General features: G+C 41.4%; 5 protein-coding genes across 6 annotated transcripts; 4 read left to right on the top strand and 1 right to left on the bottom strand.

The window, feature by feature from the left end:
- The first annotated feature begins 40,968 nt into the window (after window positions 1-40,968).
- Window positions 40,969-59,407, top strand: LOC134572627 (nicotinamide N-methyltransferase-like). The gene is made up of 4 exons (XM_063431705.1): window positions 40,969-41,000; window positions 56,254-56,431; window positions 56,892-57,099; window positions 58,978-59,407. The coding sequence occupies exons 2-4, from the start codon at window positions 56,284-56,286 to the stop codon at window positions 59,405-59,407; spliced, it is 786 nt and encodes a 261-aa protein (XP_063287775.1). The 5' UTR covers window positions 40,969-41,000; window positions 56,254-56,283.
- LOC134573712 (nicotinamide N-methyltransferase-like) lies at window positions 46,345-52,687 on the top strand. The gene is made up of 4 exons (XM_063433491.1): window positions 46,345-46,492; window positions 47,380-47,587; window positions 52,080-52,115; window positions 52,258-52,687. The coding sequence occupies exons 1-4, from the start codon at window positions 46,345-46,347 to the stop codon at window positions 52,685-52,687; spliced, it is 822 nt and encodes a 273-aa protein (XP_063289561.1).
- Window positions 59,408-64,029: 4,622 nt separating the features above from the next.
- LOC134573711 (nicotinamide N-methyltransferase-like) lies at window positions 64,030-72,942 on the top strand. The gene is made up of 4 exons (XM_063433490.1): window positions 64,030-64,177; window positions 64,906-65,113; window positions 72,266-72,376; window positions 72,513-72,942. Exons 1-4 carry the CDS (start codon window positions 64,030-64,032, stop codon window positions 72,940-72,942), a joined length of 897 nt encoding a protein of 298 aa, XP_063289560.1.
- Window positions 72,943-88,978: 16,036 nt separating this feature from the next.
- LOC134573710 (indolethylamine N-methyltransferase-like) lies at window positions 88,979-99,830 on the top strand. Its single transcript, XM_063433489.1, has 5 exons — window positions 88,979-89,126; window positions 89,527-89,609; window positions 89,686-89,810; window positions 99,236-99,271; window positions 99,415-99,830. Exons 1-5 carry the CDS (start codon window positions 88,979-88,981, stop codon window positions 99,473-99,475), a joined length of 453 nt encoding a protein of 150 aa, XP_063289559.1. The 3' UTR covers window positions 99,476-99,830.
- A 21,646-nt stretch (window positions 99,831-121,476) lies between these two features.
- Window positions 121,477-130,913, bottom strand: LOC134572626 (glutamine synthetase-like). Of its 2 annotated transcripts, none has more exons than XM_063431703.1 (7): window positions 130,863-130,913; window positions 128,932-129,113; window positions 125,971-126,126; window positions 123,535-123,687; window positions 122,689-122,816; window positions 122,205-122,404; window positions 121,477-121,897 (listed from the first exon to the last, which is right to left on the bottom strand). In XM_063431703.1, exons 2-7 carry the CDS (start codon window positions 129,107-129,109, stop codon window positions 121,579-121,581), a joined length of 1,134 nt encoding a protein of 377 aa, XP_063287773.1. In that variant the 5' UTR covers window positions 129,110-129,113; window positions 130,863-130,913; the 3' UTR covers window positions 121,477-121,578. The 2 variants fall into 2 exon arrangements, with proteins under 2 accessions (XP_063287773.1, XP_063287774.1); XM_063431704.1 differs by having other exon boundaries at window positions 128,932-129,080; window positions 130,863-130,878.
- Between the last annotated feature and the right edge of the window lie 13,266 nt (window positions 130,914-144,179).

The following is a 144,179-nucleotide window of genomic DNA, read 5'->3' as shown; positions in this document are numbered from 1 at the left end:
TTAGAGTTCACGCTTCCAAGCTTCGGAATAGGAAAGCATTGTAATCAATGTTTTCTACGAGCTTCCGCGTCACGTGACCAAGTTTTACTTCGTCAGTGCAACGGGAGCGACTCTTGTGGCTGTCAGTACAGCTGCCGCTAGAGCAGGATTTAACCCTACAATTTGAACAAACTGCACTGTTTAACATGTCAGGGTTAAAATCACAGGACCATTGCACCCAGACGACTTCACTAAGATGAAGTGGTTTGGGTGACTTTAGTGTCCCTGTAAATTTTGAAAACTTGTGCAATTCGAAAAACTGATGCGTTCACTGTTAATAACTAAGAAAATCCCCACATAGATGTTAAAAAACAGAGTAAATATGAAGAAATTAAAGCAAACAAGTATGACAGGCACGCACTAATAATATATGATGCTTTCTTTATTTTATTTTAATTTTTGTTTTCAGAAGATACAAAAAAAAATATTAATTCTCATACAGCCAAATAATCATGTGTCATTCCTAAATCATATCTTAATACAAAGTGTTTTATACACATAGTGTGTATCTATTATCCATATATATATTCACTAAACTAACACACAAACTTAGACAAACAATTTTGGCTCAGTGTGATGACTTCTCCTAATTCATTATCCAATTCTCATATGGCCTGAAAAGGTATAATGGGTATCTAAGACTAATTCTTTCATGCCTGGTGAAACATATGCTAAATTGTAGATTATACTAGCTTTAGTGTAACTATAATCTTAATTTTATTAATGACAGGAGGCGAATATTTGCTTAAGTCTCTCTTTACTAGAACTCCACAGCAGCACATTAACATAGAGAGATAAACACCAAAGACAAAAACATAAGGTATCTATATAAGGCTCCTCCCAAGCCACCATTTCCTCTTTCACGCTGCGACAACGTAACGTACACAACAATGACAAAAACTAAATAAAGAAAAATTCACAACATAACGATGAATGTCATCTGGAAAAACTTCGGATAATGGATGAACTTGATCTTTATCCCGCCAAACGGCCGATCCTATGAACTGAAGTCGAACCATGAAACTGAAACGAAATAAACAGAATCGAAAACACTGATTAGTGAACGAAATGTACTGATAAAACATAAATCCCACGATCCAGTACTGATAGAATAAAGACATGAAATCCATCACTAATGACCGTCAATACAATATAACATGCACTTCCCAAAACATCACCCCAGATTACCAAACCTAGCCCAGGTAATCAGACAAATCAACAGAAATACAATCAAAGCAATCCATCCAAAACAAGGGGGGGAAGAAACCAAACTGGGTGGGAAATATTCGCCTCCTGTCATTAATAAAATTAAGATTATAGTTACACTAAAGCTAGTATAATCTACAATTTTATAGCATGACAGGAGGCTTCATATTTGCTGTTTTAACGCTCCGACAGCAAAGCAAAAGAAACATAGTCCGACGGTCCAAGATAAGCCGGCGCAAAAAACTCCTCACGGGACCGGACCGCCACCTACAAAAAAACGTCCCGAGGAGAAACGCCCATCAAGGAAAAACTCTTAAGCAGTAGCGCCGCTAACCGAATGCACTCCAAGAGTCGCATTCACCCCTGCCAGCGTCAATAACCATCTCCTCCATCGAAAATTGGACAGGGGCGAAGGATCGGACATCAGAAACACGTCTGAATGAAACCAGACACAACAAGAGGGAAAACACAGAGGAAAACTGGCGAGGGGAAAAAACAAGGAACTCCGGCCGAATTCTGAAGAAAAACGCTAAAACCATACTTACCTCCCAGCGGGAGGGGTATGTAGGCGCCGGAGGACATGCCAGCCTCATCCCCCGTAGAAATCTGCAGACTAGCGGGTCCTGACCGATGGGGAAAAAACCTCCAAACGGAAATAAATGACTAATCACAAGAACCAGACGGCACAACCGTCCCAAAACATTGAGGAGGGACAAGACACTCAGCAAGTTGGTCACGGACCGGAAAAAAGGGTTCAGCATCGTGGCCTAAGCACCAACGACACTATGAAAATCCATGCTGAGAGGAAACTTCCCCTCGTCCCGGGAGCTCGGGGATCCCAGAGAAGGTCCCTGACCGATAGTGACGACGCCTCGACATACCAGGCACTCCCGAAAGAGTCCAAGAGGAGAATTCGAGAGGACGGTAAGAGAAGAGGATCCCGACAAGAAAAAATCCAGAAGCTCCGTGAACCCGACCGATCCCGCCATAGCGGAGTCATCAACACTAAGGACACACGTCGACCACAAAACTAGAAGTAACACCCGGGGAATAGAGGCGAAAGGAGGAAACACCAATGCTTCCTGAGAAAAAACGACCGCACCCGAAGCGCGACCATCACCGCGTACGCTGGATCCGAGAGCCAACCAAAGCACGACCGAATCCGATGGTCGTCCCGGAGGCGAATAGAGAGCGCCCAGTCTCTGGCATCCTTCCAATGTCTGGAGAACCAATCCGACGTCAGGTTTGACTCCCACGGCAGATACACTGCCTGTAGTGCGACGTTGCACTGGGGCAGAAGCTGGAAATCCCCTTCGTCACCTCCAGTGTGCGAGACCGAGCGCCCCCCAAGCGGTCGGTATATTGCACCGCTGAGACCTTGTCCCTCCAAAGGAGGACGCAGTAGTCCGACAGGTGACTTGCCAGTCTCCGAACTGCCAACGAACTCGCAATCAATCCAGGCACTTGATGTGGAATTCAGATTCCCTGTTCGACCACGGGCCGCCCGTGGACCCGGTCACGCACGCGACACCCCAACCCAAAGGTGTACAGTCGATTCCAGTACGAAATCTGGGGTTGGTCCGATTATAGCCTTGCCGTTCCATGCGGCCATGCGCAGAAGCTACCAGCGCAGTCCGGCCTACACGTCCGGAACAGAAAATCGTCTGGTCTGAAGAAGGTCACATACGTAGAACAGGGGCCTTTAACCGTTGCACGGTCCTGAAGTGTAGTGGGCCCGGGTATATTGCCTGTCTCGAGGCTGAGAGGAGGCCCACCACGAGAGCAACATCTGAAAGGGAATCCAGACTTGCCGTAATATCCTTCTCATTACCACCCGGGCGGTTGCCATCAGTGCCAGAGGCAGACGGGGAACGTATTCCGTCGCATTGACCATGACACCCAAGAACTCCGCCGTCTGGGGAGGCTCCAAAGTTGATTCTTCAGATTGACTACGAATCCCAGGAGCTCCAATAAGGAGATCGCCGAACGTGTTCGAAATCCGAGCCAGGAGGGATCTTCGCAGAGGACTAGCAAATCATCCAGAAATAACAGGAAACGGACGTTCTCTGATCAGAATCGGGCGACCACAAGCGTCAGCAGCTTGGTGAGGCACCAAGGGCCGAGCTGAGGCCGAACGGGAGGCATATGAATTGGCGAGGGACGCTATTCCAGGTGAAGCGAAGCAACCCGCGACCACTCTTGACGACCAGGGCGGAGAGGTAAGCATCCCTCAGGTCCAGTCACATGAACAAGTCTCCCGGCCGGGGAAGGTCCCGATGGAGATGAATGCCCCTCAACTTGAAGGGGTAGTAGACAATGAAGGTGTTCAATTCCCGAAAAATGACCACCGGGCAGAACTCCCCCGACTTCATCTTCACTAGAAATCGAGCCAATGGCGAGCAGAGTCCGAACCTCCGGATCTGTTAAGGAACGGTGAACCCTCGCGATGATGGAGATACTTGGAGGTCCAACCTGCGACAGTGAGGAGTGGAAGTCCATGACTCAATCCCATACAGTCCGATGGACCCATGTATTTGAAGACACTTCCTGCCACCCGTCCCTGCAGTGAAACGATCTGTCTGCACGTAGTAGAGGGAAATAGAAAGTGGCAGGAGTTGTACTCACTCGCAGGAAATCTTGCTCGTCCTCTGGCATGGTCTCCACGACCTCTACCCGCCCTACGAGTGTAGAGGTCTGGGCTGGTATGGTGGGAAAAAAGGATGGGCCACGGCATCTGTGGATCCGAAGACCAGCCGGGATAACCGTGAGCGAAACACCTTCTTTATAGAGGACTGTGCTTTATCCAGGGAAGCAAATAAATTGATGCGTTTCTGTAGCTCCTTAATGAAAGGTTCCCCGAACAGTAGGTCTAATTGCCCGGGGGCCCAATTCTTTGAACCCTGGCTCCGATAGCCCGGTGTCCATCCGGAACAGAGTCGTTTACCTGCGTTCGGTGCAGAGCAGCATTGCCTAGAAGGCAAATGGGGTGTAGCGCCCAATCTCGCCTGACGGCCGGGTCCAGGCTCGTACCCTCCGTGTAGGCCACGTCCGTCAGGGCCAACAAACTGCACAAAGGGGCCCAGCCATCCAGCTGTTCATCTTGCGTCGAGTGGAGGTGACGCTCTACCCCTTTCGTGGGGTCCCGACGTTTCAAGTACGAAACCGCCAGGGGGTCAAAATCCGGGCCGCTGCCATCTCGTCCGGCAGGACGGGCCTGGGGCATTCCGCCCGCAGCTTCTTGCGGGCCTCCCCTTCAAGGGGTCTGCGGATCCAGTAGTGCACGAACTGTGCCGAGTGGTCGGGCAGTGACCATTCCGAGGGTCTGTGGTGTCTGATAGACCGAGGGTTAAACAGAGGCTCACCTGTAGCGTCCAAAAAAGGCATTGTCTCCCAGCATCGCCGTGGGGGTCTCTGTCGCCGGCGCGTCTTCATCCTCCCAGCGCCAACCGGGACCCTCCCCACGGTCCTCATCCCAATCATCTCCTTCATCCGAGGGAGACAGGTCTGCCCGCCACTCATCAGTACGGCCTATGATAGGGGGGAACAAGGAGGCCTTCCCCCCTGCGCCCGATAGATGGTGGCGCTAGGCTGGCGAGGTTGATAACCTCGAACCATGTCGCTTCGCCGGAGCCTTGCCCTACCGGGAGCGTGGTTTAGGGTCTTCGCCCTTCCAATAGCGCATTCGCGCACTTGCCTGCTCTCTCCCATGAGAGTTTGACTCAGCCGAGTCGTCTGCCAAGCGGGGGGTTCCATTCGCGCCTCTGTCCGGTTGTGATAGATGGAGGGCCCTAGCCAGGGCTGTCTCCACAGAGGCGGACCCCGCCGCATCAAACAATGCCTGCAAACTCTGCTCCTGTGCAGAGGCCTCCATAATATCCGAGATGATGGTATGTGACACCTAAGGAGATAGGGAACAGGTATCATTAGCAGGCAACAGGGGCCGCACCCCTATAGTTGGCAGAGGCAAGTATTATACGCATGCCGGCTCTACAAACAGGGGTCCAGGAGTGGAGCCGCCAGGCCAGTAGCAAGCGTACAATGGCACAGACAACGCAGGCCAAATCATGGGGCACAGACAAAACTGGCCAATCAAGGGGCACAGACAAAGCAGGCCAATCATAGGGGCACAGACAAAGCAGGCCAATCATAGGGGCACAGACTACAGCTGGCCAGTATCTGGACACGGGTAGCACCGGCCAGAGGTGTATGGAGGCAAAACGTAAATCCGTACAGGTGACAGGCAGGCATCTCTTGACACCGAGGCGTGTGGGGCAGGGATGTACCAGGGTCCCCAGGTCAGGCCCAGAACAGTGTGAGTGATAGTGTCCCCAGTAGGGTCCCCTGCAGGAGATATGCAGATGTAAGCAGCAACCAATCCTCAATAGTCCAGGAACATGCATAGTGTAGGCAGCAAGGGCACAGAATCCATGCACAGAGCAGCAGCCTGCAGCAGAGCTCTAAACAAACACACATTGTACAGCCATATTGCAGTGAGACAGGGAAGACACCTACACCTAGCAAAACCTCAAATCACACCTGAGATACACACAATGAATCTAGGGGAACCGACCAGTGAAGCATGGAATATAAGAAATAAATATAAAAGTGCAAATCTCCAATATATAAGGTGTAGGAGTGCATCGCAGGCTGTAAACCCTAGAGCAACTTTACACAGAAAAGAAAAGCAAATGTAGAATGTTTATTCTTTGCTTGATATTACATTTTGGGCAGTTCCCTGAAAATCGTTCCTACCATCACAATAATCACTAAATTCACATAGAAAAGAAAAACAAATGTAGAATGTTTATTCTTAGCTTGATATTTCATCTTGGGCAGTTCCCTGAAAATCGGTCCTAAGAAAAGGAAAGCAAATGTGGTCTCTGCGCCCTTAACTGAAGGGCGCCCACGCGGCAGGCTCAGCAGCACACACCGCGCACCCCCGTACCCGGCCACGCGGTCATGGGGGAGAGGGCGCACCTAAGCCGCAACTCGCGGCAACAGAGAGGCTCCCTGTACCCTCTCCACGCCGCCCGTGTACAGCCAGGATGCGAGCGAGGCGAGGGAGGGACAGGGAAGCAGATAGGGGATTCCCGCTCGGCGGACGAAACCGGCGGGCGGGAATCAATACACAGCGCACGAGGGACCGCTGGAGTCGTTCTCCGCGGTCCCGACGGTCGGCACGGGAGGCGGTCAGAAGACCGCTTCCCGGCGACCGTAAAGTAAACAAAGTACACAGGGAAAAAACCCCAAAGGCAGAAAGAAGAGAAACAAAGCGCAAATACCACACAGAAAAGGGAGGACCAAATACACATAAAAGGCGAAATCATAAAACGGAAAAGCAGAAAAATAGAAACCAACAATAAAATAGGAGGAATGAAAAAACATATGAATAATAAGCATTTCCAAAATGTCACATAGAAAAAACCCACAGCCACCCAGAAAAACCAGGAGGCAGAGGTACTCTGACCTGTACTGTCCGCGGAGCAGCAAAGAAAGAGGAAATAGTGGCTTAGGAGGAGCCTTATATAGATACCTTATGTTTTTGTCTTTGGTGTTTATCTCTCTATGTTAATGTGCTGCTGTGGAGTTCTAGTAAAGAGAGACTTAAGCAAATATGAAGCCTCCTGTCATGCTATAAAATTTCATTCCATTTCCTCCAAATATCAAAAAACCTGAGGGAACTTCCACTATTATTAAAGAATCCCTTTTCAATGTCTCTTTGTGTATTCGTTTGGTTTGTAATATGTTCCCAACAGATGATATCCACCCATATGTTTCCATTTTCTGGCAATAGTGATTTTCTTTTTTTATATTTATTTTATAGCACTAACATAACCAATTTGTACAAAACATAGTGATATCATGTAACATTAAATAGTTAGAGTTTCCATACAGAATATACTATTCAATAAAAAATCTCAGTTGTATTTATGGGATATATCTTACAGTCACATTTTATACTTGCTGTAATATCCAGCTATTATTTAAGGACTCAAAAGAGTTTCCTGTAATAGCTATTACACATATATACATAGTCGTTACTACAATAGAGCAAAACTATCTAAGGAAAGGAAAATAAAAAGAAGAAAAATAAATTTAAAAAATAATAATAAATAAGTATAAAAAGAATAAATTGAATTCCTGAGACTCGACATGGGGCTTCAAAAAAAATCACAGTCGTTGTTAGCTTATAGAGTGTTTATTTGTCCAGGGTAGCCATGTTTGACCAAGTTCCTAGTACCGAAAAAGGGGTTCGATTCAATCCTATGCGGATATTCTATTTGCTCTATAATTTTATGCCAAGATAAGGGATGGAGGATTTCCAAGCCCTAGCTATGCATATTTTAATAGCAAAAAATATATGAGTCAAAAGATATTTTTGATACTTATCTTGTGAAGAAAAAAACAATATTAAAAAGGAAAAGTTGGGGACTAATTTATTTTATTTCCTTAAAGATAGAATTTACAAGACCAAGCATTTGATTTTTAACATTGTTTAAGCCCCTGACAATCCCACCATATTTGGTATATAGTGCCCTCCTCCTTTCCACACCTCCAGCATTCCCTAGAATAGACAGGTGATATTTTATAAAGTCCTGCTGGTACCACATACCATCTATATATTATCTTTAGATGTGTTTCATAAAGAGAGACACTATGTATACAACGCTTTACTAAGAGTGTGGCTGTAGTCCATTCCGAGAGGGGAAAAGATTCTCCAATATCTCGTTCCCATTTAATAAATGAGGCAACATGGGAGTCTTGTTCCATTGATTCTAACAATTTAATAAATCTAGAAATCCCTCCCTTCTTTTTATATAACACTATAAGAGGGTTAATATTATGATCCTTGAGTGTAGTTCTAGATAATAAAAAGTTTTTAATCCTTAAATATTGAAAAAGATCTCCGGGGGAAGGTTATATTTTGCTTGCACTTGCGTAAATGGAATGTGTTTAATCCCATCCCATAAATCAGAAATCTTAAGTACACCTAGGTGCATCCAAGATTGAACATTCATGTCTTCCATTGCATATTTTAGAACCTCTTATGGAGCACCGTATAATAATTTGTCCTCCAATTTTAGTTTTTCATTTAGAATTTTTGAGGTATTGATCATATCTATTAATATTTTATTAGAGAAATGCTTAGTATCCAATTCTCCTAGTCTCAAAATAAATACCCATCCAAAAGAGAACAGACAATTTATATCTAGAACTATCCTGCTGCTCTAGAGTGAGCCATAATTGGTTTCCCTGGTCCAAATTTAACCATAGTAAAAGATGAGTTGCCATACATGCTTCATGAATTTTATCAACATCTGGAAATGCTATTCCACCCTTCTGAAAGCCCCTTCGGAGGGTGTCATACGCTATCATAGGTGGTTTATTTAACCAAATATATTTAGAAATCAGATTTTGAAATTGATTAAGAATTCCTTTCCCCACTCTATAAGGAATCGCCTTGAAATAGTATACAAGTTTGGGCAACAGGAATGCTTTGATCATATTTAATCTTCCTATCCATGAGGCCTCAATTTTCCTCCATTTATCAACCAGTTGTTGCAGTTATTTTAATAGATTGTCATAGTTATATATGTGTAACTTGCTGCCATTCTTATTAACACTAGAAAATATCAAATCATACCTATTGTGATCAAAACTTGTGTTACTACAAAAATGCGTGTAAAATCTACTAATCTCTATAAAACTCCCTCGTGTCAAACTCCCTGTTTGGGAAAAAAGTGTGAATTCGTTAAATTCCGAGTGTTACTTTATATAATTCTTTATATATACCTAGTGTACCTAAACCTTACACATATATTCCCACCCTAAACCTAATATATATCATTTTTACCAGTGTCCTATATATCTAATTATTTCCAGAACGGAGGAGAGTGAGAAAAAAGAGGCGTCCTAACAAGAAGTATTATGCAATACCCATACAATATGACATGACTACGTAACTACCGACATTAGGCAAGGCTAGATTTGCCATTAACCATGGCTCTAAAAGGTAAAAATAAAATAAAAAAATATATAAGTAGATACACCCCTTGCCATTAACCATTTGTCTGCTAAATGGGCAGTTATTAATCTAATCAGCCCAAATAATTAGCTATTGTATATTCCAAGAGTGGACTGTTCTCAAACAGCAAAAGCTTCTTTAAAGGAAATACAAATGGTGCCATACAAAAACTCAAAATTTAAAGAAATACACCCCTTGCTATTAGCCATGTCTCTTGCCAAGTAGAAAGTCGTTGATTTGTTCCTGCGGGTGAAAAGATAGGGATAGTACCATGGGGAGGCTCCAAATTTAGGGGAATGCACCCCTTGCTGTTGGCCATGTCTTTTGCCAAGTGGATAGTCGTTGTCTTATTCGGCCTAACGAAGTAGCTATCGTAGATTCCAAGATTGAATTATTTATTGAGCAGCAGAAGCTTCTTTTTAAAAAATTGCTGATTTTGGAAAAATACAGATAATGCTGTAGGAAAGTTCCATTTGTACTTAATTCCGTGTGATCTCAAGATACCGGTCTGGACGGAAAATCTTTTCCTTGCCTGCCGAGTCATCAAAGATAAATCTGAGTAGAGCTTAATATCTTTAAATTGAGGATCTATAACAACATTTTTCTGTGCATAATCAGATTTTTAATATAATTGTTAGAAAAGCAGACAATAATGTCCCTAGGTATATCTGACGACAAGTTCTTCGGTCTGTGTAACCTGTGATATCTTTCAAATGGGAATTCGCCCAGTGACTTCTCAGGAATAAAATTTTGGAAAAAAGATTAGAAAAATTGATCCAGTTGATCGTAGCTGATAGTTTCAGGAACACCTCTCAATTTTATATTATTCCTATGAGATCTATCTTCCAAATCAGTAACTTTTGTCACTAGTGCTTTAATCGTCCCATCCAGTTGATTATACTTTAAGGTTAAGTCTTCATTAGTTGTTTGAATTTTCTGTATCTGCTTGAGTTTGTAATATAGAGGATAAATTGGATATTTCCAGGCTCAATATATTAGAGTTATCTTCCAGATCTTGTTTTAATTTCAGATATGGAACTTCCAATGCTTCATTAAGTGTTTGTTGTGTAGTATACTGGGGAGTTGCCAGGAGGGGTTCTTGAATTAAGGGAGCTGATTCTCTACGATCTCCCAAAGATGATCTTTTAGCTAAAGAATGCTCTTGAGATTTAAAGGGAATAAAATAAATTGATATTTTTATTTTTATCCATATTAGCCGTTGTTGCTTTGTCTTTATCTCTTATGGGAGACATTGCTTCTTTTCTTTTCCTTTTCTCCTATTAGGGCAACACCCAGAAGAAAAATAATATTAGGAAGGAAAGGTACTGATATTACAACCACTGTGCTGACTTCCTCATATAGATGGAAAAAAGAAAGCACTTTGTGTCTGTTTGTCTCACTAATGATATTTGAGCAGTGCGCCCAATTTGCCGATATGTGCTCCACCTATTGTATCCGCATGTTGCTCTCAGTATTTAACGTTTTGCTTCCAGAGTTAAAATCTGTATATATCAATTTGCCATTTTAGGCTCCCCCTCCACACCAAAATTCAGCATCCAACATATAATATCAGATTCGTTATAAGTCAGATGTATAAGAGTTGCCTTTCCCCACCTCCCCTGCTATACTTGCTTTCAATCCTTAACAATCCTCGTGTCCTTACAGCTGAAATTACACCTCAAAATTAAGCATTCCGCTTATAGCATCGGATGTCACTTCCCGGAGATCTAGAAGCCTTATAACCGCCGTATAGCTGCGGGAGCATAGTAGTAAATCATTAATAGTTTTAAACTCCCCTGCTGTACCTTGGCTACAGCTATCAGCAGTCGGCCCTCAACAGACAACATACCACTTACAGTTTAGCAGTGTTTATATTCGTCTCTTCAAATACAATTCAATGTTCAGCGTTTATCGGTCAGCTTGTGGTGCTGGGTGCCGCTGGATACCGCTTCCAGGAAGTCCACTCCTCTCACATTTCCACCAGATATGCACCATTGAACCCTGTCCTTTCCCACACCTCCAGCAAATGTTTTCTATTGATGGATCTATTTTAGTCATGATTTGTGGAGCCACGTACCATCTGTTAACCAGTCGGAAGTATATCTCCTGCAGATTTAAGCAGTGGATATATTTTATAACTATTCCATGCTTCAATCCATCTATCCTCCGCCCAGTCCAATTTTCCATCCAAATTTAGTTCCTTTTGCCATTTCTCCCATGATTTAGGATAGCGGAGCTGTTTTATTGGTTTTACAAATTCATAATATGTTTTTAATATCTTTATTTTTGGTCTCGTTATTGAACAATGTTATAAGCTTATCTCTCTCCATTTATTTACATTGTCTTTAAGTAATAGGGCAACTTGTAGATAATGCTTAATCCTTATATAATTAAAGAGGTCTCTCGTTGGAAGGCCACATTCTTCCCTTAAATCTGTGAAGCTCTTAAAGGCCATATCCTGGCACAGTTGAGCTATCTTGCTAATATCCTTTCCAACCCATCTTGTAAAATCTAAACCCTGTATGTTTAAATCTATCATTTCTAATGGAGTGGAATGAAATACCTTCTCTCTAAGGCCCAGTTTCTTCTTAAATCCATCCCAAAAAGTAATCATATCTCCCAATGGGGAACCTTGAATGTATTTTAAAAATTTCTCATTTAGAGTCTTATTTAGCCATAGGCAGCATTCCAGATTTGGTAGGTCAGATTCTATACCAATCCTGTTTTTTTGAGCTGGTATATTGGACCGTATTAACATGCATCAGCATGGTAGCTTCCCAATAGATTCTCAAATTTGGAAATCCTAAGCCTATTTTAGATTTTTAACCTTTCCACACAAACTCTGAAAAACTCTTTTGTAGCTGTTTCATCCACTCGGGATTCAGAGTGCCGGATATCATCCGGAAACAATATAACCACTTAGGCATTACATATGCTCGTATGGTATTTATTCTTCCCATTCATGAGATGGGAAGGTTACTCCATTTTTTAAGATTACGCTGCGTCTCTCCGAGTAATCTCGCACAACTAATATCCATCACATTGACTCCATTAATCGGGATGTTTATCCCAAGGTATTCAATGCATTTAAGAAACCACATACAATTCTTTAAATTTTTCTTTGTTTGCCAATATTTTGGGGGAATATTTTGTTATATCCTTTTATGACACCTAATTAATTTCAGCCAAGTGCATAAATGTGTATGCCAGATCGCAAATCTACTAGAATATGTAAATAAACATGAACATACTGCAAGTAGGCACGTATATAAACACATAGTTATATGATCATAAATCCATATTGTAAAGATTTGAACTTTATCTTAAAATGAATAAGGTAGGAGAGCACACTATGTGCATGCAAAATTGTGGGTATGTACTGTGGATATCTGTATAATCATGTAAGTGCATCTATACTTTTTGAGATGACTAAACTATGTGATTGCACGAGTATATGTGTACACATACTTGTGTGTATAGGCATACTTAATATCCTATTTATTTATTATTTTATTTATTTGTAATTTTTTTTCTACTTCCTTCTCTCTCGTATGAGTACTGTCATATTATAATTGATATGATGCCCGTAGAGAGAAGGGAGAGCGATGGGAAATACTTGCCTATAATTGACAAACCACTTTAATATTTCCATAATATTGACACTTTGTGATCTATACTTGAATATTGAACACATATGTCTAGGAGTATGTATAGGCACCCTTAGGCAGGCATTTACGTATTTTATTTAATTATTTATTCCGATTTAAATTTTTCTCCACAAATTTCACTGATACACAAGATAGAATTACTTATTAATATAATTCACTTTATTGCTATTTCAATTTATTACAACACGCTATATGCATGTGAAATTGTGGGTAAGCACTATCAACGTTCGTATACTCATGTAGTTGCATTTCTATTTTTGAGATGGCTAAACTATGTGTTTGTATGTCTATATGTATGCACATACATGAGTGTATAGATATATTACTATAACGCCTCACAAATTCCACTGATACACATGATACAAGTACTTATTAATATGAACAAGTTACTTCACTGCCTCTTCAATTTGGTATTTATATATATGATTGCATGCGTGCATGTAACCTATTTGTAGATACACATGAGTACACAGATGCACATTGAGGTGTGCATATGAGTGTATAAAAACACAAATCCACTTAATTTTTTATTTTTTTTTAATACTGCTCAGATTCAACTCCTAAAAATTGAAATTGCCTTATTCCTATTTATAATTTCAACAAATCTGTAGGAACGTTGACTGATTAAATAATAATGCCACTTGGCAGCTTTAAGATATAAAGCAATTCTTATTACAATTAATACACTTTGGGATGGATACATCTCTGGCACATATTTACACTTATATTGAATGTTTATTGTTTACCAAATCTTAAGAGGATTTGTAAACTTGAAAGTGTATATTAGACACTTCTTATACAGTTTGCTTCTAGATTCTAATCTTATGGACTGGTACATAAAAACACTTGAGTGATCGACTATAATGGTTATTTTATATTTCTGGGTTTATTATTTAGTTACAAGAAGATTTGTCACTATGTTAATTATTTATCTATTTATATATATATTTTATATAAATATTTATTTATTTTACTTTAATTTCATTTTTTTTTAAGGAACAGGTGGAGGGAAGGGGTGGGGGGTGGAGAAATAGAAGGTTAACGAGAGAGTAGAAAATCCACGATTGTACTCAGTATTCTGTTTTTCTTCACTACCTCTAAATATTTAATAAAAATGTATGCCTCACAGCTGGGAACCTAATGCCTGCGGATGCCGCAGGACCTGCATGGTGGATTTAATGAGTATTTCCACTATGCGAAAAAGAATGAATGGTTGGTGTATGGGATGCTTGTGAGTTTTTAATTTTTCTCTTTTTTCTTCTTTTTTTCCCTTTCTTGATCACTTGGACCATGGGGCGAGGTTGGGGATGGACATACGCATAGTAGAGAATGACTCTTAGAATAACAACTTTGAAAGCACAGGGACTTAACCCTCCCCAAAAACGAGGTTGTCTATATAAACTAATGAGAGAAAATAAAATTGATATAATGTTTACTCAAGAAACTCACTGGATAGATAGAGCAGGAAAACTCTGGAGAGGAAAAAAAAAGAAGAGTGGCAAGAATAATCTCAGCCAGAGTTAGATTCTAATATATCCACGAGATAACGGATATTAAGGGGATATATCACGTATTAATTGCAAAGATCAATGATATTCAATCAGGGCCGGTGCAAGGATTTTTGGGTACATAGGCGAAGATGTATTTTTCCGCCCCCCCCCATTCAAAAATAACATCTTCACCTATGTGCCTCTTAACCAGCCCCTCTCCCCGTCCATTATTGGTCCCCTCCCTTCCCTGTCCCTTAGTGTTCTTCTGACAGTCACACACACTCAATGACAAACACAGAGACTCACTGATCTGACACACACACACTGATTGACACTCATTGACAGACACACTGATAGTCACACAGACTCAATGACAAAGATACTCTCACTGATTTGACAGACACTCACAAACACACACTGACAGACACACACATACACTGACACACTCACATGCAACACTCATACAATCACTCACAGACACACATACACTCACTCACGCACACACTCAGTCACTCACAGACACATACACTCACTCACGCACACACTCACAGACACACATACACTCACTCATGCACACACTCACAGTCACTCACAGACACACATACACTCACGCACACACTCACAGACACACATATACTCACTCACGCACACACTCACGCACACACTCACAGACACACATACACTCACACACAGTCACTCACAGTAACACATACACTCACTCACGCACACACACACACAGAGACACATACTCACAGACACTCACTCACACACAGACACTCACACAGACACTCACACACAGACACACACTCACAGACACTCACTCACACAGACACATACACACTCAGACACACAGACACTCACTCACACACTCACACAGAGACACATACACACTCACAGACACACAGACACTCACTCACTCACACACTCACTCACACACACAGTCACTCACAGACACACAGTCACTCACAGACACACAGTCACTCACAGTAACACATTCACTCACTCACGCACACACACACATACTCACACATACTCACAGACACTCACTCACACACACACACTGACACACACACTGACACACACACAGACACTCACACACAGACACACACTCACAGACACACAATCACACAGAGACACATACACACTCAGACACACAGACACTTACTCACACACTCACTCACACAGAGACACACACACTCACAGACACACTCACTCACACACACTCACACACACAGACACACACTCACTCACTCACAGACACACACTCACAGACACACAGACACTCACTCACACACACTCACACATACTCACTCACAGACACATACACACAGACACTCACTCACACACACACTCACACAGACACTTACACACACAGACACTTACACACACAGACACTTACACACACAGACACTCTCACACACAGACACTCTCACACACAGACACATCACATACATTCACAAATTATTTTAATACATAAATAATATCCACCCAGCCTCCCTACCTGGAGAGCTGGTGTGGATCATTCCCTGGGGTCCAGTGGGGCTGCAGGGCGGCGTGCGGCAGGGCTGCGATCAGGCGCTGCGAGGGAGCTCTAACCTCTCTGCTCTGCTCCCTCGCGGGCTGTCTGCTGATGCCGTGGGAGCCGGAATATGACGTCATATTCCGGCTCCCGCGGCATCACTAGACAGCGCGCGAGGGAGCAGAGCAGAGAGGTTAGAGCTCCCTCGCAGCGCCTGATCGCAGCCCTGCCGCACTGGGGGCGGAGATGGTGGCCGGCAGGAGGGAGAGCTTCCCTCCTGCCGGTCACTGAAATCTTGCGCCCCCGGAGCCGGTGCGCCCTAAGGCGGCCGCCTGTGCCGCCTTATGGACGCGCCGGCCCTGTATTCAATATACTTTCGCAAATATCTACGTTCCCGAACAAACACCAACTAAGTTTATTGGTAATATCATAGATGAAATTTAATCCATTTGGTGTCTCTATAGCGTGCTTTTACAAAGAAAAAAGGTTTCCAGTGTAAGCTAATAGCAGCCAGTCAGTGTCCTTCAAGCGGCTCTGTCAGGCCTTCCTTCAGCGTGTGCCCTGCACAACCCTGCCAGCGTGCTTTGACAGTTGCCAATCATATCTGGTGTCTCTTTAGCGTGCTTTTACAAAGAAAAAAGGTTTCCAGTGTAAGCTAATAGCAGCCAGTCAGTGTCCTTCAAGCGGCTCTGTCAGGCCTTCCATCAGCGTGTGCCCTGCACAACCCTGCCAGCGTGCTTTGACAGTTGCCAATCATATCTGGTGTCTCTATAGCGTGCTTTTACAAAGAAAAAAGGTTTCCAGTGTAAGCTAATAGCAGCCAGTCAGTGTCATTCAAGCGGCTCTGTCAGGCCTACTTCAGCGTGTGCTCTGCAGCACTGTTCCAGTGCACATTGCCAATCATATCTGGTGTCTCTATAGCGTGCTTTTAAAAACAAAATTTGTTTTTCACTGTTATAGATTGAATAGCAGTTACTTGTCTTCAAGCGGGTGTCTCAGGCCTACTTCAGCGTGTGCTCTGCAGATCTGTGCCAGTGTGCTTTGACAGTTGCCACTCATATCTTGTGTCTCTATAGCGTGCTTTTACAACCAAAATTTGTTTTTCACTGTTATAGATTGAATAGCAGTTACTTGTCTTCAAGCGGGTGTCTCAGGCCTACAGTGTGTGCTCTGCAGAACTGTTACAGTTCACATTGCCAATCATATCTGGTCTCACAGTAGCTTGCACGCATAGTACCACTAATCCCCCAAAAAATGACAGGCAGAGGCAGGCCACCCCGCAGGGGCCGTCGTGGTCGTGGTGCTGTGATTCCCTTTTGCCCTAGAATAATGCCCAGTTTTCAGAAGCCACGTACCCTGAACTTGAAAAGTTCTGAGGACATAGTTGACTGGCTAACACAGGACACCCAATCTTGTACAGCCTCCGCTCGGAACCTTGACGCACCATCCTCCTCCAGCTTAGCTTCAGGCACCTCTCAAGATAGCACTCACCCGCCTGCCGCCACCACCAAAACTAGCACCACAGCCGCTTTACTTGGTATGTCAGAGGAGTTATTCACACACCTGTTTGAAGAAATGAGTGATGCGCAACCATTATTGCTAGAGGATGTAGATAACAGGGATATGTCTCAGGCAGGCAGCATTAAACACATGGAGGTACGGTGTGATGATGATGATGTTGTACCCGCTGCTGCTTCCTTTTCTGAATTGTCAGATACAAGCGAAGCGGTTGATGATGACGATGCGTCCATGGATGTCACGTGGGTGCCTGCTAGAAGAGAAGAAGAACAGGGCGAAAGTTCAGATGGGGAGACAGAGAGGAGGAGGAGGAGACCAGTTGGAAGCGGGGGGGTCGTCGCAAGGAGCTAGTGGCACAGTCAGACAGCATGCATCGGCACCCGGGGTCAGCCCGACAGCACGCCAATCAACGCATGCTGTGTCCACCACCAGAATGCCGTCATTGCAGAGCTCAGCAGTGTGGCATTTTTTTTGTGTGTCTGCCTCTGACAACAGCGATGCCATTTGCAACCTGTGCCAAAGGAAACTGAGTCGTGGGAGGTCCAACACCCACCTACGTACAACTGCTTTGCGTAGGCACATGATCTCACATCACAAACGCCTATGGGATCAACACATGAGTACAAGCAGCATGCCTACTCTAAGCCGCCATCCTCCTCCTGGTCCAGCATCTTCAGCCACGTCAACCACTGCTGTCCTTCTTGCCCCCTCTCAACCATCCGCCACTCCGTCTCCCGCCTTGAGCAGTTCCCGCTCATCTGCCCACAGTCATGTGTCTGTCAAGGACATGTTTGAGCGTAAGAAGCCAATGTCACCAAGTCACCCCCTTGCCCAGCGTCTGACAGCTGGCTTGTCCGAACTATTAGCCCGCCAGCTTTTACCATACAATCTGGTTGAGTCTGAGGCGTTCAAAAAATTTGTAGCTATTGGGACACCGCAGTGGAAGGTACCCGGCCGGAATTTCTTTTCACAAAAGGCAATCCCCAACTTGTACTCGATTGTGCAAAAGGAAGTCATGGCATGTCTGGCACACAGTGTTGGGGCAAGGGTCCATCTGACCACTGATACCTGGTCTGCAAAGCATGGTCAGGGCAGGTATATCACCTACACTGCGCATTGGGTAAACCTGCTGACGGCTGACAAGCAAGGAATGCGTGGCATTGCAGAGGAGTTGGTGACACCGCCACGAATTGCAGGCAGTCCTGCTGCCACCTCCTCTACTCCTCCTACTCCATCCTCTTCCATAACCTCCTCGGCTGAGTCCTCTTGTGCCGCTGCTTCTTGCTCCACATCAACGGCACCCCCCCAGCTCCCCAGGTACTATTCCACATCCCGGATACGGCAGTGTCACGCCGTCTTGGGTTTGACTTGCTTGAAAGCAGAGAGTCACACCGGACAAGCACTCCTGTCCGCCCTGAACGCACAGGTGCAAAAGTGGCTGACTCCGCAGCAACTGGATATCGGCAAAGTGGTGTGTGACAACGGAAAAAATTTGATAGCGGCATTGAAGTTGGGCAAGTTGACACATGTGCCGTGCATGGCACATGTGTGTAATCTGATCGTACAACGCTTTGTGCATAAGTACACAGGCTTACAGGACGTCCTGAAGCAGGCCAGGAAGGTGTGTGGCCATTTCAGGCATTCCTACACGGCCATGGCTCACTTTGCCGATATCCAGCGGCGAAACAACATGCCAGTGAGGCGCTTGATTTGCGACAGCCCTACACGTTGGAATTCAACACTCCTAATGTTCGGCCGCCTGCTCCAACAAGAAAAAGCTGTTAATGAATATTTGTATGACCGGGGTGCTAGGACAGCCTCTGGGGAGCTGGGAATTTTTTTGCCACGTTACTGGACGCTCATGCGCAATGCCTGTAGGCTCATGCGTCCTTTTGAGGAGGTGACAAACCTAGTCAGTCGCACCGAAGGCACCATCAGCGACATCATACCATTTGTTTTCTTCATGGAGCGTGCCCTGCGAAGAGTGCTGGATCAGCCTGTAGATGAGCGTGAAGAGGAAGAGGAAGAGTTGTGGTCACCATCACCACCAGAAACAGCCTTATCAGCATCGCTTGCTGGACCTGCGGCAACGCTGGAAGAGGATTGTGAGGAAGAGGAGTCAGAGGAGGATTGTAGCTTTGAGGAGGAGGAGGAGGAGCAAGACCAAACACAACAGGCATCCCAGGGTGCTCGTTGTCACCTATCTGGTACCCGTGGTGTTGTACGTGGCTGGGGGGAAGAACATACCTTCAATGACATCAGTGAGGAGGAGGAACGGGAAATGAGTAGCTCGGCATCCAACCTTGTGCAAATGGGGTCTTTCATGCTGTCCTGCCTGTTGAGGGACCCTCGTATAAAAAGGCTGAAGGAAAACGACCTGTACTGGGTGTCCACGCTACTAGACCCCCGGTATAAGCAGAAAGTGGCAGAAATGTTACCCAATTACAACAAGTCGGAAAGGATGCAGCATTTGCAAAATAAATTAAAAAGTATGCTTTACACAGCGTATAAGGGTGATGTCACAGCACAACGGGAATCTAACAGGGGGAGAGGTGGAAGTCATCCTCCTCCTCCTCCTCCCACGACCACGCCGGCAAGGACAGGACGCTTTAAAGACGTGTTGTTGATGGAGGACATGCGGACCTTTTTAAGTCCTATGCATCGCCACAGCCCTTCGGGATCCACCCTCAGAGAGCGACTCGACCGACAGGTAGCAGACTACCTCGCCTTAACTGCAGATATCGACACTCTGAGGAGCGATGAACCACTTGACTACTGGGTGTGCAGGCTTGACCTGTGGCCTGAGCTATCCCAATTTGCGATAGAACTTCTGGCCTGCCCCGCTTCAAGTGTCCTGTCAGAAAGGACCTTCAGTGCAGCAGGAGGTATTGTCACTGAGAAGAGAAGTCGCCTAGGTCAAAAAAGTCTAGATTACCTCACCTTTATTAAGATGAATGAGGGATGGATCCCGAAGGGACTGACACTGGGCGATACATTCGATTAAAAAAGGCCTCATGAGATGAGCTGCCTTGGGCGAAAAATTGTCCACACGCTGCTGTGTTTTAGCTCTGAATGACGTTTGACTTGCGTGACTTATCCGCCACCAACTAGGGTTCAAGCCGCCATGTTTTAGGGCACTTTCTGCCTGTGAAACAAACATCAATTTTTCTGGACGCTGCTACAGCAGCGGCTGCAACAATACCAAATTTTTCAGGCATGTGTACATGCCTAATTTTTAGGCCCACTGGTGCAAGTGGACTGATTACAATTACAGGGCCTCTAAAGAGTCCTGTATTGTTATTTGTCGTCACTACCTTCCCGTGTCGTGAGTGGGTCATTTGCGCCCCTGCTGCCTTCCTTGCATGTGGTAGCTATTTGTCAGGGATTTGTCAATCCATATCTGCCAAGTGACCCTATGTAGGGGGAACAGTCCCTATTCTGCTCTGTGTCAGTGTGTATCATGGTCTCTGTGGACAAGGAACAGTCTCTATTCTGCTCTGTGTCAGTGTGTATCAGGGGTTTTGAGGACAGGTGTCAATCCATATCTGCCAAGTGACCCTATGTAGGGGGAACAGTCTCTATTCTGCTCTGTGTCAGTGTGTATCAGGGGTCATTAGGACAGGTGTCAATCCATATCTGCCAAGTGACCCTATGTAGGAGGAACAGTCCCTATTCTGCTCTGTGTCAGTGTGTATCAGGGATCATTAGGACAGGTGTCAATCCATATCTGCCAAGTGACCCTATGTAGGAGGAACAGTCTCTATTCTGCTCTGTGTCAGTGTGTATCAGGGATCATTAGGACAGGTGTCAATCCATATCTGCCAAGTGACCCTATGTAGGAGGAACAGTCCCTATTCTGCTCTGTGTCAGTGTGTATTAGGGATCATTAGGACAGGTGTCAATCCATATCTGCCAAGTGACCCTATGTAGGAGGAACAGTCCCTATTCTGCTCTGTGTCAGTGTGTATCAGGGATCATTAGGACAGGTGTCAATCCATATCTGCCAAGTGACCCTATGTAGGGGGAACAGTCTCTATTCTGCTCTGTGTCAGTGTGTATCAGGGCTGGGCTTTGACGACAGGTGTCAATGTTAGGTGATGTCTGCCTTTTATGGATTAAAAGCAGACTCTGCATCAACTGTGCAATTTTCCATGGGAGTTTTGCCATGGATCCCCCTCTGGCATGCCACAGTCCAGGTGTTAGTCCCCTTGAAACAACTTTTCCATCACTATTGTGGCCAGAAAGAGTCCCTGTTGTTTTTAAAATTCGCCTGCCCATTGAAGTCAATGGCGGTTCGCGCGGTTCGTCGGTTCGCGAACATTTGCGGAAGTTCGCGTTCGCCGTTCGCGAACCGAAAATTCCGGGTTCGCGACAACACTACTCCTCTATTATTGAAAACTTTTATTGAAATATCTAACGATAAAATAATACCACGTGAGAAGTTACAAGCCTCAATAATCTTGATATTAAAACCAGATAAAGACCCTTCAATAACTTCAAATTATAGGCACATTTCCCTCATAAATACTGATATAAAAATATATGCCAAAATCGTAGCTGCCCGTTTAAGCATTGTGATGCCTTGCCTGGTTCACGGTGACCAATCTTGATTTGTGAGGGGAAGGTGCACAACCGATAATATTCATAGAATACTAAATCTTCTACACAGTTTAAACTCACAACAAACTAGTTCAGTATTGTTAGCCTTGGATGCCGAGAAGGCTTTTGACAGAGTCAGCTGGGATTTCCTTGATCTGGTTCTTGAGAAAAACAGCATAATTGGAACTTTTGAGAGTAATTTAATGAATTTATATTCAGGTCCCACTGCAAAGGTTATTTGCCTAATTTTATGTCAGACAGCTTTTCCATTCGTAATAGTACTAGACAGGGGTGCCCATTGGCACCTCTGCTTTATATACTAACAATTGAACCATTGGCTATAATGATGAGGAAATCGGCACAGGTCAAGGGAGTCCAGGCTGGCCCTGTCAAACACAAGATCACACTTTTTGCTGACGATGTGCTCCTCTCCCTCACGGATCCACTGGTATCGATTCCCGCTGCTTTAAGACTCATTGACCAATATAGTATATATTCTAATTATGAAATCAATTTACATAAAACACAGATCTTGACAGCTTGGGTACACAATGGAGAGATGGACAAGTTAAAAAACTACATCATTTAATTGGAACAACAAGTTTATAGATTACTTGGGCATTAAATTGAGCATCGATTTTAAAGCCTTACTTGAACAAAATCATACAGATCAGTTGAAATTAATAAAAGAGTTGTTGATCAAATGGAAAGGACTAGAAATATCGTGGCTAGCAAGAATCAATCTAATAAAAGCCTTTATAGTACCAAAAATACTTTATCTGTTAAGATCCATCCCCCTCAAAGTTAATTCAACTATATTCTAGAAATATAAAAAAAATGTCTCTGATTTTATATGGATGGGACGGAGACCTAGAATATCAAACAAAATTCTAATATTACAGAATAATAAGGGAGGGGTATCTTTTCCAGACCTGACTACCTTACATGAAGCATGTATGCTTACACATGTACTATCTTGGACTGTCCAAGGCCATTCTGATATGATCTGGTTTGAAATGGAGAGCCTAGACTGCCTGCCATACTTTCCTCCTAATATCATATGGTCTGACGTAAAGCATCTTAATCTCTGTAAAACTTCTAACCCCATTATAATGGACTCTTTGATTACTATAAACAAAATAAAGAGAAACATGGGTATAACTAATAATCTGCTTTTAAAGACACCATAAGAGGTTTTACAATACTATATTGCTGATTTAAACCTAACCCATGGATTCAAAAAAGTTTAATTTACTTAGTAGACATACCGGTAGTTAATCAATATAAAATAATCCCCTTCTCACAGCTACAGACCCAATGTGGATTACTAAATAACGAATCATTTACTTATCTTAGATTAAAATGTTTTCTCTAATCTAGATCTATTTTAATCATATACATACTACCGAGCAAATCCACTAAGTCCAACCAAACAAACAAAACAGTCAACACCAATGCTTTTGTGAATTGCAGTACCACTAAGTCATATACTTAATCATCTGCTCTTATTAAAACTTTTATTTTCTTTGATGGTAAAGAAAATGAAAAAAGTCTGGAGATGTAAGGAATAAAACATAAACATTATGACGATGAAGAGTTTGATCACCATCTACTGATAGAAACCAACGGGGGTTGTGATTAGAAGGATTCTTAAAAGGAACTGTTCAAATTTCCATTACAGAAAATATTAAACATTTTTGTCCTCAGGTATGTTCAGTGTCCCCAATGCCAGCAATTATATTTTTGGCTTGGAGCCACCAGTAAAGGAACACCCCAAGCACCATTACTACAACATGCTGTAGTTGTTATGGTTCCAAGAGTGCCTGGCACTATCTCAATGTAATCCGTCAAACTGTTGTCCATTTCTTTTCCTCAGAGGGACAAATTGTTAGTGAATTGACGGCAACAGAATCCAGATTGTACCCTGGAACACCATGGACTTTGTAACCAAAATGCTTTTAACCTATAAAACAGGCTAAACAAACTCTGAATCATCCGTCTTTCAGAATTGAAGTCACTTAAAAACATTTAAGATGGACTGCATGCATTGCCTCAGGGATGTTTAAGTGGACTAGATAATTGAGATTTATTTAAAGGATTCCTATTTTAGAATTCAAATAACACAGTAATTTATATTATCTGGAGGGGAAAGAAACACCATTTCATGTGTTTCACCTTTGTCTTCTTCGTGTTTCATTAGAGACAGTTCTCACATATTTTGTAGAGCAGTGGAATGCATCAAATTGTCTATATAGATAATATTGTCATTCTTTAAAATATATGAAAGGTCAAACCTCAAGACCATACCCCTCTCTCTTACATATTCAGCGGGATTAGTATTTTTCTTACCATACATTTTTCACAGTGATAAAAAGTACTACTTGTGTTGGGAGAAACAAAACAGTGAAAAAAAAGGTTGTATCTGTAGTTACAATCAACACAGCTTGTATAATTCAAAAACAATTGCAACTACAGATACAATATGGCTTGTTGATGGGAATTCCTGTAAGAGATGTTGTTTTATTTTATTTCTGACACCGTGTTTCGGTTGCTTACTTGTTACAGGCTTTTTGTTTTTATTGTGTATATTTTTATTTTTTTCCAAGTTCAGGAGGCCATTGTCAAGAATGGTCAATGGACAGTGACATGGTTGACAGATAAAAGCTTCCTAATTTTTTTAGGAAAATAAATTTTTACATTAAAGACCATGGTTTCCCTTGGTTTTCTTAACAAATCGAATATAGAATACCCCAACACGCAGAGTTTAGGATAGCAAGGGACAAGACTAGGCTATAGCTTATTATCGGGCCTTAGAATGGCCGGACTAAAAGTCAGACAGAGATAAACCGTAATCAGAGAAACAGCGAAAACGAGAACTAGCCTATGTCACGTACACGGTAATCAGTCAAACGGCAAACAAGACAGGAAAGGGATAAAGATAAACTCAAAGTCAGATACAAAACCAAGGTCAAAACCAGAATAAACACAATAGATCAAGAAACACACTAAAAGGTACTGAAACAGAAACCATGATAGGACAAAGTGGATAGGGCTATGGAAGTTGAAATATCCTTAACTAGCATTTGATTGGCCCATGTCATGCCTACGCCCCCAAAACGTGCATGGGTGCGGGTGCGGGAATGACGTGGGCCAATGGGAGCCTAAATCCACTATTGGCTCCCACTGCCCTTTTAAGAGCATGCACGTGACACGAGCCACGCTTCCTAAGTCATAACCCAAATAAATACCATGAGTGGATTCATTACACAGTCTTGTAAAGACTAAATCCAATACATTTTAAAAATAGCTTGAGTTATATGTGTTCCTTGGATCAGGAGGATTTGGAAGGTTTAATAAGGCAATTGTGAGCTACTGGGTTATCTCCAGAGATCGTTATAGATTCCAGCACCAGTTTGTATAGTTGGGGAGCTTGATGCAGTAACATAACATCAGAGGGGGAGATGGTCATCGGAAGAAGCAAAGCTGACATGCATTGTCTGGAATTATTAGTTGTTTCCTTCAGCATGGAGAACTTTACTCAGAGCAAGGTGAGGTCATTAGAATGGATATTTCAGAAGTTCAGTACATAAATTATTCAGGAGAACACAATTGGTCTCCAGTTGGTCAGAATATAGTCAATGATGTCTAGCATTTTTGTTTTGCTTAGAACATGTTCTCCCACATTGAGACAATTCAGATGTGGGTTTGAACTTCAGGTTTTTATTAGACTGCCGCTATGGGACATGCAAAGAAGGTACTTGAATCTGTGAGCATAGTGAGAGTATGCAAATGTGTAAATGTATCTAAGGGTAAATATAATTTTAGAAGGGATTAGAGTTAAGAGGACTTAAGGTTAGAGAGGGGTTAAGGGGTGTTTAAGGTTATTGGGTTTAGGCATAGACTTGGGTTAAATTTGGTATTTGGTACAGGGGGTGTTTAGTTTTTTGAAGATTTCATATCTAGACCTTTCGCGCTTAAATGTGGGACTGAGGAAAGGGTTTGTTTAGGTTTTGGGTTAAATTTAGGGTTTAAATGAGAGAATTAGATAAACTGGGTGTTTATGGCAATTTGAAGTACTCACTCACCCATGTCTTTTGTAGTCCAGTCACCCTCCTATGATTGATTGATAAGCTGCAGTGGCTGTTAAATAGTATGCACCAATCAGTGCAGTTCCTGCTCCTCCTGCAAGGCATTTCTTATGTAAGAGGCTTTTAGTGGGCAGATAGTAAATAATCTCTTCAACTGTTTGCCCAGCCTCACACACAGACAATGGAGGAGCTGGGAAAGGATTGAGATTTACACCCTGCTTAACCGTTCCTGCAACTCGGCTGTCTGCTGTAAGGGGCTGACTGGACTACAAGGACGCTTGCCCAGGCTCCTGGCACTAATCTCTCCCCATCAGGTCACTTAAGGTCCAAAAAAGAACATTATAAGTGCTGAAAACAGGTGCCCCCTAGAGGACAGGTGCCTAAAGGCAGGCCTAATGGACAAGCCCTGTTTGACAGATAAGAGGCTGTAGGAGATGAAAGCAATATTACCTCTAATTTTTCTGGTGTGCGCAGAAATTTTCTCTTGTGCAAAATATTTTCCCGGTCCAAAATTTTGTGCATACTGAATGTTTGTGCAAATCTAAACCAAAATCGTTTCTGGATAATTTTGGTGCAGCGCAGTCTCTCTCTCTCATGGTTTATAACACTACATACATTACAGTATTACTATGTGACAATGTAGTAGTTGTAGTTACATAACAGCATTACTGTGGTATCAGCCATTCAGACAGACAGCCTCTCTGCTAATGCCCATTTTGGTCTGTCAGATGGTCCATAGAAAACAACAGGGCCAATTGCGCAGACAAGGTTACACACAATTAAAAGTTTTCTAGAAACATTTTCCAGCTTGTGGCCGATCTATTTTGCCACAAAGCTTCATCCCCACCTTCACCGCAGTAAATAGGAATTTAATTTATAAAACAATGTGACCTTTCATTCAGCCAAAAGATAATATTGGCGGCTTGTTGACTGTATTTGGTCAAGCGTGTTAATTGCCCAACTTGGGCCGAAACAGTGAATGTAGTCCAATAAATGGTGATATATACATAATAAATGCTTCGTACACATCAATCAAATCCAGCTGACACAATTATAGCAAACATTACATGGAGTGGAGGAGAGATGTCATGTCACCATGGAATTTGCAGAAGGAGCTCTTTGCTCAATAAGTGGTGATATATACAATAATGCTTCTTTAAAATAAAATAATTATCTTAATACGATGGGATATGTTTCAAGCACACAAGAGAAACAAACAACCCAATTTAGCAGACACCAATAGTAAACATTATATGGAGAAATGTCACCCGTAGATTTTTCAAATGGAGCTCTTTGCCCAATAAATGGTGATATACACATTAGAGCTTCTTAAACACACAGACACACTCACTGACAGACACACAATCTCAATGACAGACACACACTCACTGACAGACACACAATCTTACTGATTTGAGACACTCACTGACAGACACAGTCACTGACAGACACACTCACTGATAGACACACAATCTAAATGACAGACACAGAATCTCACTGACACACACAATATTAATGACAGGCACACAATCTCACTGATTTGAGACACTCACTGACAGACACACTCACTGACAGACACACAATCTCACTGATTTGAGACACTCTCTGACAGACACACAATCTTAATGACAGACACACACTCACTGACAGACACACAATCTCACTAACAGACACACTCACTGACAGACAGACACACAATCTCACTGATTTGAGACACTCACTGACAGACACACAATCTTAATGACAGATAAACAATCGCACTGATTTGAGACACTCACTGACAGACACACAATCTCACTAACAGACACACTGTAGCGGTACTTACCTTATCCGGGGGCCGGACGCGGTCCTCTCTTCAAGCCGCGCGCGGTCCTGCGGCTGCACGAGCCGCGCGCGGCTCGTCCGACTGTTCTGACAGGAAGGCGGGCAGTGACCGCGAGAAGCGGTCACGTGTCCCGCCTGCAGCTAAGAGCGCGCCGCGAATCTCGGGCGCGCTCTTAAAGAGACAGTGGGAGCCTAAATTGCAAAAAGGCTCCCATTGGCTCCTGTCATGCCAATCACCCCATACACTTACCTGTTGGGGGAGTGGAAGTGACAGGAGCCAATCACATTAGTTTGAAGGCTACTTATACTTACCCTTTTCCCTTAGTTCCTTGCCCTATCGTGGTTTCTGTCCAGTTCCCTTTAGTGCTTGTATCGTTCAGTTGGTTTTTTGGTGCTTGACCTTGGCTTTGTTCCTGACTCCGCTCTCTCCTTATCCTTGCTTGCTTATCCGCTGTTTTGTCCTCTGTGTACCAGTCCTCGGCTTGTTCTACGTTACGCTGTCTCTCAGTTCCCTTGACCTCGGCTTGTTCTGACTCTGTCTTTCTCTCGTCCTAGTCCGGCCATTCTAAGGTCCGGTAAGACGAACACTGTTTCTTGTCTCTTGACTGTGAACTATTCCTGCGTGTTGGGGTATATACTCGTGACATTACGATAGGGCCATGGACCCCGCAGATTTAGCTCAACAGATGGCGACCCATGAGGCTAGATTTGTAGAGCAGGATCACCGTATGGATCAAATAGCTCAGGCTCTCCAGACGCTCTTAGCTAGAACCATTCCAGCAACCGCACCTAACCCTCCTGCACCCCTGCTTCCTGAAGTATCGACTATGCCTAACGCTACAGCACATTTAACGCCTCCTCCTAGGTATGGAGGGGATTCTAAGACATGCAGAGGGTTCATTAACCAAATAGAGTTTCATTTTGAAATGTATCCACGTTCATTTCCCACAGAGAGGTCTAAAGTTGGGTTCTTTATGCACCAACTTACCGACAAAGCACTTGAATGGGCAAACCCTATTTGGGAGGCTAATGGACCTATGGTGCATAACTTTCACAGTTTCCTAACAGCTTTTCGCAGAATTTTTGATACTATGAAAAGGTCTAAGAATGCCGCTAGAGCATTAATGAGGGTTAAACAGGGTTCTAGGTCTGTGGCTGATTACGCTATACAGTTTCGTACCCTTGCCTCACAGGTCGATTGGACCAATAATGGGTTAACTACGGCCTTCATGGAAGGTTTATCAGACTCTATATTGGATGAGGTAGCAGCTAAGGAGCTTCCTATTGCCTTAGAGGACCTTATTGACTACCTCATCGATATAGATAATAGGATTCGTGACAGGCTCTATACTAAGAACAGGAATAGACGTTTTGTTACACCTATTCAACCCAGAGTTAATATACCGGAGAGTGTTAAAGTACCTGAAGAGGAACCTATGCAATTAGGGGTTGCCAAACTCTCAGATACTGAGAAATTACATAGGAGAAGGGAGGGACTCTGCCTATATTGTGGTAAGAGAGACCATATGGTAAAGGAGTGTCCTCTGCTCCCGGAAAACTCTCGCACCTAAGACCTTATAGGGGACTGGCCTTGGGTGTGATTTCTAAGTCTCCTACATTGCCTCCTAACCGACTGCTTCTCCCTGTTTCTTTACATATGGGAGAGAGTTGTATAGTTGAAAACATAGACGCCCTGGTTGATTCTGGGGCAGCCGAGAACTTTATAGACTCTGGTTTTGTAAAGAGAAACAATATTCCCATCAGAGAGAAGGAGATACCCTTGGCCGTTGAGGCCATAGATGGTAGACCATTGATATCTCCTGTTGTTACTCACGAGACTGCACCGCTACACATGTACACAGGGGTTCTACACTATGAAACCATTCGGTTCCAGGTCATCACCTCTCCCTCTTCACAGTTGGTGTTAGGGTATCCATGGTTACGTGCCCACAATCCCATTTTTGACTGGGAGACAGGGCAGATAAAATCATGGAGTGAAGCCTGCCATGAGTCATGTACTATTGAAGTCACGCCTGTGAATTCTATTAACGTTCCTACTGTTCCTCCTTTATCTACGACTATACCCTCTCAGTATTTAACTTTAAAGACTGTCTTTGATAAAAGAGAGGCTGACAAATTACCGCCTCACAGACCCTACGATTGTGCTATTGATTTGTTGCCTGGTACTATACCTCCTAAGGGCAGGGTGTACCCCCTATCGGTTCAAGAAAACCGTGTCATGGAGGAGTACATTAAAGAGTCATTAGACAAGGGATTTATTAGAAGATCCTCTTCTCCGGCTGGAGCGGGGTTCTTCTTTGTATCAAAGAAAGAAGGTGATTTAAGACCTTGCATTGATTATAGAGGTCTTAACAAGATCACCATCAAAAATGCTTACCCTATACCTCTAATAACAGAATTGTTTGACAGGCTCAAACATGCTACGGTATTCACCAAATTAGATCTTAGAGGAGCATACAATTTGATACGTATTAAAAAGGACCACGAATGGAAGACAGCCTTTAACACTCGGTCAGGTCATTATGAGTATACCGTCATGCCATTTGGGCTTTGCAATGCCCCAGCAGTGTTCCAAGAATTTATTAATGATGTCTTAAGGGATTTTATTCACTCATTTGTTATTGTGTACTTGGATGACATTTTAATATATTCTACAGACATTCACGCTCATCACAGACATGTTACAACAGTTCTGAAGACCCTTCTTGCTAATGGTCTTTATTGCAAATTAGAAAAATGTCTATTCGACCAGTCCGAGGTCCAGTTTTTAGGGTATTTGATTTCCGCCGAGGGTTTTCGGATGGATCCCCAGAAGCTCGCTGCAGTCATAGAATGGCCTCTGCCGCAAGGTCTGAAAGCCATCCAGCGTTTTCTGGGGTTCTCTAATTATTATAGACGTTTTATCAAAGGTTTTTCGTCTATAGTAGCGCCTATAACTCGTATGACTAAAAAGGATGGCAATACACGTGTCTGGTCTACTGAGGCACTTCAGGCTTTTGACTTTCTTAAGACTACGTTCGCCTCTGCCCCTATTTTACAGCATCCTGTCCCCTCATTGCAGGGGCGGGCTGGGCCGGGGGGCAGGGAGGCAATTGCCCCCCAGGCCGCCCGAAATTCTTTTAGGACCGGCCGCGGCGGGCCGGCCCTTTAAATGCTGCAGCCGCCGAGCGCTCTGTAAAGAGCGCTCAGACGGCTGCAGCAGCTTTTCCCTCCCTCCCCTCCCCTGTAGGTGGCCGAGCTGCACTCCGGTCCGCGGTCCCGGCCGGAGTGATGGGAAGGTGCACACTGAGTGTGCACTTCCTGTCAGTCCGGCCGGGTACAGGAAACAGAAACTCCTGTTCCGCGCGGAACAGGAGTTTCTGTTTCCTGTACCCGGCCGGACTGACAGGAAGGTGCACACTGAGCACCTTCCTATCACTCCGGCCGGGACCGCGGACCGGAGTGCAGCTCGGCCACCTACAGGGGAGGGGGTAAGAAGAAGGGGGGGGGGGGAGAGTAAAAAGAGGGGAGGGGGGAGAGTAAAAAGAGGGGAGGGGGGGAGAGTAAAAAGAGGGGAGGGGAGGGAGGGGGAGAGTAAGACGAGGGGAGGGGGGGGAGAGTAAGAAGAGGGGAGGGAGGGGGGGAGAGTAAGAAGAGGGGAGGGAGGGGGGGAGAGTAAGAAGAGGGGAGGGAGGGGGGGAGAGTAAGAAGAGGGGAGGGAGGGGGGGAGAGTATGAAGAGGGGAGGGAGGGGAGAGTAAGAAGAGGGGAGGGAGGGAGGGGGGGAGAGTAAGAAGAGGGGAGGGAGGGGGAGAGTAAGAAGAGGGGAGGGAGGGGGGGAGAGTAAGAAGAGGGGAGGGAGGGGGGGAGAGTAAGAAGAGGGGAGGGAGGGGGGGGAGTAAGAAGAGGGGAGGGAGGGGGGAGAGTAAGAAGAGGGGAGGGAGGGGGGGAGAGTAAGAAGAGGGGAGGGAGGGGGGGAGAGTAAGAAGAGGGGAGGGAGGGGGGGGAGTAAGAAGAGGGGAGGGAGGGGGGGAGTAAGAAGAGGGGAGGGAGGGGGGGGGAGAGTAAGAAGAGGGGAGGGAGGGGGGGAGAGTAAGAAGAGGGGAGGGAGGGGGGGAGAGTAAGAAGAGGGGAGGGAGGGGGGAGAGTAAGAAGAGGGGAGGGAGGGGGGGAGAGTAAGAAGAGGGGAGGGGAAGGAGGGGGGGAGAGTAAGAAGAAGGGGGGAGTAAGAAGAGGGGAGGGGGAGTAAGAAGAGGGGAGGGGGAGTAAGAAGAGGGGAGGGGGGAGTAAGAAGAGGGGAGGGGGGAGTAAGAAGAGGGGAGGGGGGAGTAAGAGGGGCGGGGGGAGTAAGAAGAGGGAAGAGAGGGAGTAAGAAGAGGGGGGAGTAAGAAGAAGGGGAGATAAGAAAAAGAGGGGGGTAAGAAGAAGAAGGGGGGAGTAAGAACAAGAGTGGGGAGTAATTAGAAGAGGGGGTAAGAAGAAGAAGGGGGAGTAAGAAGAAGAGGGGGGAGTAAGAAGAAGAGGGGGGAGTAAAAAGAAGAAGGGGGTAAGAAGAAGAAGGGGGGTAAGAAGAAGAAGGAAGGGGTAAGAAGAAGAAGAAGGGAGTAATAAGAAGAAGGGGGTAAGAAGAACAAGGGGGGGAGTAAGAAGAACACAGGGAGGAGGGATGGTAAGAAGAACACAGGGGGGGGTGAAAACACACAGAGGGAGGAGTGAGAAGAACACAGGGAGGGTGGAGGGGGGATGAGAAGAGCACAGGGAGGGTGGGTGAGTGTGAGAAGAGACCGCTAGGGGAGGGTGGGGGAGAGGAGAGACCACTAAGGGGCAGGGGAGAGCTCTAAGGGACAGAAGGGACAGCTCTATAGGACAGGGGGCAAGACAGGGAGCTCTTTAACACTACGCGCGCACACACACACACACAATGCATCCCTATACATACACAGAAACACACAATGCATCCCGATACATACACAGAAACACACAATGCATCCCTATACATACACAGAAACAGAACAGGCTTCCCTTACACACAGAGAAACACACAATGCATCCATTACACACACACACAATGCAACCCTTACACACAAAGACAATGCATCATTTGCACACATACACAGAAACATACACTGCAAACCCTTACACACACATGCAAACACACACACTGTTTTTCTTACATACACACAGAAACACAATGCATCTCTTACACTCAATGCACACACATACAGACACACACCTTGCATCCCTTATGCATACAAACACAGATTCACACAATGCATCCCTCACACACAACCAGAAACACATAATACATCCCTTATACACAAATACACACTGTTCCACTACACACAAACACACTGCATCACCTGCACAAACTGGTATCCCTATACACTACATACCATAAGCACACATATTAGATAACACATAACACATCCCCTACACACTCCACTCCCTGTGAGCGAGCTCATGGGTGGGTGGAACATATAAGTGGACTTATGAGTGGGCCTTATGGGCATACTCACCATCAGGCACTGGAGCCCAGACCTTGAGCTGTGTAAGAGGCCCCCAAAAAATGGAGCTGCTTCCAATTCTCCTAGAACGTTGAATTTTGTGACCACAGTTGCAAACAGCCTCCAGAGGTCCTGTTCTACACCAGACCAGTGGAGCCAAACTGCAGCCCATCATCATCCTCATCCAATTGTAAGTAGGCAATCTAGTATATTATTAGTGACACTAATCTATAATTTACCTCACATTAAAGGGACACTATAGCTTAATGAAGTGGTTCTGGTGTCTATAGCTGGTCCCTGCAGGCTTTTTAATGTAAACACACACTGTGTGCAGCACTGGCGTTAGTTCATATGGCAGATCATATGGGTGGGGCATTGTGATGTCACATGGGGGGGTGGCGCAATGGGCCACTTGACTGGTTTTGCCCCCCAGGCCTAAGGCTGCCAGCCCTCCCCTGCCTCATTGCCATATATACTTGAGGTTGATGCTTCCGATATAGGGGTAGGTGCTGTCTTATCCCAAAGAGAGTCTCCTGACAAGCCATTGCATCCTTGTGGCTTCTTTTCTAAACAAATGTCCAAGGCAGAGAGGAATTATGATGTGGGTAATCGCGAACTCCTTGCTATCATTTTAGCACTCAAAGAATGGAGACATTTGCTAGAAGGAACTAAGGATCCTATTCTCATATTTACAGATCATAAGAACCTATCCTACCTTAGCGAAGCTAAAAGATTGTCTTCAAGGCAGGCTAGGTGGTCACTGTTCTTGTCTCATTTTAATTATATAATCACCTATAGGCCAGGTGACCGGAACACTAAAGCGGACGCTCTGTCCAGACAATTCGAGACTATTGACAAACAGGAGATTGATGTCACTCCTGTCATTCCCCCAGACAGGATAATAGCAACTACTATATTGTCTATTTCCTCGTCCCTCTTGCAGGCCATACAAGCGAAACAAGGCATGGCACCCAGCGAGAGGCCTAATGATAAATTGTTCGTTGACATTCCCGAGAGACGGGATATTCTGTCACTTTATCACGATACTAAGACTGCTGGACATCCTGGTATTTCCAAAACAGTGTCAGCCGTTTCTCGGTATTTCTGGTGGGATACCTTACGTAAGGATGTTACTGACTATATAAGTGCTTGTACTACTTGTGCATGTATGAAAACCTCTCGTAGAGTTCCTTGTGGGCTGTTGCATCCATTGCCCGTTCCCGAGAGACCTTGGTCTAATCTATCAATGGATTTTATTGTTGAATTACCCCCTTCGAATGGTAACACAGTCATCCTAATGATAGTAGATCGGTTTTCCAAAATGGCTCACTCTGTGTCTCTTCGCAAGTTGCCCACTTCCAAGGAATTGGCTCTTATCTTCGCTAGAGAAGTGTTTCGATTACATGGTATTCCCTTATCTATTGTATCCGATAGGGGTAGCCAATTTATTTCCAGGTTCTGGAAAGCCTTTTGTTCGGAGATGGGTATTTCCCTCTCATTTTCTTCCGCTTACCATCCCCAGTCTAATGGAGCTGCTGAACGTGCCAACCAGTCTCTAGAGCAGTACCTCCGTTGTTTTGTGTCTCACCATCAGGACAATTGGTCTGACCTGCTTCCTTGGGCTGAATTTGCTCGGAATAATGCCACTCATGATTCTTCCGGCAAAAGCCCTTTTTACGTTGTCTATGGCCAGCATCCCGTTGTTCTTCCGGCTGCATTCTCCTCTCAGGGCATGCCAGTTCTGGATGAGCATTTGGCTGGTTTGCGTAATACTTGGGAGCAGGTTCAGCGTTCTTTGGTGGACTCTGCTGCCCGCCAGAAGGCTCAGGCTGACAAGCATCGCAGAGCGGCTCCTTCCTATGTTGTGGGGGACAGGGTTTTGCTTTCCACACGGAATATTCGCCTCCGGGTGCCTTCTATGAAATTGGCTCCCCGCTTCATTGGTCCTTATCGCATTATACATAAGGTTAATCCCGTTTCTTATGCCTTGGGTCTGCCTAAGAATCTGCGTATACCCAATGTATTTCACACCTCTTTGTTGAAGCCTTACGTACACAACCGCTATACCCGGCATACTCCCCCTCCCCCTCCTGTCTCTGTGGAGGGTCATGAGGAGTTCGAAGTATCTGCTGTTATTGACTCTCGTTTTCTTAGGGGTCGGCTTCAGTACTTGGTACATTGGAAGGGTTATGGGCCTGAGGAGCGCAGTTGGATTTCTGCGGACGCTGTTCATGCTCCCCGCCTTGTACGTTCTTTCCATTCGCGTTTTCCTGCCAGGCCTGGTCCTGCCCGCCCGGAGGGCGTGTCCTCAGGGGGGGGTACTGTAGCGGTACTTACCTTATCCGGGGGCCGGACGCGGTCCTCTCTTCAAGCCGCGCGCGGTCCTGCGGCTGCACGAGCCGCGCGCGGCTCGTCCGACTGTTCTGACAGGAAGGCGGGCAGTGACCGCGAGAAGCGGTCACGTGTCCCGCCTGCAGCTAAGAGCGCGCCGCGAATCTCGGGCGCGCTCTTAAAGAGACAGTGGGAGCCTAAATTGCAAAAAGGCTCCCATTGGCTCCTGTCATGCCAATCACCCCATACACTTACCTGTTGGGGGAGTGGAAGTGACAGGAGCCAATCACATTAGTTTGAAGGCTACTTATACTTACCCTTTTCCCTTAGTTCCTTGCCCTATCGTGGTTTCTGTCCAGTTCCCTTTAGTGCTTGTATCGTTCAGTTGGTTTTTTGGGGCTTGACCTTGGCTTTGTTCCTGACTCCGCTCTCTCCTTATCCTTGCTTGCTTATCCGCTGTTTTGTCCTCTGTGTACCAGTCCTCGGCTTGTTCTACGTTACGCTGTCTCTCAGTTCCCTTGACCTCGGCTTGTTCTGACTCTGTCTTTCTCTCGTCCTAGTCCGGCCATTCTAAGGTCCGGTAAGACGAACACTGTTTCTTGTCTCTTGACTGTGAACTATTCCTGCGTGTTGGGGTATATTACCGTGACACACACTCACCGACAGACACACACACAATATCTCACTGATTTGAGACACTCACTGACAGACACACTCACTGACAGACACACAATCTCACTGATTTGAGACACTCACTGACAGACACACTCACTGACAGACACACAATCTCACTGATTTGAGACACTCACTGGCAGACACACTCACTGACGGACACACTCACTCACGCATTTACACATTGTTGCACACACTGATATTAATTTTATTTCTTGCTGTTTTATTTTATTTTTAAGGTCCATCCCGCCTCTTTTCTCTGGGCTCCAGTGGGATCTTCTCCAATGAGTCCAGTGGAAAAACTTCTCTCTGGTGTCAAGTGGGGATTTTCTCCATGGGATCCAGTTGGAATTTTTTCCCTAAGGTCTAGTGGGAATTTTCTCCCTGGGGTCCAGTGTCGATTGTCTCCTAGAGGTCCAGTGGGGATTTTCTCCCTGGGGTTCAGTGTGGAATGGATTTTCAATTTCATCAATTTATGCTCCCTTGCGCACCCTCTGTAGTGATGCCGGGAATGCTGGTGGAATGACATCATATCTTAACTCCCGGCATCATTTCAGAGGGTGCAATAATGTAGATGCTACTTTGACATGTACCACCTACCTTGAGATTGTTGCAGATCACGTACACACTTTCACGGCAATGGTGTTCCCTGATAGCAGTGGCCTCTTTCAGCAGGATAATGCACCCTGCCACACTGCAACAATTGTTCCCGAATGGCTTGAGGGACATTGACTTTATTTCCCTAATACAGTTTGACTGATTCATTTCTACTTCACCATAACCGCCTTATGTTTCTACATTAGGCATTTGTTTGCTGTTATAAAACATGGCTATTAAGGCATCGGCACACGTTTTCCCTTCTAAATTATTTATTTATAAAATATTTTACCAGGAAAGATAAATTGAGATTTCTCTCGTTTTCAAGTATGTCCTGGGTCCAAAAATCATTGCATTGTTACAGTTAGTGTACAATAAAATACAAATACAATATTAATGCACAATATATACAAAATTTAACATAGAACAGGTAGGAAATATATAATCAATCACGACAGGTACATTCTGTTTTGAGGTATGTAGAGAGGGATCTCTTAAAGTACTTAAGGCTTGGGGAAGATTTTGATTTGTGCGGAAGGTCGTTCCACAAATGCGGTGCTCTGTAGGAGAAGGAGGATTGGGCTGCTTTCTTTTTATATTGAGGTAGACTAAGTAAAGTGTTGGTACTGGATCGGAGGTTGTAGGAAGTGGGAACAGCCAGGGAAAGCATTGCGTTCAGGTAGGGTGGGAGTTTCCCAGAAAAGCTCTTAAACACAAGGCTGGAAAGATGAAGGGTGCGTCTGGATTCCAGCGACAGCCAGTTTAGTTTTTTTACCATGTCACAATGGTGGGTCCTGTAATTACATTGTAGCACAAATCGGCAGAACGAGTTATACAATGTATTACGTTTATTAGGATGGTTTGTGATGCAGATGCATATACTACATCCCCATAATCAATGATTGGCATCAGCATTTGCTGTACAATCTTTTCCTTTACTGAAGGGCTTAGGCAGGATTTGTTTCTGTACAGGGAACCAAGTTTTGGATAAAGTTTAGATGCAAGCTTTTCTATGTGCAGGCCAAAAGATAGATTGGGGTCTAACATTATTATCAAATAGTATTTGAAAGAGTGGACTGCGGTCAGTGTGCCATTTGAAATTGTTTTGATGGATAGGTGGGAATTGTGTAATTTGTGTAATTTTGGTACTGTTCCAAAGATCATTGTGACAGTTTTGTCAGTGTTCAGGAACAGTTTGTTTTTTGCGATCCACTTTTCTACCTCTGTAAACTGGTCTTGGAGCACAGCCTCAAGCTGCGGTAGATCGGAATTGCTCGCATAGATTACTGTCATCTGCGTACATGTGTACATTTGAGGATTTGCAGACATTAGGCAGATCATTTATAAATAATGAAAATAGTAGGGGGCCGAGAATGGAACCTTGGGGAACACCACACGTGACTGGGAGAGGGAGGGAGTCGCTGTCAGAAATGGACACATATTGCGAGCGTTCTGATACATACGATCGAAACCAGTTTAGCGAATGATCACCAATACCTGAGTTTTTGAGTTTGTGCAGTAGAATTTCGTGGTCTACTGTGTCAAAGGCCTTTGCAAAATCAAGGAAAATAGCTCCAGTTAGGTCTCCTTGTTCCATGCCAGTTTGGATGTCATTGCAAACTTTTAAGAGGGCAGTTGTAGTTGAGTGATTCTGGCGAAAGCCCGATTGATCAGGGGTCAGATAGTTTGATTGTTGGTAATACTCACATAGTTACGTATGGACACATTTTTCTAAGATTTTTGACATTACCGGGAGCAATGATATAGGGTGATAGTTAGAAACCAAAGTAGTTTCACCACTTTTATGGATAGGCACTACTCTTGCAGTCTTCCAAAGTTTGGGTAAGTATCCAGACACCAAGGATTCATTAATTAGAGTTGCGACGGGTTTAGCAATTGCCGGCGCACTGAGCTTCAACAGCATTGCGCGGATTTGGTCAGGTCCGGACTGGTTTTTCATTTTTAGATTATTAAGATGTTTTTCAATGACACTAACAGGTACAGGTCTAAAAATGAACTTGTCTATATTGGGCGTTTGCAAATTTAGTGAGACCTGATCCACATTTGTAGTTTCAGGATGTGTGCCATTTATTAGCTTGGCAATCATGGCAGTAGAGCATCCGACAAAATAATTGTTAAAGGCATTTGCTACATCTAAGGGAAGTTGCAGGGTTTGGTTATCCACTTTGACAGTGGAGGGTTGGGAGTGGATTGGGGGAGTTTGTAGTTTATTTATGACTTTCCAAAAGTTTCTAGGGTTTGAGATGTTATTGTTCAGATTGTCATAGAAATATTGGGCCTTGGCCAATTTTGTTTGTTTTGCCATTGTCTATACGCACAGTGATCATTCATAGAGCCAGTACGCTTAAACTTTGACCACAAATAATCCAGAAACTGGTACATTTGGATGAGGTCAGCAGTGATCCAGTTCATATGTGCTCCTTTTACCCTCACCTTACGCAGCGGGGCATGCAGATTCCAAATTTGTAGGAGTTCAGACTGAAAGAATTCAACAGCACAGTCTTGATCTGGGATAATGTTTAATCTGTGCCATAGGAGGTTCTTGATGTCCTTTAGAAAGGATTCAAGATTCAATTTTTTGAAGGACCTAGTTATTTTAACCTTGGGAGAGGATTTAATAGCCTTTATTTTGCGCACACAGTACACTAAACAGTGATCACTGAAAGTGTTTGGGAGAACACCGGCCTCCTGGATTATATCAGGAGAAGTGGAGAGAATCCAATCTAGCAGGGTATGGTTAAGGCTTTTAATGTTTATGCGAGTTGGGGAGGAGATTAATTGCGTTAGCTGCAAAGTCTTAAACAGCGAGCAAGAACTATTATTTTTAGGATTCAGCCAATCAATATTGAAATCTCCAAAGACCAACAGTTCACTTTTAGGGTTTTGAGCAATGGTTTCACTAAGGAGGTGGGCTATGTCAGAAAGGGAATGCACAGGGGAACTAGGTGGGCAGTAGATTCCTGCAACAATGATTGATTTACTGCACGGGATCTCAATTGTGCCAGAGAGGAAATCAAAGGTGGCAGGAGGACTAAGGACTAAATAGTTAAAATAGATCGTAATTTTGAGTATATAATAATTTTTAACTTTTAAAAAGTAGCAGAAATTGCAAGGCAGATACTAAGAGAATATATACAGAGTGAGCCTAAACCGGTATAAAATTACTTAAAAAAACATCAAAAAAATACCAATATAAACTCTCTAAGACCGCACTCCTAATAATGCAATAGATGCTACTAATAGTTTGCAATTCCGAAAAAAATACAGTTTATAGCATTAAATCTATATATAAACTCAAAATAAATAAAAAGTATATATGGACCCAACTACACACATAAAACTGTATAAACAATCGGTTGAGAAGAAATGTCCTTAGTGGATTCTTGTGTCCCTATTTAGACAAACAAAAAAGGGGGCTTTTATGGTGAAGTAAGTTTATTTGAGGTAAAACAAAATACAAATATAAATATAGTAAATAAAAGTCAAGGTGCTAGTCAAGATACTAAGAGAACCTACCACCTTAAATCCACGCGCAAAATTTTATTATAAAAAAAATTATAAAATAAATGCAAAATGCAAAAATTATAGTCGAAATAGCCACATGAATTTATTTTAAACTCTTAAGGACAGCTTCAGAATGAAAAGGTCAGCAAGATTCTGAATGTCCATCATGTGTCCTTAACCCCTTAAGGACACATGACATGTGTGACATGTCATAATTCCCTTTTATTCCAGAAGTTTGGTCCTTAAGGGGTTAAGCAATTAGTAATCCAACCTACCCACTGGAAGGCGTGTACTTATAGATTCTTGTTGGACACTGAAGATTATATAAGCAGCAATTTCCAGAGCTGGATACCACAGACAAGACTGAGACAGAGGAGGAACGAGGTTAAAGTCAGGTAAGTGACATTAATACAATACAATACAATACAATACAATACAATACACTCACACTCTTACGGAATGCTCAGGTTTAACAGTAATTGGTGCTCACCAGCTTGCTGCCACTCACCCCATGGGGTTCCTATTAAGGGTTAATAAGTATGTAGGGGTTTAGAAAAATACCCCTTTCTGTCTCATTAGAGATATTGCATATCAGCTTAAAGAAACAAGGTAAGTTGTTGGTGTTTGACTCACCTGGAGGTTTGCCATGATGTGGCAAGTGAGCTTGCACGTTAATGGCCATTGGAGTGGCACTAAAAACCTCCAGTTATTTAAATGTGCATAGGGATTTTGGGTAGTGGGCAAGTAACTTTTTTATATTTGTTTTTTATCGTATGTATTGGGGCTGATGTGGTACTATAGTTATTGCTAATGCCCAGGAGTAATTACATTAGCAGTAATTAAATATAAAGATTCAAATATTTATGTGAATATCTTTACTCCAGGTTGAAGCGTTCCATAGATATGTGGAGAAAAAGAAAAAAAAATATTCCTGCTAAATATATAGCTGTCACGTCTAAACATTTGTTATGAAGGAACACAACTGCAGATTTCGTATAGTTTGAATATTTATTAAAGGAAGTAAAAGGTAAAGACTTTAATTCCAATTTACAGGTACTGTAGCTTTAAGTAGTAAATGGTAACTGAAGTCCACAGTTACAGGCACTGTAGCTTTAAGTAGTAAATGATAACTGAAGTCCACAGTTACAGGCACTGTAGCTTTAAGTAGTAAATGGTAACTGAAGTCCACAGTTACAGGCACTGTAGCTTTAATTAGTAAACGATAGTAAATTGCAGACACTGAATCAATAAGGAGTCTCTTAGTAGAGTTAACGGTTTAGGTGATAAGTAATTACAATAGCTGTTCCATACTTTAACTGAAGCAAGACTGATGCAGATAACTGATATGAAGTATGAGTTGAAGTTAGCTGTAACGGGATTGTTTTTACCGAAGGACTTTTGCAGACAGGTAATAACAGCTTTTAGATGCAACGCTTATCACATTGGTTTTACTTAGCTTCCGGCACATAGAATACTGGTTTCCGAGATCTCCTCAGAGGCGTATGAAGAGTGTTTAATCTTTAGTCGTGGATGAGGAGAGGTGAAGGGAACTTTGCAGAGTCTTTCAGTCCGGTCTGGTAGCAGAGGCTTTCACAACGAAGTTGTAGCCGGGTTGTGAGTAAGGAACGTAGTTCAATAATCCAGCCCTGATCAGCTGGTGCAGTCAGATTAAATAGGCAGACCGTGTCATAAAGGGGTGTGGCTAGGCTCCGTGGAACCAGGAAGTAAGGGGATAATATAATTAAGGCATGACAGTATCCCCTCCTTAATGAGCAACCTCTGGGTGCTATTGACTTGGCTTAGAAGGGTAACGTTTGTGAAACTTGGAAACTAATTTGTCAGCATGAACGTCAGAGGAGTTTTCCCATGTATCTTCATCAACTCCATATCCTTTCCATCTGATGAGGTATTGTAAGGAGCCACGATGGATCCTTGAATCCAGTATACTTTGAATCTCGTATTCTTCTTCACCCTGGACCAATATGGGATCAGGAGAAGTAGTGAGATTTCTTTGGAAAGGGTCAGGATGATGAGGCTTCAACAAGGACAATTGATTGGATCTTTGGCATACAGAACAAGATTTGACATAAGATTCGATAGTTTGGTCTTGACGAGGCCACCAACAGTATCTTTTAGACAATTCAAGGGTCCTTTTCATATCTGGATGACCTGCCAGAGGAGAATCATGAATTAATTCAAGTATTTTAATCCTGAAGGAGGGAGGCACGTAAATCCGGTCTTTGAAATAGTAGAGACCGTTTTTCTTAGATAATTTCATTGATTTAGTAAGTTCAAGAGCATCTTTACTGAGACCTTTAATGTCGTCAATAAGAGAAGATAAGATTCCAATGACTTTAGGCGAAGGAGGTACTTGAGGAGTTTTGTGTTGAGAAAGGACAGCTCCAATTGCAAATTCCGAAGCATCCGTTTCAAGGACATAAGGATATGAAGGATTTGGAAGTTGAAGGATAGGAGCTGTTGTAAACTTTCTCTTTAATTCACCAATGATTGTAGGAGGAGGAGACTCCAGTTCGGTGTCAGAACAACATGAGGTTTTAGCTAGTTCTTTCGTAGACTGAAGAATTGGAATACGTTGCAAGCATGTTTTCTTGCAATAATCAGAATCAAATGCAAGAGAGAAGGGAAACCATGAGATTTGAGGGTTGTGGTTCCTTAACCAGTTGATCCCCAATATAATAGGAAAAAATGGTGATGAGATGACATCAAATATAAGACTTTCCGTATGAGTATGATTGATGGTTACTTTTAGAGGGATGGATTCATGAAGTATTGGTCCCGATGAGATGAGGGACCCGTCAATCACTTTAACAGGTACAGAAGTTCTTTTACGAACACAAGGAATTTTATTCTTTGTTACAAAGGCTGAGTCGATGAATACTCCATTTGCACCGGAATCGATAACAGCCTTGGTTATGATTCTTTTATTGTCCCACTGTAATACAAGAACGATAGGGGACATTTGAGTATTTGCTGTAGAGGGAAGTACACTTAGGATGGAAGAGGCATGAGACTGCCTTCTGCCTTTTGTCCGTTTCAATGAAGGACAATCAGAGACTGAATGAACTTGAGAGGCACAATACATGCAGAGGTTTAACATACGTCTTCGATTTTTCTCTTCAGGAGTGAGGGGACTTCTTATTATCCCTATTTCCATAGGTTCGATTGGTTCAGATGGGTTGTCAGGAGGCTTTGGAGCCCCTAGTTCCATAGGTTCACTTGTTAAGGAAGTCTTTTCTGGAGCTTTTGAGGGAGTGAAAGGTTTGCGGTCTTTTGAAAGAAAAAGAGACTTTTCGGCCTTTCTTTCTCTTAATCTTCTGTCAATGCTGATTGATAGGCGAATTAGAGCGTTCAAATTAGTAGGGAGTTCTGTTCTAGATAATTCATCTTTTACAGCTTCCGATAAACCAATTCGAAACTGGTTGCGCAATGTGATGTCATTCCATTGCGTTTCTATAGCCCATCTTTTGAATTCAGCAATGTAATCTTCAACGGGTCTATTTCTTTGCTGTAGTGTTCTGATTGTTAAATCAGCTGTAGCTTGTTTGTTAGGATCTTCATAGAGAAGAGACATGGCTTCAAAAAATTCATCCAGTGAATCTAAGATGGGGTCATCGTTTTCCAGAAAGGAATGAGCCCATGACATAGGTTCACCTCTTAGAAAGGAAATAACCAAACAAACTTTAGTTCTTTCTGTAGGGTAGGATCGAGGTTTCAAAGCAATTAACAATTTGCAAGAGTTGAGGAACTCCCTGTATCTGGAACGATCTCCATAGAACTTTTCAGGGTTACACACAGCAGAATCACTAGCCGAGTGCAGAGTAGTATGAGGAGTATGAGTTTGTAAATCTCTGATATAAGTGAGAAGTCTTTCGTTAGTAACTTGCAGGTCTTGCACACTTTGGGCTAGTGCATTAACTCTTTGATTCAACGTAGTTATAGTAGAATCGAAATCTGCTGGATCCATTACAATGGCTGGATTATTCTGTCACGTCTAAACATTTGTTATGAAGGAACACAACTGCAGATTTCGTATAGTTTGAATATTTATTAAAGGAAGTAAAAGGTAAAGACTTGAATTCCAATTTACAGGTACTGTAGCTTTAAGTAGTAAATGGTAACTGAAGTCCACAGTTACAGGCACTGTAGCTTTAAGTAGTAAATGATAACTGAAGTCCACAGTTACAGGCACTGTAGCTTTAAGTAGTAAATGGTAACTGAAGTCCACAGTTACAGGCACTGTAGCTTTAATTAGTAAACGATAGTAAATTGCAGACACTGAATCAATAAGGAGTCTCTTAGTAGAGTTAACGGTTTAGGTGATAAGTAATTACAATAGCTGTTCCATACTTTAACTGAAGCAAGACTGATGCAGATAACTGATATGAAGTATGAGTTGAAGTTAGCTGTAACGGGATTGTTTTTACCGAAGGACTTTTGCAGACAGGTAATAACAGCTTTTAGATGCAACGCTTATCACATTGGTTTTACTTAGCTTCCGGCACATAGAATACTGGTTCCCGAGATCTCCTCAGAGGCGTATGAAGAGTGTTTAATCTTTAGTCGTGGATGAGGAGAGGTGAAGGGAACTTTGCAGAGTCTTTCAGTCCGGTCTGGTAGCAGAGGCTTTCACAACGAAGTTGTAGCCGGGTTGTGAGTAAGGAACGTAGTTCAATAATCCAGCCCTGATCAGCTGGTGCAGTCAGATTAAATAGGCAGACCGTGTCATAAAGGGGTGTGGCTAGGCTCTGTGGAACCAGGAAGTAAGGGGATAATATAATTAAGGCATGACAATAGCATGTAAATACCGTAAAATATACATATATATTGCACATATAGAGAGGGGGGATAAGAGTAGTTGCCTCTTGCTGGAAGAAAATGTACAAATTCACATCCTGACGAAGTTGTAGGCGAAACGCGCAGACGTGCGGAGTGACGTCAGATGGTGGGCAGACACTAGGAAGTCCGCTGCATATTTGACTTTGGTCTAAATCGTTCCAGCAAAAGACAGAGCTGCACGAGGGGAGACTGGATACAGAGGCTGCAGAGCACCATTCACCTATTAATTGGAAAACTCAGCTTTTGTGAGTAGGGGCAGATGGCCTGCATATGCTCACTTTCTTCCAGTAAGAGGCAGCTACTCTTGTCCCCTCCCAATATGTGCAATATATATTTATATTTTAATGTTGCTTTTATCTTGTCTGTTAATTACTTTGGTTAGATGAACATCATTTTGATTTATATATAACTAACTCAGTTTGGAAACACTTGAGAGTGATAGGAGTGATAGTTCCTATTTATAAATATTAAGAATTTTTAATCTAATTGTATTATCTGTTTACATTCTTATCGTTTAAAAGTGTGGTTTATTTCCATTTTTTTTAACCTTTTTTGAATGCCTTTTTAGTGCTCCCATCAATTTTTATACATGTTTTAATATATAATTAAGTTGTAATACAGTCCTTATGTTGTAATACAATAAATAATCAGACAAGTCTCTATCCACTAAACACTGAACTGGGATGAAATAAAAAACCTAATTACCGTACAACAGCAAGGCTTTAATAGCCAATGAAAACTTAGAGAGCTACACTGGAACCAGAACATATAGAAAATATCAGTATTTTTGACAAGAGATGTTACATATTTGTGTATAACTAGCCATATATTTTCTCCTACTTCGCTAGTAAATAGATTCCTGAAAATAAAAAAAAACGAGAGATGGAAGGAGTAGACCATAAACATTATCACAATGAAGAGTTTGATCACCATCTACTGATAGATACCTATGTCCGTCATGATGAGACAGACTCCAAAGAGGAACTGTTGAACATGCCACTGCAAAAAATATTTGAGGTATTGTCCTCAGGTATGTTCATGTAATTCCTTTTTATCATTTTTTTTTTGTCAGTTACATCAGTATTAAAGAGGCGCTGTAACTTGTATGGTCTTTGAAATCTCATTGAAATGGTCTGGATGCAATGCCCCTGTCCCCTTAACCCCGCGATGTTAATTAGTGCAGTTTCTGAGACATTGCAATAAGTACATTTCAGGGTTAAGACTGCCCCTAGTTGCTGTCAATGGGCCACTAGAGGCATTTCTTGCTTGTTAGGCAACCTTTGGTGGTCTAATTGATGCTGGATGTCACCACGCTCTGCATGAGGACATCCAGCATCAGTAAAACCTCCATGGGAAAGCATTGCTTTCATATGGGGAGGGCCTAATGCACTCGCCACGGATGCGCATGTGCACCGCGATGGATGACAAGGGAGGGGGGCGTAAGAGAACTAGCACTTCCTAGCACTATGGTGTCCCTTTAACCCCTTAAGGAACAAACTTCTGGAATAAAAGGGAATCATGACATGTCACACATGTCATGTGTCCTTAAGGGGTTAAAGATGTTTATTTATTTGTAAAATATTTTACCAGGAAAGATACATTGAGATTTTTGGGGACTTCCCATGGTGGCATGTCAGCTTGCCTAATAATGCCTGTAGGAGAGTTGGAAGGGAGATATACATATCTAAAGCTCTCGCCCTCCACTGACACTGTCTGGTTAATCAGTTCCTGATTAATGATTCCACTAGGGGGCTTTCTTAGTTTTTTTTAATCTTGTATATGGATGTGTACATAAAATGGAGGTATAAGGGAGATACTGCAAGACTGCTAGATCCTCTATAGATCTTTGAGAACATTGAACTATTTACATCTGATGTGTATCGTGAGAAGTTGCATTTTCCCATTGTGTTCCACCAGGTACCGTGAAAGGAGAAACTCTGATTGATCTCACCATTGCACCAGCCTTCGGTCATTTAATGATTGCGGCTGATTTCTTTAAGGAGATCTTCCTATTAGACTCATCAGACAGTTCGCTAAAGGAAACTGAAAAATGGCTAAATAAGGAGCCAGGAGCTGTAGACTGGTCTCATGGAGCCCACTTTTCATGTAAACTTAAGGGTGTGAGGTAGGTCTGCTGGATTAGATAAATGTTGCTTTGTGTATTCTAAAGGGACCCAGACCACTACATCCTCAATGAAGTGATCTGGGTATGTTGGCCCTGTCCTCTTAACCCTGCAATATAAAACATTGCAGTTTTATAGAATCTATGATGTTTGTATTGCAGGGTTATATCGATTGCAGGGTTAAATCCACCTCTAGTAGCTGTCCCATGACACAAACGCCCATCTGAAAGCACCGAATTTAGTCCTTTACTATGGAGAAAACTATTTCTAGTGAAGTAAATATAGCTGGAATATTCAATATAGATGGAATCTGAGCTTTTGATCTAGTGGAAGTCATATATTAAAGCAGCACTCTCAACGTCTGGGGATTTTGCTGAATTTGCAAAGACCCCTAACAGTGACATCAAAGCTGGTGTCTGGTGGCCAGGAGGGACAGGTAAGGGTGAGATTTACTTACCTTAACCTGTCCCTCATGGGCACGGCCATCTTAATCTGGTGGGTCCTCTAGGGAGCCGATGTCGCTGCTGTACACTCTCTCTCAATGTGCAAGAGTATTACATTGAGATCTATGGAGGATCCATAACTGCTGGTGGCTGTCGGGATTGACACTTGGACTCTGCCCTGAGTCTAAGAAAGTTAGGAGGAGGAGAAATACAGAGACAAAGTAGTCCCTACTTTGTTTCTGTATATTTCTTGACTGGTTTGGAATTTCAGTGAAATTCAAAATGAATATTTCATTAAAGATTCTATCTTTATTAAATACTCACTTATAAGGGTGGTGGAAAACAGTGCTGCTTTAAATAGTCCTTAAATCCCGTATTAATAGCTAGCCCACTAAATAAAATCAATAACAACTACTTTCATTGACTATTGTGTTGTCCAGGCATGTTGCATGCTGTTCATATACAACAGAGGTAGGCAGCCTTCAACACTCCAGTTGTTGTTGGCTATATTTTTATAATGCTGGCAAAGCTTCAGGGGAAATGTAATTCACAACATTTGGAGTACCGAAGGTTGCCTACCCCTCCTCTACATAAAAATATTATATTAATATTTGCCTGATTTCTTTGGGTGTATATAACAGTTTTGGTTGCAATAGTTGCAGATCTAGTATTTGCAGCTACTGCCAGCCCCTCCCACTCAACTCCTCTTCCCCAGCACAGTCTTTCTATGACTATTAAAACAAAACAACTACGTTGTTAAGTGTTAAATATCAAATTACTTAACTCCAATCAGTCTGTAGCCTCCCAAGATCGTTATCCACCCAAAACGATCATATATATGTATAGAACCACAAGCAGAAATGGGATACGGCTGTACAGTCTATGGGGGGAACATACAAAGAAAAAAACAATAGTGTGATACAGTATATACAGTGAAAATGTGCGCTTAAATGGATGCACTCACGAGATGGTGGAGATAAAAGAGCATTCAAGGTGCCTCCCCAGGAAATATGGGGGGATGCTGGTATCCTTTGGTAATGTCGAGCAGCCAATGGGACGCAGGACTCCAGGTGAGTAGTAGTAGAAAATATTCGTAATTTTATTCTCTTTAAAAGGTGATACAACACCATAAAGATAAAATATAAAAGTGCAGCAATAGGTCCAACGCGTTTCGTTCAACACAGGAACTTCATCAGGGACCGCACAATAAAAGAAATCAACAGCAATATTGCAGATTGTAAAAAAATACACTAAATACACTGAAAACACTTCAGTTAATTGGACTAGTTACCACCCAAAACCACTCAAGGCTGGCATCCCAATCGGCCAGTACCTTCGATTGAGACGTAACTGCTCATCTATGGAAGACTTCAAGACTAAAGCTTGGGAACTAAGGCGGGCTTTTAAGGACAAGGGGTACCCAAATAGGGTCTTACGTAGAGCTTATGCTAGAGCCATTAAGACTGACAGGGATACACTTCTTACTGATGAGAAGATACAATCAGTAGAAGACAAGAAACTGATTAGATGTATCGCCACATTTGACGCTGGGTGGGATTACATGATGGATACACTCAAGCGCTATTGGCCGATCCTTAAATCTGACCCACACCTGAAGCATGTAATTACCCCCTTTCCATCAGTTACAGCGAGGAGGGGGAGAAATTTCAGAGACACTTTGGTACAGAGTCATCTGGCACCCAGAAAAATGGAACGTCATAACTATCTACCGAAAGGGTCGTATAAATGCGGGCACTGTAGTGCGTGTGAATTCATGGAAAGGAATTCCAAAGAATTCAGTGACAGCAATAATACAGAGGTGTTCCCTATTCGGTCATTTTTCAACTGTAGAACAGAGGGGGTGATTTATTTACTCATCTGTTCATGCGGCATCAAGTACGTGGGCAAAACATTTAGACCCTTTAAACTACGGATCAGGGAACACGTAAACTCAGTTAGGCGACCCTTAGAAACTCCCATATCCCGGCACCTGAGAATACATCACTCAAATTCCTCTAAAAAACTGAGGTTTATGGGAATTGAGCATATCCCTCAGACCCAAAGAAAAGGTGATTGGGACACTAAGTTGCGTCAACGTGAGTCGTACTGGATCTATAGATTAAAGACCCTTTCTCCCGCAGGATTGAATGAGGGGTTTTCATTTACTGCTTTTTTGTGATTACTCTCATTTTGGATGTAATATATAATTAGGGACATCTCTTACAAGTCCTTTGTACATATTAGGTTGAACACTTGTATATAGTCACTGTTATTTAGATGTATATTACTGTGTGATGTGGGATAGTGTATGGGGTTCAGCATATCTGACAGCCTCAGGAATTTATGGGTGTCACCCATCAGCCTGAAAGGCAAAGAGACTGATGAACTGTGCCCTTACTCTTAAATGTCTCCATCACTAAGTTTCTTTCCCTCTCCCTCTTTATGCTAGGGTGCAATCCACACTGTTTGGTGTCATGCCAAAACTGCACATTTCAAGCCCCCTTCTTTATAATATTCTAATTATGAGTTAAATACTATAGTAGTTAGACACTGCTTCGGGTCATACCAAAGGGGACACTTCAGGACCCTCTGTATAACACCCGATCTGTAAGATTGACACTATAGTGACTGAACACTGTCTTGGGTCATGCTTAAAATGACACATTTCGGGATCTTCTACATAAAGCCCAGATTATCTGGGATACAGTAAGATCGGGACCAAGCACAGGAGAGGGGGTGGAGTCACCGTCCGGCGATCATGATAGATCTAGCCGCAAAAGGGAAGACTCCAAATGATTGACAGCGGCGTCATTATATGACGCGACTTAAATCACTCCCCCTGTATGCGACCGCCTGCCCTTACGTGTGCACCAATGGGAGGGTATGTGGGTGGTCTTATCATGACGGATAAGCGTGTCACCATGTGACATGCCCAGACCACTCCCCCATCCCCACGTGTGCACCCGTCAAATATCCCGATCACGTGATACATAGCCCAATCAACAAGGGTATCCTCTGACCAATCAGAGGATCGGATGCGCACGCAGGAACTACACACAGCGGTAAAGTGTTTCAAGTTGATTGCAACAATCCCTATATAAACGAGCATGGAGACAGGTAGAGGCTTATCACTCCTGACGACGGCGTGTTAGCACGCTGAAACGCGCGTCGAGTTCTCATTTATTTAACTATTTTGTTTGTTTGTGTGTTCACTTAGGTAGCACTTATGGATTCAATTTTTAGTTTAATTTAATTCGTTTTTAAGCTATCTTAGACAGGAAGGCAGTAGGGTAATAAGGTAGGCACTTGTGGTTTTTCGCAGTGCCGAGGTAATAGCACTAGTATCCTCTTTTTCTTAGAGATTGGGGGTTACTTTGTAGTTAAATTGATTTTGGGGATTTTCTTTTTCTCCACCAGAAGGAGGTTACGTTCTCATTTTTCTTTTGGACTTTGGGGGATTTTTTGTTTCTCCCCTCCAAGGAGTTGTAGTAGCCTTCTCCTCCTCAATTTTCCTATTACCCATTTTTTACAACCCTTCAGTTTGGAGGTGTTTAACCTTACCATATTAGGTTTGGAATCTCTCTGTCTAGCGGTTGTTTGGAATTATATGTGTTTTTACACAGTTAATCCCCTTACCCTCATCTTCCCTCCTGTCTTTTTAATCACCTATACCCTTAGGATTATTAAAGGTAGGGATTCCCTTTACATTCATAACTCTTCCATTTAGGAACCTTAGGTTCCATCCTTTTTCTGTCTTTTTCTGAAAACACTTCAGTAAGCCCAAGTGCATTATGTGTTTGGAGTGTTCCTTTTAATACTTAAAGGGTTATTCACCAAGGTGTAAATGTAAGGGAATTTAAATTTTTAAGCTAAAAATATTGTACTGAAAGATAGGTGACATGGATATTTTTTCCAGCTTGGATATTTTGAACTTAAATTTGAAATTTACCTTAAATTCACTTTGAAGCACCATGGTCCTTCAGGGTTGCATAAATGTAGTCTTGGAAAAGGCAAACATTTTATTTAATTTTTTTGATGTTTCCTCTTACAGTTGCCATGATGAGGAGCACAGCAGCGGTTTTGCAAGGTAACTTTTTTACGCATGACCTTGTTTTCATTCAAAACAACAAAAATAACCAAATTTATATAAAACATTATTTGACAACTGGATGAATGCATTTACTGAACACTTTGACAGTTTTTATGATATCACAACTATTGAATTTCAGTGAACACTTGGAAGCTGAGGAAGAGAAAGTCAGAAGTATTGTGAAACGTTGTTTAAAATGGGATCCCACCAATGACAATCCACTGGGTTCCGTCGTACTGCCTCAAGTAGACTGTGCAGTTAGCGCCTGGTACTTTGACGTCGCCTGTAAAGATCAAGAGTGTTATCGCAACAGCTTTAGAAAATTCTCATCCCTTGTGAAGGTGGGAGGTCACCTCATTCTGTTTGCCATTTTCAATGGGACCTATTATACAATTGGTGATCACAGGTTTTCCTTCCTAAACTATAATGAAGATTTTGTGAAGGAAGTTCTCCAAGAGAATGGGTACAACATTGTGATTTGTGAAGTATATGAAAGCAAATTAAGCACTGACTTAATAGATTATAAACAGACTGGGTACATTGTAGCTCGTAAGGAAAGAGAGATTTAATCAAATTAATTCTTAAAGGATGACTCCAATCACCATGACCACTTCTGCTTTTAGCAATCAGTATGTGCAGCGTTTACAGTGGAGAAAAAGTCTTCTGAAAGTAAAATTAAAAATAAAATTGTTCTGAGTTTGCATGTTTTATTTGTTTTTGGTTTGCTAAATTAGATTTGTTTTTAGACCTAACTTTGAAAATCCAAATCCTAGATATGCCATTCTGGTATATATAAAAAAAAAAATATGTAAAATTAAACACTTATTTAATGGAGGTATTTTGGATCTTTTAAATGACGGGATAATGAATGAAGGTAATTCTAAAATCTACTATAGTGAATAAGTCCTTTAAAATTAAATAGGGGAAAAAATGCTGTTCTGCTATTTTTTATTTTTGGTTCATTAAAATATCTTTAAATACCTAGTTTTGCCATTAATTAGTAATTGCACATTATTTAAACTTTTTGCATAGTTTTTTTGTTTTTTCTTTTCTACATCTCAGACAATTTCATTTACTTAGATATCACAAACTCCTGACTGTATCCTGAAAGTATGCGTTTCACTTTCCTGAAAACATTATTTTATTTTTTTTTACATTTTGACTTCTTGACATGTTTTCTAGACAAAAGTCTAGATTGTATTTCTTAACGTTGAAACAAATAAAGCAAGCTATGAAAGTAATAAACTGCCTCATGTTTTTTTGTATTAAGAATGATTGTATGATATGTATATCTATTAGTAATAATAACATTAAATATTCCACATGCAAGCATTCATGAATTTCTTTTTTTTTATTTGGGTAGATCTAAAACCAGCTTGTAAAAGCTGTAGATCTCATGTGTGCTGCCTTTGCAAGCCCTCCCCTTCTAACCCCGCCCAGACTTTCTGTGGCTGTCCAATCACAGACTTCCCAATGCAGCTCAATGAGAGGTCTTTGCAAGGCAGGTTGCTCTGGGCAATTGCTGCCTCTTGAGTTTAGCTCCACTGAGCTAACCAACCAGGAAGTAACAGGATAATGCTGTGGCTAAAAAAAACAAACCTGTGTTTAAAATCACATTCATTGCTACAGGCATCTGTAGAAATGCCAGGTCACGTCTGTTTCTGCTTGCACTGCGAGGAGTTTTATGTTTGGTCTTACCAGAAACATTTTATCACACAGCTAAAAATATTTATTTTGAATTAGAGTATGCTAACAGTATAAAACAAGTGAGGTAAGCATTCAAATTTTAAAGTTTAGAGAATTGAACCAACAAAGAATAATTAAAAAAAAAAAAAGGGGGCCCTAATGGTCTCTTTGAACAGGACCCCTAGCAACCCAACAACGAACAAGCCTATATCACCCACATGAGACCCCCCTTTTTTCGATCCCCCTTAAATTATTTGAGACCCAGAAGCCACACGGAGATTTGGTAAGGGGGCAGCTGACAGCAATTACTGTTGGGAACTTAAACGTGAATTCATTTAGCAAGGTTATAGATCGATGCTAAGATAACATGAATCGGACTGTTCCTTAACCTGCCCTACAACGATACACGGTGTAACCCCCAAGCTTGACCCCCAAAAATCCGAAGCATCTTGCACAAGAGCGCGTCACGGCCCGTACTTCCAAAGAGTGAAGCAGCTGCAGTTTGTAATTTAGCCCATGCTAGTAGGCATTCAATGTAAATACCCCGAATAGATAACGAGCCTAGGAGTCATCTGGTCTGGCACTTGTGGCGCTCCTCCCCTCCGCTACACTTCCATTCCTCCACCATCACACAAAGGATACACAACTAGTACGCAATAATTTACCGAACTGCTAGTTATATCCCAGTCATCACATGATGGGATTCGCCCCATCCACCGTATACAAAGGGCGGATCAATCTTTGTATCGGTATTCAGTATAACCCACATATCGTATTCTGTTCTATTATATTATATTTCATGCTATGTACTATGTATTACGTAAGGCATATTTTACAACGCTTGTTCTGCTTAATGTATTGTGCTCTCCTATGCTACACCAAATAGCAATGCATGCCAAATTGTATTATTGTGAAACCCACTGTACCTTCCCCAATCCCCGACCTCCTTCTTCTTTCTGTACCCCTTCCATTCTCCCCCTTTTAAAAATCTTATCAATAAAACATTGAATAAAAAAAAAAAAGAAATGCAGATATATACAATTTAATAATATAAAGATAACTGATTAAGCTATTCCTCTCATTATATTCTTATCAATAAATCTCCAGAATTAATTAAATGTGATAAAAAAAAATACCATCTACTGTAGAACAGGGGTTCCCAACCCAGTCTTCAAGTACCTCCTACCAGTCCAGGATTTAGAAATTACCCTGTTGTGTCTAAGGTGTTTTTTTTTTCCTTCTAAAAACAGGTTAGACACAACTGATTAATCCCTAAATCCTGGACTGTTAGGGGGTACTTGAGGACTGGGTTGGGAACCACTGATCTAGAGTATGGATCAATCCAAGGACTGGCCGTGCGCTCATATTGTGAAGACATGAGCCGTCATTGTTAGATCCTTTGAACGGGCTGGTGATAGAAGCAAGAATCACTTAAATTTCAGCATTCAGAGAGAGAATGTTATTTTTTTTTACATTTAATAACCTAGGACAGTGCTCATCAACCCTCTCCTTAAGGCACAACTAACAGTCCAAGATGTAGGGATTACCCGTGTGTGTCTAAGGTGTTTAGAAAAAGAAAAAAAGAACTTAGAGTCTAAGGCATTTTTAGTTTGTTTTTTTTTAAACATTTTAGCCACACCAAGGTAACCCCTAAATCCTGGACTGTTAGGTGTGCCTTGAGGATAATGTTGAGGAGCATTGATCTAGGATATGGGAGGTACATTGTGGTAGGACATTATCCACTTTATTTCCATCAGCAGTAAATAAAAAGGAAAATCAACAAAATTATAAATTCTATTTAGCTTCGTCAAATAAAATTATTCTAAGCGGATTAAATTCAACCCACTGGTATTTGTGAACCGATAGTTATAAATAAATACTTGTAGCTGAATATCTCAAAAGCGGCTGAAGAGGAAAGCGAGAATAATCAGGTAAAACGTGTTTTCTCTTTTTATGACTTGAATCAGAATTTCAAGTAAATTATATTTTTACACTTTTTTGAATGTAAACCTTTAATAATGTCTACAGAGCGTCTTCTTAAAATAAAATTTATGAATTCACAGATTTTATTTCAATATGACTATCTCTTGATTCTGAGCACATCATTCTGAGTTTATTTCCTGTTTTTAACCATTTTGAATGCCTTGTTAGTGCTCCCATCAATTTTTATATATTTTTTAAATATATAATTAAGTTGTAATACAATAAATAATAAAATAAATCAAGTAAATGTAGTGCTACAGCTGGTCTCTATCCACTAAACACTGAACTGGGATGAATTAAAAAATCTAATTACAAAAGCAAGGCTACAATAGAAAATTAAAACGTAGAAAGCTACACTGGAACTAGAAACCTTTAGAAACATATTGCAGGAACATATCAGTATTTTTGACAAGAGATGTTACATATTTGTGTATAACTAGCCATATATTGTCTCTTTCTTTGCTAGTAAATTGATTCCTGAAGATAAAAACTCGAGATGGAAGGAATTGACCTTAAACATTATCACGATGAAGAGTGTGATCACCATCTGCTGCTAGAAACGTACGTTGGTCATGAGAAAACTGATTCCAAAGAGGAACTGATGAACATGCCACTGCAAAAAATATTTGAGGTATTGTCCTCCGGTATGTTCATGTTTAATTCCTTTTATTGCTTTTTTTTGTCAGTTACATCTGTATTAAAGAGGCGCTGTAACTTGTATTTCCTTAAAGGGACGCTATCGGCACCCAGACTACTTCATCTCATTGAAATGGTCTGGATGCAATGTCACTGTCCGCTTAAGCCTGCAATGTTAATTAATGCAGTTTCTGAGACATTGCAATAAGTACATTTCAGGGTTAAGACTGCCCATAGCTTGCCTAATAATGCCTGTAGGAGAGTTGGAAGGGAGATATACATAACCTAAAGCTCTCACCCTGCACTGACACCGTCTGGTTAATCAGTTCCTGATTAATTACTCCACTAGGGGCTCTTAGTTTTTTTTACTCTTGCATATGGATGTGTACATAAAATGGAGTTATAAGGGAGATATTTACATCTGATGTGTAACGTGAGAAGTTGCATTTTCCCGTTGTGTTCCTTCAGGTACCGTGAAAGGAGAAACTCTGATAGATCTCACCATTGCTCCAGCCTTCGGTCATTTATTGGTCGCAGCTGATTTCTTTAAGGAGATCTTCATATTGGACTCATCAGACAGTTCGCTCAAGGAAACTGAAAAATGGCTGAATAAGGAGCCAGGAGCTATAGACTGGTCTCATGCAGCTCACTTTTCATGTGAACTTAAGGGTGTGAGGTAAGTCTGCTGGGTTAGATAAATGTTGCTTTGTGTATTCTGAAGGGACTCAGACCACTACATCCTCAATGAAGTGATCTAGGTGTGTTGGCCCTGTCCTTTTAACCCTGAAATATAAAACATTGCAGTTTTATAGAATCTATGATGTTTGTATTGCAGGGTTATATCGATTGCAGGGTTAAATCCACCTTTAGTAGCTGTCCCATGATGCAAACACCCATAAGAAAGCATTGAATTTAGTATTTTACTATGCGGAAATCTATTTCTAGTGAAGCAAATATTGCTGGAATATTCAATATAGATGGAATCTGAGCTTTTGATCTAGTGGAAGTCATATATTAAAGCAGCACTGTCACAGTCTGTGGACTTTCCTGATTTTGTGAATACCCCTAACAGTGACATCAAAGATGGTGTCTGGTGGCCAGGAGGGACAGGTAAGGGTGAGATTTACTTACCTGAACCTGTCCCTCATGTGCGCGGTCATCTTAATCTAGTGGGTCCTCTTGGAAGCCGATGTCTCTGCTGTACTATCTAGCATGTGCGAGAGTATTGAATTGAGATCTATGGAGGTTCCTGCGAGACCGCGGTATCCTCCCTAGACACAGCCAACTCCCTGCAGCCATAACTGGTGATGGCTGTTGGGACTGACACTTGGACTCTGCCCTGAGTCTAAGAAAGTTAGGCAGAGGAGAAATACAGAGACAAAGCAGTCTGTACTTTGTTTTTGTATATCTCTTGACTGGGTTGGCATTTCACTGAAATTCAGAATTCAAAGTGAATATTTCATTCATGGTGGGGGGAAAAAGTGCTGCTTTCAATAGTTATGAAATCCCTTATTAATAGCTAGCCCACTACATAAAATCAATAACAACTGCTTTCATTGACTATTGTGTTGTCCAGGCACAACAAAGAAATTGCATGTGGTTCATATAGAACATAGGTAGGCAGCCTTTGACACTCCAGTTGTTGTTGGCTATATCTTCATAATGCTGGCAAAGTTTCAGGGGAAATATAGTTCACAACATTTAGAGTGAAAAAGGTTGCCAATGCCTACCCTTCCTCTACATAAAAATATTATCTCTGTATTTCAGATCCCCATCTATTGCAAGTAGATATATCCATAAGAAAATGTGCATGTAATTTGTTTTGCATGATTTCTTTGGTGTATATAAAATCTTTGGTTGCAATAGTTGCAGCTCTAGTATCTGCAGCTTCTGCCAGCCCCTTCCACTCCCTTCTTCTTCCCCAACTCGGTCTTTCTATGACTGTTCAATCACAGACTTCTCAATGAGTTGTATTGCTGCCTCTCACGTTTTGCACCCCTGAGCTAACATGACCTGCTATCCGACAGCCCTTGGGGAGTAACAATGTTCATTTATATTGAAATCAGCACTTTTGTAAAATAAGAAAAAGAGGTATCCTTCACACACAAAACACTTCGTAAGCCCAAGTGCATTATGTGTTTTGGAGTGTTACTTTTAATACTTACAGGGTTATTCACTAAGGTTTAAATTCAAAGGGAATAAAATTTTTAAGCTAAAAAAATTGTACTGAAGGATAGCTGACATGGATAATTTGACCTTAAATTTGAAATTTACCTTAAATTCACTTTAAATTCGCCATGAAGCACCATGGTCCTTCAGGGTTGCATACATGTAGTCTTGGAAAAGACAAACATAATATTTCAATGTTTTTATGTTTCCTCTTACAGTTGCCAGGAGGAGGAGCACAGCGGCAGTATTTCAAGGTAACTTTTTTCACGCATGAGCTTGTTTTCATTCAAAACAACAAAAATAACCAAATTTATAAAAAAAAAAAATGAATGCATTTACAAAACACTTTGACAGTTTTTATGATATCACAACTATTGAATTTCAGTGAACACTTGGAAGCTGAGGAAGAGAAAGTCAGAAGTATTGTGAAACGTTGTTTAAAATGGGATCCCACCAATGACAATCCACTGGGTTCCGTCGTACTGCCTCAAGCAGACTGTGCAGTTAGCGGCTGGTACTTTGACGTCACCTGTAAAGATCGTGACAGTTATCGCAACAGCTTTAAAAAAATCTTATCTCTTGTGAAGGTGGGAGGTCACCTCATTCTGTTTGCCGTTTTCAATGGGACCTATTATACAATTGGTGATCACAGGTTTTCCTTATTAAACTATAATGAAGAGTTTGTGAAGGAAGTTCTCCTAGACAATGGGTATACCACTGTGATTTGTGAAGTATTTGAAAGCAAATTAAACACTGACTTAGTAGATTATAAACAGATTGGGTACATTGTAGCTCGTAAGGAAAGAGAGATTTAACCAAATTAATTCTAAAGGATTACTCCAATCACCATCACCACTTCTGCTTTTACAGTTGTGAAAAAGTCTTCTGAAAGTAAAATTAGAAATAAAATTGTTCTGAGATTGCATGGTTTATTTGTTTTTGGCTTGTTAAATTTGATTTGTCTTTAGACCTAAATTTGAAAATCCTAATCCTTGATATACCATACTGGCTTTGAACCATATAAAAAGCAAACTAAACACTCATTTAATTTAGGTATTTTGGATCTTTTAAGTGAAGGGATAATAAATCAAGTTAATGCTAAAATCTACTATAGTGAAAAACACATTTGAGCACTAGCAAATTAAATACAGTCTGTCACTTTTGAATTTCTCAAAAATATATCTAAAAATATTGGTCAGATCTCAAATCTATATATCTTGTATCAAGACACAAATAACAGGGGCGGAGCCTAGCCATCAAGCGGAGCAGACATGTGGATCCCGAGCTCCCACAAACTATGCTGATTTCTGGAGTTTAACCCTGGCCAACCTGCATTTTCACCCACTGAAAGGCTTAGATACCCTCAGGGGGCTCCAGCACAACAGCCCGAGACTTTACCAAAGTCTGAACCACACCGGGGGCTGAAGATCCACTACTGCGGCCTGCTGTAACAGAGCTGGGGAGAGGCGGACTATCTTCCCGCTCATCAGCAACTGAACAGTTTTAACAGTTTTGCTCCTGCCCCCCCCCCCCCCCCGGAACGGCGGGGGTCAGCCCGGTCCCCACTGGATTGAATAGATCTGATTGCAAGGCCCCTACCTTCTCACCCGAGCCGGGGCCTAGCCACGCTTTAAAGGCTTAGCTGGTTCTACGCTCTAAGCACAGTGCACTCCCTCAAGATGGTGGGGGTGTCTTATCCTGGAGAGGCTACAATGGCTCGGCAAGCACTTTAAGCGCTTCTGGAATGCTCTGGAGAACCGCCAAGCAATGTTGCCGCTCAAATCACAGGTGGATGTTCAGAGGGGTGAGAGCCGGAGAGCGTGTGAAACTCCCTCGGGCCTAGCTGTCACACAATTGCCCGTACTCCCCACCTGGGCCGAGGGCCACCAAGGGCTTGATCCAGAGATATCGCCCACAGCGACGGAGGGCCCACCACCGTGGACGGCGGCAGACCATCAGGATCCCCTGCTACTCCTGACCCAGGAGGGACTCGAGCCATCCAGGATACCGAGTCAGTGGACTGAAGATGTCGGCCTCTATACCAGCCTGGGGCTGGAGGGTGAACTTACCTCGCTCCCAACGTGCCGCTACCTCTAAGCACTGCCCTGCTACACGAGCCCCAAGCCCCGACAGGGGCTGGGAACAGAGGAGTATCCTACACATGGGGCCCAGCCTGACCGATTAGCTGCAACCTCCGAGCAGTGCCCATTCAGGGAGTCGGGTGAAGCATCTCTGCATGGGGGACAGCCTGACAACAAAAAGGTTAACACTCACATCTCCAGTAGATGACCCGAATTTAACCGTGTGCCCACGATTTTGGAGTTGCCCTCCAGCAGTTCCTGAGCATGTTTCATGGATTTATGTTTACCAGAGTTAACTCTTAACTTACAATTTTCTTGACACTAAGCCCTAGCCTCAACTTACTTACCAACTTGCCCTTATATGACCTACTTTTAGTAAGGCATAGTGCTCATGTCAACATAGTTCCAGGGGATACCTCTTACACCAGATGCTCGTATAAGCAAGCCTATTCTCTAGCAACAAGCGTTGTATTATTATTCACTAGCAATGTATACGCGTAGTTTAGCGTCTTTACTTATACATTACCTAGCCTAGCATGTTTCACAACTGTACAGATCACATGGGTATGTTTACTTTATGGTAAAAAAAAATGTGCATGTCTTCTCTATAACCCCAATTTACTGCAAAACGATATGCCTGAGGATTGCTGTTGGGGTACCTCACGCCTGTCTGTTCTGCCTCCAAGCACAGTAAAAATACAAAAAGATAAAAAATAAAAAATATATAATTATAATATTTCGGCAACCCTAGACATAATTTTGTGTATATTTACTAAGTAGTGATTTTGTTTAGTAAGTTAGCATTTGAGATGTAATTTAGAAAAAAATAAAAAAGGTTAAAAAAAAAAAAATCTTTGCTATTTTGATCTAAATTTTGCAAGTTAGTGGTGAGAGAAATGGTCCTACACGTTTCGTCCAATAACTGTGAACTTTTCCAGGGACCCAACAATGTAATAACAGTAAAGCATTCGAACAACATTTTGCTAACAGTTCATAGTGAGAACTAGGAATCACTGCTTAATTAACATCTAACAGTCATAGCTACATAGAAAATAAGTACAACATTTTAAGGGACCCTCCACAGCAATACCATAGGCACACCCAGGTAATCCCTAAATCCTGGACTGTTAGGTGTGCCTTGAGGAGAGGGTTGAGGAGCACTGACGTAGGATGTGGGAGATACATAGTGGTAGGATGTTATCCCCTTTAGTTCCATCAGCAGTAAATATAAAGCAAAAACAACAAATATATATTCAATTCAGCTTCGTCAAATAAAATTATTCTTATCTGATTATATTCAACCCACAGGTATGTGGGAACTGATAGTTCGAAATTAATACAGAAAATAAAAAGGAAAATCAACAAAATTATATATTCTATTTAGCTTAGTCAAATAAAATTATTCGAATCAGATTTATTCTATCTAACGCACTGGTATATGGGAACCGATAGTTATAAATAAATACGTGTAGCTGAATATCTCAGATGCAGTTGAAGAGGAAAGCAAGAAACATCAGGTAAAACGTGCTTCTCTATTTATGACTTATCAGAATTTGCAGTAAATAATATTTTTACACTTTTTTTGGAAATGTAAACATTTAACAATGTCTTAACAGATCGTCTTCTTAAAATAAAATCTATGAATTCCCAGATTTTATTTTAATAGGACTATCTCTTAAGTATAATTCTGAGCGCACCATTGTTTTTTTTTTGGTGATTATAATATTTTACCCTTATACAATTTGCAATGTTGATATATCAAGACTTCTCTAAATCTTTATAAATACAACCGCAAAACAGAAATATTTACAAATAAAAAACAAATAGAACATAGAGTAGTATTGCATTTACACCAATATATATCTTGTGGATTATTTCACTCACAAAAGTGATCTCCCAAAAATGGGTACAGCCTTTTTCCAATAAACTGAATTTTGGAAGACATGCCTACAAGCAAATTACTTTTGTGCTCAGTCCATTGTGAGAAGGCTGAAGAATTTAAGTAAATACAAAATCTATCTACAATAAAAAAAAGAACCAGCAATAGGGTAATTTAATCAAAACACCATAACTCTGGTATATTTTACTCACAAATGCAAATTATTTGCAGACAAAACAGTATAATGAATGGTGGACCTTTGTTTTTCTAACTCCCAATTCAGTGATTTTATTCAGGAGAAGATGAAAAGGAACTCATAATGTAAAAGTGTTTGTCAAAACGCACCTTTAATATATATTGCACTTACAAAGTAAGAGTTTATACCCCACTGAATCATCACTGATTTAAAGCACATTTTCACTCCGGTATTGTAATGTGTCTGTTATCTACCATTACTTTGGAAGTGCAATATATTGTAAAAGTGTCTGTTGTGTTTTTTATTTTTTTTTATTGTAGCTACTTAGATGTTGTATTTGTATTTGTTTGAAGATATAGAGGAGTATTATTTTATCTACAATTTTATATGGAAAAGGGTAAACTGACGTTTAATTTGCTTGTATCCCCACATTTATCCCTCTTGTGTGTTTTATATCTGGGTTTTGTTGCATTTTTAAAATTAAGAATTTATGTACTTAGTTTTGGGAGATATGCCAACAAGCAAATTACTTTTGTAAATAAAATATTCCACAGGATATATACTGGTGTATATGCAACACTACTCTATGTTTTATTTGTCTTCTATTAGTAGATATTTCTAGTTTGTGGTTGTATTTAAAGGAACACTATAGTCACCTAAATTACTTTAGCTAAATAAATCAGTTTTAGTGTATAGATCATTCCCCTGCAATTTCACTGCTCAATTCTCTGCCATTTAGGAGTTAAATCACTTTGTTTCTGTTTATGCAGCCCTAGCCACACCTCCCCTGGCTATGATTGACAGAGCCTGCATGAAAAAAAAACTGGTTTCACTTTCAAACAGATGTAATTTACCTTAAATAATCGTATCTCAATCTCTAAATTGAACTTTAATCACATACAGGAGGCTCTTGCAAGGCCTAGCAAGCTATTAACATAGCAGTTAATAAGAAAATCTTACTTAAACAGAACTTGCAATAAAGAAAGCCTAAATAGGGCTCTCTTTACAGGAAGTGTTTATGGAAGGCTGTGCAAGTCACATGCAGGGAGGTGTGACTAGGGTTCATAAACAAAGGGATTTAACTCCTAAATGGCAGAGGATTGAGCAGTGAGGCTGCAGGGACATGTTCTATACACCAAAACTGCTTCATTAAGCTAAAGTTGTTCAGGTGACTATAGTGTCCCTTTAAGACAAACATTTTCACACATTCTCTCTGCATAAACTACTGGACATTTTTTTTATTTTTAAGTCGATTTGTGATAAAAAAAAAAAAGTCTGGAGATGGAGGGAAGAAAACATAAACATTATCACGATGAAGAATTTGATCACCATCTCCTGATAGACACGTACGCTGGTCGTGATAAGACAGATACCAAAGAGGAACTTGTGAAAATTCCAATGCAGAAAATATTCCAGTTTCTGTCCTCAGGTATGTTCAGTGTCCCCTATGCCAGCTTTTATATTCTGGTCTTGGTGCCTCCAGTAAAGCAACACCCCCAGTTGTTATAGATCCTGGAGTGCCTGGCATTAATGTATACACTATATGTAGGCACATGAAGAAGACATGCAAAGGAAGTGATGGGGAAATTTACAGAGAAGGAGATAGGTAAATGAGAATTAGAAGGGAGATTATTAGGATAGAGAGAGACATTAGGCTAGCTGGGGAAAAAACATTTGGGGTGGTATTGTGTGGCGAATCAGTGAATTTGGGAAAATGGCTTGGGAGTGATTCATTAGGAAAGTATGGCACTGGGAATGAACTGAACTATAGCTCTCCCCAGAATTTCCCCAAATTGCTATCATTGCTTAGATGATGGAATTCAGTTTTAATACCTTACAATTTGCTGTTTAGTTAATAAATACAATGATATTTCACTGTAAACGCTCTTAATTTGTTGCTTGAATAAGAGATTGGAGAACCATGTCTCATTGCATTGTATAGTTCAGATGCCTGATATTAGCCAAGTAACTGTGCATACTGCATATAGCCATTGTTTCAACATACAGACGTTAATATAAACATCCCATGGTTATTTTGAAATACTTTGAAGAGCACGTTAGTTATGCATTCATAACTCAAAATACATTTTATATTCTATTTAAAACCAAAAATAACCATAGTGAAGATTACATGTCTACTAATTTGTTTCCCAACAGGTATTGTGAAAGGAGAAACTCTGATAGATCTCACACTTGGAGCAGCCTTTTGTCATTTGATGGTTTTGGCCGACTTCTTCAAGGAAATCACCATTTTAGATTCATCGGATAAAGCACTAGAGGAAACTGAAAAATGGCTAAATAAGGATCCAGGAGCTGTAGACTGGTCAGAAGCCGCTGAAATGTCATGTGAACTTAAGGGTTTGAGGTGAGTCTGCTGTGTTTGAAATTTGTTTTTGTAACAGCACTCCCGACATAAAAGGGTTTAACCGCCATTTAGTAGATCTTCCCCTTCCAGAGACACAGGCACAGCTACTGCAGAACACCAAACTCCCAAACTGGATACAAGGGAATGCTCCAAACTCCCGAACTGCATACAAAGTAGCACTCCAAACTCCCGAACTGGAACTGCACGAATAGCTGCTGGTAGATGAACAGGGAAAAGCACCCAAGCAGCTTACACTCCTGGCAATCAGTCTCTAACAGCATACAGTGAATCCCCCCAAGAACAAGACAAGGCTCCGTGTTGAGGGTCAAGCAGTGGTCTGATTTATTCAGGGCTACCTGCCCAGTATTTATGCAGGTCTCCCACCTGGTGGAGACTGCCCTAGGGTACTAGATGGAAGACTGTAACACAGACAGACATGTATCACATTCAGACACACAGAAGTAAAACATCCCCACAATGCATCCTAATTTCCCTCCCTCTATCCTGGAGATAATTGGGAAGTGATCCAATTATCTCCCAGGACAAAGGTAAAACGCCATTATACACGTGGGGACACAAAGACAATAAAATATATAAAGTTACATTAAATACATAATATACATACATGTCACATATCCCCAGATAGCTGGGATCTGAGCGCACAATTGTACCGAATAGCGCTCAGATCCTATACACACAGTTCAATTGCCATGGAGTCAAAGTCTTTAATTGCACGAATAGGCTCCATGGCATAGCTATCTAGGTTAAAACATTCACATATAAAAAGTCCCGATCAATCCCGCGTTCGACTAAACAGCCACGAATAGAAGCAGGGAAGGCTGGAGGCTCAGCGGTGCCTGCACGTAAAAGTGTCTGCTTTTAGTGCACTGAATCCGGGCTGAGCACCGCTGGTCGTCCGGGGAGCTCCATAACACCGCCACCTAGCAGCCGCTAAGTGTAACCGCGGCCACCCAGTAACAATCAATTAAGCTGCGGTTAACCGCAGCTACTGGGTGGTCAATTGACGGCACACGCTAGCTTCAGGGAGGCAGATTGAAGGCACACGCGAGCTTTACGGTGGTCGCGCCTTCGGTATTTTCTTCGGTAGATAAAATCTACCGAACGCCCTGGCAGAAAGCCTTTCTGCAGGGAAAATAAGGTATTTTAAAAGTCCTGTCCATACTCTAAAGGGAGCAGGCGGGCAACCAGGCTCCTCCAATGCAATGTGGCGTTTTGCATTTTATGGAGAAGGTTAGAAAAAACACAATAACTCACATAGTATTATTTACTAAAGTGAGAACTTTGAAATCTCAAGCCTTGATTAGTGTACTGTAAACCAAACTGTACCAGGTTTGTAGGAATAAAATACTTTCATACCACAACACAATCTATTTACAGAAAAACTATCAGGGTTTTTAGTCAAGGAAATGCAAAGTGGCATGCCCCTGACGACCACGTGCAAGCACGCTGAAACACACGTCGGGCGTTTCATTTTTTCCCATTTTTTTCCCATTTTTATTTTACACTTTTGGGTAGCACTATGAGCACTGTTTAGTTCAGTAGTTATTGTGCTAATGGTACTAGGGTTTGCTGGTTCAGGTAGGCACTAGCCTTGTGCTGTTTCTTATAAAACAGATTTGATGTGCAGGAACAGTAGGTGAGGATCACGGAGATAAAGGAGCTTACAATTTCAAAGGATGAGAAACAAGTCCACCTAGGAGAGGAAGTGAGGGGAGAATATGGATATGGCAAGTTCAATATGTAGGATAAGTGCTAAGAGATCAATTAATGTAAACAATAAATTAGGCTGCAAACACTGAACGTAAGGAATACCCACAAGACCTTGTTGCGCTGAATACTGTGGGTATTAAGTCCAATTCTTTGGAAGATCCTGGCTTGGATTCGTCCAGGCTTCAGCTGTTGGTAAGAAGAGCAGTTATGGAGACCTTTACAATTCAATGTTTAGTGAATAAACCACAGACAATCTTATTTAGCACAATAAGTACATCTACAATAACAATAGATTGTATAAACTGTATTGTTTGGTTAAAACAAAATACGTAAACCTGATTCACAATAGTATAAATATGTTTTAATTTACTGCATAGATAGAGCATGACATACATTATCAATAGAGTTGAGCGAACCCGAACCGCAAAGTTCGGGTTCGTACTGAACATTACGGTTTTTGGACCCCGGACACGAACACGGACATTTAAGTGTATGTTCGGGTTTGAGTTTGCTGTTCGGTGATTTAATGGTGCGTTTTTAAAGGCTGCAGGGCAGCCACTCAACAAGCGTTTGACTCGTTTGCCCTTAGAGGCCTACTAATGGCATGGCTGTGATTGGCCAGTGCAGTATGTGACCCAGCCTCTATATATAAGCTGGAGTCACGTCTGCCGCACGTCTAATGAGCTCTTGTTAGTGTAGGGACAGGATGCTGCAGCTGTGAGGGACAGCTTATGAAAGAATTCTGGTGTTGAATCTGCAAACTACAGCGATTATTCAAACTAGAGTGATTATTTTAGTGGGTGCTATACTACATTTTTGTACCCTGCTCTGAGCCCAATACCACAGAGAAAGCAGTGTACTTGCAACTGCATGTGTGCCAGGCACATGACTTTAATCTGTTCTGGTAGCTCAGTGGGCAACATCTAGGCATTTTTAAATACTGCAATTTTTTGTGTGCTAAATCGTACATTTGCGTACTGCATTTCGTATAATAGAACCCTTAAATACTACTATTACATTGTTGGTTTAAAAAATCACACTTTATAGTACATTTGCGTCCTGCGGTCCACTTCATATCTGAGAGTCAAATAGAACCGTCAAATACTGTGCTTACAGCGCACTTTTCAAAATTCAAATTGTTTTGGGTGCTAATGCTAATTAGTACATTTGCGTCCTGCGGTGCACTTCATATCTGAGAGTTAAATAGAAACGTCAAACACTGTGCTTACAGCACACTTTTAAAAATTCTTATTGTTTTGGGTGCTAAATAGTACATTTGCGGCCTGCGGTGCACTGCATATCTGAGAGTCAAATAGAGCCGTCAAACACTGTGCTTACAGCACACTTTTAAAAATTCAAATTGTTTTGGGTGCTAATGCTAAATAGTACATTTGCGTCCTGCGGTGCACTTCATATCTGCGAGTCAAATAGAACCATCAAATACTGTGCTTACAGCACACTTTTAAAAATTCTAATTGTTTTGGGTGCTAATGCTAAATAGTACATTTGCGTCCTGCGGTGCACTTCATATCTGAGAGTCAAATCGAACCGTCAAATACAGTGCTTACAGCGCACTTCTTAAAATTCAAATTGTTTTGCGTGCTAAATAGTACATTTGCGTCCTACGGTGCACTTCATATTTGAAAGTCAAATAGAACCGTCAAACACTGTGCTTACAGCGCACTTTGAAAAATTCTAATTGTTTTGGGTGCTAATGCTAAATAGTACATTTGCGACCTGCAGTGCACTGCATATCTGAGAGTCAAATAGAACCGTCAAATACAGTGCTTAGAGCGCACTTTGAAAAATTTAAATTGTTTTGGGTGCTAAATAGTACATTTGCGACCTGCAGTGCACTTCATATCTGAGAGTCAAATAGAACCGTCAAATACAGTGCTCACAGCACACTTTGAAAAATTCTAATTGTTTTGGGTGCTAAGTAGTAAATTTGCATCCTGCGGTGCAACTTATATCTGAGAGTCAAATAGAACTGTCAAACACTGTGCTTACAGTGCACTTTTAAAAATTCAAATTGTTTTGGGTGCTAAATAGTACATTTGCGGCCTGTGGTGCACTTCATATCTGAGAGTCAAATAGAAACGTCAGATATTGTGCTTACATTGCAGTTTTAAAAATTCAAATTTTTTGGCTGCTAAATAGTACATTTGCGGCCTGCGGTGCACTTCATATCTGAGAGTCAAATAGAACTGTCAAATATTGTGCTTACAGCACATTTTTAAACATTCAAATTCTTTAGCTGCTAAAAAGTCAGTTTGGTGCCTGCACTTCATATCTGGTGCATGTATGCAACACTGGCAAGTTACCGCTTCTCAAGAAAGTCTAAATATTTTTTTAAAAAGTGAAAAATTGATCCAAGTTTAAGGATTTAAAGTGGACTCATAACAATTACAGGGCCTCGTCAGAGTGGTGTATTGTTATTTATCTTCACTACATCCCCACGTCGGGAGTGGGTAATTTGCGCGCCTGCTGCCTTCATTGCATGTGGTAGCCGTTTCTCAGGCTCCCTCTCTGGAATCGAACCCTGATTCCCCATTACCCGTGGTCACCATGGTAGGTGTGGAAAATTGCATCGAAAGTTGATAGGGCAGACATCCGATCGGGGACGTCCGATCGGCACGAGGTTATCACAGACAAGCGCAGCCGCCTGTCCATGGCCAACGTGGACAAGCTCACGTTTATTAAAATGAACCAGGCATGGATCCCACCAGACTTGTCCGTGACCTTGTGCAGAATAGACATTTATACCGGCCTCACCCAGCCATTGTTATACTCAAGTGCACTTATTCTTTTTATTCTTTTTTTATATGTCCCAATATTTTGGGGGCTACCCCAATTAAAAAAACAAAAAACAAATAAAAAACAGTGTTGGCTACCTCCTCCTCCTCCACCGCCGCTGCTTCCACCTATACCGCCACGGTGTACACCCAGATATATCAGAGCTGCTGCAGAAAGTGCGGGCCGTCTGTGCGCGCTTTTGGCATTCTCACCCTGCTGCTGCTCGCCTGTCTGTGCTGCAGCGTAACTTCGGCCTTCCCGCTCACCGCCTCATATGTGATGTGCCCACAAGGTGGAACTCCACCTTGCACATGCTGGAGAGATTGTGCGAGCAGCAGCAGGCGATAGCGGAGTTTCAGCTGCAGCATGCACGGGTCAGTCGCTCTGCACCACAGCACCACTTCACCACCAATGAGTGGGCCTCCATGCGAGACCTGTGTGCCATGTTGCGCTGTTTCGAGGACTCCATCAACATGGTCAGTGCTGCTGATGCCGTTCTCAGCCTTACTATCCCGCTTCTATGTCTCCTTGAAAAAACGCTTTGGGCGATGATGTAAGAGGATGTGGCACAGGAGGAAGAGGAGGAGGAAGAGGGGTCATTTCCACGGTTATCAGGCCAGTCATACACAAGTGGCTCGGAGGGTGGGTTCCTGCACCAGCATAGGCCAGGTACACAATTGTCCAGCATCTCCACACTGTCCCATGGAAGCGTTCAGCTGTCCATCTCCCAAACACTGGAGAAAAAGAGGGATTACCCCCCTACCCACCCGCGATCCCTGGCCCTGAATGCCAGCATTTCAAAATTCCTGGCCAGGTTTAAAAACCTGATGGCGTTATTGAACTGCAAGAAATGCACCGCAGGATGCAAATGTTTCTTTTTTTATATGTCACAATATTTTGGGGGCTACCCCAATAAAAAAAAAAAAAAAAACAGTGTTGGCTACCTCCTCCGCCTCCACCGCCGCTTCCACCTACACCGCCATGGTCACCGCCTCCTCAACCTTTTACTCCACATCCACCTCCTAGAGCAGGGTGCAAAAGCGGAGCGGCCGTCCCTTAGACAGTACGCCTGTTATTGCCCACCGCACCCAGGGACCGAGCACACCAAAGCCAGCTCCAAGGAATTCCCTAGCATGGCAGTTCTTCAGACAATGTGCTGATGACAAGACACTAGTGGTTTGCATGCTGTGCAATCAGAGAATGAAGCAAGACATAAACGTGCTAAACCTGAGCACAACCTGCATGACCAGGCATCTACATGCAAAGCACGAGCTGCAGTGGAGTAAGCACCTCAAAAACCAAGAAAGGTCTCAGGCTCCTCCTGCTTCCTCTTCTGCTGCTGTGTCGGCCTCTTCCTCCACCTCTGGAGTGACAGTGGCACCTGCCACCCCGCAAACAGAAGATGTGGCAGTAACGCCACAACGTCCGCCATCATCCCCAAGCATCTCCACACTGTCCCATGAAAGTGTTCAGCTGTCCATCTCCCAAACACTGGAGAGAAAGAGGAAGTACGCCCCTACCCACCTGCGATCCCTGGCACTGAATGCCAGCATTTCAAAATTCCTGGCCTTTGAAATGCTGTCATTCCGTCTGGTGGAGACGGACAGTTTTAAAAACCTGATGGCGTTATTGGACTGCAAGAAATGCACCGCAGGCCGCAAATGTTTTTTTTTTTTACATGTCACAATATTTTGGGCGCTACCCCAATTAAAAAAAAACAAATAAAAAACAGTGTTGGCTACCTCCTCCTCCACGGCCGCTTCCACCTACACCGCAACGGTCACCGCCTCCTCAACCTATGGGTCGCTTAGTATAAACTATGTACACAATAGCAGAGGCTTGTGAGGCCTTTTCTCCATGCATCAGGAGTTGAGCTCAATTTGAACAATGAAAGAGAATCCCCTGCACTCCAACCCTCTCTCAAATGGATAATTCTGGTGATCCTCGTGACAGCTATGCCTTAGATTTTGATTTATGTTCTTCCACAGCTAAAATCAAATCAAAGATTCCATCTAGTGCTATTTTATCGCTCAGCTGTATTTGTATGTATTTTATGTTATTTTAAGTAATTTTCCTATCCACATTTGTTTGCAGGGCACTTGTCCTACTCTTACCCCCATTTTACTTCCTTTTGCAGCCCTATAGCCCTTTCCAGGACTTTTGTGGAGGCATTTTAGTGCCCAAAAGTTCAGGTTCCCATTGACTTCAATGGGGTTCGGGTACGGGGTCAAATTCGGGGTCAAGTTCGATCCCGAACCCAGATTTTTTTTCGAATTTCGGCCAAACCCGCCGGACCCGAACATCCAGGTGTCTGCTCAACTCTAATTATCAATACTGACACAAGGTCAATTCTTACAAGATTTACAAAGTTTGGAACAATATGTGCAAAGGATAAATTTAACTTTTTGACATTTCCATGTAAACTAGGTAAAATCTGGGAAATTAAAGGAATGCCTTGTCATTGACTTGCCTGTGAAAAACTGAAACATTTATATAAAATTTTATTGTTTGCGGTACTAAATTGAGACCCTATCAACACGGCTCTCTGAAATATGAATGGGTTTCTGGACAAAGTGTCTATGAAAAATCTCACAATTACGACAATTATTATTTTTAATCCTACAGTTTGCCTGTAACAACTCAGACTCTCAACAAAGTGGAGACAGGTCAGACACATGAAGTAGATGTCAAATTCGCTCGGGGAGGACAGGAAGAGCGCAAGAATGTATTTTCAAGGTAAGTACTTTGTTTTTGCCAACAAACATAAGACCAAGTATAAAAGGAATTGAATGACCACTAGATCAGTGTGATCAGCTTTCATTAATATTTTTTTGTACTGATATTAAAACATATTGAATACATTTAATTTCAGTGAACTATTGGAAGCTGAAGAAGACAAAGTCAGAAGAATTGTGAAACGTTGTTTAAAATGGGATCCCACCAATGACAATCCACTGGGTTCCATTGTCCTGCCTCTAGCAGACTGTGCCATTAGTGCCTGGTACTTTGATATCACATGTAAAGATCATGCCAGTTATCTCAACAACTTTAGAAAATTCTCATCCCTGCTGAAGGTGGGAGGTCATCTCATTCTGTTTGGCTTTTTTGATGCCACCTATATTACAATTGGTGATCACAGGTTTTCCTTCCTAAACTATAATGAAGATTTTTTGAAGGAAGCTCTCCGAGACAATGGGTATACAACTCTGATTTTTGACGTATATGAAAGCAAACTAAGCACTCACTTAATAGATCATGCACATATTGGATATATCGTAGCTCGTAAGGAAAGGGAGAATTAACCATATTAATTCTTAAAGGATTACTCCAATCACCACGACCACTTCTGCTTTTGGTGGTAGCAATCTGTGCAGCCTTTTTGCTTTTGTGCCCCAGGCTAGTTGCACCCCAGGTAAACATGACTTAGGCAGCTGTTCTGGGCTCGCTAATGTTAATTCTGTGCAAAACGTGCGTCAGCACAATTTGCGCACTGGTGAAAGATTTAATCAGCGTCTTCTCTTGCAGGCAGCGGTGTGAGTATCAGCTGACAAAGTATCTCATTGTAAATCTCCCCAATGTAACTTCCCTCTCTCCCTCCCCAGTGACAGCACTCTTTCACACCAGTTTTCCTAACCTCCACCTCCTTCTTTTCTTGTCCCTACCCCTATTCCACCCTTTTGCAAGGCCACAATCCCTCTGTTCAAAACTGCTGTGCATGCGCCAATTTGGTCTGAAAAGAAAGAGGAAACTGTCATTACTGACAGCCTCCTGGGGGCGGAACAAAGCAGCAGTGAGATAGGACTAGTGTTTAAGTGTATGGGTAGGGGAGAGGTGCCTGACATTTGAGATGTAAAAATTAAGAAAAAAAATCCCCAAATAATCCTTTATTGTGTTCACTATAGAGTAGTGGTAGTTTGAGTGTAGGGCTTATTTCTCGTTCCTATATAGAATAATAGAATAATTAAATAATTCTAATTGTTTGTTTTCTAGCACTTTTTTTCTACAGTATATCTAAGACAGAGATCTACTGACAATGAGATACACTGAATTCATTATAGACAAATCAATGCAAACCTTTTCCAAATACTATTTTATGGTTTTATGATGCATGCTTGCTATCTCACATGTTATACTACTTAACAATGGTTCATGCATTATGTCATTAACTGATTAAGAGCAAAATAATATTCTGTTCTTATTTCAAAAGCTCAACATGGGATTATATGTGACATTGATAACCAATGACATACAGAATGCCAGTCAGTAAGGTCTGTGCGTGTAAAAGCAGAAAGCTGAGGTCTTCCATGAGACCTGTCTCTTTGTTCAGAGCACTTATAACGCAGAGCATGCTGGGATATAATATAATATACAGAATTTCATAAAGTTGCAACATGGTGCAATGTGGAACAGACCGATTAAATAATTAGAATAAAGGTATTCTGGACCTTTCAATATGTTATAATTCATTTGTAGCAGGATGACTGGATTCCAAACATACAAAAGATTTTTTTTTGGTTTTTGTTTAAACATGATATATAGCATAATACTGAATGAACATGTATTACAATCAATATCCACTTTCAAATAGTATCCATGTTCAATCGAAAAACAAAGGAAAATTATTACAATAAATACAAAAACTGACCTAGCCTCCCTCCACCCATCCCCATACAACCCCCTGAATAAGTGAAGGGCAGGTCCGCGAGGCGAGCGCGACACGGGCCGTCGTGGCGTCTGCGGACCACCATGCAATAACAATGTAAAACACAAAAGGGGGAAAAAATAGAGAATAAGGTGTAAGGGACAGGTATAAGAGGACTAGGTAGCGGTAGGGATAAAAAAAGAAAGAAGGAAAGAAAGAGGAAGTGATGTCATAGACAGGGCCTTTTATGGGCATCATAACTTTTTTCTGATTGGTTGTTATGTTTCCATGCTGTTGGAGTTTTCAGTAAAGAAAGATATGCAAATATGAAGCCTCCTGTCATGTGGTAAAATTGCTCAGCATGAACCATCATGGATAGAACCATGTGTCTTCACCAGTTCTACCTTTAGAGAAATGTTTAACAAAGATCTAGGCTGACATATTACAACTTTTACATCCTTAAATACAGCTTAGAACTCTATGAGAAATATTTTCTTTTATAGAGTTTTGGAAAGGCCAGAAGAAAAAGTAGTGTCCCCCTGCCTGAACTGAGATGTATTTGTCAAAGACAAACAAATGCTCACTGTCCAGAGGACAGTTCGGTGAAAGTAGACCACTTAGCACCGTCTTTCTTCAGAGATCCAGATTCATATATATATATATATATATATTCCCAAAAGTTGATCCGATCTTTATTTCTCTTGTTTGGGCACAAACTATGTCAGCCCAATTGTTTGGTTTTTTTTTATATATATATTATCCAGAGATATCATATAGAATGAATAGCAAGGCCAATTGAACTCAATTTCTCCAGGAACATGCTTTTTTTTCCTCAGAGAGACAAATTGTTATTGGATTGAAGATACAGAGTTGTTAAACAAACGTGTAACCCAGTTTGTGCCCTGGAACACCTTGGGCTTTACAAGCAAAATGCTTTTAATCCAGAACAACCAGCTATGCAAACTCTGATTCATCAATCTTTCAGCCTTTAGTCACCTAAAAGCATTTAAGGTGGAATACATGCATTGCCTCAAGGATATTTAAGTGGACTAGATAATTGAGATATATTTAAAAGATGCCTATTTTAATATTCCAATAACATACAGTAATGATATTTATCTGGACGGGAAACAAACAGCATTTCATGTGTCTCACCTTTGTCACCATTGTGTATCACCAAAGCCAGTTCTCACATTTTTGTAGAACAGTTAGATGCATCACATTATCTATATAGCTGATATTGTCATTCTTTAAAATATAAATAAAGGTCAAACATCACAAGACCATACCTCTCACTTACATATTCAGCGGTACAAGTATATCTTCTTACCATTCATTTTTTGCAGTGATTATAAAATAGGAGTACTCCCTTCTTGTCCAGAAGTGTTGAAAAAAAAAAACACTGTGAAAATCAGGCTGTATCTGTAGTTACAATCAACACAGCTTGAATTATTTATGAATTATTGTAACTACAGATACAACCTGGCTTGTTGCTGGGAATCTCTGTAAGAGGTACCCTTTTTTGTAATTGTTTATTAAGCCCTATGGGGTTATAAAATGTTTTATAGTTTTGTTTTCTGACACTGTGTTTCAGTTGCTTACCTGTAAGAGTTTGTTCTATTTTATTGTGTATTCTTTTTTTTTTTACAAGTCCAAGAGATCGTTGTCAATGGACACGGACATGGTTGACAGATTTAGGCTTCCTAATTATTTTAGGAACAATTTTTTTTTTTTACATTGAAGACCATGGTTTTCCTTGGTGTATTTTTTATCAAACTGAAGCTTTGGTTCTTCCAAAGTCATAACCCAATTAAATACAGAGCAACATTTTTATTTTTTACTTTGCAATTTTGTGCAAAGTTATAGATGTTTGCTTCTATGTAGCCCATTTTCCAAGGGTGATTTCATTACACAGTCTTGTAAAGACTAAAACCAAGACATTCACAGTTACTCGTTTGAATTATATGGACTTGCGTTCCTTGGTTCAGGAGGATTTGGAAGGAACCAACTGATATGTTGCATCTTGGCAGTACAATCCCCACCTAGGGTTATGGGCCTTTTCTCTTGACCAAGAAGGTTATAGTCCAGGAATATGGGGGAAATAGAAAAAAAAAACACTAATCTAGTGTAGTATGTTAAATATATATAAAATGTATATAAAGTGCACAGTCGCATATTAATGTGAGTATTAATCCTCACCGAAGGACTTATGCTTACATATATTCAGAGATTTAAACTGAAATCCACATTTTGCCCTACTGATAAGGGAAGCCAAATTGAAGCATTCAGTAGAATGCTCATTAGATATATTGAGAATTAGGTAAGAACTCTGATTAGAAAAAAAATACTGTATGTACTGACCTAACCCACAAACAAAACAGAACATCAAAGCATTCTTAAGAAAAAATAGATATAATCATGAAGAGTGCTGATAACGGAGATGGTCTGGTGGTGATGTCCACTCAATATTACCTTGAAGAAACATATAGGTTACTAGGAGATTACTACAAATATGTAAGATTCAAGAATAATACGAATAATGATTTAACATAGCATTAAAGTATCTACTGAATGAGGCTAAAAAGAATGGAATAATAAATGATAATGTCTACTCCTTTTGGTTTTTAGAATTCCCTAAGGCACTGACTTTTTATTTCTTATCTCAAATCAACAAATTAAAAGAAAAATCACCTGGAAGGCTGATAATTGCCAGCATCAATTCCCTCCCCTCTAAACTCTGAGAATGTATTGACTGTTTTTTTACAAAAGTATACACAGAGTACCATGTCATATATGAAGAATGCTAAGCACCTTATCCAAGAATTTGAGTCAATAGAATGTAAGGAAAATGTTCTGTTGGCTACAATAGATTTTATCCCTCTCTCTATGCTATTATCGATCACAAATTGGGGATAGAGGCTGTAATAACAGATCATGAAATGGAAAAAGATATAGACCCTCTTCTTGGTGAATTTTTACTTAAATCTATTGATTTTATTCTTAATCACATTTTTTTAGTCTTAATGAGGAGTTTTTTTTTTTGTACATATAAAAGGTACAACAATGTGCACCACATATTTTTATGGCTTTAATATTTTTATGGAAAACTGGGAAAGATGCAATATATAGAACAATAATCCATATGATGTGGACATGTGTTTTAAATCATTTTCTACAATATATTAACCTAAGTATTTCTAAGTATAAAATTGACAAAACCAATCAAGACAGAAACATTTTATGAAATCAACAGATACAGGCATTTTTATTGATGTGAAAAGTGGACATCATCCTAAGTAGTTAGAAGTGGTTCCAAAAAGCCAGTTCATTAGAATATGTAGAAATGGTACTGATAAAGATCCGTTTTTTAAGCAAGTGGTGGTTTTAAAAAATTAGATTCCTGGATAAAGGATAATCACAAAGTTTTTTTTAGATACAGAGATTTTAAAAATAAACAAATTCCTGTTAGATAAAAATATAGAAGCACCAATAAACAGTTCTAAATTTGAATATGCTTTTAATACTCAATACAAAAGCATTTGACATTCATCGTATGCTTAAAAAACATTGGTCATTATTCTTGGAGCATGAGGTTTTAGACATTAAACTTCAGTATGTTGTATTCCACAACGAATGCTCCAAAAGGTCTGATGTAATTAATTCTAACTTTATTAATGGAGTAAAAACACAGTGTTCCAAATAAAAAAAAATAAAAAAAATAAGAAAGAAATCATACTAACGCGTTTCATCCCTTCATCCGTCTTTTTCAAAGTGCATACAGTACTTGGTTTCACAGGTCCCCTTTTTAAATCACTTGAGCGCGATTTTCATGAGCTACTTCTTCTGGGTCTGTCCACTCTCCGCCCACACATCTCCATCTTGTCGTTCCGTTATGAAGTAACTTGCGCATAGCATTGGTATGTCATTACGCTTCTTTTTCCGGAACCGGTGGGGGCACCATCTTATATGTGGTCCTTTGACCGGAATTTGTCTAAGGAAACCTCTGATTTCTACATAGAGTCCTTGTACAGTAATAATTCAATATTTCAATTCACATAACTATGAAGTATTTTAATGGTATAAATCTTCATTCTAAAATCCAAATCTACTTGTATAAGTCTATTTTCCTAATTATAAAATCTTTATATAAAGCAATAGTAGCAGGTAAATGTCTTATATAAAATTATATATTATAAAACAATGAAAAAGGTGGGGGATTATTTCAGACAAGGATATTACCGGTATCTAAAATCGTATATAAAAGTACAATTGAAAAAAAAATTGTGAAATATAAAAATACCGATAAAGAATCCTAGAAAATAAATGAAGTTACATCAAAGTCAGCATTAAGACTATTTGGGGTCACAGTGTTAACATTAAATGTTGAAAAATATTTTTTATGTACTTTAAATGTATTTAACGTGTTGATATAAATATTATAAGTTTTATTCAGATTGCTTCCAGAACACTGAAATTGAGAAGCCATACCTAGGCCTATAGAGTATTACAGACTTTCATTGTATAGGAATGGAGACCACATCTGGTTCACTTTAAGAGTAATGTTGAAGGGCTTGTTTATAGTAACCTTTGACCTAGCCTTGAAAGCCTGAATTCCTTTGAAGACTCACATTTCTACAGGCATTTATTCATTACATCATGTATATAGAAGTTCTTTGTCTTACATATCTTGCTGCCAAATATAACGTATGACTTTAATCATAGATTTCAAATGATGCTAACTCACACCCCTTTTTCTAAGATAGCCACTTATTTTAAAGTAAGGCAATCTTATGTATACTCCCCTCTGTAACTGAATTTTAAACCCATAAAACTAATTGTAGTTTAGAATTCGTGGCCAATACCTTTAACATCAAAAATGGATAACAACTGGAACATTGCTATGTATTGGACAAAGACTGTTAATAACATTTGTTATTTCCGGATGATGTGTTATGTTTGAATAAACATAAGTTAAACTGCAAGATACTTGATTCGATTGTTAAGAAAACTGATATGTGACAAACAAAGATTTCACGGAATGCCAATTTCCTACATTTAATGGTGGAGAATGCGGGCACCAACAACAGCAAACTTTTGATTTAAGCCTGAATTATTACTGACTTAATATTTAAGTGTTCTGCTACAAGCTACAAGAAGATTACAAGAAGAAGACAAGAAACTCACTGAAGAAAAGTTGAAATTGTTCCCTGAAGAAAAAAGCTTTAGTACCCGGCTTGCAACAGGAGAAACACAAGTGACTGATACAGCAGGATGGCATCCCAAAAATCCTTTATTTAAACATTCAGTTTTACTATGCGAAAATAGAGTTGCGCAGGGTGAAAAATCGTTCGAACGTGGAAATGTGCTCAGTACTGACGGAAGAATATGACGATAATTATTGAGATGGACAATCTGGATCCTTTTATCCATACTTTATTTATGAAGAAATAAATGTTATGACGAATTGCAGATCGAAGATGGCATTTCGGAGGATTCTCAAGAAATAACTACATATTCCAAAAAGTATTCTTCCATCAGATGATGCGCACACCTGTGGAAATCAAATACTTCAAGGGTATGTGTCTTTAACATGTCTGTAGAAGTTGCTCATATGTATATTGAAACAAATTGTATTAACTGTTTAGTTAATTATGGATTGGCAGCAAAAGACTGCTGTCAAATGTAACAGGATCTGTCTGTAAAAGAGTTAACCATGAAAATGCTATTGTGTATTGAAATGGTTAGACAGATTAACTGGTATTGAGCAAAGCAATGTGGTTAAAAGGGAAAGAAAAAGTTGCATTACTGGCAAAAGGCTCTCTGGAAACTAATGATTCTATAAAGGAATGGTGTCAACTTAAAAAGACCAGTAATTGTTATGTTTGTAATACATCGAAACAAAAAAGAAATGTGTTGTTAAAAACAATTGAAAAATATATGTGTTGTTGCAAGGTCTAGTAATTACCTAGCCCCTAGCTAAACTGTAAATCTCCTTAAAAGTGTTAAAAGAAGGAAATCGCCCCCCATGGCTCTCTTTTGAGAGTGCATTGGATGCAACATTAGTTGAAACAAAAACTCAGACTCTCGGCAGTTGTTGAAAGGTTTAAGTAATGTCAAGGAAATTAAGATTTTAATATAATGAAAGAAATGCTTAAGAATCAGACTGATCTGTTAAATAGAACCCATAAAACAATGTCTCACATGTCCAATATTAGACGTTGTTACTAATTTTGACAATTTGCAAAAATTGTTAGTCTGGGGAATGTTACAGATATTTTGTGGAAAAATCTGAAAGATTTGGATTTTAGTTTGGAAGTAGAAGTTGTGTGAAAAGGGCAGGAGAGAAGAAAAGATATAGAAAAATTGGGAAATTGTGCAAGAAAAAGGGTCAGATGGACACTCACAGATTAGCCAGATTGATTAAAAATGTGTCTAAATATGATGAGCAGAGAGGACCTTTTTACAATATGAGGGTTTTTGAAGGTGAAATGAATAAACGAAAATTTAGTGATGTGGTAGCCACCAGATGTTATTTGATCTGGCTGCCAGCCTCATTAAGTGAATGGGTTAAAAATTAACTCATTGATGTGTTGGAGGATAAAGAATGTGAAAAGCCCAGAGTTTAGTTGCAGGAATTGTTTCCAAATATATTGCTAATGGTTGTACAGTGTGCAACTGGTTTGAATAGTTTTAAATTTTCTATTTTTGATTAATTTAAATGGAGAAAATTGTGATATACATGTTTGTGCTAATTTAAGGAATAAGGCATGGAATTTGATTACTGACACAAAACCGTCTACTATGTCTAAAGAGTAACATAGGCAGAGTGTTAGTGAATATGTCTCTAGAATATCAGGGTAACCAAATGAGCTAGATTAAGAGATTTTGTTGCTATGGAAATTATAAAATCCTTGCAATTGTTAAAAAGGAAAAACACAGGAATAACTAAAATGTTGCACAGACACACTTTTGTCTAGGGATACTTCGGCAGGACTGGCCCCTATTAAAAATGTGTCTAGTGAAGAAGGTAGAAGGAGAAATTAGGTTATTAATTGAATATGGTAATTTTAGAGTGAGGTTTAAGGAAAGACCACAAAATTAACAAAATTACCAGGGTACTAAAAACTATTCGGCCACACCCCAAGATAGATATTATAGGGTTTTATTAGAGTAATTCTATGGTATGCTATAATTGCAACCAAGAAGGTCATGTTAGGAGATATTGTCCTAAATATGAAGAAAAAAACTTACACAGTGAAAGGGAAAGAAAATTGAATTTCCCAGACCATAAGAATCTACAGAGAGTGGCAGCTGTAAAAACAGAGCATACATCTTCAACCAACCCCCCGTCACATATCAAATTCATGTGAAGAGTGTATACTGATGTTAAATGCCATTGAAATTCAGCAAGTGAAATCTGCCTAAACCCACCAATAAATAGGGATGTGTAACCCCTAGCTATTATCAGATCTATCTTGCTGATAACGAAGTGAAGATGGGCGACCATATATTTATGGAAGACTAGAGGGAAATATAACAGAGTTTTATTAGAAACAGGAGCAGGAATGACTCTAATAAAACACGCTTGCCTTTAAAAAATTAAGCATATCAACAAATCCCTTCTAAGTTTTAATGGAACACATGCACATGCAACTCTATCCACTGATAATGACGTTGAGTTTGAAGGAGGAAAAATAAATGGTGACTAATGGGTCGACCTCTCCTCCCACTGTACTATTATGGGAATGGATATTATCAATGGAAAAAAGTTGTATGTGGATTTATTAAATTTGGTTTTATGGCAAGCTTTAGGTGAGAGAAAAACAGTTTGCGTGGTTAAACCTAATAATTTAAGATAGTTTAGTCATGATATGAGTGTAAAACAGAGTAAAGTGTCACCTTCTATACAACAAGATGATGAGGTTGTACCATATCTTAAAACTAAATACCCCACAGTGTGGTCTAAGTCTAAACAAGATTGTGGGATAGTGAATTTGCAAGTTGTAATTGTAGTTCTAGACCCCCTGCAGTTAAACAATATAAGATCCTAAAGAAAAGAAGAAGGTGTGAATCAGGTGATAAAAGCATTGGTATCTCAAGGAGTGTTGAGAGTGGGTAATTCCAAATGTAAGTCACCATTTGGCTAATAATCAAGCCGATGGCACTTATGGTTTAACTGTGGACACGTATGTGGTGAATAAGTAAATCTCATCAGATATCATGGCGCAAATAGATGCTAATGTTAAGTACTTTCTGTATTGGATATAGTCAATGTGTTCTTTTCTATACCATTCAATCCAGATAGTTAGTATTGCTATGCTTTTAGCTTAAAAAATCATCAATATCTGTTCCAGGTGTTGCTACAGGGCTTCCACGCCTCACCAGCTTACTTTCATAAAGCAATGGCTCAAGTATTGAAACCCCTGGGGTATGGGACTAAGATTTTGCAATATATTGATTATCTGTTAAGTTCAAACAGTAACAAGGGAAGAGCATGAGCAGATACTGTGTGATATTTGTCAAACACTGGCAGATAATGGGTTAAAACTGAACACATTCAAAGTGCAGATCTTGAAGGAAAGATTTACTTTCCTAGGAGTTAATATAGATCCAGAATGTAAAACGCCATGTACAGCAAGGGTTAAAGCGTTACAGCAATTGCCAAGGCCAATGACAGTGTATCATCTACAGAAATGTTTAAGCTTGATAAATGTTAGCAGAGAATTTATATATGATATGGCAGGGATAGCAAAACCCTTATGCAATATGCTAAAATATAAAAGATAAGATCATCTGGACAGGGGAATTTGAAAAGAGTTAAATCTGTTAAAAGATGCTCTCACACAAGCGCCTGTGCTAGCTGCTCCCATTGAAACAGTACCATATATTGTTCAATGTTATGCAGGTGTCTCTTCATTAATAGCAGTTTAATGCAAAGGTAGCATGAATCTTTACGAATGCTGGGATATTTTTCTAAAATTATGTATCCAGTGGAAAGAGGAATGTTTTCCTGTGTAAAACAGCTCATGGCTGTATGATGGGCTTTAGAAGCAACACAACACATGGCAGGATTTGGACAGATACATTTACAAACCCCCCAAATATCTAAAACTGTTACAAAACTGTTCTGAGTTAGGAGTACATAGCTCGTTGAATATTGAAGTTACAAAATAAACCACCCAGGGTAGAAACCAGTAAAAGCTATGTTATTCCTTATTTGATGTCAGAAGGAAATGGAAATATAATGCAGATCTCCTTTTGAGAAGCAAATAATACAAGGGATTTCTAGTTTGTATGTGGAGGAACAAGATTTTATGTTGATGGATTACATCACACAGGTTATGTCATATATGACGATTAAACAAAAGAATTGCAAAGATAGACTGCCAGGCCATATGGCTGCTCAGAAAGCTGAGTTAGAGTCTGTAAAGAAAGTTCTAGAAATAACAGTATATGACCCAGTGAATGTAATCAGTGACAGCAGTTATGTAGTTAAAGCTTTAACACTTCACCTCCCAATATGGAGAAAAGAGGAATGGTAAATTCTCAGGATAAAGCTTTAAAACATGCAGGTATTCTGGCAGAACTGTTTAATTAGGCATGAAAAATAATTTAACTTGTTGTTAACAGACTTGTAGATCAGGAATCAAAGGAAACTTTGTTTGAGGAGTTGTAATACTTGAAAAATGTAATGAGTGCAACTGTTAGTAAAAGACAAATAGCAAATACCCTATAAGATCAGATAGAGAATGGAAGGATGAAGCTTTCAGTATAGAAAGAATGGATCTAGATACTGAAACTGGCACGTACAGGGTTAAACACAATGAAACACAAACATTTGTACCTAGTGGCTTATTACAAGGGCTGATTGTATTCAATCATCGTACACAGGGCATTTGGGTACAGGAAAACTGTTTAAGGTCCTGCAAAATAAATTGTATCATCCTAATTTAAAACAAAAAGTGTATCCATATATTGCAGAAGTGTCTCATATGTGCTCAATTTAATCCAAGACCTAAATACTAGAAACCAAAATTGCAGAGAGTTCCTTTGGCAAAAAGACCATGGGACTCTATATAAATTAATTTCTAAATTAAAATGAATAAAATAAAATAGAAATAAAAATGCTTTAAGATAAGAGTAATTGGTTAACATATTTACCAGGAGTATTAATGTCTATTCCTGCAAATCCAAACTCAAGTGTCACCTCATGAGTTAGTGACATGTAGAACTATGTAATCACTTTCCCTAATGAACCTTTTGTTCCAAGTTACAGCAGAACAAGCTGAATAGTTGAAAGTATTACAGGAACATCTATTGTTAGATTTGAAGTTTGCTACTTCAAATGTCGTCCCTTATGGTAAACTATGTGTTAAAGTTGTACAGCGCTACGGAATCTGATGGAGCTATATAAATAAATTAAATAAATATAAAGAAGTAACACAGGGGAATAATGCAGATACGTTTAAGCCAGGTTACAAGGCAATGAATGATAAAATCATTTAAAACACCAGGTCTATGAAAAGCAAGTTGGGAAGGTCCTTATGGTCCTTATGTTGGTCTAAGAATAAAAATTAGAACAAACTGTGTTACAGGTTTAAAAAGCAAACATTGGTACAAAGTGTAATAAATCAATTATTGTGTCTAGTGATCAATGTAAAAGAAATGTACTAAGGTATAAGAAATGTACTAATGTATAAGAATAGTAAACTGCCATCTGTTTTTCATTACAGAACTAATACTGTTTTACATGGACAAAAACCTGTATGATTTTAAATAAAAGGACACATTGTTTGTACTTTCAAAGGACATTATGGACTTTCAAAGAGACTGTGCTTGTGGATTCGATTGGAGAGGACAATATTTCATGGACTAAATCAAACCGATTGTGTTTTCTGGTTAATGTAAACTGTATACAATTGCACAGCATAATAACTATGATACTGTTATTATTAATGTTAGGTAAAAATCAATGCCCAAGGTAAATTAATGAATTAGTGAAAAATGTAAAGGCAATTGTAACAAGAATTTTGTTCTTAGGAGTTCAGAAATGAAAGGGTTAAAATGGCTTGCTTCTCCCTCTTGGAGTGTAAAAAGCAATACAGACAACTGGAAATGGCTGTGTTAAAAGGCCTTTCCTTGTAAACTGATACTTAGAGACCAATATCAGAGAACAAAATTAAAATCCCATAAGTAATTGGTATAAGTTATTATGATGCAATATTTTAAAATTAATTAAAATAAAGCATCACAGAGGGGCTTGAAAAATATTTTTTATGTACTTTAAATGTATTTAACGTGTTGATATAAATATTATAAGTTTTATTCAGATTGCTTCCAGAACACTGAAATTGAGAAGCCATACCTTGGCCTATAGAGTATTACAGACTTTCATTGTATAGGAATGGAGACCACATCTGGTTCACTTTAAGAGTGATGTTGAAGGGCTTGTTTATAGTAACCTTTGACCTAGCCTTGAAAGCCTGAATTCCTTTGAAGACTCACATTTCTACAGGCATTTATTCATTACATCATGTATATAGAAGTTCTTTGTCTTACATATCTTGCCGCCAAATATAACGTATGACTTTAATCATAGATTTCAAATGATGCTAACTCACACCCCTTTTTCTAAGATAGCCACTTATTTTAAAGTAAGGCAATCTTATGTATACTCCCCTCTGTAACTGAATTTTAAACCATAAAACTAATTGTAGTTTAGAATTCGTGGCCAATACCTTTAACATCAAAAATGGATAACAACTGGAACATTGCTATGTATTGGACAAAGACTGTTAATGACATTTGTTATTTCCGGATGATGTGTTATGTTTGAATAAACATAAGTTAAACTGCAAGATACTTGATTCGATTGTTAAGAAAACTGATATGTGACAAACAAAGATTTCACGGAATGCCAATTTCCTACAAATGTCCACTTCATCTCTTTTTTGCCCAGGTTGTTTGCCATATCACTGCCTCTCTAATGGTCTCTTCTATTCCAATAAATATTAATTTACTAGGATCACTGCCATGTTTATCATAACAATGTTTAGAAACGCTATGGTTTTAAAAAGGTCATTATATGTTACCAATATGTTCTCTAATTTTCATTTTGCAAAGTATGTTTATTGGCGTGTTGGAGTGACACCAAAGTAAGTGTATTTATTGCGGTATACTAGCGCTCTCCAACTTTGCATGCTTTTGGTTTGTTTTTTTACTACTAAAAGGTTGCCAACCTCTGTTCTATACCATTATGCCATACATATATTTGTCTTAAGTTTCTTCACAGTTACTTGAGCCATCTGTCTATTTTGTGAAGGTTATTAGGTGCACGGGACAATTTAATCTGCTCAGTGAGCACAGTGCAAATGTCATGAAAATGTTTTTGACGTAGACGTGTGGTACTATTGCTGATCCTTTTTCTTGATTTACATCACAGTGATGTTTTATACTACATGGTTTTGTGAGTTCGCCTGTTGCTTGTATTCTGAATTTTGTTATTCATTAATTACTCTCAGAGGGAATTGCACAGTTTATGTGTTTTTGTGTTATTAAACAGTTCAAGCTGTTGCCTTGGCCTCCAGATTCCCCAGATCTCAATTTGATTCGAGCATCTGTGAGATGTGCGGGAGCCTCAAATCTGATCCACCTCGCAACTTGGAGGACTTAAAGGATCTGCTGCTAATGTCTTGGTGACAGATACCACAGGAGAAATTCAGAGGTCTTGTGGAGTCCATGCCTCGATGCATTAGAGCTATATTGGCAGCACAAGGAGGACATACACAATATTAGGCAGGTGATTTTAATGGTGTGGCTGATCAGTGTACTTTGTATCTGTAACTTACAGATGTGTATCTGTTTGTTCCAATGCTTGTGTGTTTCTGCGCTTGGCAATGTGCATCTGTATGGCAATATATGTCTATATGAGAATACATGCCTACGTGCAAACACCAACAATATACACAAACACACTCCCGCATTCAAAAAGCCACATTGCACACAAAACACCTACGCGTTTAAATGACAAACACATTTCTGTATTCAAACACTAATCCTTCGCATAAATAAGCCAAAGTGGGATTGCATCTGTCCCTGTAAGAGTTGGAAGATATGAAGATACATTTAAATAACAAAGTGATCCAGTTCTCAGTTCAGTTTCTGTTATTTATTGATATGTCCTCATATTTCTCCCTCTATTGGTTACATTTTCTCACTTGATCTGGGAATACAAAGGCGGGTAAATGCCCCTATTAATTAATATTATGTATATGTTTTGCAGCAAACTGTTCGGCCCATTTTCACACCCTTTGTTTGAATCATTTCCCCAGTACAACTTAAGTGATTCATTTCTACTTCACCAAAACCTCCTTATCGCATTTGTTTACTGTTATAAAACATGTATTGGATATTTAGATATTTAGGCATCGGCACACATGGTTTCTCTTCTAAATAATTAAAATAGAAGGTAATTTAGGGTATATAATAATTATAATTCACTTAGGTCTTTTAACCCTAATTAATGTGTATTATTTAATATTTTCCAACAGTTCTAGGAGATATGATTTCAGTGTCGGTGTGGATACTTTGTTTTCTTCAAGCTGTTAGGCTACCATCAGACGTACAATGGCTTTTCAATTTTTCTTCTCAATAATGTTTCATGGTACAAAAATGCAACTTTTTAAAAACTAGCAGAAATTGTCAGGCAAATACTGATAGAACCTAGCACCTTAAATCCACGTGCAAAACGTATGTTATAAAACAAAAGGGCATATTCAAGTCATTTCAGCCACATGAATTTATTTTAATAGTACACCAGGTCACTGGAAGGCGTGCACTTATAGATTCTTGTTGGACACTGATGATTATATAAGCAGCAATTTCCAGAGCTGGATACCACAGACAAGCCTGAGACAGAGGAGGAACGAGGTTAAAGTCAGGTAAGTGACATTAATACAATACAATACAATACACTCACACTCTTACGGAATGCTCAGGTTTAACAGTAATTGGTGATCACCAGCTTGCTGCCACTCACCCCATGTGTTTCCTATTAAGGGTTAATAAGTATGTAGGGGTTTAGGAAAATACCCCTTTCTGTCTCATTAGAAATGTTACCTTTTGGCTGAAGATAGCAAGGTGAATTATTAGTGTAGGACTTACCTAAGAGGTTTGCCTTGACGTGGCAGTTGAGCTTACACTTTAATGGCCATTGGAGTGATAATAAAACCTCCAGTTATTTAAATATGCATAGGGATTTGGGATAGTGCGCAAGTAACCTTTTTTCTTTGGTTTTATTGTATGTACTGGGGCTATTATGCCGCCCAGGAGCAGTGGAAGTTTGAGCGTGGGTCTTAAATGTATCAAGTTGTAATACAGTTCTTACGTTGTAATACAATAAATCATCAAACATGTCAAGGAATCATAGAACAAGAGAGTGGTATATTTATCAAAAAATAAAGGAGCTACATCTGGGCTTTATTCAATAAACACTGAACTGTGATGGAATGAAACAATTACAAAAACAAGGTTACAAAAGCTAATGAAAACCGAGAGAGCTACAGTGGAACTAGAAACATATTGCAGGAAAATATCAGTATTTTTGACAAGACATGTTACATATTATTTGAGTATCAATAGCCATTTATTTTCTTTTTCTGTGCTAGTAATTTGATTAAAGGAAACAAAAACTCGAGATGGAAGGAATAGACCATAAACATTATCACGATGAAGAGTTTGATCACCACTTGCTTATACAAACGTACGTTGGTCATGATGAGACAGACTCCAAAGAGGAACTGCTGAATATCCCACTGCAAAAAATATTTCAGTTATTGTCCTCAGGTATGTTCATGATTAATTCCTTTTTTTATTATATATTTGTCAGTTTCACCTGTATTAAAGAGCACTGTCACTTGTGGGGTCTTTGAATTTCCATAAAGACTTCTCATTGTGGCATTTTAGCTTGCATGGTTGTACCTGTAGGAGAGATGGAAGGGAGATATCCATATCTAAAGACCTCAGCCTGCTCTGATACCTTCTGGTCATCAGTTCTTACCTAATAATGCCACTAGAGGGCTCTCTTAGTTTCTGTATTCCTGCACGTGTGTGTATATAAAACTGTGGTTTAAGGAGATACTGCAAGGATGCTAGATCCTGTACGGAATATTAAACACAGTGAACTGAAATATGCATTTGATGTGTATCATGTGAGAAGTTACTTTTTCCCATTGTGTTCCTTCAGGTACTGTGAAAGGAGAAACTCTGATAGATCTCACTGTGGCTCCAGCCTTCAGTCATTTAATGGTCGCAGCTGATTTCTTTAACCCCTTAAGGACCAAACTTCTGGAATAAAAGGGAATCATGACATGTCACACAAGTCATGTGTCCTTAAGGGGTTAAGGAGATCTTCATATTAGACTCATCAGACAGTTCGCTAAGGGAAACTGAAAAATGGTTAAATAAGGAGCAAGGAGCTATAGACTGGTCTCATGCGGCTCACATTTCATGTGGTCTTAAGGGTATCAGGTAAGTCTGCTGGGTTAGATTAATTTTACTTTTGTGTAGTTTAAAGGGACATTATGGTCACCAAAACCAATTGATGCTCAATGGGTGCCCTGTCCTTTTAACCATACAATGTCAAACATTGCAGCTTTGTAGAAACTGGGATGGCTGCTTTGCAGAGTTATATCCAACTCAAGTGGCCTTCACATTACACAGAAACCCATCGAAAAACATTGAATTCAGTACTTTCCTACGGGGAAGCTTGATTGTATGTGCAGTGCTCGCAGTTTATGTAGATTAGGTCCCCAATGCTCTTCTGTGAGGAGCATTAAATTGGACCACCACAAAGGAAGCCATGATGCCATGGTAGGTGGAGAGGTGAGCAGTGCAGAGGGAAAAAGGTGAGTGCAATGCAGGGGGGTTGGAGGCATTACTACAACTTAGGAAAGGGATAGGTTTGGATTTGTAATGCTATAGTTGTCCTTTAAGTAAAATGTTACCTGTTCACAAACCTAACAAAAAAGAAAATTAGTTGGTGGCAATTCTCTCAAACAGGGCTTTACCCATGAATACAAGAACAATTTAAATATATTTAACATAAAAAATAACAGCTGTTTTTATAGCATTGCCCAGGCAACCTTCGCACTCCAGATGTTGTGGGCTACATCCTACATAAAGCTCCTACAGCCTTAATGCTGGCAAAGCATCATGGGAGATGTAGTCCACAACATCTGGAGTGCCGTAGGTTGCCTATCCATCATCTAAATAAAAAATATTATTATTTTATGTTAGATGACAGATCTCCATCTTATTGCAGGACTACAACCCCTCTGATACATTGCTAGTCCTTAATGAATACTCCATTAAAAATAAAAATAAAAAGCAAAACATTTTTAGTGGATATACCCCAAGGGAAACATGCATATAATTAGTTTTGCATGTTTTGTTTGAGGGTATATAACATTTGTGGTGGCAATAGTAGCAGATTTAGTATCTGCAGCTATTGCAAGACCTTCCCCTTCTCCCACCTTCATCCTCAGCCGTTCTATGACTGTTCAATCACCGACTTCTCAATGAGTTGTAGCACATCTTAGCAAGACAGGCGGGCTGGGAAAATGGTTTCTCTGGAGTTTTGCACCACCGAGCTAAACCACCGTAAAGTAAGAGGACTTGCTCTGGCAGGTTTGTTTATATTGAAATCAAAACTAGTGTTGTCGCGAACCCGAAATTTTCCGCAAATGTTCGCGAACCGGCGAACCGCGCGAATCGCCATTGACTTCAATGGGCAGGCGAATTTTAAAACCAACAGGGACTCTTTCTGGCCACAAAAGTGATGGAAAAATTGTTTCAAGGGGACTAACACCTGGACTGTGGCATGCCGGAGGGGGATCCATGGCAAAACTCCCATGGAAAATTACACAGTTGATGCAGAGTCTGCTTTTAATCCATAAAGGGCAGAAATCACCTAACATTGACACCTGTCCTCAAAGCCCCTGATACACACTGACACAGAGCAGAATAGAGACTATTCCCCGTCCTCAGAGACCATGATACACACTGACACAGAGCAGAATAGAGACTGTTACCCCTACATAGGGTCACTTGGCAGATATGGCGGGGTCGTGGGAGGGGGAGGATGACTTTCACCTCTTCCCCTGTTAGATTCCCGTTGTGCTGTGACATCACCCTTATACGCTGTGTAAAGCATACTATTTAATTTGATCAGCATGGCCACTTGAGTTTTCACGCTGCTTGTAGTTTATATATGGTTCACAAAAATCAAACAAACGATAAAGTAAACATGTAAGGATTCAGAATATTCTTTAAACCCTTACACATTGTGTGTACGTACTTTTTGTCTTACGTTTGTGGCTTTAAAGAGGTTCACATTGTTTCTATGATGTGCATAACATGTTCTTGTAAATGTTTGTTAAATTTTTCCTGGAATTGTAATTTTTGAATCTGAATAAAGATAGTCAAATCCCTGATACACACTGACACAGAGCGGAATAGAGACTGTTCCCCCTACATAGGGTCACTTGGCAGATATGGATTGACACCTGTCCTCAAAACCCCTGATACACACTGACACAGAGCAGAATAGAGACTGTTCCCCCTACATAGGGTCACTTGGCAGATATGGATTGACACCTGTCCTCAGAGACCATGATACACACTGACACAGAGCAGAATAGAGACTGTTCCCCGTCCACAGAGACCATGATACACACTGACACAGAGCAGAATAGAGACTGTCCCCCCTACATAGGGTCACTTGGCAGGTATGGATTGACACCTGTCCTCAAAGCCCATGATACACACTGGGGGGAGCTACTGTCCTCCCCAACCACTGCGCGGTGGGTGAGGGCCATAAATCACAATGGGGGGACCTACTGTCCTCCCCCCCTCGGCCCCCACCCCTGCGCGGTGGGTGGGGGCCATAAATCACAATGGGGGGGCCTACTTTCCTCATCCCGGCCCCCATCCCTGCGCGGTGGGTGGGGGGCATAAATCACAATGGGACGGACCTACAGATAGGAGTGGAGTATTGTTCATATCAGTTTAATACCTTCCGCGTCTCCTATCAGTGGACGTGTATATGGCAGCAATTTTAGGAACCGCACACCTGGGACCCGAGCAAGGTCACCTCGTTCAAGCTGCTCTGGTTCCTTGATGAGCCAGCTGCCCGTGAGTTAACATGTCCCGTGGAGAAGCACTCTGTCCTGTAAAGCCTCACCACAAAAAAATTAAATAAATAACAGCACTCGGAGTGGTGAGTTTAGTAAATGTTCATATCAGTTTAATACCTTCCGCGTCTCCTATCAGTGGACGTGTATATGGCAGCCATTTTAGGAACCGCACACCTGGGACCCGAGCAAGGTCACCTCTTTCAACAGGCGACATTATTTGGACCTGTAAAACTATCCTGGATATTATCTACAAGTTCTATGGATATGGCATTGATTTATGTAACAGGGAGATGGAAGAAGATGCTTGGTCGGTCCTCTTACTTGAAATTTGTGGCACTGCGCGGGCAAGCTAATGTGCCACCAGATAGGAGTGGAAAGTTTAGTATTGTTCATATCAGTTTAATACCTTCCGCGTCTCCTATCAGTGGACGTGTAAATGGCAGAGATTTTTAATTGTTGAATCACCTCCCCTTTTTAGGCCAAGGTGGGAAGATGCTTAGACCACTGGTATATTGGTGCCATCTTGGAGGATTTTTTTTTGGTTTGGTTTTTGAAGCCACAGTGCTGCACCAATGGGCCTAAAAATTAGGCATGTACACATGCCTGAAAAATTTGGTATTGTTGCAGCCGCTGCTGTAGCAGCGGCCAGAAAAATTGATGTTTGTTTCACAGGCAGAAAGTGCCCTAAAACATGGCGGCTTGAACCCTAGTTGGTGGCGGATAAGTCACGCAAGTCAAACGTCATTCAGAGCTAAAATACAGCAGCGTGTGGACCATTTTTAGCCCAAGGCAGCTCATCTCATCAGGCCTTTTTTAATCGAATGTATCGCCCAGTGTCAGTCCCTTCGGGAACCATCCCTCATTCATCTTAATAAAGGTGAGGTAATCTAGACTTTTTTGACCTAGGCGACTTCTCTTCTCAGTGACAATACCTCCTGCTGCACTGAAGGTCCTTTCTGACAGGACACTTGAAGCGGGGCAGGCCAGAAGTTCTATCGCAAATTGGGATAGCTCAGGCCACAGGTCAAGCCTGCACACCCAGTAGTCAAGGGGTTCATCGCTCCTCAGAGTGTCGATATCTGCAGTTAAGGCGAGGTAGTCTGCTACCTGTCGGTCGAGTCGCTCTCTGAGGGTGGATCCCGAAGGGCTGTGGCGATGCATAGGACTTAAAAAGGTCCGCATGTCCTCCATCAACAACACGTCTTTAAAGCGTCCTGTCCTTGCCGGCGTGGTCGTGGGAGGAGGAGGAGGATGACTTCCACCTCTCCCCCTGTTAGATTCCTGTTGTGCTGTGACATCACCCTTATACGCTGTGTAAAGCATACTTTTTAATTTATTTTGCAAATGCTGCATCCTTTCCGACTTGTTGTAATTCGGTAACATTTCCGCCACTTTCTGCTTATACCGGGGGTCTAGTAGCGTGGACACCCAGTACAGGTCGTTCTCCTTCAGTCTTTTTATACGAGGGTCCCTCAACAGGCAGGACAGCATGAAAGACCCCATTTGCACAAGGTTGGATGCCGAGCTACTCATTTCCCGTTCCTCCTCCTCACTGATGTCATTGAAGGTATGTTCTTCCCCCCAGCCACGTACAACACCACGGGTACCAGATAGGTGACAACGAGCACCCTGGGATGCCTGTTGTGTTTGGTCTTGCTCCTCCTCCTCCTCCTCCTCAAACCTACATTCCTCCTCTGACTCCTCTTCCTCACAATCCTCTTCCAGCGTTGCCACAGGTCCAGCAAGCGATGCTGATAAGGCTGTTTCTGGTGGTGATGGTGACCACAACTCTTCCTCTTCCTCTTCACGCTCATCTACAGCCTGATCCAGCACTCTTGGCAGGGCACGCTCCAGGAAGAAAACAAATGGTATGATGTCGCTGATGGTGCCTTCGTTGCGACTGACTAGGTTTGTCACCTCCTCAAAAGGATGCATGAACCTACAGGCATTGCGCATGAGCGTCCAGTAACGTGGCAAAAAAATTCCCAGCTCCCCAGAGGCTGTCCTAGCACCCCGGTCATACAAATATTCATTAACAGCTTTTTCTTGTTGGAGCAGGCGGTCGAACATTAGGAGTGTGGAATTCCAACGTGTAGGGCTGTCGCAAATCAAGCGCCTCACTGGCATATTGTTTCGCCGCTGGATATCGGCAAAGTGAGCCATGGCCGTGTAGGAACGCCTGAAATGGCCACACACCTTCCTGGCCTGCTTCAGGATGTCCTGTAAGCCTGTGTACTTATGCACAAAGCGTTGTACGATCAGATTACACACATGTGCCATGCACGGCACATGTGTCAACTTGCCCAACTTCAATGCCGCTATCAAATTCTTTCCGTTGTCACACACCACTTTGCCAATATCCAGTTGCTGCGGAGTCAGCCACTTTTCCACCTGTGCGTTCAGGGCGGACAGGAGTGCTTGTCCGGTGTGACTCTCTGCTTTCAAGCAAGTCAAACCCAAGATGGCGTGACACTGCCGTATCCGGGATGTGGAATAGTACCTGGGGAGCTGGGAGGGTGCCGTTGATGTGGAGCAAGACGCAGCAGCACAAGAGGACTCAGCCGAGGAGGTTATGGAAGAGGATGGAGTAGGAGGAGTAGAGGAGGTGGCAGCAGGACTGCCTGCAATTTGTGGCGGTGTCACCAACTCCTCTGCAATGCCACGCATTCCTTGCTTGTCAGCCGTCAGCAGGTTTACCCAATGCGCAGTGTAGGTGATATACCTGCCCTGACCATGCTTTGCAGACCAGGTATCAGTGGTCAGATGGACCCTTGCCCCAACACTGTGTGCCAGACATGCCATGACTTCCTTTTGCACAATCGAGTACAAGTTGGGGATTCCGTCCGGGTACCTTCCACTGCGGTGTCCCAATAGCTACAAATTTTTTGAACGCCTCAGACTCAACCAGATTGTATGGTAAAAGCTGGCGGGCTAATAGTTCGGACAAGCCAGCTGTCAGACGCTGGGCAAGGGGGTGACTTGGTGACATTGGCTTCTTACGCTCAAACATGTCCTTGACAGACACATGACTGTGGGCAGATGAGCGGGAACTGCTCAAGGCGGGAGACGGAGTGGCGGATGGTTGAGAGGGGGCAAGAAGGACAGCAGTGGTTGACGTGGCTGAAGATGCTAGACCAGGAGGAGGATGGCGGCTTAGAGTAGGCGTGCTGCTTGTACTCATGTGTTGATCCCATAGGCGTTTGTGATGTGAGATCATGTGCCTACGCAGAGCAGTTGTACCTAGGTGGGTGTTGGACCTCCCACGACTCAGTTTCCTTTGGCACAGGTTGCAAATGGCATCGCTGTTGTCCGAGGCAGACACACAAAAAAAATGCCACACTGCTGAGCTCTGCAATGACGGCATTCTGGTGGTGGACACAGCATGCGTTGATTGGCGTGCTGTCGGGCTGACCCCGGGTGCCAATGCATGCTGCCTGACTGTGCCACTAGCTCCTTGCGACGACCCCCCCCTGCTTCCAACTCGTCTCCTCCTCCTCTCTGTCTCCCCATCTGAACTTTCGCCCTGTTCTTCTTGCCGAGCGGGCACCCACGTGACATCCATGGACGCATCGTCATCATCAACCGCTTTGCTTGTATCTGACAACTCAGAAAAGGAAGCAGCAGCGGGTACAACATCATCATCATCACACCGTACCTCCATGTGTTTAATGCTGCCTGCCTGAGACATATCCCTGTTATCTACATCCTCTAGCAATAATGGTTGCGCATCACTCATTTCTTCAAACGGGTGTGTGAATAACTCCTCTGACATCCCAAGTAAAGCGGCTGTGGTGCTAGTTTTGGTGGTGGCGGCAGGCGGGTGAGTGGTATCTTGAGAGGTGCCTGAAGCTAAGCTGGAGGAGGATGGTGTGTCAAGGTTCCGAGCGGAGGCTGTACAAGATTTGGTGTCCTGTGTTAGCCAGTCAACTATGTCCTCAGAACTTTTCAAGTTCAGGGTACGTGGCTTCTGAAAACTGGGCATTATTCTAGGGCAAAAGGGAATCACAGCACCACGACCACGATGGCCCCTGCGGGGTGGCCTGCCTCTGCCTGTCATTTTTTGGGGGATTAGTGGTACTATGCGTGCAAGCTACTGTGAGACCAGATATGATTGGCAATGTGAACTGTAACAGTTCTGCAGAGCACACACTGTAGGCCTGACACACCCGCTTGAAGACAAGTAACTGCTAGTCAATCTATAACAGTGAAAAAAAAATTTTGATTTTAAAAGCACGCTATAGAGACACCAGATATGATTGGCAATGTGCACTGGAACAGTTCTGGAGAGCACACACTGTAGGCCTGACACACCCGTTTGAAGACAAGTAACTGCTATTCAATCTATAACAGTGAAAAACAAATTTTGGTTTTAAAAGCACGCTATAGAGACACCAGATATGATTGGCAATGTGCACTGGAACAGTTCTGCAGAGCACACACTGTAGGCCTGAGACACTCGCTTGAAGACAAGTAACTGCTATTCAATCTATAACAGTGAAAAACTAATTTTGGTTTTAACCCCTTAAGGACACATGACATGTATGACATGTCATGATTCCCTTTTATTCCTGAAGTTTGGTCCTTAAGGGGTTAAAAGCACGCTATAGAGACACCAGATATGATTGGCAATGTGCACTGGAACAGTTCTGGAGAGCACACGCTGTAGGCCTGACACACCCGCTTGAAGACAAGTAACTGCTATTCAATCTATAACAGTGAAAAACTAATTTTGGTTTTAAAAGCACGCTATAGAGACACCAGATATGATTGGCAATGTGCACTGGAACAGTTCTGCAGAGCACACACTGTAGGCCTGAGACACCCGCTTGAAGACAAGTAACTGCTATTCAATCTATAACAGTGAAAAACAAATTTTGGTTTTAAAAGCACGCTATAGAGACACCAGATATGATTGGCAATGTGCACTGGAACAGTTCTGGAGAGCACACGCTGAAGGAAGGACTGACAGAGCCGCTTGAAGGACACTGACTGGCTGCTATTAGCTTACACTAGAAACCTCTTTTCTTTGTAAAAGCACGCTATAGAGACACCAGATATGATTGGCAATGTGCACTTGAACAGTTCAGCAGAGCACACACTGTAGGCCTGACACACCCGCTTGAAGACAAGTAACTGCTATTCAATCTATAACAGTGAAAAACAAATTTTGGTTTTAAAAGCACGCTATAGAGACACCAGATATGATTGGCAATGTGCACTGGAACAGTTCTGCAGAGCACACACTGTAGGCCTGAGACACCCGCTTGAAGACAAGTAACTGCTATTCAATCTATAACAGTGAAAAAAAAAATTTGGTTTTAAAAGCACGCTATAGAGACACCAGATATGATTGGCAATGTGCACTGGAACAGTTCTGGAGAGCACACGCTGAAGGAAGGACTGACAGAGCTGCTTGAAGGACACTGACTGGCTGCTATTAGCTTACACTAGAAACCTTTTTTCTTTGTAAAAGCACGCTAAAGAGACACCAAATATGATTGGCAACTGTCAAAGCACGCTGGAACAGGTCTACAGAGCACACGCTGAAGTAGGCCTGACACCCAGACGCTTGCAGACAACTAACTGCTCTTCTATTACAGTGAAAAAAAATTATTTCTTTTAAATCTAAAGCTTAAGCTATTGTAAAAACAGATATGAGTGGTGGCACTGGGCAAGAGGGCACAGTATTCACTGTGAGCCTGACACAGAAGCTGGCAGGCAGGCACCTGCAATTACATTACACAGGAAAAAAAAAAGCAGCCTGATGTTATAGCCCTAAAAAGGGCTTTTTGGGGTGCTGTCCTTACAGCAGAGATCAGATGAGTCCTTCAGGATTGTAGTGGACACTGAATACCCTAGCCTAGCTATCAATGTCCCTATCTAATCAGCAGCAGCTAAACTTTCCCTCCTCTCACTAAGCATGCAGCTTCAGAATGAATCGAAAATGGATGCTGGGAGGGAGGTTGGAGGGTGTGGAAGGGAGGGAGTGCTGCTGATTGGCTGGAATGTGTCTGCTGACCGAGAGGCACAGGGTCAAAGTTTGCCCAATGATGACGAATAGGGGGCGGATCGAACTGCGCATGTGTCCGCCCGCCGCGGCGAACGCGAACACGCTAAGTTCGCTGGGAACTGTTCGCCGGCGGACAGTTCGGTACATCACTAATCAGAACTTTTGTAGAATAAGAAAAAAGAGGTCATGTCCTTCACACATAAGCACATCAGTAAGCCTAAGTGCACTATGTGTTTGAGGGGTTTCTTTGATGCTTTCAAGGTTATTCACTAAGGTGTGAATTGTCATCATTTCAAAAATAAATTCAAAGGGAATTTCCATTTTTAAGGTAAAAGGTAGTACTGAAAAATAGCTGTTGTAATGGATTTTTCCAGTTTGGATAATTTGGACTTAAATTTAAAATTCACATTGGATTCACTTTGAATTCCCAAAAAGCCGAAAAACTAATTTTTACCTATTTGGATTATTTTCAATTTTTAATTCTACAGTTTTTATTTATGTTTTTATATTTTTAGTATCACTTCAGAGTTTTTTTTACGATGCATTATCAATCAATTGTTCAAATAATGTTATATGTTGTATTGTCTGGTCACTTGTTCATTATCCCATGTTGCTGGGCATAGCAGGGGTAGCACAGTCCTTTCTTTTATTTCATAAGCTGAAAAACTAGTGATAGAAAATGAGACTTGCATGAATGTAGTCTTGCAAAAGACAAACAAAATATTTTAACTTGTACTCACCTCTTACAGTTCCCAAGAGGAGCAGCACACGTGCAGTTTCCCAAAGTAAATTTGTAAGCATGAGCTTGTTTTAATTAAAAAAAATCAAAAATAACCAAATTTATAAAAAGTATTAAACAACAACTGGATGAATTCCTTTACGGAACACTTTTACAGTTTTTTATGATATTATAACTATTGAATTTCAGTGAACTCCTGGACGCTGAGGAAGAGAAAGTCAGAAGAATTGTGAAACGTTGTTTAAAATAGGATCCCACTAATGACAATCCACTGGGTTCCGTCGTACTGCCTCAATCTGACTGTGCAATCAGTGCCTGGTACTTTGAAGCCAACTGCAAAGATCATGAGAGTTATCACAACAGCTTTAGAAAATTCTCGTCCCTTGTCAAGGTGGGAGGTCACCTCATTCTGTTTGCTCTTTTCAATGGGACCTATTATACAATTGGTGATCACAGGTTTTCCATGTTAAACTACAATGAAGATGTTGTGAAGGAAGTTCTCCAAGAAAATGGGTATACCACTGTGATTTGTGAAATATATGAAAGCAAATTAAACACTCACTTAGTGGATTATGGCAAGATTGGGTACATTGTAGCTCGTAAGGAAAGAGAGATTTAACTAAATTAATTATTAAATTTACAGTTGTTAAAAAAGTCTTCTGAAAGAAAAATTAAAAGATAAACATTTTTCTGAGTTTGTGTGTTATATTTGTTTTGTTTTTTTGTAAGTTAAATTATATATACTTTTAGAACTGACTTTGAAAATCCAAATCTTGGGTATACCATTCTGATTTTAAACCATATCAAAGCAAATTAAACACTTATTTAATTTAACCCCTTAAGGACACATGACATGTGTGACATGTCATGATTCCCTTTTATTCCAGAAGTTTGGTCCTTAAGGGGTTAAAGGACCACTATAGTGCCAGGAAAACAAACTCATTTTCCTGGCACTATAGTGGCATTAGGTCCCCCCCCCCCCCCCACCCTCATGGCCCCCCTACTGCTGTGCTGAAGGCGTTAAAACCCTTTCAGCCACTTACCTTTCTCCAGCGCTGGGCTCCCTTGGTGCTGGGGAATTCTCCTCCTCCTGCCAACGTCATTGCCGATTCAAACCGCCCATAGGAAAGCATTATTCAATGCTTTCCTATGGACGTCAGCGTCTTCTCACTGTGATTTTCACAGTGAGAATCGCAGAAGCGGCCTCTAGCGGCTGTCAGTAAGACAACCACTAGAGGCTGGATTAAGTCAATGAAGTGGTCTGGGTTTCTCTGAAACTGCTATGTTTACAGCAGGCAGGGTTAACACTAGAGGGACCTGGCACCCAGACCACTTCATTGAGCTGAAGTGGTCTGGGTGCCTATAGTGGTCCTTTAAGTATTTTGTATCTTTTAAGTTAATTAATCAAGTTGATTCTAAATTCTACTATAATGAAAAAGACCTTTAAAATAAATGACAAAAAAAAAATGCTGTTCCGCTATTTATTTTGTTTTTGTTTTTGTTTTTCGGTGTAAAAGCCGAGTTTTGGCATGTATTATCAATCCCACATTTTCTCTTCCATTATATCAACTTCTTCAAAAGTTTTTTTTTTTTTTTTTTTTACCCTTTTCTGGACTGTAAATGTTCAACAGCGTTAGAATGATTAATCTTTTTAAAAAAAAAAATGCAAATTCACAGATATCATTTTAAGAAGACTATCTGTTACAGTATAATTCTGAGCGCACCATTGTTTATTTTTTTGTATTTTGTTTGAGTTGTGTATCACTTTGTGATGAGTGCTGCTAGATTTTATATACTTGGTTTATTGATTTTGTATGTGTTTATGCACATTTTTATATATTTCTTTTGTATCTAAGCGCTTTCCACTTTTTGATTATTTGACTCAGTTATTTAACAGTGTTTACTGATCTTCACAAACAATGTTACACTCTTTAAATTTAGCAATCTTTAGCTAAAAATCCATCAATTTACATTTTTTTTTAACAATGTGTTACATATATAGTACCTATATCCAGAGCCCTTTATAGAATAGCAACCTTATAACAATGGATAATTAAGTTGTGATCCCAGCATTAGTTTGTGATGCTGTAAATTATTAAAATAAACTACTGTCACAAAGGGCAAGAGGATATATAGAATTGATATATAATATAGTTATCATCATCATCATCATCAAAAATAAAAGTGTTTAAGCTGGGGCATATTCACTAAACATTGAACTGCGGTGAATTGAATATGAGATTGCAAACACAAGGCTAAAGCAGCCGAGGAGAAAGTTGAATTTTTTTTTTCCAAACTGGCTAATTTTTCTCAATTCCCTATTTAGTGAATAAACTCTAAAATCACCTAGGAAAAATACCTTCTAGAAAAACCTAGAACGCTACATGTTAACTAGAAATATATTGCTGGGAAATAATAATATTTAAGACAATAATAATGGCATTATGTATAAGACACCCAGAAACGCCAGTGAGAATGCATGTTAAGGAATTATAATAATTTACCCTTATGCACTTTGCAATGTATATATATCAAGACTACTCTAAATCTTTACAAATACCCAAAAAACTGAAATATCTATAAATAGAAGACAAATAGAACATATCCCTCAGGGGTCCCCCAGGGGTCTGTTCTGGGACCCCTTCTATTTAACATTTTTATAAATGATCTTGAAGACAGCATTGAAAGTCATGTTTCAGTGTTTGCAGATGACACAAAACTTTGTAAAATAATACAATGTGAGCAAGATATTACTTTGCTGCAGAAGGATTTAGATAGACTGGAGGACTGGGCACTCAAATGGCAGATGAAATTTAATGTTGAAAAATGCAAAGTTATGCACTTCGGCGTAAAGAATACACAAGCAACGTATACCCTTAATGGAAGTGAATTAGGGATAACAACACACGAAAAGGACTTGGGAATTGTTATAGATAACAAACTATGCAACAATGTGCAATGTCAATCAGCAGTGGCCAAGGCCAGTAAGGTATTGTCATGCATGAAAAAAGGCATTCATTCTCGGGACGAGAATATCATTTTGCCTCTCTATAAATCACTGGTAAGACCACATATTGAATATGCTGTGCAATTTTGGGCACCTGTTCTAAAGAAGGATATCATGGCACTAGAAAAAGTGCAGAGGCGGGCTACAAAATTAATAAAAGGAATGGAACATATCAGCTATGAAGAAAGGTTAACAAATTTAAACCTATTTAGTTTAGAAAAACGTCGCCTGAGAGGGGATATGATAACATTATACAAATATATTCGGGGCCAATACAAACCATTGTGTGGAAATCTATTCACAAACCGGACTTTACATAGGACACGAGGCCATGCGTTTAGACTGGAAGAAAGAAGATTTCGTCTAAGGCAAAGGAAAGTTTTTTTTACTGTAAGAACAATCAGGATGTGGAATTCTCTGCCTGAAGAAGTGGTTTTATCAGAGTCCATACAGATTTTCAAACAGCTACTAGATGCATACTTGCAAAGACAGAATATTCAAGGATATAATCTTTCAATGTAGGGTAATAACTGCTTGATTCAAGGATAAATCTGACTGCCATTCTGGGGTCAAGAAGGAATTTTTTGTCCTAGCTTGTTGCAAAATTGTGCTTCAAACTGTTTTTTTTTTGTTTGTTTTTTTTGCCTTTTGGATCAACAGCAAAAAACAAATGTGAGGAAGGCTGAACTTGATGGACGCAAGTCTCTTTTCAGCTATCTAACTATGTAACTATGTAACTATATGTTTAAGGCTGTAGGCCTGTATTTGTGGGAGGAGTTAGAGTTGCTATAAAATGCTACTCCTCTCTCCTTACCTTTGCCGTGACATACGCTGTTCACCTCCCCTCGTCTAGCCGGACATCCGGGTCCCGACAGCACGTTTCCGGTCCCGTCATTCCTTGCTGCCTTCCTGCCAAGCAAGCACCGTCGTAAAAAATCCAAACTACCGAACGTCAGGTAATCGGCGGGAATAGCTTCGTTCGGGCTATTCCTGGCATTCGACAGTTATCTTTCTATTTACATGTATATCAAACAAACAAACGTACGACATTTCGGCATATCTATTCGGTATTCGTCTAAAGTCGGCTATTCCCCCGTTCGGCAAATTTCATTGAATTTATGCGTTTTAAGGTGGTACTATCTGTGGCAAGCCTATTATAACCACTATTACTGCCTAGTGAATTGAGGTTGCAAAATGGTCATGGTGCCAGCATCTTGTCCATGCAGGCTTTTTGTACACAAATTCAATTTATAAATGTCTGGATTAGTACTTCTAGTGTTTGATTTTAAACCTACAACATATGTACTTCAATTAACTAGGTGTATTTGACATATGTTTCCCTGTGACTCTAGAGATGATTGATGTTACATGATTCTGCTTCAGTGGGAAGGTGCCAGTGATCTAAATAACTACTTTTATCCCTATTTATTTCATAAACTAACAGCTATGTAATATGGATTCTCAATCGTTTTCTGGGACTCCTGCAGCGTTCTATAGAAGCCAGGATACAGTGATCAATGGCACAGCCACTAAATGCAGATATACACAGCTTCTCCTGTGTGAATCTGCTTTAATAACATTTAATAAAGATAATCAGACAATGGAGCAACAAACTCCCTTACAATGCCTTGTCGTACAAGATAAATGGATTTAAAAAAATAAAAAAATATTTTTTTTTAGCTGCTTATACACAATCAGGTCTCTTACTGGTTGCATAAGGGCAAGATGTGAACATGTATTAAGCATCACTCAAGTTCCTTTTCTCCTGTTATGTGCTACCTCAATTACAGGTTTCGCAGAGCATTTCACTACAACCCGGTTATAGCTCCACTAATCTTCGCGTTTATCAGGTACTAAACAATCTTAAGTCATGTCAATATTTACTGCCTATACAAGGCCACGCAAGACCGGAAGGGGTTATTAACATATACGGGGGCTTGATTTCTTGCCTTGCCTCGTCAGGCCACGGCTTCACTCGACTGATCGTTATACGTTATCGTCAACTATCTATCTCACAATAGACGTTCTAAACTCCTTCAACATCTTTTCATTCGTTCACCAATTTTAGACAACATTTAAGCACCATAGTTTCAAGGATCTCCTTATAGGGGAATTAAGTAACTTTCCTCGGTTCCTTCAGAACACTCAGGGCCTATGGTGATATTCTCTCAGCTTTATTTAAAAAAAATAAAATATTAATTAATCTTCTTCTTTTCTCCTCCCCTCTTTATTATACTCTTAACCCCTCCCCTTCTTCCTCTCCCTCATCCAGCTCTTTCCCTCCTTCTTGTGTCATAGGTCTCTTACAGAATTTCCTCACTGAAACCTCGCTTGGGTTTCGATAGGAACGTTGCATTTACCCTATTCAAAAAAGCCCCCGTACAGGGTCAGAGAACTGGCTGTATAGGGCTAGGCGCTGGCCTTAGTTGAACAATAGCTGGTCCCGCGAGGCCAACTCCCCAATCTCAACACAGAGATTTCGCCCCTCAGGCCAAACCATAGGTAGACAATCAATTATGTCTTATCAAAGAGGATTTAAAAAAGGTAAATAACCATTACATCCTATCACTCCGACATTCAAAGACAAGACAAACAGGCCATCCGGTTGAAATACCCTTTTACCCGACTGGGAATAACTGGTGCCCGATTAAAGTCATAGACACATACTTAGCCCAGATCAAAGATAGCCACTCACCGCTTTTTACTCTGCTAGGCAATCCCCTAACTACTACCAAGTTCATAGTTTACATTCGTACTCTGTGCATTAAATTAGGCTGGGACCACGCATCTCATTCTGGACATTCATTCAGGATAGGGGCCACATCAGCCGCGTCCAGTACTAATACGCCAGTTCATATAATTAAGAAATTAGGGCGTTGGTAATTTGCTATATACGACAGATACATACCACATCCAGAGAAAGAGTTAAGACAAGCATTTAAGAATATTGTATCATAACTATGTTAAGAATAAAGTGTTTTTATCTGCAATCTTTTTGCCCTCTTTTTTACAGGCCTACACCCTACGTCGGTTCCGGCACACCTCACCGACTTTAACCAATCATATGGTATTTCACAGTCACTAATTAACCGACCACAAGCTTAAGGCTGTAGGCCTGTATTTGTGGGAGGAGTTAGCGTTCCTATAAAATGCTACTCCTTACCTTTGCCGTGACGTACGCTGTTCACCCCACCCACCGCACCCTCTCATATTCACACAATACCTTTGGGGGGGCCCTCTTTTTTACAGGCCTACACCCTACGTCGGTTCCGGCACACCTCACCGACTTTAACCAATCATATGGTATTTCACAGTCACTAATTAACTGACCACAAATATATATATATATAGTATATATATGCTCTAGTATATATTTGAGCTAAGCATATATAAACACATACACATACATACACTAAGTGTATTTTTATATTAATATATATATATATGTATATAAAATTATATATATATATTTATATATATATAATATAAAATAAATACATATGTAAATACGTAAGAAAATAAAACAAATATATATGTGTAATTTCGTTCTAACTGTATTTTGATATTAATATATAAATATATTGATATCAAAATACACGTAGAACGAAATAATATATATATCCATATACATAAGTATATACGTATATATCACTATATATACCTATATGTAAATAAAAATAATAAAACAATGTTATATATATATACTGTGTGTCCATGCATTGTTGTTTTCAGGAGTATGTTTGTTTATTTTTCTAAATGTCCCTGTGTGACTTATCTCACCATTCTCTTCCACTTTTGGCTCTATCCCATCCACAGGGGCATTGCCATGTGGACTAGGGACTTTAACCCAAAAATAAATTTGATAACCCCTCCTATAATTGAAATTAAGCTTGCCCAATACTCCACCTCAGGTGTACCGTAAAAAAATTAATTGATGAAATGCTGCCCCCCACCAATGGCATGCACACCAAAACACGACCACATCCATTATGCTATCCAGTGTATGTAGTGAATAGTGTCCGATTGTGTGCTGGGGATGCAGTGTGTCTCTGTGTGCAGGGTATGCAGTGTGTAAAAAAAACACCCACACTTTTTTAATGTTTTCAAAAATATTCATTCCACAAATATGTAATTTAATAAGAGTCCCCTCAAGATCTCATTAGAGACTACAGCGGAGTCTAAAGGCCCTGGAAATTGTGTTCTCTAAAATGCTGGCCCCCATTCACATAGTGATATAACAAAGCTCTGTGATACCCAACTGATTTACTGTTGCTGGCTGGCTGCTGTGACTGGCAGGCTGCTATGGCCAGCTGGCAGGCTGCTGTGGCTGGTTGGCAGGCAAGCTGGCTGCTGTGGCTAGCTGGCTGGCAACTGTGGCTGACCTCTTTCTTCCACCAGGCCTTTTGTGTGTCTATCCCCCCAGCCCTTCTGTGTGTCTGTTCATCCCGCAGCCCTTATGTGTGCCTCTTTGTCTCCCCCAGCCCCTTTGTGTGTGTAACGGATCACCTGGCACCCCGACTGGGTACCTCCGTTGATGGATGCTCCTAGCGCTTCATATTCGAACTCAGCACACTTAAATTATAAACATAGTCAAAATTCAGACAATTCCATCCAGGGGTTAAAAAGTTAAGGGAAAGTCCTATTTGACCAAATGAAGCATGGCTTTTCTACCCAAAACCAGTTTCACAGAGTCTTCTATCCTGGAGATAATTGGGAAGTAATCCAATTATCTCCAAGGACAGAGGCAAAACTCTATTAGCCACATGGTAGCAAAATACAATAAAATACATAAAAATATATAACTGTGCAGCTATTGCATAAAACATATACATTCAACATATCCCCAGATAGCTTAGATCTGAGTGCACATTATGACTGAATGGCGCTCAGATCACATACATACAGTTCAATTGCCATGGAGCCAAAGTCTTTCACATAGTCTTTCGTTATATGAATGGGTTCCATGGCATAGCTATCTGGGGTAACACTGCTCACATAGGGAAAGTACAGAATGACCCGGCTTTCAGGTCTTTGCAGGGGAAAATCAAGCATTTTAACATGGGGCCATAGTCACAGGGCAGGAGGCTGGCAATCAGTCTTCTCCAATGCCCAGTGGCGAGGCTGGTTTCGCCACATTTCTCCCCTTTCCCAAAAAGACTAACAAGGTATCTGGCCTCCTGTCGGTCAGTGCCTTGGTTAGTCCAGCAACCCACCCACAAAACATAGTCAGTAGTGCAGCCCACCCACAATGAAAAGTTACTGCAAATGGGGAAACGTGCAGCCAGTCTTTGTCCAGGGGCTCCATCACGGCTGTGTGGGGTAAGGGTACTCTGGATCTGTGGGTTGCTGAGTGGGCAGAGACCAGCGGTATTCTGCCCTGGTGCCAGCACTTCAGCTGGAGTAGTCTGGTTGGAGCCCAGCTGTGAAGAGGGGGTGGTAGGCTCCTCTCCCTGGACCCAGTGCTGCTGCTGGAGGGGGAGACCGACTGTCTCCCCTTTTGATAAACAGTCCTGCTGCTGGAGATCTGGGCAGGCTGTCCCACACCCCTGTAGACCGGGTGCAGAGACCGCGGTCCCATCTGCCCCATCTGGGAGAATAAGGTCTCCCCTTTGGGGAATAAGCTGCCGCTGGGGAGAGGTGGTAACCGGCTCCTCTCCCTGCCACTCTCTCCGATGCTGGAGAGGGGGACCGACTGTCTCCGCTTCCTGTAATACACTCTGCCGTTGGGGAGAGAAACTGGTGGTCTCTCCTCCCTGTAATGTACACTGCCGCTGGGGAGGGGAGACGATGCTCTCCACTCCCTGCACTTCACACTGCCGCTGGGGATCTGGGCCGACCGCCCAGCATCCCTGTAGCTCACCCTGCCGCTGGGGAGGGAGGACGCTACTCTCCTCTCCCTGCAAGGTACACTGCTACTGGGGAGGGGAGACAATGCTCTCTACTCCCTGCACTTCACACTGCCGCTGGGGATCTGGGCCGACTGCCCAGCATCCCTTTAGGGCCGGTACAGAGACCGCCATCCCATCTCTATCTGCCATCTGTGGGTCTTCCCAGGACCAGTCTATGAGGTCCCTCATTTCTGCAGCTGGTTGGGGAGTAGATGGTACAGACCCCAGGTCTCCTGATGATGGACTTAGTTGTTGGGGAGAGAGACCAACTGTCTCTGCTTCCTGTAGGACACTCTGCCGTTGGGGAGGGAGGACGCTGCTCTCCACTCCCAGTAGCTTGGGCACAGAGACCACGGTCCCATCTGCGCTGGTGGGGGCTTAGTGTCTCCCCTTGGTGGGCTACGCTGCTGCTGGGGAGAGGGGGTAACAAACTCCTCTCCCTTACACACTTTCAGCCGCTGGGGAGAGGGGGTAACAGGCTCCTCCTTCTGACACTCTCTCTGCTGGTAGAAAGGGGGACCGACTGTCTCCCCTTCCAATAATGGGCTTGTCACCAGTGGGGTACCTCAGGGATCTGTACTTGGACCCATTCTCTTTAATATTTTTATTAGTGATATTGCAGAAGGTCTTGATGGTAAGGTATGTCTTTTTGCTGATGATACTAAGATATGTAACAGGGTTGATGTTCCAGGAGGGATAAGCCAAATGGCTAATGATTTAGGTAAACTAGAAAAATGGTCAGCGTTGTGGCTACTGACATTTAATGTGGATAAGTGCAAGATAATGCATCTTGGACGTAAAAACCCAAGGGCAGAGTACAGAATATTTGATAGAGTCCTAACCTCAACATCTGAGCAAAGGGATTTAGATGTGATTATTTCTGCTGACTTAAAGGTAGGCAGACAATGTAACAGAGCAGCAGGAAATGCTAGCAGAATGCTTGGTTGTATAGGGAGAGGTATTAGCAGTAGAAAGAGGGAAGTGCTCATGCCATTGTACAGCATACTGGTGAGACCTCACTTGGAGTATTGTACGCAGTACTGGAGACAGTATCTTCAAAAGGATATTGATACCTTAGAGAGAGTTCAGAGAAGGGCTACTAAACTGGTTCATGAATTGCAGGATAAAACTTACCAGGAAAGGTTAAAGGATCTTAACATGTATAGCTTGGAGGAAAAACGAGACAGGGGGGATATGATAGAAACATTTAAATACATAAAGGGAATCAACACAGTAAAGGAGGAGAGTATATTTAAAAGAAGAAAAACTACCACAACAAGAGGACATAGTCTTAAATTAGAGGGACAAAGGTTTAAAAATAATATCAGGAACGATTACTTTACTGAGAGGGTAGTGGATGCATGGAATAGCCTTCCTACTTGCAAATTACTTTTGTGGGTAAAATAACCTAGAAAACATATATTGGTGTGTACGCAATACTACTCTGTTCTTTTTGTCTTATATTTGTAGATATTTCTAATTAGTGTAAAATAAGAAGTTAAGTGGAGCAAAAGTTGAAAAAAGGAAATAAGGAGACAGTTATTGCTTCAATGCAGTAAAGTTAAATGGGTAGAGAGGAATAGGGAACCTATTAACCTATAGTAAAGACAAGAGTATGAAATATTAGAAGTACTCTCTCCCTGTTATATGATGTATCATAGAATATAATAATCTGATAAGAAATTAATGGGGAAAAAAAAAGATCTTTTAGAAAAATAAAAATTTATGAAAAATAAAATTGATAAGTAAAATACACCAAACTAAAATTAGTAAAAAATAAAAAAATGTTTTAAGTATTCTATATTCTATACAACACAGTGCATCAGAGAATACTTAAATTTTATTTTTTACTAATTTCAATTTGGTGTATTTTACTCATCAATTTTATTTTTCGCAAATTTTTATTTTTCTAATTTTTTTTATTTATTTCTCATTAATTTCTTATCAGATTATTATATTCTATGATACAGAGTCCTCATATGACAGGGAGAGAGTACTTCTAATATTTCTAATTAGTGGTTCTATTTAAGACAAACATTTTCACATATTCTCTCTGCATAAACTACTGGTCATGTACTGGTCATATTTTCTTTGCTAGTAAGTTGATTCTAGATTTAAAAAAAAAGTCTGGAGATGGAAGGAATGAAACATAAACATTAGCACGATGAAGAGTTTGATCACCGTCTTCTGATAGAAGCGTACGATGGTTGTGATAAGACAGATACCAAAAAGGAACTGGTGAAAATTGACCAGCATGAACCATCATGTGTCTCCATCAGTTTTAACTTTAGAGAGGCATTTAATAAAGATTTAGGCTGATATATTAAAACTTTATAGCCTTATATACAGCTTAGAACTCTGTGAGAAAGATTTTCTTAAATAGAGTTTTGGCTAGGCCAGGAGAAATAAGGGGTGTCCCGTCCTGCTGAACTGAGATGTATTTATCAATATTTGTTTTATAAGACTCCCTCTCTAGAGGACAGTTGGGTGAAAGTAGACCATCTTTCTTCAGAGATCCAGACCATGGAGAGACAGAGGTTCCATGAGATTAGTTCAGTCCAGATATCAACATGGTAAGTGGTTTTCCCCCAAAAAAAGATTTATTCAAAAAGGTGACCAGATTTTTAATTTCCAATGATTGGGCAGAAACTATGTCAGACCAAAGGGTTTTATAAATTATCCAAAGTTTTCAGATAGCATTAAAAGCAAGGCCAATTACACTCAATTGCCCCAGGAAAATGCTTTTTTTTCAGAGAGAGACAAATTGTGAGCTGAAGGGACAGAGTTGTTAAACAAATGCCCAATCCAGATAGTGCCCTGGGCTTTGTAAACAAAAATGATTTTAATCCAGAATAACAGGCCAAACAAACTCTGGATCATCAGTCTTTTAGATTTGTAGTCACGTAAAAGCATTTAAAATGAAATACATGCATTGCCTCAGGGATATGTAGGTGGGCTAGATACCTGAGATATATTTAAAAGATGCTTATTTTACAATTTAAATAACACACTGTGATCTATATTTACCTAGAGGGGAAACAAAGAGCATTTCATGTGTCAACCCCCCCCCCCCGCCCCCCCTCCCCCCTTATCTCCGTGATTCACCAAAGCCAGTTCTAACAGAGCTTGTAGAGCAGTGGGATGCATTGACTTATATATATGATATTGGCAATTTAAAATATAAATAAAGGTCAAACCACAAGACCTACATATCTATATACATATAGCCTACATAATCAGCAGTATTAGCATATTTTCTTACCGTTAACTCTTTGCCGTGAATATAAAATAGGAGTACTCCCTGAAAGGTATTGCTTTCATTTTACAGTGGTCTACAAATAATGGGACATGCAAAGAAGGGACTATATAGATACAATGAAAAATATCTACAATGTCACTAACAGGGTTATTCACTGAACAATGCTGTGAATTCAAAGTGTTATGCCAATGTATCTAAACTGGAAAAAAAAAGTCTGCTGCTGAAAAATGTGGCCGAAAATTTGAAAATTACTTAGAATTTCTGACAATTCACACTTCATAGGGAATAACACTGTGTCTGTTGATATTTCCTAAAGGATCAAGTATTTCATGGATAATGTGGGCTTGTTGCTACATTTAAACCTCCATTACACAGTATGACTACACACAGCAAAGTACAATATACATGTACACATCTTTGTACGTGTCCTATAACATGATAGATTTGATCGTGTTTATTATATACATTTTTTGCTTGTTGTGTAATGCTCTGACATAATTCTAAAAAAGGAATTACTGAGTATGCCAAAACTGCTTTTAAACCCATACTTAGGTATTTTTTCTCAAAATGCTGAATACACTCTTTTCCTTTTCTTAGAATATTTCATCAAGTAACGGGCCGAATTTGCTTTTCTCACACACACACACACACACACACACACACACACACACACACACACACACACACACACACACACACACACACACACACACACACACACACACACACACACACACACACACACACACACGCACACACACACACGCACACAAATAAATATAGTGTCAAACTAAACAATTCAAACAATTATTCATTGGGCCAACACTTGATATAGGTGCAGCGCTTACAAAGTATAATGTAAATAATCCTTATGCACTTACCCCTTACAATAGGCACGGGGTGTACATGAAAAATAAACAAAGGAAATATATAGGGTAGTACTGTCAGATAACTTGATAATAGAGTGAAAAATATAAAAGGGGGGAACTCACATTGTAAAGAGCCTTTTATACGGGTATAGGCTCTAAACACATCAACCAGTGTGCCTTTCAAGGTAGGCAGCAAAACCTAGGAATAGAAGATGCTCCTTTCTTCCTTCTGTCTGCGAATTATATCTCCAAAATAAAGCACAAAAGAAGACTCCTAGTGCAGATTTGTCTTCAATTAAATATTGTAGAACACAGGTATAAATTTGGTGCTCACCTTTTATAGAGCCTTTTGGGGACTGGCTCTAAGTGCTGTAGGCATCAGTGTCAATTTAGAGGTGACACTTCCCTCAGGTGGATACCAGATGTATGGAGGAGATGGAGTAAAGGTATTTAAAAAATTACATTTATTGAAAATCACAAGAAAATATATATATATATAAAATGCATACGAAGTAGCATGTATAAGTATACTACTACTAGAATGTCCAATCTCCTCTTCTCCCAGAAACGCGTTTCGCCGTCCTTATCGGCTTCCTCAGTCTGTACTTGTGAGTCTGCTGGTATCCAGTTTATAAATCATCCATTCGCGCCCTTTTCCTCGCCGTCCTGCAGCTGAATTTCATTTCCTGGTTAGATGCCGTCGCGTCACTTCCGGTTCGGCTTGTATTGCCGATACATCATTTCCGGGCTCCAGTTGTTCCTACAACTCCCAGCATGCTTCAGTTTGTACTTCCGTTTTTTTCGAACCTGCATGTAGGGAATGAGCTGTGCAGGAAAAAGGGGTCCTCTACCATTGCTCAAAGGTTGATATGTAATTAATGTATTTCATAAATCTCTCTTCAGGGCAAAACATTTACTAATAGCCATATATCAACTATCCTGGTATATTATAGCATACATATTTTTTCATATTCAACCAGGAACAGCAAATAATTTTCAAATAATTTTCAGTGTGAGGTAGACAGGGATATACAAATATTAATATTTAAAACATACAATGGTCATTATTAGTTAAAATTTCCATAAAAATTACGTTTGCATAACAAATAAATGAACAATAAATAGTATAAAAAATATATATGGTCGGAAAATGTATTATAAAAAATGACATAACTCAAAATCAACGTTAAGACCAAAAGGAACAAGGGTATTAAGGTTAAAAATCCATTTCATTTCTGTTTGGCCAAGTTTTTTGATTACATCTTCCCCTCTCCAATTTGTCTCCACCTTCTCAATAGCAAAAAATTTTAAAAGACTTGGGTCACTGTTGTGTAGTGTTTTAAAATGTAGGGATACATTATGTTTTTCATAACCTTTTTTGATATTTCTTACATGTTCACTGATACGTATATGTAGGGGGCGTTTTGTTCTCCCCACATAATACAGATCACATGGGCACTGCAGGATATAGATAACCTTCTTGGAGAAACATGTAGTCATAGTTCTCAATCTATATTCCTTTTTATTATGGGGGTCTTCAAAAGATGTAAGGTGTCTCTTACTACTGCTAGTGCCCCTACAGGCCAGACATTGTCCACACCCAAAAAAACCTAACTTATGAAAAAAAGGAGTCGACTTTTTTTCTTTGATGTGGTTTTTAGTTAGAAGTACAAGTACAGACTGAGGAAGCCGATAAGGACGGCGAAACGCGTTTCTGGGAGAAGAGGAGATTGGACATTCTAGTAGTAGTATACTTATACATGCTACTTCGTATGCATTTTATATATATATATATTTTCTTGTGATTTTCAATAAATGTAATTTTTTAAATACCTTTACTCCATCTCCTCCATACATCTGGTATCCACCTGAGGGAAGTGTCACCTCTAAATTGACACTGATGCCTACAGCACTTAGAGCCAGTCCCCAAAAGGCTCTATAAAAGGTGAGCACCAAATTTATACCTGTGTTCTACAATATTTAATTGAAGACAAATCTGCACTAGGAGTCTTCTTTTGTGCTTTATTTTGGAGATATAATTCGCAGACAGAAGGAAGAAAGGAGCATCTTCTATTCCTAGGTTTTGCTGCCTACCTTGAAAGGCACACTGGTTGATGTGTTTAGAGCCTATACCCGTATAAAAGGCTCTTTACAATGTGAGTTCCCCCCTTTTATATTTTTCACTCTATTATCAAGTTATCTGACAGTACTACCCTATATATTTCCTTTGTTTATTTTTCATGTACACCCCGTGCCTATTGTAAGGGGTAAGTGCATAAGGATTATTTACATTATACTTTGTAAGCGCTGCACCTATATCAAGTGTTGGTTTAATGTTTTTCACACTCTAAACTCACTGCTTGGTATTCTGTTTTTTTGGTTTCAACATTTTAGTGGTTTTGGAGTATCCACTATAAGTGCATATAGCAGCTACACTAAATAAGTTTGCACCAAATAAGCGTTAAGCGCCTTATAGCCACACCTTCTTTGTATCTTTTTACCAATTATTCATTGGGACTTAAAGAAACAGAGAGTAAATACAATCAGCTATTTAAGGCAATTTATACATACTTTATTTGTTCTTTATTACAATTTGCAAACATTCTAATTATATTATTCATCTTCTATGGGAACTCATGTTTTTTATTAATACATGTGACTCGTAGAATTAATCTATGTATAAAATAAAATATGTATAATTCAAAATATATTCATGCAGAATATATGAGTTGGGCTTTCCATTGCATATGTTATATCAATATTCAAAATTAATAGTAAGTCCTTTAGGAGACAATGTGTCCAAAGTAAAAATCCACTTCATTTCGATTTTAATAAGATTCATTGACACATTGGTTTCCCGCGAGTGACCTTGAATTAATTATATAAAATAAATAGCAGTTTGCTCGGATCTTTATTGTGTTGCTGTAAAAATGTTGGGAAATACTATAATAACCTATTTTAATGTCATATATATATTCCCTTCTCCTCACCCTCCGTTGTCTGGACATTTTTTCCAACATACTGAAGGCCACGTGGGCATACGAGAACACATATAACATTTTGTTGTTACAGGTAATAAAATAATTGATTTGTAATTTTTGCTCAGTAAAATATGATTTTTTTTTTTTTACTCATTAGTTTCCCTTATTTTGCATAAACTGATCTGATAAACTTTTCGATAAACTGATCTTTTAAAATGTATCTCGTTTGGGGGGCGGAGCTTGACCGCCGAGCAAGACAGACGCAGCCAACATGAGCTCCGGCCGAGCGGGCACGATTCGAGGCCAAAAAGGTGACCACTACACCCAAGGCAACTCGGGGGTGCGCCACCCACGTCGGGGGTGCCCCCCTGAACCCAGCGATGTCACTCCGGGGTCCGTGGAAGCCGGTAAAGCCAAGAACCGAACGCGGCCTACTGAGGCTGAAAACTGGGAGAAGCGGCCGCTATCCCAGACACGAAAGACGCACAAGTCATTAAGTGACAACTCTGCAACCTACCCCCCCCCCCTCTGGACCGGTGGGGGATATCCCGGTCCACAATGGAAGCAAGCAGGCGACCCAGACACAAGCCAAACCGGGGACACAGTCCCACAGAGTAAACCTTTAATGGCGGCTCGGCGCAAACGCGGGAAGCAGAGCACACACACCCAGCCAACCAAGTCACCTCTGGAGACCTTTGATCACCTCTGCAAAAGCTTCATGTATGTCCTGCAGAAGAGGGGTGCTACCTACCGGCAGGCAGAGAGGACGGTGACCTCGTGGATGCGACCCGCAGCACGACGGAGCTACTACAGGCAGACACCACGAGGCTCCAAAATGGCCGCCCGACTATGTAGATACAAGCGGGCCCAGCGACGAAAAATGGCGGGAGGCCTATCGGGTGCATCCCCTTACCCTCAGCTGTACCCAGCCAGACCGGCGAAACAACCGCTGCACGCAAGCGATTTCACTGACCAAGCTCTCGGCACGCAGAGCAGCCTGCGCCGACCATATGCACACGGCGAGACGACCCAAGCGATTGTGCAGCAGATATCTCCGAGACACACCACCGGAGCGAACCCCCGCAGTGGCAACAACGGGCCAGAGGGCAAGAGGGGAGAGACTCAGAGGGAAGATGCCACGCGCTTGCCGGCAATGGGTATCGGCTAAAGCACCAAGTAAACTGCCCTCCACAGGTACTCTCAGCCTGGACAGTTGAGTGCTATCACAGCAAAGAAACACCCAGACTTAGAAGCCTAGTACACCCGAGAGCATGCCACGACCAGCACTAATGTGTGCCCCTCTGGACATTTGAGACTACCTTTGTCCCCAGCCTTCAATTTTCGCAACCTTAGCATAATATGTGCCCAGTAAATCTAGTATATTGAATGTGTGAGTATAAGCTAATACCAGATCTTCCATGCCCATGTTACAATCGGCATTCTCTATGCATAGACCCACTACCCTCTACCACTTAAAGTTCCTGTGATATGGGCAAAGCAATAAGCCACCTGAGTTGCTCCCTTCTTATAACATGTCTTGACTCCACACCCAGTGGGATTTGTTCCAACACTAACATAAGTCTATCACTAGCCCAGCATGTTTACCGCTACATACCTCTAGCTTAAGCAATCGGCGGTAGTATGTCCCTATCACTATAATGCTCATATATTGCCTCACAACGTATAAGCTTGTTTTCACTTTAAAAAAAAAAGTGCACCGTTTCAATGCCATAACTGTATAATTACTGTATTATGTTTCGGCTTCCAAACGCTGTTGTGGCGAGGTGAGCTGTTTGTTATAATTGATGCACGCAAAAATAAAGAATTCAAAAAAAAAAAATGTATCTCGTTTATCTTACTCATTAAAATCAGAGCAATTTCTACTAAGTCTAAGAAATTGTCCTCTTGTTATATTAGATAAATGATAAATTAGATTAAAATGGCAACTATTCTTATGTATAAAACTGTTAGCATCTACTTGTTTTAGTAAAGTGCTAGTCTTCATTTGTTAATTGTCTACATAAATATGTAGATCCAAGAAATTATGACAATAATTAGAGAACAAAGGTCAAGGAATTTAGAGATCATTGATTAAACAAGAAATTGGAACACTTTATATTGACAAATGAATTTGAGACTTTAACAGGTGAGATTATGGATAAATTAGAAACATTTAAATCCTCCATTGTTAGCATCAAAAAGAAAAAAAAATATGTAGAGACCTTGATGACTATTGTGAAATGTTCCTTATCGTAAAACACAGTGTGACAAACTCCCCTTTTTACCTGAGTTCGTCACGAGCTCCTGGAGGAGCCTGCTTGCCAGCCTCCTGCCCACAGACTATGCACCTTGTGAAATATAATGTTAAAAAGACTCTGTTCGTGCAATTGGAATTATATGGTTCAGTTACCGAACAACCTCACAAACCATAGACCTCCCTGGAGCTTGTTAACCCCTATTAAGAACTTGGAACGTTTCTCACCGCAGTGTTCTAATTGTTCGTCTGGGTGGCCGCAATTCCTATGGACAACCACGACAACATCATGAACGCAGATGGCGGTATTTGGGCATGAAACTCATGGAACTAAAATCGGACACAGAAATTCCCTAACACCGCTGGACTTCCATCATCGCCTGCATTCGTTTCTATATAACTTAGAAGGGCACTGTAGGTGAAATCATTCATCTGAATGAGGGGAACAAGCTCCAGGGTAAGACTATTGATTCTGTTCAGAAGTTTGTTCGTTTTCAAACTACTGAACTAGGCCGACCGCAAGCCCTGATTCTTTGGAACTGTTTTGGGCATGGGACCATGCCTGCGGTCGGTCAAATAAATGACTTTCAGGAAATTCCTGAACCCCTGAACTGATCTGGATGATTTTTGGATATGTTGGTCACCCAGACCAGGGCTATCAGGGGATGAATAGTGTATTTAAACACCTTTGTCATTGGTCTGTGACCTTGTGCTGTAGTCCCCCAAAAGGTCCAGGGGGAGTGCCCCTTGCATGGGGACATGCATATAAGGCCAGTTGTGGCTGCCATTAAAGCATTCTAGCTGCACTTCAAAACTGTATGTTGTCATGTTATCGGAGGGAAGGAAGATTTAACCCCTGTGTCTGCTGTTCCAGTTTGCAGGGGATTCAACGAGGAAAGTCCTTGTAAGGACTAGAGCTCCCAGGACTGAGTGTCGTCCAGTGTCTAGAGCGAATTCCTCAATCGGCTTCAGGAGAGAGCGGTTCCAGGGCCCCAGTCAAGCTACGGCAACTATAGGCAGAAGTGCTGTGGTTTGTCCCCTGTTCCAGCTAGGAAGCGGTCCTTGGCGGAGGTACAGGGAGCTCCGTCACACACAATTTCTTCACAAAAGAGTTGAATAGGCAGAGATTACTGTATTGCTTGTGCACAAGTAGAGTGTTGTTGAAGACTGCCCTTCCTCTATATGAAAAACACATATCTTATATACAGTTAAACAACACAGCTTACCTGACAGAAACAGCATAGAGACAAAAGATCAGTATCTTGATTTATGCAATAAAACACAGTACCCTGTAATTAGTTGCCTCTAAACCTACTCATCGTGCTATGGTCAGTTAGGTCTACTTCTGAATCAATCACTTCTGACCACTCACCCTGAGGTGATAACCCACCTTTATCTGATTCCATTCTGATCATTGGATAGATAAACCAGTTTCTTATAAAAATACTTGGAGCAAAGACATGTCCATACTTAACCCTTCAAGCACACAAAGTCACACAGAGGGCAAACGTGGCTGATATAAGAATAAGATGGCGGCTGACGATCTAAGACACTTTCTCAATATTCACACTATGCAAAAACAAATAATGATTATAAAGAATATAAATCCAAAAAGAATAATTATTTAAATGTGTTTGTCAGAAACAAATCAATTGCATTAACCCCTTAAGGACACATGACATGCGTGACATGTCATGATTCCCTTTTAGTCCAGAAGTTTGGTCCTTAAAAGGTTAAAGTCATATTTAAATATTGCTTTTATTAATCTGCATAAATTCTGAATTTTAAACTAATAAAAATCGTAACAATCAGCAGTATAGAAATATTCTAACTCATTGAATAGTAATTCCAATGTAGACTCTCAAGACTACCTGGGAATAACTAAACTGGTATTAACCTGTTTACACCTCTCACAGGTCAAAAAAAAAAATAGTGTGAGAATGTATTACTTATAGAGAAAGAAGGAAAAAGAAAGACTTCAATGCATTGATGTTCAAATTAACCAGTTTGGTACAATGGCGACATGTTTATATCGCCGGGTAATATTTTGAAAAAAATATATTATATAATATAAAAAATGGATGGATAGACAGACAGACAGATGGATAGACTGAGATAGATGATAGATAGACAGACAGACAGACAGACAGATAGTATAATATAAAAATGTATCTTTTTTCAGTTTTGGAGATTCATTTTGTTACAAACTACAATTCGTCCATGTTTGGGCTGCTCGGGTGATATTCTGAAGTTATGAACCTCCATATTGACTATCACTAATGGACGAGCATTTTCATTTTGATTTGTGATTCAGGATTCCGCTCTCGGCACCAAAAAAAAAGATATGACTGAAGGGCAAAAAAAGCCACTAAATGTTGAATGTATTCACACATCGAGTGAGAAGTGATCAATGGAGGGACGATAAAAAGAAATCTATATTTCTATACGTATATACTGTATAGGAAATATATAATAGATAAATATAGTTTTTTGTTTTTTGTTTGTTTTTTTACTTTTACTGCGACTCTTTCTTTTTCCTTCTTTTGGTTACATTTTTTTATTTTCTTTACCAAAATTATGATGAGCTTGATCATAATATTGTCAGAATTAATCTGTCCCTAAATAAAGGGGGGGGGGGGGGGGGGCATACAATTCAGATATAAAGGTTAAAATAGATTTATTAAAATCAAAAATATAAATCCAAAAAGAAGAATGATTTAAACGTGTTTGTCAGAAATATACAAATTCCATTAAATTAATATTCACATTTTGCTTCTATTTATCTGCATAAATTCAACATTTTAAACTAATGAAACCTATAACATCATCAGCAGGATAAAAAATATTCTGACTCAAATGATAAATCTGATTCCAATGTGCCCAAAATAGACTCTCAAGACTACCTTGGAATAACTAAACTAGTATAAACTTGTTTATATCTCTCACCAGTACAGAAACAAAGTATGTAAGAATGTGTTACATAATTAGGAAAAAGAAAAACTGAAATACCTTAAATGTACCAGTTTATGTTCAAATTAACTAGTCTGTATATTTATATTGCTAGTAATATTTAGGAAAAAAATATGGCTTTGGCCACTGTTTGGATGGATGGATGGATAGATAGATACACAGACAGTTTTGGAGATTAATTTTTTTTACTAGCTGTAATTCATCCATGTTTGTACTGCTCGAGTGATATTCTGAATTTCCAATTTACGAACCTCCATATAGACTATCTATATATTTTGTGATTCAGAATTCCGCTCCTGGCACCAAAATAAGAGATGAAAGATGGGGGGGTGGGGGGTGGGGGGAGGGTGAAGAAATTAATAATGGCTAGGGAAAAGCCACTAAATGTTGTTATATTTACCCATCAAGTGAGAAGTGAGCAATGGAGGGAAAAGGAGGAGGAGCAGTGAAAATAAATCTATTTTTCTATATTAATATACTATATAATAAATATATAATTTGTACAAATAGCTTTGTTTGTTTTTTTACTGTTTATTTTTTCCTCTTTTTTATATTTTTATATTTTTCTCATTTGATTTGTGAACTAAGTAGTGGGAAACTTTTTACTATGTATATATTTTGCAGTACACTGATTGGCCCATTTTTGTGCCCTTTTGGCTCGTCTGATTTATTTTCAGAATCTTTTTTGTTTGCCAAAATTCTAATGAGCTGGACTGTCATAGCTGTCCCTAAACGTGTTAATTTCAGGAAAAAAATGGTGCTGCTGAAATAAGTTTTCTCGCTGTGCCCAAGTCTATTTTAACCCTTTGCGGTCCTATGTCGGAATATATTTGACACAATATTTTGAGGTCCAATGTCAGATTTTCCCTGGAGATTACTGCCAATCCTCTGTGCCGCGTGCAGTACATGTGCACATTCGTGGCACCCGGCACGGAGGATCGGCAGTACTCTCCAGGGTACATCCAACATTGGACCGCAAGAGGTAAAATATTTTGTCAGATTTATTCTGATGTAGGACCTCAAAGGTTTAAAGATAAACTCAAAAACAAACTTTTTAGAAGACATGCAAGATTAATTGGTTTTAGTGTTTTTGCAATTAAAGAGAGAAGAGGTGCAGCTTCCAGTTCAGTTTCCATAGTCTTTAGTCTCATTGCCAGTCTCGTTTAGAATGGTTGTCCTGATAATAGCTTCAGTAACAGCATAAGGGTTACAGTTGGCAGACGGCCGGCGATCTTCAAAGTACCCTTTGCCCTCCTTCTCAACTTGGTGAGGAATACGAATGCTAACGGAGCAGTTGTTAATACCAGAGGTAAATTCATGGATGTTTGAGGTCGAAATACCACCAGTCAGACGACGGACATTATCCTCGCCACCATGGGGGTCGTAGACAGAGATATGGTAATTGTGCCTCTTTCCCAATTTTTTTATTGCATCTTCAATATCCCTGTAGGAAAAATAGATTGGGCATTTATTAAATAGTTGGTTTACATTTTTTTCAAGACAAGCATGATGAACTTTTGGTATGCTTAAACAAATCAATCAATGTGCCATCTACATGTATTTTACTTGGTCTATAAAAATTCTCATTGCCAAATAGGAAAAACAGGAATCATGAGGCAAAGTTCTAAAAGTGGAGCAATGACAATCAAAACCAGTAATTCTCCTGCCAAAATGCACAAGTGCGAGTTATGCACAGCCCCCAAAGCCTAAATTTAGTTTTATTGCCAAGACACAACTCAATCACAACTCACTTTAATCCACCTTTCTTCCTCATGTTTTCTGTGCTGTAGTTGATGTGACAACCAGAAGCATATTTGTAATCGGGCATCGGTTTTGGGTCAAGAGTGGCCACAATACCAAAGTCTTCACAGACACGGTGAAGTATAAACCGAGCCATCCATAGATGATCTCCTATTTCAATGCCTTCACAGGGGCCAACCTGGAATTCCCACTAAGAAAATAAAAGTAAAAACAAATAGATTAGGTAAATTTGGTTGTTTGAATGAGTTCACAGTGAGAATGTCCAGCTATTAGATCCGTACCACTGCATTCTTAGATGCTTGGTAGCAGCTGTCCAAATTGGAGGCATCAGGGTTAAAGCTTACTATAGACACAAGAAGTAGCTAATAGAGAGTTAGGAAAACAAATCCATAATTAACCAGTGACAGCAACAGGTAATACACATCAGGACAAGACAAATAAGGCAAATAAGGAATTTAAGCATATATGTCGTACTTGTGATGGCATAGCTTCTCCATTGATGCCACAGATCTCAATACCAGCATAAAGACAAGCCTTGTAGTGACATTCTACAATATCACGTCCAAAGACTTTTTCTATCCCAACACCACAGTATGAGTGACCTGTTGAAAGATTTAAAAATAATCTAGGGGTTAGGTTTAGGCAAGTCAGTCAACTGAGGTCAGGTTATCAGAAATCACGGGTCAAATATGAAGCCGAGGTCAAACACAGAAAATCACAAGGGAATCTCTAGGAGCACTAAACGAGGATCTATCAGAAACCATGATAGGGCAATGAGTAAAGGCTAGAACAGGCCTTAAATACATTCAGAAGAGTTCCCATTGGTCCACATCATCTCTGCGACCCCAAACAGCATTGGGTCGCCTAGATGACGTGATCTCTTTAAGGTTGTGACGTCATAGTAATAATTTATTTAAGGAGCTGCAGTTCAGCCAACGAACCAGCAGAGGGAGCCGTTTGTGGGGACCGACAGCAAGTATACTATTCAGGCCATGCGGCCACATGAAGCATTCAAGCCGCGCGGTCTGAGGAGTGCAGTCACGCGGTGCGTTCTGTCAGCGTGGCCCAAGGAGCCGAGTACAGGCAAGTTTGTAACAGAGTTCCTATCAACATTTTCACAGCTAAGAGAACCTTGATGAGAGCAGAAGACCAGCGTTATTCAGAAAGCATGCGATTATAAGTCATGCAATGTGCAGATGGTTCGTTAATCTTTAAATCATGAATTGTGATGGTTAAAATTAATTAATTAATTCACTCTACTGAATCATATTAATACTCAAGCCATACATACATTTAATGCTTCGGTATAAAGTTTATTACCTCTTAGTCCTGGGATATATTTATCGGGCCAGCCATAAGGCTGACCACTGATATCAAGTAAGATGTATTCTTGTTCCATCCCAAACCAAGGTCGATCACCTTTCACCAGGTCCATTATTTTTTTGCAAGTCTGACGCAGGTTGCTTTCTGCAGGTGAATAAAGAAAGTAAATCCACAAGGCTGAGTATTCAGTGAATTCCAAAATATAGTAAATTACAAACCAAACAGCAACGTTTAAATCTATAGAGACAAGTTGTAACTACAGGGTTGGATCAGTTTTGCCAAATTAGCTTTTTTTTCCTGAATTTTACAATTTGTGTTCCAATGCACCACAATTCAATGTGTAATGAATGTACATGGAGTTCTTTTGACAGAATCATTTTCCAATAGTGCTAAGCATTACATTATTACATCTTATTCCTCACCAAGTTCAGCAGGGGGGCAAAGGGTACTTCTAAGATTGTCGGTGTCGTGGAGTAACACTTCTGGGTTTGTCACTCAGCTGTGAGGAGCCGGACCCCGCCCCCCTCTGACACAGCTCTGACAGTATTTAGGGAGACTGGGCCAGAGGGAGGGTGCTTGGTGATTGATTGTGTGAGCTAACGTGTGAGCTGCCTCCGTGAGACCGCGGGCTCCACAGGCTCAGCTACTGGGAACTGCTTCCACCAGACTTACCTCTCCACAAGCTCAGACAAGCCCTTCCAGCCTTTGAGCAAATGCAAAGATTGCTGCAGGCCATAAAGGATTACTGGGGAACGGATACTTTGCTACTTTAAAAGTGGACCATATCTCTGAACTATTGGAGGACTACCCATATTAACCTTAAGTATATCTTTCAGCTAATTGTCTGCAATATCATTTATTAATGAACTAATGCTTGCTTACTCAAATCTGCATTGCTACAAGTTACTAATCTCATGAAGGACAACTCCCATCATGCTTATTCACTATGAACTGTTTCTTGCTTTGCAATTACATTCAGTGCTTCAAGTTACTAATCTCATGAAGGACAACTCCCATCATGCTTATTCACTATGAACTGTTCTTGCTTTGCAAATATTCTCAGCTACTTGATTATTGTTCCTATTGAAGATTAATCTCATGAACTAATGTTACTTAATGCATCTCTGAAGAAATACTTAATAATGAACTTTGTGTGTTAATTACTTGCACTTCTTCTTATTGGATTATTGCCTAAATGCAATTCATTTAAGTTTAACACTTATTAAAACTTCGGTTGAATCAAGTTACCAGTGATTCTCTCTTTTCTTAAAGCTACAGTATTGATGCTTAAGGATTCTCCATTTCTTCACTGTTGTAATTAGGGAGTTTACAAGCTGCAGTTGAGTTCCAACCCAAATCACCCCTAGTAGCGTAACAGTCGGACATCTGCCAACTGTGATACAAACGCGGTTACTGACGCTATTGACAACAATTCTCTACCTCTTGTATTTGTCTGTGTATATTGTACGTTCTCCACTTATTGTACAGTGCTGAAGAATCTGTATTTGTAAGAAAAATCCTCTAGAATTAGGTATGTGCATCTCAAGACATTTATATGCTTACATCATGTACACAGAGCTAAGGTCAAATGATCTTTTTTCCCCCTTTTTTCCCAGAAATATTTAATTATGTTATTAACAGTGATGACCACTTCAGGGTACCCTAACAGTAAAATACAATATCATACTTGATACATCCTCTAATTGCTTACCTACATGATGCAGGCATATCTGACACAATTGTTTTGTGTTTTGTTTTTAGGGATAATCAGGTCTAGGTTCGAATCAAGACAGAATTCTCTTCTCCGCAATAATATTAGAAACAAATCAAGCTCACGAGATATTAGAACAAAAAACGAGACCAAAGAATATAAAACAATGCATTCATATTTCAGTAAATCTATGTTAATAACCTTTAATGATTAATAATGCTAACATATCTGCTTAAAACTCCTGACACCATTCACTAGCTCCCCGCGATATTCACATGTATTCAATGTTCTAGCATCCAATGTAATTAATCCAATAGGACCAGGTGGGTTATTGTGACCCAATTGCTTGCAGGATTAATCTAAACACAGACGTTTATCTATATGGAGAAAATTTGGGGGAAATTACCGAATTCTGACCAGACTGACAATTCTAACATTCACTAAAGCCAAATCTGGTCAAAATGAAGTCTTCCTGAACAAATCTGCCCCATTTGATTATATTTATTTTATGTCTAGTTTAAAATATGTGCTTTAATTGTGGGTCAAAACACTTTGACTGAGAACTCTGAGTGGCAAGTCTCTGAGACTTGCCTTTGAATATTACTAATGGTATATGCCATTACCTAGTTTAGTTGAAGTGAACAGCCAACAACTGCTAGCAGTTTAGTAAACACGACAATACATTTGGTAAAATAATGTATTTGTAAAATTCTTACCTGCAGGTGTTCTGTTGCTTCTCAGAACTTCACACAACACCAGCTTATTGGGGTCTAGACCGAAAGGGTCCCTGAACATTTTGACCGGGACGAGATACATGCCACAGTTATGTTTTTCTGCTTGCCTTGTGCCAAGCCCATTAAAGGTCCACTCTGGGATCTCTGATATAGGATAAAACACAAATATAACTGGACAAATCTGTATATTGTATAACTACAAACCTTTTCAACATAAAACAATAGGAACAAAACAGAAAAGGGACTTCTTGATAGAGCGGTACCCTAAAAGAAATGGGGGCATCATTACACATGGGTAAAAACTTCTACTTATTTGGAAGAGATGAAAGATGATAGATTAAGATTAAGGCTGTGGATGGCATTCCAATAGTTACTTATTAGAAACATTGGGAATAGCCCCATTTTAGCAATCTGTAAATAGTTAACTTAAGTTAAAAAAAAAATGATATTTCGGTGTCAATACTATATTTGTAGCTTTTATCTTTGTGCCAACATCTAAAAATGTATAGAGATATATTTTCTGTATAGAGTTCCTCCTTATCGGACACACTTTAAGAATATTAAGTGCATTGTTGTGTTTCAAAATTTTTTACACATTCCAAAATGCAAATCTACCCTACAAATTTAGTCAAGCGTGGGAGACCTTTTAGCAAGTGAAGTGCTGTTCAGATTCAGTTTAGCAAACTTTATATTGGTGTCATTCTAGACATTTCAGAGCAGTTTTTTTCTGTGTTCCTGAGCAGTTATGCACTGGCCACACTGACCAAATGCCTGAGCCAATGCAATCTGGCTAGGTCAAAGAATCTCCTAGGCTGGCCTATGCCAGACTGATGCGTCACCAGCCAGAAGTAGATGTTCTATCACTTCATGGGTCAGTGAGGAGATCAAAGATCATTCTAGCCAAGCCAGCACAGTCCAATCTAAATAACCCAGGGAGCTTCAGGTCAGCACCTCAGACAAGTGCAGACCATGTGTATTGCGCCTGTCATTCTCAGGGCATCGTTGAAGGTAGTTACAGTACGCTATCATGCATTCAATAGGGCACTGGCTTGCAAAAGCAATAGAAATGGTCTGCACCCATTATATGTGCAGACTAGATGTCCAACCTTCAGAATATCCATAGAACTAGTTAGCAGGATCCTCCCAATACTTTCAAAAGGGAGGGATAATACATTTTACAATGGTTAATACTGATTTAAAAACATATTACATTTCTAACCCTTTGCTCCGCCAATACACACAAACACTACAACTCCTATACACACACACTACAGCCTCTATGCAAACATACTAGAGCTCCTATGTAAATGCATACACAAATATATGGACACACTACATCCATGACAAGCAAACACACAATACAGCCTCTATCCCTTACAGCAAGCCCTTGCACATGCCCTCATACACACTTTACATCCCCTATAAACACTGTAGTGGAATGGGCTATAGTTTAGTACCCCTTTTTTGTGCTAGAGGCTGTCCATACCATTGTGTGTGTATTTAATTCTGTTCTATTGTATCCCTCCATTGCAACACTGGGTAATTGTGTAATCTTGTGTATTTGTTCGGTACAAACACCAGTTATATGGATTACCCTATATTGTTTGCCAAACGAACAAAGTACCGGGGTAGCAATCAGAACGTGGAATCCTGTGTAATTGCACAAAACCGCTAAGTAATTGAGTGCTCCTAGGTGGCCGCCATTCGGCATACGAACACGTGGCGAGAACAATGGATGGCGGCCATCTTAAACTCCCGAACGGCCGGCCAGAGGCACTTAGGCACTGAGCGCCTGGAACTAATTTTGGCATGGCTCTCCAGCAAGCCCCGGTCCGCCATTGAAGTCCCATCTGACCCATTTATACGAATTGTGCACGAATGGCGTTTGGGAGTTTCAATCTACCGAACGAGGGAAGCACTCTCATGTCACCAGCTACCTTATATCTATGGGGGTTTTCGTGCAATTTTCATCCGAACGGAGACCGTCGCGCACCACTGATTTCATGGAACTCTGAGTCAGCTACAAACTCGTGGCGAGCCGGTCAAACTTCCACACGTTATAACTCTAAAACTACCGAACGGATTCTCACGAAATTTGGACAGGTTGCTCACATCACCCTCATCTACCCAGGGATATGGTTTTTATATTACTATGTGAGGTGTTAAGTATGTTTATAATAATTGTGAAAAAATTTAACTTTTCTGGCCACTAGATAATTGAGTTTGATAAGTACTCAAACCCAATTATCTAGCCTGGCCCAGAGGAGGAGTTATATATTGTATAAATTGTGTGCCCTGTCCCTCAGTAAAACAGTCTTGTTCCAGCATTAAGCTTTGGCTCATGTGTGGATTATTTGGCGATACCAGCGATATTTATTCCTGTGGATTATTGTGATTATTTTGCTATTGGGAAGAAGGGAATACTGGACGGTGATGCAGTTTACTACCGTCACAAATGTGTTTTACAATGTATAGATAATTTATACTTTTCAGATAGTGCTTCAAATCTCAGCTTGTTACCTGTATGAAAGACACATGGGAGCCAGAAATATTGCTGATTGATAGGGGATCAAATACTAATTACACTCATTGACATGCAAATCAATGTATAACTTTTTTGACGTGCATTTTTCTCAATTTTTCTTTACTGTTATTCTGTCTCTCACTGTTAAAATACACCTACCATTAACATTCTAGACTGATCATTTCTTTGTCAGTCGGCAAACTCTTAAAATCACTTCATTCTATTTACACTTGACTCTGTCTACCATGGGAAACCAGGAGAATTATCATCATCACTAGAGACTCAAACTTCAGGAGGATCCAGTTGAAGGTTCAATTTTAGACAGAAGTGATACTTTCTATCATCTGATAATTCACAAGGCGTCTGCCAGAAACATGACAGGTGGGATGGGATGTCATGTGGGCTTTAAAGGGTCTTTTTCTCACCTTCTATGGACTTGGGCTCATAGTCCAGTGTCTTAGTTTTGCAGCAGACTCCTTCCCCATTTTTATCGATCCAGACGTAGGTGACCTGCACCTTACCTCCTTGGGGCAACTTCATGTACTGTTCCTTCAGCCCTTTGATGAGATAAGAGCTAAGAGACACAGCAGCCATGATGGACATTGACCTTATTAGGAATGAATAAAATAAGCTGTAATCTTTAAATTGGATTCAGATATGAAAGCATGAATTATAAGGTTATCACTGAATGCATCAGAGCAAATGCTCCAAATATAGTCATGATGGCAGACTTCTGACAGAATTGGCTTTAGTAATTAAGAGAATTACCAATCCTGCCCAAATTCGGACATTTTTAGAGAATGTTGTCCAATACAGACAATATTTGGGGTTTAGTGAAGAGGTTTGTTACTGTACTGCCAAGTCAGGTAGACATGGTTTTGAGACTTGTCAGACTTCAATAAAAACTAATATACAATATACAGAGTTTGTATGGCATTGTTTATATAAATCATTCTTAAATTACACGTTGCTGTGGGATATTTTGTTGCCTGATTTTGAATAAACCCTAACAATAGCCAGACATCATGATATACTTGGAATTAATGATCTAAAGAATATTCTAAAAGTCCTGATTTTGTCTGTAATGGCACACGTGAGAGAGGACACACTCAGTGCTACGAAGTTTTTACCTGTTCTCCTACGCCCAGTTTTGGTTTCAGTGGAACAGATACAAAGGAAAAATACATTATAAAGTCCTACTAGAGATTTATGAAGTGTAGTTGAAGATTGTCCATCAAAGAGGAAAGGTAGCTATTCCATCAGACAGAAAATAATGTACAAACAATTTAAAAGCTGATTTAAATGTTGAAAATATAAAGAGGGGAGGAAGATACAGAAGTCAACAGTAAGGGTGTTAGAGAAAATTACAAGGACAAATTCAAATATATGAAAAAAATTTTTTTTTCAAGTTTTGATTGCAAAGCTTTTTTTGTTCATTTAGGCCACAGGACTAAAAGGACTTAAGGCATCTATCCTTTCACGCACACAAACACACTCGCTCACACAGTTTATTTGCCTGCTCTATAAACCCTTTGGAATTTTCCCAACACAAAATATTCCTACAAAACTTACGGATGTAATGAATATTAAATGGAAGAAGAATGAAATTCTGAGATTTAAAAAAAAAAAAAAGTTCAAAAGCGTGTAATAATAATAACACAGTATCAGTCAAGCAGAGACAAGTAGAATTGCCAGGGGCTAATGTTTAGAACATACTGTAGTAGGTAAAAATGTAGAAAAGTTTAAATGAGATTAAAAATTTAATAATATAGATAGCAGCAAGTAGTATACAAAGTGAGATAAAACCAGAGGTGGAAATACTGATAGAACCATAAAAAAACAAGCATAGAGAAATACAAAAATGTAAAATAATAGATATATATGCTTATTTTCAGATTTTTAAATTTTCAGATTTTTATATGCTTGTTTTTATGTTTTTGTTTTTTTAATTGTTCTACCAGTATTCTCGTTTCATCTCAAATATCTTACATTGTATACTACCTGCTGCTATTTATATTATTTTGTTATTAATATCATTTAAACTTATTTATATTTTGTCTATAACACTATGTTCTAAATATTAGCTCCAGGGCAATTCTACGAGTCTCTTGTTGATTTATATTGAACTTTTTTTTTACAATACAACAATGCACTCTTTGTCTGTGTCTCTCCTGTTATTCCACATATAATAATGATAATAATAATAATAATATAATATTTATAATAGTCTATTATTCTATAACAGGATTAAAACATAAAAGCAATAAGAAAGAGAAGTAAACTGACCAACACACCATATACACAACAAACGCAGCTAGAACATCTACATTAGGAGCAGTCTCTAGCCCTGACATACCTGGCTGGCAGTGGGGATGTAGCTGCAGCCCAGAGTCAGAGGATAACAGGCTTGCAGTGAGAATAACTCGTTGGATTTCTTGTGACTAGTCGTTGTAGTCCTTGCCCACGTCATTTGCATTACATGGTAAAGACGAAGAAATACACACCCATTTCCCTTACTTTTTTATAACTTATAGAATAACTTGCTACTTTGATTCTAATATAACTGCTGTGAAACAAGCTTCTACAAGAAACAAGCTCATTTAATTCAAGGTTTATAATGTGGTTACTTTTTAGGTAATTGTAACCGTTATTGTGTTATTCTGTCGCTTTCGAAGAAAACAAGAATGACGCCATAACCTGATAGACAGAGAAGGATTAAGATTTCAAGGGTCCCTGGGCAGGTTACCTACATGGGGCCCCGCTTTAAATACCACAATGTGGTGATCATTGGGGCCAAGCAAATGTATAGATCTGGGGACCCTATCTAACCCTTGGGACCTAGGTGGCTGTCTAAGGTTGCCTTATGTTTATTATTAATGGTATTTATATAGCACCAACTTATTCCGCAGTGTTACATAAAATGAGGCGATATTTAACAACAAATGAGACATTTAAAAAATCATATTGGAACAATAGGTAGTTGAGGACCCTGCTCAAACGAGCATACAGTCTGGAGGAGTAAAGTATAAAGACACAAAAGATCAGCAAAAGGGAACAACAAACAAACAAGGGGTAAAAGTAGAAGAACTGGGGTGAGAGTGGAATGTGGGCTTTTAGGACAGAGCAAGAGACAGATATGTGACATAGAAATCACTAGGGGGTCCTGAAGCATTTCTGAACAGATAGGAGACGATGGACTTCCTTACACCATAACCTTATAGCTGCAGTTATAATACACTGTGTGCGGGGAGACAGAGGACCTCCTTACACCATAACCTTATAGCTGCAGTTATAATACACTGTGTGCGGGGAGACAGGCGACATACTTACACCATAACCTTATAGCTGCAGTTATAATACACTGTGTGCGGGGAGACAGGGGACCTCCTTACACCATAACCTTATAGCTGCAGTTATAATACACTGTATGCGGGGAGACAGGGGACCTCCTTACACCATAACCTTATAGCTGCAGTTATAATACACTGTGTGCGGGGAGACAGGGGACCTCCTTACACCATAACCTTATAGCTGCAGTTATAATACACTGTGTGCGGGGAGACAGGGGACCTCCTTACACCATAACCTTATAGCTGCAGTTATAATACACTGTGTGCGGGGAGACAGAGGACCTCCTTACACCATAACCTTATAGCTGCAGTTATAATACACTGTGTGCGGGGAGACAGAGGACCTCCTTACACCAAAACCTTATAGCTGCAGTTATAATACACTGTGTGCGGGGAGACAGGGGACCTCCTTACACCATAACCTTATAGCTGCAGTTATAATACACTGTATGCGGGGAGACAGGGGACCTCCTTACACCATAACCTTATAGCTGCAGTTATAATACACTGTGTGCGGTGAGACAGGGGACCTCCTTACACCATAACCTTATAGCTGCAGTTATAATACATTGTGTGCGGGGAGACAGGGGACCTCCTTACACCATAACCTTATAGCTGCAGTTATAATACACTGTGTGCGGGGAGACAGGGGACCTCCTTACACCATAACCTTATAGCTGCAGTTATAATACACTGTGTGCAGGGAGACAGGGGACCTCATTACACCATAACCTTATAGCTGCAGTTATAATAAACTATGTGCAGGGAGACAGGGGACTTTCTTACACCATAACCTTAAAGCTGCAGTTATAATACACTGTGTGCGGGGAGACAAGGGGCCTCCTTATACCATAACCTTCTATCTGCAGTTATAATACAACGTGTGCAGGGTGACAGGGGACCTCCTTACACCATAACCTTATAGCTGCAGTTATAATACACTGGTTGCAGAGACCTTCTTACACCATAACCTTATAATTGCAGTTATAATACACTGTGTGCGGGGAGACCTCCTTACACCATAATCTCATAGCTGCAGGAGTAATACACCATGTGTGGGGAGACAGGAAACCTCCTTACACCATAACCTTATAGCTGCAGTTTTAATACACTGTGTGCGGGGAGACAGGGGACCTCCTTACTCCATAACCTTATAGCTGCAGACATAATACACTGTGTGTGGGGAGAGAAGGGACCTTCCTACACCGTAACCTTATAGCTGCAGTTATAATACACTGTGTGCGGGGAAACAAGGGACCTCCTTACGCCATAACCTTATAGTTGCAGTTTTAATACACTGTGTGCGGGGAGACAGGGGACCTCCCTACACCATAACCTTATATCTGCAGTTATAATACACTGAGGGGGGGGGAGACAGGGGACCTTCTTACACCATAACCTTATAGCTGCAGTTATAATACACTGTTTGCTGGGAGACAGGGGACCTCTCTACACCATAACCTTATAGATGCAGTTATAATACAACGTGTGCAGGGAGACAGGGGACCTCCCTACACCATAACCTTATAGCTGCAGTTACAATACACTGTGCGGGGAGACAGGGGCAGTGGCGTCGCTAGGGGGGGGGGGCCAGAGGGGGCCATGGCCCCCCCTACATCATGATGTGCCCCCCCTTGGGCCCCCCAAATGCCAGCAACTTGCTGGCCATGTGTCTAAATGATATTCCCTCGGACTGTAACAGTGTGTAACAGACCGAGGGAATGCAGAAAAGAGCAGCTGGAACAGGGCTGGGGGCTGTCTGTGGCCGGAGGGAGCACTGACAGGCTCCCCGGCAAGGCCCCACCCTCAAACGAAGCCCCGCCTCCCGCACATAAGACCCTTCCCCGCCGTTAAGCAGCAGCCCATGCTGCTGCTGGAAAGGATGAAAGATGGCTGCCTGACCCCCAGCAACAGGCTCCAGTGACAGGTAGGCTTAATGTGCTTGTGTGTGTGTGTGTGTGTGTGTCTGTCTGTCTGCTAGTGAGGAAGCTTGTGTGTATGTATGGATTCAGCAGTGTGTGTATGGACTCAGCAGTCTGTATATGTTTGTATGGACTCAGCAGTGTGTGTGTATGAACTCAGCAGTCTGTGTGTGTGTGTGTGTGTGTGTGTGTGGACTCAGCTGTATGTGTGTGTGTGTGTGTGTGTGTGTGTGTGTGGACTCAGCAGTGTGTGTGTATGGACTTAGCAGTCTGTGTCTGTGTATAGACTCAGCAGTCTGTATGTGTGTGTGTGTGTGGACTCAGCAGTCTGTATGTGTGTGTGTATGGACTCAGCAGTCTGTGTGTGTGTGTGTGTGTGTGTGTGTATGGACTCAGCAGTCTGTATGTGTGTATGGACTCAGCAGTCTGTGTCTGTGTATAGACTCAGCAGTCTGTATGTGTGTGTATGGACTCAGCAGTGTGTGTGTATGAACTCAGCAGTCTCTGTGTGTGTATGGACTCAGCTGTCTGTCTGTGTGTGTGTGTGTGTGTGTGTGTGTGTGTGTGGACTCAGCAGCATGTGTGTGTGTATGGACTCAGCAGTGTGTGTGTATGGACTTAGCAGTCTGTGTCTGTGTATAGATTCAGCAGTCTGTATGTGTGTGTGTGGACTCAGCAGTCTGTGTGTGTATGTGTGTGTGTATGGACTCAGCAGTCTGTGTGTGTGTGTATGGACTCAGCAGTGTGTGTGTGTATGGACTCAGCAGTCTGTGTCTGTGTATAGACTCAGCAGTCTGTATGTGTGTGTGTGTATGGACTCAGCAGTCTGTATGTGTGTATGGACTCAGCAGTCTGTAAATGTGTGTGTGTGTGTGTGTGTGGACTCAGCAGTGTGTATGTGTGTGTATGGACTCAGCAGTGTGTATGTGTGTGTGTGTATGGACTCAGCAGTCAGTGTGTGTGTGTGTATGGACTCAGCAGTGTGTGTGTGTGTGTGTGTGTGTGTGTATGGACTCAGCAGTGTGTGTATGGACTCAGCAGTGTGTGTGTATGGACTCAGCAGTGTTTGTGTATGGACTCAGCAGTCTGTGTGTGTGTGTGTATGGAATCAGCAGTGTGTGTATGGACTCAGCAGTGTGTGTATGTACTCAGCAGTCTGTGTGTGTGTATGGACTCAGCAGTCTGTGTGTGTGTATGGACTCAGCAGTGTGTGTGTATGGACTCAGCAGTCTGTGTGTGTGTGTGTGTGTGTGTGTATGGACTCAGCTGTGTGTGTATGGACTCAGCAGTCTGTATGTGTGTCTGTATGGACTCAGCAGTCTGTGTGTGTGTATAGACTCAGCAGTGTGTATGAACTCAGCAGTGTGTGTATAGACTCAGCAGTCTGTATGTGTTTGTGTGTATGGACTCAGCAGTGTTTGTGTATGGACTCAGCAGTCTGTGTGTGTATGTACTCAGCAGTCTGTATGTGTGTATGGACTCAGCAGTCTGTGTGTGTGTATGGACTCAGCAGTGTGTGTGTATGGACTCAGCAGTCTGTGTGTGTGTGTGTGTGTGTGTGTATGGACTCAGCTGTGTGTGTGTGTATGGACTCAGCAGTCTGTATGTGTGTGTGTATGGACTCAGCAGTCTGTGTGTGTGTATGGACTCAGCAGTGTGTATGAACTCAGCAGTGTGTGTATGGACTCAGCAGTCTGTATGTGTTTGTGTGTATGGACTCAGCAGTGTGTGTGTATGGACTCAGCAGTGTGTGTGTATAGACTCAGCAGTCTGTGTCTGTGTATGGACTCAGCAGTCTGTATGTGTGTGTATGGACTCAGCAGTCTGTGTGTGTATGGACTCAGCAGTGTGTGTGTATAGAATCAGCAGTCTGTATGTGTGTGTATGGACTCAGCAGTCTGTGTCTGTGTATGGACTCAGCAGTCTGTATGTGTCTGTGTATGGACTCAGCAGTCTGTATGTGTGTATGTATGGACTCAGCAGTCTGTGTGTGTGTGTATGGACTCAGCAGTGTGTGTGTGTGTGTGTGTGTATGTACTCAGCAGTGTGTGTGTGTGTGTATGGACTCAGCAGTGTGTGTGTGTGTGTGTGTGTGTGTGTGTGTGTGTGTGTATGGACTCAGCAGTCTGTATGTGTGTGTGTATGGACTCAGCAGTCTGTATGTGTGTGTGTATGGACTCAGCAGTCTGTGTGTGTGTGTGTATGGACTCAGCAGTCTGTGTGTGTGTGTATGGACTCAGCAGTGTGTATGAACTCAGCAGTATGTGTGTGTGGACTCAGCAGTCTGTGTGTGTGTGTGTGTGTGTGTATGGACTCAGCAGTCTGTGTGTGTGTATGGACTCAGCAGTCTGTATGTCTGTGTGTATGGACTCAGCAGTCTGTATGTGTGTATGGACTCAGCAGTCTGTGTGTGTGTGTATGGACTCATTGTGTGTGTATGGACTCAGTAGTGTGGGTGTATGGACTCAGCAGTCAGTGTCTGTGTATAGACTCAGCAGTCTGTATGTGTGTGTATGGACTCAGCAGTCTGTGTGTGTGTGTATGGACTCAGCAGTGTGGGTGTATGGACTCAGCAGTGTGGGTGTATGGACTCAGCAGTGGGGGTGTATGGACTCAGCAGTCAGTGTCTGTGTATGAACTCAGCAGTCTGTATGTGTGTGTATGGACTCAGCAGTCTGTGTGCGTGTGTGTGTGTTTTTGTGTGTGTATGGACTCAGCAGTCTGTGTGTGTGTGTGTATGGACTCAGCAGTATGTGTGTGTGTATGGACTCAGCAGTGTGTGTGTATGGACTCAGCAGTCTGTGTGTGTGTGTGTGTGTGTGTGTATGGACTCAGCTGTGTGTGTGTGTATGGACTCAGCAGTCTGTATGTGTGTGTGTATGGACTCAGCAGTCTGTGTGTGTGTATGGACTCAGCAGTGTGTATGAACTCAGCAGTGTGTGTATGGACTCAGCAGTCTGTATGTGTTTGTGTGTATGGACTCAGCAGTGTGTGTGTATGGACTCAGCAGTGTGTGTGTATAGACTCAGCAGTCTGTGTCTGTGTATGGACTCAGCAGTCTGTATGTGTGTGTATGGACTCAGCAGTCTGTGTGTGTATGGACTCAGCAGTGTGTGTGTATAGAATCAGCAGTCTGTATGTGTGTGTATGGACTCAGCAGTCTGTGTCTGTGTATGGACTCAGCAGTCTGTATGTGTCTGTGTATGGACTCAGCAGTCTGTATGTGTGTATGTATGGACTCAGCAGTCTGTGTGTGTGTGTATGGACTCAGCAGTGTGTGTGTGTGTGTGTGTGTATGTACTCAGCAGTGTGTGTGTGTGTGTATGGACTCAGCAGTGTGTGTGTGTGTGTGTGTGTGTGTATGGACTCAGCAGTCTGTATGTGTGTGTGTATGGACTCAGCAGTCTGTATGTGTGTGTGTATGGACTCAGCAGTCTGTGTGTGTGTGTGTATGGACTCAGCAGTCTGTGTGTGTGTGTATGGACTCAGCAGTGTGTATGAACTCAGCAGTATGTGTGTGTGGACTCAGCAGTCTGTGTGTGTGTGTGTGTGTGTGTGTATGGACTCAGCAGTCTGTGTGTGTGTATGGACTCAGCAGTCTGTATGTCTGTGTGTATGGACTCAGCAGTCTGTATGTGTGTATGGACTCAGCAGTCTGTGTGTGTGTGTATGGACTCATTGTGTGTGTATGGACTCAGTAGTGTGGGTGTATGGACTCAGCAGTCAGTGTCTGTGTATAGACTCAGCAGTCTGTATGTGTGTGTATGGACTCAGCAGTCTGTGTGTGTGTGTATGGACTCAGCAGTGTGGGTGTATGGACTCAGCAGTGTGGGTGTATGGACTCAGCAGTGGGGGTGTATGGACTCAGCAGTCAGTGTCTGTGTATGAACTCAGCAGTCTGTATGTGTGTGTATGGACTCAGCAGTCTGTGTGCGTGTGTGTGTGTTTTTGTGTGTGTATGGACTCAGCAGTCTGTGTGTGTGTGTGTATGGACTCAGCAGTATGTGTGTGTTTGTATGGACTCAGCAGTGTGTGTGTATGGACTCAGCTGTCTGTGTATGGACTCAGCAGTCTGTATGTGTGTGTGTGTGTGTATGGACTCGGCAGTCTGTGTGTGTATGGACTCGGCAGTCTGTGTGTGTATGGACTCAGCAGCCTGTGTGTGTGTATGGACTCAGCAGCCTGTGTGTGTGTATGGACTCAGCAGTCTGTGTGTGTATGTACTCAGCAGTCTGTATGTGTGTATGGACTCAGCAGTCTGTGTGTGTATGGACTCAGCAGTCTGTATGTGTGTATGTATGGACTCAGCAATCTGTGTGTGTGTGTGTGTGTATGGACTCAGCAGTCTGTATGTGTGTACTCAGCAGTCTGTGTGTGTGTGTGTGTGTGTGTGTGGACTCAGCAGTCTGTGTGTGTGTGTGTGGACTCAGCCATCTGTATGTGTGTATGGACTCAGCAGTCTGTGTTTGTGTGTGTGTGTATGGACTCAGCAGTGTGTGTATGGACTCAGCAGTCTGTATGTGTGTATGGACTCAGCAGTCTGTGTGTGTGTGTGTGTGTATTTACTGTATGAAGGGAAATGTGTTTGTTTTTTAATAATCCTTGGTGGAAAATAATAATTTCTCCACAAGGGATTATAAAAAAAAACCAACACATTGTGTTTGGGGCGGGGCTTAACATGCGACAGGGGCGGGGTCAAACTGCCGTGAGGGCGGGGTAAAATGTGCCCCCCTACTTTTGTCCCTCGCCCACCATGTGCTCCCCCCCCTAAAAATGAATCCTAGAGACGCCACTGGACAGGGGGCCTCCTTACACCATAACCTTATAGCTGCAGTTATAATACACTGTGTGGGGGTAGACAGGGGACCTCCTTACACCATAACCTTATAGCTGCAGCTATAATACACTGTGTGCAGGGAGACAGGGGACCTCCTTACACCATAACTGTATAGCTGCAGTTATAATACACTGTGTGCGGGGAGACAGGGGACCTCCTTACACCATAACCTTATAGCTGCAGTTATAATACACTGTGTGTGGGGAAACAGGGGACCTCCTTACCCATAACCTTATAGCTGCAGTTATAATACACTGTGTGCGGGGAGACAGGGGACCTCCTTACACCATAACCTTATAGCTGCAGTTATAATACACTGTGTGCGGGGAGACAGGTGACCTCCTTACACCATAACCTTATAGCTGCAGTTATAATACACTGTGTGAGGGGAGACAGGGGACCTCCTTACACCATAACCTTATAGCTGCAGTTATAATACACTGTGTGCGGGGAGACAGTGGACCTCCTTACACCATAACCTTATAGCTGCAGTTATAATACACTGTGTGCAGGGAGACAGGGCACCTCCTTACACCATAACCTTATAGCTGCAGTTATAATACACTGTGTGCGGGGAGACAGGGGACCTCCTTACACCATAACCTTATAACTGCAGTTATAATACACTGTGTACAGGGAGACAGGGGACCTCCTTACACCATAACCTTATAGCTGCAGTTATAATACACTGAGGGGGGGGAGAAAGGGGACCTCCTTACACCATAACCTTATAGCTACAGTTATAATACACTGTGTACAGGGAGACAGGGGACCTCCTTACACCATAACCTTATAGCTGCAGTTATAATACACTGTGTGCAGGGAGACAGGGGACCTCCTTACACCATAACCTTATAGCTGCAGTTATAATACACTGAGGGGGGGGGGGGGGGAGAAAGGGGACCTCATTACACCATAACCTAATAGCTGCAGTTATAATACACTGTGTGCAGGGAGACAGGGGACCTCCTTACACTATAACCTTATAGCTACAGTTATAATACACTGTGTGCGGGGAGACAGGGGACCTCCTTACACCATAACCTAATAGCTGCAGTTATAATACACTGTGTGTCAAAATAAAGCCCACACCCTAAGCTCAAAATAGAAAATAGAAAATAGCAGAACAAAATATAATGCATATATACACACACACTCTTGCAGTAGACGGGGTATACCCACTAAACTGTGGAGTTGTAGTGTCAAAAAAATCTGAATAAAATATACAGATGATAGCAGTTGACGTCTGGATAGAAATGGATACAAAAAAATATGCTGAATGGATACAAATTGTGATTCAGATAGTCCAAGTTGTATCAGCTCAGAGACATACCAGCAGAGGATCCTGCTATGGTAACAACCAGGAAACCTGCTGTCTAAGCTGTAATTGCCTAGTATTAGATTCTCATCCAAAATTTATATAAGTGTAATACATGAAATATGAATATATAAAGTGTCATAAAATTAATAAACCACCATGGACAGGATAGGTGCTTTGTGGAAACAGCAACCAATTCAAATTGATCTAAAATATAAAATGCAGAGACATAGTGATCTCTGTAAACTATATATTAAGACAAAAAATATATTAAAATCCACTCACAAAGAGTGCACCAGAATGTATCACATCAAAGGTGTCCAACTCCTATCAGCCTCAGTGTTCTCTGGGTACTTTCTCCTTTCAGCTGGCTTCAGGGAAAGTTATGGGGTCCTGGATGTAAGTTAGATGTTTGTTGTTCGCCATATGCGTTCCACTGCGTCCGATATGCTTTTCACTGTGCTATGCTCCTCTTACTGGTGTAGACAGATGCAGCCTTATGCGTTTCATGACACTCTGGGTCACTTCAGAGGTGTGCATCAGTTCGCTACGGCTGGATTTTTAAGCCTCTCAGTCAATGTAACCTGTGGGTTCTTAACCCCTTCATGTTCTGAATGTGACAAACTCACCTTCCTATATACGTTTGCCACAGACTTCTGGAGGAGTGTGGAAGTCGGCCTCTGCCTACCGACTATGGTCGAGGTGTGAGATTCCGTTTGGGAGTTACCCTGCCTAGCCACCATTAGCAGCTTTACCTGGTTCGGCACTTTCCATTCATGCGAATGGAACCGAACGCCAGCTCTCTGATGGCCATTTGCATGAACCAAACCCACGAATAGTCCCCAGCGGTACTTAGCCATGACCGCTATGGAACTAATTTCAGCATGAGGACTGCGTGGTTTCCCAGGCACTTCAGCCGGACTTAGCCGCAAATGTTATGGAACTGTTTTCGGCATGAAGTTACCGTGTGGTTCCCGAACTACTTGGTTCCCAGTTTTGAACCACTTTGAAACCCGCAAGGAGAACACTTTTTGGAGGGAAGGTGCCTGAGACTAAGGGGAACAAACGCTACCTAGGAGACAGCTGGAGCACCCTGTATTGCGGCCTGCAGGATTTTCTGAAAGTTGACCGGCAAATGCACCAAACGCCCTGGAACTATTTTGGGCATAGGACCACGTGTGCGGCCAGTCAAAACTTTAATACTGTGGTGTTTCCCCTACACTGCATGGATCTGAGCACTATTCAGAGAACTTGGCTGCTCCGTTCAGGGCTATTGAAATATATATTATTTGTGGAGTTATTATATATGTAACGGATCACCTGGCACCCCGACTTGGTACCTCCGTTAATGGATGCTCCTAGTGCTCCTGAGGACTCCAAGCACTCTGGCAGACACCACAATCACCGAATCCGAGAAACCTTTTAAATTCTCCCAAGCATATGAATGCTGTAGACCATTGAATAGGAACCATACGAATAGGCTTGTACTCCTAGCAGTCAACTGGAACAGCATGCAATAAATCCTTCCCCCAATGATGAGACGACACATCACTTTGAGGGTAAAACAGGAACTCTGGACTGGCTCATCCAGCCTGGCTTTTATTTCCATCTCACACATACAGGCCACACCCAGGGGGAGGCATAAAATAACTAATCCGAGATATGGTACAACCCACACATCCCCTCCCCTTAGCCTGAGAGATAATCCACTTATTATACAGTTTAAAACATAACTTTTACACAATATCTGTAACTTCAAAACCATACATCACATTCACATAAAAATACATATCCACAATCAATCCATTCAGGGGAACAACATATTAAAAAATGGCATGGATCAGACCAGGGGTTCAAAAGTTAGTAAAGTATCTTTTAAAACCCCTAGCTTTCCAGGTTTACAGGGCCTTCTCTGTGCTGGAGAAGTAATTCAATTATCTCCCAGCACAGAGAGACTCCATTAAGCACATGGGGACACAAAGACAGTCAAACACTTTAAAATACATAAATTCACCTTTTACACATAACACACAGACATTTCACCTATCCCCAGATAGCTGGGATATGCGCGCACAAAACTACCGAATAGCGCACAGATCCTACTCACACAGTACAATTGCCATGGAGCTAAAGTCTTTCCCATAGTCTTTCATTATATGAATAGGCTCCATGGTATAGCTATCTGGGGTATCACGTTCCCATAAAGTCTGGTCCATAGTCCAAAGGCAAGAGGCGGGCAATCAGCCCCCTCCAAGGACACGTGGCGAGGTCGGTTTCGCCACAATCCCAAAAAGTCCCAATATGTCCATCGATGATTTTAAAAGGGCCAGTAGCAGCAATATAAAGTACAATATGCCCCAAATAACCCAGGGGCCATAGTCAGCAGGTAGGAGGCTAGCAAACAGGCTTCTCCAGGGCCCAGTGGCGAGGTTGGTTTCGCCACATTTCTCCCCTTTTCCAAACAGACTAACAGGGTACCTGACCTCTTGCCGGTCAGTGCCCTTGTTAGTCCAGCAGCCCACCCACAAGACAGAAACAGCAGTACAGCCCACCCGCAATAAATGGTTACTACACCTGGGTAAGGGAGAATCTTGTCCATGTCCAGGTGTCTTACCACGGCTGTGTGGGGGACTGGTAGGCTGCCTTGGTGGGTTGCTGAGGGGGCAGAGACCAGCGGTACTCTGTCCTGGTGCCAGCACTACCACGGGAGTAGTCTGGTTGGAGCCTGGTTGCTGGAGACCGACTGTCTCCTCTTTAGCTGCACAGCTCTGCTGCTGGAGACCGACTGTCTCCCCTTTGGATACATAGCTCCGCTGTTGGAGGGGGAGACCGGCTGTCTCCCCTTTGGCTAAGCAGCCTTGTTGCTGGGGGACAGGACTGACTGTCCTTACACCCTGTGCTGTAGGTGCAGAGACCACAGTCCCATCTGCACAGTTGTGGGGCTTACAGTCTCCCCCTGGTACATTAAGCTGCCGCTGGGGAGAGGTGGTAACCAGCTCCTCTCCCATTAGAACACTCTGCCGCTGGGGAGAGGTGGTAACAATCTCCTCTCCCACGCATCCTTTCAGTCTTTGTGGAGGGAGACCGACTGTCTCTCCTCCCAATGCAGTGTCCTGCTGCTGGGGAAAGGAGACTGGGCTCTCTATTCCCAAAAAATCACGCTGCTGCTGGGGGGTAGGACCAACTACCTCGGCCCCCTGTAACTCAGCCTGCCGCTGGGGAATGGAGACTGGGCTCCCAATTCCCAATAAATCACGCTGCTGCTGGGGGGTAGGACCAACTACCTCTGCCCCCTGTAACTCAGCCTGCCGCTGGGGAGGGAGGACGCTGCTCTCCTCTCCCTGCACTTTACTGATCCGCCGCTGGGGAGAGGTGGTAGCAAGCTCCTCTCCCCTACATACTTCTATACTCTGTGGAGGGAGACCGACTGTCTCTACTCCCAATACAGTGTCCTGCTGCTGGGGAAAGGAGACTGGGCTCTCTCTTCCCTGCTGGACACTCTGCTGCTGGGGAATGGAGACTGGGCTCCCAATTCCCAACAAATCACACTGCCGCTGGGGAGGGAGGACGGCCCCTTCAGCTCCCTGTAACTTGGGCCCAGAGACCACGGTCCCATCTGCGCTGGTGAGGGGCTTACTGTCTCCCCTTGGTGAGCTGCGCTGCCGCTGGGGAGAGGGAATAACAGGCTCCTCTCCCTGAACCGTAGACTGCCGCTGGGGAGCAAGGACGTCCCCTTCCGCTCCCTGTAGCTTGGCCGCAGAGACCACGGTCCCATCTGCGCTGATGAGGGGCTTACTATCTCCCCTTGGTGAGCTGTGCTGCCGCTGGGGAGAGGGAATAACAGGCTCCTCTCCCTGAACCGTAGACTGCCGCTGGGGAGGAAGGACGACACCTTCAGCTCCCTGTAACTCACACTGTCGCTGGGCAGAGAGACCAATTGGCCACAGGCCCAATCTCCGCAATCGGCACTCACATTCCCATGCCGCTCGATTCTCCGCATCCAACTTGTGCACGGTTGCCATAACCGCCTCTATTGAAGGATTTGGGCCATATCTGGTTAATCGTCTCATGACCTCGTCCCGGTACGCGTCGCCCTCAAAGCGATAGGTCATGTTTGCTGTGACCAGGGGTGCTGTATGAATATTAGCGTTACCCTTACTTTGTAACTCCAAACGAACTGTGTCTCCGAGCTGCTTTACCTCACACTAGGACGCCATCCCACCGCTGCCACCAATGTAGCGGAGAG

This window comes from Pelobates fuscus, chromosome 9 (assembly GCF_036172605.1).
Source record: "Pelobates fuscus isolate aPelFus1 chromosome 9, aPelFus1.pri, whole genome shotgun sequence".
NCBI lineage: Eukaryota > Metazoa > Chordata > Amphibia > Anura > Pelobatidae > Pelobates > Pelobates fuscus.
This window is presented reverse-complemented; position numbering and strand designations above follow the sequence as displayed.

Excerpts from the sequence above, each read along its gene's own strand:
- LOC134573710 (XM_063433489.1), top strand. The coding sequence starts at position 88,979 with ATGGAAGGAATAGACCATAAACATTATCACGATGAAGAGTTTGATCAC. Across the intron at positions 89,811-99,235 it reads TGTGGTCTTAAGGGTATCAG|TTCCCAAGAGGAGCAGCACA; the intron begins GTAAGTCTGCTG and ends CACCTCTTACAG. Across the intron at positions 99,272-99,414 it reads CACACGTGCAGTTTCCCAAA|TGAACTCCTGGACGCTGAGG; the intron begins GTAAATTTGTAA and ends ATTGAATTTCAG.
- LOC134572626 (XM_063431703.1), bottom strand. The coding sequence starts at position 129,109 with ATGTCCATCATGGCTGCTGTGTCTCTTAGCTCTTATCTCATCAAAGGG. Across the intron at positions 126,127-128,931 it reads TGAGCCCAAGTCCATAGAAG|AGATCCCAGAGTGGACCTTT; the intron begins GTGAGAAAAAGA and ends ATCCTATATCAG. Across the intron at positions 122,405-122,688 it reads GAGAAGCTATGCCATCACAA|TGGGAATTCCAGGTTGGCCC; the intron begins GTACGACATATA and ends TTATTTTCTTAG.
- LOC134572627 (XM_063431705.1), top strand. The coding sequence starts at position 56,284 with ATGGAAGGAATTGACCTTAAACATTATCACGATGAAGAGTGTGATCAC. Across the intron at positions 56,432-56,891 it reads ATTTGAGGTATTGTCCTCCG|GTACCGTGAAAGGAGAAACT; the intron begins GTATGTTCATGT and ends GTGTTCCTTCAG. Across the intron at positions 57,100-58,977 it reads TGTGAACTTAAGGGTGTGAG|TGAACACTTGGAAGCTGAGG; the intron begins GTAAGTCTGCTG and ends ATTGAATTTCAG.
- LOC134573712 (XM_063433491.1), top strand. The coding sequence starts at position 46,345 with ATGGAAGGAGTAGACCATAAACATTATCACAATGAAGAGTTTGATCAC. Across the intron at positions 47,588-52,079 it reads TGTAAACTTAAGGGTGTGAG|TTGCCATGATGAGGAGCACA; the intron begins GTAGGTCTGCTG and ends TTCCTCTTACAG. Across the intron at positions 52,116-52,257 it reads CACAGCAGCGGTTTTGCAAG|TGAACACTTGGAAGCTGAGG; the intron begins GTAACTTTTTTA and ends ATTGAATTTCAG.
- LOC134573711 (XM_063433490.1), top strand. The coding sequence starts at position 64,030 with ATGGAGGGAAGAAAACATAAACATTATCACGATGAAGAATTTGATCAC. Across the intron at positions 64,178-64,905 it reads ATTCCAGTTTCTGTCCTCAG|GTATTGTGAAAGGAGAAACT; the intron begins GTATGTTCAGTG and ends GTTTCCCAACAG. Across the intron at positions 65,114-72,265 it reads TGTGAACTTAAGGGTTTGAG|TTTGCCTGTAACAACTCAGA; the intron begins GTGAGTCTGCTG and ends TTAATCCTACAG.